At 42.7% G+C, this 121896-nt stretch overlaps 5 protein-coding genes and 2 non-coding genes across 21 annotated transcripts; 5 read left to right on the top strand and 2 right to left on the bottom strand.

The window, feature by feature from the left end:
- Positions 1-484: 484 nt before the first annotated feature.
- Positions 485-6924, top strand: LOC121847213. The gene is made up of 8 exons (XM_042327374.1): positions 485-1729; positions 1983-2179; positions 2304-2503; positions 2632-2731; positions 2823-3185; positions 5031-5187; positions 6096-6223; positions 6407-6924. Exons 1-8 carry the CDS (start codon positions 1177-1179, stop codon positions 6776-6778), a joined length of 2070 nt encoding a protein of 689 aa, XP_042183308.1. The 5' UTR covers positions 485-1176; the 3' UTR covers positions 6779-6924.
- Positions 6925-9859: 2935 nt separating this feature from the next.
- LOC112258608 (all-trans-retinol 13,14-reductase) lies at positions 9860-21421 on the top strand. The gene is made up of 11 exons (XM_024433095.2): positions 9860-10244; positions 11133-11315; positions 12000-12241; positions 15849-16050; positions 16256-16453; positions 16541-16660; positions 17396-17534; positions 19428-19537; positions 20202-20371; positions 20550-20709; positions 20891-21421. The coding sequence occupies exons 1-11, from the start codon at positions 10085-10087 to the stop codon at positions 21034-21036; spliced, it is 1830 nt and encodes a 609-aa protein (XP_024288863.1). The 5' UTR covers positions 9860-10084; the 3' UTR covers positions 21037-21421.
- Positions 21422-24546: 3125 nt separating this feature from the next.
- cdk21 (cyclin-dependent kinase 21) lies at positions 24547-28211 on the top strand. 2 transcript variants are annotated; one of them, XM_042327372.1, is made up of 7 exons: positions 24547-25468; positions 25982-26242; positions 26430-26562; positions 26759-26926; positions 27111-27271; positions 27375-27507; positions 27622-28211. In XM_042327372.1, the coding sequence occupies exons 1-7, from the start codon at positions 25452-25454 to the stop codon at positions 27697-27699; spliced, it is 951 nt and encodes a 316-aa protein (XP_042183306.1). In that variant the 5' UTR covers positions 24547-25451; the 3' UTR covers positions 27700-28211. The 2 variants fall into 2 exon arrangements, with proteins under 2 accessions (XP_042183306.1, XP_042183307.1); XM_042327373.1 differs by having other exon boundaries at positions 24548-25581.
- Positions 28212-30932: 2721 nt separating this feature from the next.
- On the top strand, positions 30933-67563 carry svilc (supervillin c). Of its 11 annotated transcripts, none has more exons than XM_042327360.1 (33): positions 30933-31064; positions 40705-41394; positions 42054-42218; positions 42436-42609; positions 43191-43225; positions 46615-46676; positions 47955-48103; positions 49757-49988; positions 50544-51091; positions 51339-51447; positions 54029-54079; positions 54274-54336; positions 54513-54587; positions 54674-54830; positions 54967-55062; positions 55156-55236; positions 55406-55607; positions 55775-55947; positions 56256-56375; positions 56498-56634; positions 56886-57033; positions 57644-57789; positions 58112-58287; positions 58386-58524; positions 58890-59342; positions 59551-59653; positions 59769-59976; positions 60087-60220; positions 62728-62883; positions 63143-63286; positions 65957-66069; positions 66306-66461; positions 66879-67563. In XM_042327360.1, the coding sequence occupies exons 2-33, from the start codon at positions 41060-41062 to the stop codon at positions 66963-66965; spliced, it is 5127 nt and encodes a 1708-aa protein (XP_042183294.1). In that variant the 5' UTR covers positions 30933-31064; positions 40705-41059; the 3' UTR covers positions 66966-67563. The 11 variants fall into 11 exon arrangements, with proteins under 11 accessions (XP_042183294.1, XP_042183296.1, XP_042183295.1 ...); XM_042327362.1 differs by having other exon boundaries at positions 30963-31064; positions 40702-41394; positions 54677-54830; XM_042327361.1 differs by having other exon boundaries at positions 30963-31064; positions 40702-41394; positions 56259-56375.
- On the bottom strand, positions 67362-73637 carry LOC112258626 (transmembrane protein 98). 4 transcript variants are annotated; one of them, XM_024433134.2, is made up of 10 exons: positions 73436-73637; positions 73160-73212; positions 73005-73052; positions 71070-71307; positions 70688-70759; positions 70322-70453; positions 70081-70114; positions 69875-69990; positions 69718-69777; positions 67362-69544 (listed from the first exon to the last, which is right to left on the bottom strand). In XM_024433134.2, the coding sequence occupies exons 4-10, from the start codon at positions 71198-71200 to the stop codon at positions 69343-69345; spliced, it is 747 nt and encodes a 248-aa protein (XP_024288902.1). In that variant the 5' UTR covers positions 71201-71307; positions 73005-73052; positions 73160-73212; positions 73436-73637; the 3' UTR covers positions 67362-69342. The 4 variants fall into 4 exon arrangements, with proteins under 4 accessions (XP_024288902.1, XP_024288901.1, XP_024288904.1 ...); XM_024433133.2 differs by lacking the exon at positions 73160-73212; XM_024433136.2 differs by lacking the exons at positions 70688-70759; positions 73160-73212.
- Positions 73638-83486: 9849 nt separating this feature from the next.
- trnac-gca lies at positions 83487-83558 on the top strand. Its single transcript has one exon. It is a non-coding gene; the product is annotated as a tRNA-Cys (tRNA).
- Positions 83559-87888: 4330 nt separating this feature from the next.
- On the bottom strand, positions 87889-87960 carry trnac-gca. Its single transcript has one exon. It is a non-coding gene; the product is annotated as a tRNA-Cys (tRNA).
- Between the last annotated feature and the right edge of the window lie 33936 nt (positions 87961-121896).

Raw genomic sequence — 121896 nt, 5'->3', positions numbered from 1 at the left:
ATAGGGAAATTAACATTCAAGCCTCTGCCTTTTATTGTCCCCCAGCACAAGGTGCACCTGTGTAATGATCATGATGTTTAATCCGCTTCTTGATATGCCACACCTGTCAAGTGGATGGATTATCTTGGCAAAGGAAAATACTAACAGAGCACAACATTTGAGAGAAATAAGCATTTTGTGCATATGGAAAATTATTTCAGGTCATGGGACTTTACATGTTGCGTTCATATTTTTGTTCAGTGTATTTTGTCAGCTCTTTCAACCCTGTCAGGGGGCTGGTCAGAGCTATTACATTTTTATATTTATCCATTAAAAGCAAAGGGGTCGAGTCTCTGGGGAAACAATTATCTTTATGACATTTCCTCTCTGCGGTGTGTAGGCAAATGTTATGTGTAATAGGCACCATTACTGCTGAATAATTACAGTCAAATCTCTGTACACTGACTGGCCTCACACCGTTCTCTTTTTTGACGCTTGCGGTCTCTTGCTGATGACGTTTTATTTAGGGGACGACAGTTAGCTAGAATCGATAGCTAGCTACAACGTTTCAAAATGTATATATTCATGTTTTACGCATTGTAGCTTTGGTTTAAAGTCCCAATCCCGCGTAGACTTCAAGTATTGTTTCGATCATTTGCAGTGAAATGTTGGTGACGTTAACTAATTTAATTAATCGAATCATTTACAGAGATAGCTTGTAGGAAATGATTAGCTAGCGAGCTTGTTTTGTTGCTAGCAAGAGTAATGGGAGCAACAATGGGAAAAGGGGATACCTAGCCAGTTGCACAACAATGTATTCAACCGACATGTGTCTTCAGCATAATTTGGTAGTAATGTAACTATTTAGTGATCCAGTATCTACTAGCTATGTTGACATTGTTTTTTGATTTGCCAAGATAGCTGTAGTTTTAGGGTAATTAGCTAATATGATTGTTCTTAGTAAAATTCATATCACTCAGTGTGTTTCTCTGGTTGACGCTCCAAGCGAGAGCAGCTTCGAGATGTTGTGGTCATATCAATTATCAGAGAGGAATAAATTAAACAATAACTTACACTAGAAAATCTTTGACCCAGTTTTGGTGTTTTTTAATAGACTAGCTACATACAATCCCATAGAGCTCTAACCTGTGGTTGGTGTCTAAAGTCACCGAGACAACCAGGTAGAGCTGTGCCAAAATGGATGTCCAGTTGTCCATCAGCTTCCTGAGGGACAGACTGGGCGGGGCCATTGATGAGGCAGTGCGTACAGCAGTGGAGTCTGTGCTGTGTGAGACTGTGCGTCTGTTAACCGGGCTCCAAGGGGACCAGCAGCATGGACTTTCCTCAGTGACCCAGAGGGACCAGGACACCCTGGGACTGAAGCAGAGGTTTGAGGCCCCCAGCGGGGGTGACTGGAGGGTGCAGGCTGGGTCTTCAGGGGCATTCTGTAACACAGGACCGAGGGTTAGTGGTGGGCGCTGCAACACTAAGAATCCAATGGGTCAGACCACTTGCTCAACCTCCCAAGCATCACAAAGGACCACTGTGGAGCCCCATCCCCAGGAGGTGGTGGAGGACTGTGCTGGACTGCCTGACCCGTTTGACCTCGTGTCGGCTGGGCCAGTGATGGTGGACTATGAGGAGGGTCAGGGCATGGGGATCCCAGAGGAGTGGGAACTGATGAACAGAGTGTACAAGACTGAGCACAATGAAGACATGGCCCTTATTGATGGGGGCGGTACCACTCAATGTAAGTCCTGACTCAATGTAGTGAAAGATGGTTGTGATGTAGTTTCACAGAGAAAAGGCAGCTTTAGTGAGAGCCTCTCTTGATGTCTTGACTTGCAGTATTTTCATGTAGCCTCGCAAGCTGCCTGATATCTCAAGCTTACATGAATGGTATATCCGTACAGCGAACCATTCATGTAAGCTCGCGAGGTCTGGCGGCTTGCTAGGCTACCTCTCATGCGCTTCCCCATTGTCTCCCCTCTGCAAATGTTCAGTTGCAGATGACCACAGGCTGCATGAAGGAGACCAGAGGACTGTGGCTGTGCCCCTGGAGGGAGAGATGGCTGCCAAGCCCCAGGACGCATTGCACCCCTGCTTCAGCCCAGCCAACATCAAAACAGAGCGACCTGAGATAGAGAGATGCTGCATGGCTGAGGAGGCCCTTGCTCTGCCTCTGGCTCATCCTGCCAATGTGAGTAAAGCACATCTACTCCGTCCTCAAACGCCGACCTCGCAATCTCATAAACAATATAAGGCACTAAATGTTCACTGACATAATGTGCGCCTCAGTCCTTATCTAAACCTGTCATTCTCAGAGTGGTGTGGAGGCCGGTGAGTTTGGGCAAGAGCAGGTGGAGGCTGGTCCACAGGACTTTGTAGGTCGCCTGCGCCTGTGGCTGGAGCAGCTGTGTCCTGAGGTGGTCCGGGAGTACGAGAGGGAGGGCTGTCTGTGTGAGCTGTCCCGCAGGAAGCTTATCAAGTTCTCTGTGTCCTTCATTGTGGAGGAGTTTGGATTGTGAGGAGCTGATTGTATGTGTATTTGGGCTGAGAAGGGATGTGTCTGAGAGAGCAGAGATGTTGCTCTTCTATTTAGACTCAATGTTTTGTGAGTGTTTCTGACGTTTAATCTCCTGTCCTCTGCAGCTACCCTACCTCTGCTCAGAAGACCATGCTGGCAGAGCACATAGTGGAGCTCTTCCCAGGACTCAGGCTCTGTGCACCCTCTGCTAGCATCAACGGCATAGTGAGCTAGTAAATTGATTAGTAGTGTATGATTCACATAATTCTCAGTTACTGAGTAGACAACTGTCCTATCATTTTTTCTCCCTGTGTAGGAACACTTGTACGACCCTTTGTCCCGTACGGGTTACATTGAGACGCGCCTGCGCAACTCTCGACGCACCCTTGAAGACCACAAGAAGAAGTATGTGCTGAAGAGGCGTCGGCCAGAGCCAAGCTTGGCGGACCCTCCTGTACCTAGATTGGGGTCTGGGCTCCTGGAGAGACAGTCCAGTGAGGAGACCCAGAGGTGGATGGAGCTGATGAAGAGAACCAGGCCCCTGACCAGGAACCTGCCTGCCATCCACAGTGCTATGGACCTCACATTCAACGCACGCAGGAGGTGGATCAGCAACACACGGCCTAGTATGAGGGCTGTGTTGGCCGAGTACCCACGTTTTCTTGACGTTCCCACCACGGTGAGTCCAGTCTTCATGGAGAAAGCTACGGATGCTCTCAAGACTAGAAAGGACACAGCTAAACTTGTATTAGGGTCATTCCATGTCATTTTAGCCAGATATGACGCCCACCATCTCAAATTGATATGAAATTGTTTCTGAAGTTAGAAACCGATAAGATCAGCATTCTTGCAACATTATTTTGATGAAATATAATTCAATTTATGATAAAGTAAGCTAAATGATTACACCCAAAATTTTCCTTTTTTTGATTTATAGGATTCATATAATATTCCAATATTCCATTCTAACAATGAGGTAAGATACTGTATGAGGAATCAAAGAAGTGGTCAAAAGCCACCCACTGACCCCCCCCCACACACGCACACACGCCCATCAGAGTATACGGTATCAGTTCTCTATGTCTGACGAGTAGTATGGAGCTGCGACCCAGAGAATTGTTTCTTCATCCTATGTAATCTGACCCCCCCCCCCACATCCTCATCCCGATTTTACCAGATTTGACCACTAGAGGGTGCTGTTAATTTTATTAGATGATAACCCCCCCTTCAATGTTAATGGGATAGTTCACCCAAATTACAAAATTACACATTGGTTTCATTACCCTGTAAGCAGTCTATAGACAAGGTATGACATCAGCCAATTGTTTGGTTTTGTTTACCTGGCAAATGTTTAAAATGCTAACTTTTCAGCATCGGTGGCACAAATCCAATGCAAGTCAGTGGTACCTAATTTTAGCATTTTTGCGTTTCCTATCCAAATCATCTACAAGTAACTGCCAAAATAAAGGAAATACCAACTTAAAGTGTCTTAATAGGGTGACCAGAACAGCTTCAATGCTTCTTGGCATAGATTCTGGAACTCTATTGGAGATATGCGACGCCATTCTTCCATGAGAAATTCCATAATTTTTAAAAACCTTTATTTAACTAGGCAAGTCCGTTAAGAACAAATTCTTATTTTCGATGACAGCCTAGGAACAGTGGGTTAACTGCCTTGTCCAGGACCCTAAACTTGATGGGATGTTTGTTGCTTTAACTCAAAAACCACACCTATGTGGAAGTACCTGCTTTCAATAGACTTTGTATCCCTCATTTACTCAAGTGCTTCCATTATTTTGACACTTACCGGTATAAGTAACATCATTGAGTTACACAATAAATGTTAAAATACTTTAGGCTGATTTTGAACATGAAATGCTAATATAGGTACCATTGACTTGAATTTGATTTTTGCCACAAATGCTTAAAAGTTAGCATTTGAAACAGTGGCCAACAACCAAAGCATGGGTTGCTGTCATACCTTGTCTGTTGACTGCTTACAGGGTAAGGATACCAATATAATTTTGTAATTGTGTTTGGGGGGTGGGTAGCTTCAAATTAGTTTTAAAAACCTAATAGCAGGAACAGCACCATCTATTGGTCAACCTGGTACTATCAGTACATAGGATGGGACATAAACATAACTTCAATGACAAATTTCTCTGAACAGGGGGATAGAAAACATCACTAAATTCTCTGAGAACACATTAGATAGGATGAAGAAACAATACTCTGTTCCGCAGCTCCATACTACTTGACAAACACAGAGAACTGATACTATATACTAGTTGTTGGGGTGGGATTGTCGTGGTGGGTCCGTGTGTGTGGCTTTTGACTATTCCTTTGGATTCTTCATGTCTATTCATTGAATGTTATATGAATCCTACAAATTCAAATGGACAATTTGGTTGCGATCAATTACCTTAATTTCTCAGAGATCAAATTATATTTAAACAAAATAATGTTGCAGGAATGATAATTGACTAAGTGTATTATTGGGATCTGAAGGTGTTTGTTTGTTCAGATTGACCTGGAGTTTGAGAGGATGTTCCCAGGTAAAGGCCACTCCTTCCTGGCCCAGTGGTCGTCGTTCGTGTTGCCCAGGCTGTACCAGATTGCAGAGTGTGAAAAACACCCGGACATCTCTGCACTTCTCCAACTGGCTGCCACACAGCAAGGAGGTCAGAGGTTAACTACACTGAACAAAAATATAAACCCAACATGTAAAGTGTTGGTCCCATGTTTCAGGAGCTGAAATATGAAATCCCAGAAATGTTCCATACGCAGTTTATTTCTCTCGACTTGATGCACAAATTTGTTTACATCCCTGTTAGTGAGCATTTCTCCTTTGCCAAGATAATCCATCCACCTGACACGTGTGGCATATCAAGAAGCAGATTAAACAGCATGATCATTACACAGGCACACCTTGTGCTGGGGACAAGAAAAGGCCACTTTAAAATGTGCAGTTTTGTCACACAACACAATGCCACAGATGTCTCAAGTTTTGTTGGAGCCAAGCTGACTCCAGGAATGTCCACCAGAGCTGTTGCCAGATAATTTAATGTTAATTTCTCTACCATAAGCTGCTTCCAACGTGGTTTTAGCAAATTTGGCAGTACGTCCTACTGGCCTTACAACCACAGACCATGTGTAACCACACCAGCCCAGGACCTCCACATCTTTTATTATTTTTTGTATTTTTTACCTGTGGGATCATTTGGTTGGGGTGCTGAGGAGTATTTCTGTTTTATGGGGGGAAACTAATTCTAATTGGCTGGGCCTGGCTCCCCAGTGGGTGGGCCTGGCTGCCATCCATGGCTGCACTCCTGCCCAGTCATCGGAAATACATAGATTAGGGCCTAATACGTTTTTCAATTGACTGATTTCTTTATATGAACTGTAACTCAGTAGAATATTTGAAATTGTTGCATGTTGCTTTTCTTTTTTTCCACCAGTATACACGGAATAGACACTTTACAGTCAACCTCCTAATCAGCCATTGACAGACTGACTGAAAATGATCTGTATGATTTACTCAGTGGTTAAGTTTTTTTAACGTATTTGTTCCTCTCTGATTCCTCTGCAGACTCCTACACCATGACTATGCTGAAAGTCCTGATCTATGTACTACCACCAACAAACACCAGTAGAGCCTCCTTACCCTCCAGGAGCAGTGTCAGGCAGGCCATTCGGTATCTGGTGAACATTGTACCGGTGAGCAACACAGTATTTTTCTTCCTGGTCAGACTGAGCAGTAAACCCAGACATTTCCTCATTGCCATATAGATTAAGTTTGTGAACTAGTGGAATTTTAGAAGGTAAGGTAACAATGATGTTTTGAAGGAATGTAATTGAAGAATCCCCTTGAAAGATCTTTCCTCCTTTGTTCCTCTACAGATAGACACCATGGTGTCCTCCTTATTCTGTGACCTTACCTCCTTGGAGGGCCCAGAGTCGGTGTCCCACGCTCAGCCCTACATATTGAGCGTGGGGCCCCTGGAGGCTCCTGGCCGGCAGCTTTGCATCGTGTTCCCTGTTGATAGGATTGCAATCCCCCTGCCTCAGGAGGGCCTGAGCAATGCACTGGACAAGCTTTTCAAGCTTCTGCGTGTGTTTGAACTGGGGTACCCAGATCAGCTCGCCTCCCTGTATGGCTTCCTTGAGCACCTGTATGGGCTGGAGATGACCCCACAAGATAACCATGACTCCCCCAGTGGCAAGGGGTCAAAAGTGCTTGAACTTTTATCACGGCTCCACATGCCCTCCTGACAGAAGGCATAGGTCTATACAAGAATTGAACTCGTCTCACAAACTTACCTTTTATTTTTTAAATATTTTATTATAGCCGTCCTTTACAGAACACCTCCTTTACTATGTTCTGGATTTGCCCCAAAATTAAAGTATGTCAGACTGAACTGAGCAATGCTGATGGATCACTGGTGTTATACCTTCATTATACAGTACCAGTCAAAGGTTTGGACACACCTACTCATTCAAGGGTTTTTCTTTATTTTTAATATTTTCTACATTGTAGAATAATAGTGAATACATCAAAACTATGAAATAACACATATGGCATCATGTAGTAACCAAAAAAGTGTAAAACAAATAAAAATATATTTTAGATTCTTCAAAGTAGCCACCCTTTGCCTTGACAGCTTTGCACACTCTTGGCATTCTCTCAACCAGCTTCATGAGGTAGCCACCTGGAATGCATTTCAATTAACATGTGTGCCTTGTTAATTTGTGGAATTTCTTTCCTTAATGCTTTTGAGACATTTCTTTCCTTAATGTATTTGAGCCAATCAGTTGGGTTGTAGGGGTGGTATACAGAAGATATACCTACTTGGAAAAATACCAAGTCCTTATTATGGCAAGAATAGCTCAAATAAGCAAAGATTTAGCAAAGAGACAGTCCATCATTACTTTATGAAATGAAGGTAGGTCAATCTGCAGTCACAAAAACCATTAAGCGCTATGATGAAACTGGCTCTCATGAGGACCGCCACAGGAAAGGAAGACCCAGAGTTACCTCTGCTGCAGAGGATAAGTTCATTAGAGTTACCAGCCTCAGAAATTGCAGCCCAAATAAATGCTTCAGAGTTCAAGTAACAGACACATCTCAACATCAACTGTTCAGGGGAGACTGTGTGAGGAAAGGAAGACCCAGAGTTACCTCTGCTGCAGAGGATAAGTTCATTAGAGTTACCAGCCTCAGAAATTGCAGCCCAAATAAATGCTTCAGAGTTCAAGTAACAGACACATCTCAACATCAACTGTTCAGGGGAGACTGTGTGAATCAGGCCTTCATGGTCAAATTGTTGCAAAGAAACCAGTAATAAAGGACACCAATAAGGAGAAGAGACTTGCTTGGGCTCCTGTCCTCCTTATTCTGTGACCTTACCTCCTTGAAACACGAGCAAAGGACATTAGCTTTGCATCGTGTTCCCTGTTGATGGAATTCTGAGTCCACTGGACAAGTTGAGATTTTGGCTTCCTTGTGTATGGGCTGGAGATGACCCCAAAGATAACCATGCTGTGGCAAGGGGTCAAAAGTTTGAACTTTTATGAGCCCTCCTGACAGAAGGCATAGGTCTATAGGTGAAAACTTGTGATGATCTCTGCATGTGTGGTTCCCACTGTGAAACATGGAGGTGGTGTGGGGGTGCTTTGCTGGTGACACTGTCAGTGATTTATTTAGAATTCAAGGCACACTTAACCAGCATGGCTACCACAGCATTCTGCAGCGATACGCCATCCCATCTGGTTTGCGCTTTGTGGGACTATCATTTGTTTTTCAACAGGCACAACACACCTCCAGTGTTATTTGACCAAGAAGGGGAGTGATGTAGTACTGCATCAGATGACCTGGCCTCCACAATCACCCAACCTCAATCCAATTGAGATGGTTTGGGATGAATTTGACCACAGAGTGAAGGAAAAGCAGCCAACATGTGCTCAGCATATGTGGGAACTCCTTCAAGACTGTTAGAAAAGCTTTCCTCATGAAGCTGGTTGAGAGAATGCCAAGAGTGTGCAAAGGGTGGCTACTTTGAAGAATGTCAAATTAACAAATGGAAAAATATTTTTTGGTTACTACATGATTCCATATGTGTTATTTCATAGTTTTGAAGTCTTCACCATTATTCTACAATGTAGAAAATAGTAAAAAGAAAGTCAAACCCTTGAGTGAGTAGGTGTTTCCAAACATTTGACTGGTACTGTATATTCACTGAGCTTCTCATTGACAATGCAAATACTTGCATAAAACTAACATCTTGTATGAATTTTCTGTGGGGGGAAATGATACTGTATGTTGTACTTTAGGATACCTTTTCAGTTTTTGCTCAATTGCTTTAGTATTTAACTTGCTCATGATACTGTTGTGGTTTGCTTTTTTTTAAATAAAAAAGAGATTTGAATATGTGAAAAACTGGTGAGGTATGTAATGGTATCATTTTCTGTTCTGTCAACACATTTAAGTAATGCATGACTAAGTGATATGTTCTTTGTATAGTCTATGTTCAATCGGTGGCAGCAGTCTAATATGGCCTCGGTTGAACCTGCCTATGGGCCATCACTTCACCAGGTGAAGCCAGTGAGGCAGGAGTGCCCAACAATCTGCGCCACTCCCTTATGTCGTCAATAAGGCAGCATGATCCATCGTTCAGAAACATCTCTTTTCCATATGTTATATGTTCACATTTTCAAACTAGTTTCATGTGGAAGGCAGATACGTTGTCAAAAGCAAACACTTTTGCAATTGAAAACAGAATCCTACTCATTACTCCACGTGCTGACCTACGTCACTTTTGTTTTGAGACTATTTATATTGAACAGAAATATAAACGCAACATGTAAAGTGTTGGTTTCATGAGCTGAATTTTTTCATATGCACAAAAAGCTAAACAAATTTGTTTTACATCCCTGTTCGTGAACATCTGGCTTCTTCACCTGTGGGGTCGTCTGAGACCAGCCACCTGGACAACTGATGAAACAGGAGTATTTGTGTCTGTAATAAAGCCCTTTTGTGGGGGCCAGTCATGTGAAATCCGTAGATTAGGGTCTAATTAATTTATTTAAATTGACTAATTTCCCTATATGAACTGTAACGCAGTAAAATCTTTGAAATTGTTGTGTTTATATTTTTGTTCAGTATATAACTATTTTCCTAACCTCAACCTTAATCATCATAACCTGCTACGTGAATTCTCCTAACCTGCTGCGAAAAGTCAAATCTGACGTTAATTCGACTAAAACTGAGTTTTACGTGCAGCTGGCTAATGCCTGGGAGGCAGCTCGCTTTTCACCCGGTGGAAACTACGCGCGTTGAGCCCGGGTCACTTTAATAGAATCCTCATTATACCGTCTGGGCGAATCAGCTGTGGGCGTCGTTTTTACACTATTTAGTAATTCTGATGTTCTTTGGCTGAAAACGACGGAGGTACGACCATAAACACATGTGCTGTCTGTCATGCGTGGAAGGGTTCCAAGTGGCTCTGAACCACTTGTTCGCACGCGGAAGTGTGTGTCCACTTCGAAAAGTGAGAAGGTGCCCCGATTAAAATTCGTAAAATGTGGATCATTGTAGCAATCATTTGTGCTGCTCTAGCTGCAATACTATACAAATATGTGTTCCGTACATCCGGACCAAATCCTTTCGATATCGACACTCGTGAGCCGCTTAAACCACTGGTCACCCAAAAGAAGGAGAAAAACAAAGTTCTGAAGCAGGGTGAGTCTCGTGGACACAAGGCTTGACCGATCACCAATGCATGCACGAAATATAGTTTCCTAGGAATATGTGCGCAAATAAATTTACATTCTGTAAATATTTTTTTGGCAGTCACCCTTGTCCTGTGTGTTTCGAAAGTTATATCTGGTTGCATAATTAAATGGCTTTGTAGTTCACATGTATCGCAAGAGTATTAGCATTTATTTGAAGTAGGAAAGCAGGTCAGGCAAATATTTAGTCTGTTAAATCACGTCTGTTAAACCATGTCAATGGTTCTACAATATCTTATGACTACACTGATTGTCACCGACGGTACTGGGTCACAAGCTGGCCAAAGCTGTTTATACTGCACTAGTGACTAAACTCATTCTTCAAACGAAATCCACTCCGCACTATATCATGTTTATAGCTGCTACACAAACACCTGTTTCAGTACCACTAGCTAGGTTTTCGTCCAATTTGGGACAGACTTTCATTCGAATATATTCAAAAATCTGCATAAAACCACCAGACATGTGTTTCCATCAGACTTTTTTTGCGGATAAAACGCGGTGTGTAATTACGTAGTGCACATAATTAATTTATAGCATAATTCATTTTACCGACAAAAGATCCCACCATATCGAACGAACAAATGAGATTTGCATTTATGCCTATATAATTGTACTGCATTTGAATGTTTCCATGAAAATGCGGTCGTAACTTTTTTTTCATGGGTCAGGTATAATTCATCAGCATGAAATGGTTAGATGGAAACGTGGTTCTAGGCTGTCTTTGCACAGTCCGTGGGATAATATTGCTGGAACACATCGTTATTTGTTTCATGTAAGAAGATTTAACTGACAATATCTGTGTTAATTGTATGTTTTTATTACTCTTTCTTACCAGGTTTCTTGGCCAGTAAAGTACCTGAGAAACTAGATGCCATTGTCATTGGCAGTGGAATTGGTGGTCTTGGGGTGGCGGTGCTGCTGGCTAAGGTTGGAAAGCGGGTCCTGGTTCTGGAGCAACATGATCGGGCTGGAGGCTGCTGCCACACCTTCACAGAGAAAGGCTTTGAGTTTGACGTGGGTGAGAAGGCTCTTATCAGTTTACCTTCCCTTACCTAGAAGGCTCTTATCAGTTTACCTTTCCTTACCTAGAAGGCAGCTATCAGTTTACCTTTCCTTACTAAATGTGGTAGATACCTTCCTTTACTCAGAAGTGGTAGTGGCGACGAACCAAGTCTATTTCTGTTGGTGACCTAAACCAGGGATGGGCAACGTTTTGTTGGTGGTGGGGTTCTGCATAGTGGCTTGTGGTTCTGCATTCCTACATCAGATACCCACTCATGCAGACAGAGCCAGCCCTAGCCTTTTGAGGGCCCTACACATTTTAGAGCCCTCCCCCTCTTGACAGCGGAAAGAGAAAAAAATGACATTTTCCTGCAGTTCGACACATTTTGCCATGGGGCGCAGAGAAAAATGGCACCTTTTGTATTCTACTATTCCAACTCTCAACAGTAAGTTGAGACCCTGAATAAGTTCCTAAATAAATTTGAACGCATGTCCTGACCACATGTCCTGGGCTGACCCTAGCCTGGTTTTGTCTCAACCAAAAAATTGTGAGTTTGTGTCCAAGTGTGAAACACTGTAAATGCAAACTATGTATCAATAATACTGTGTCTTATAAGCCCATGTGATGTGAGCCAGACATCCTAAATATATAAGACGATCTAATAATAAAATACATCTATCAATCATGCCTCCACCTCAGGTATCCACTACATCGGGGACCTGTTGGAGCATAAGCCCTTCCGCTGCATGCTTGACCAGCTGACCAATGGTCAGCTGCAGTGGGAGCCACTGGACAACCCCTTTGACCAGGTGGTGTTGGGCCCTCCTGGAAACAGGCGCACCTACCCCATCTACAGTGGCAGGAACCGTTTCCCTGACGAGCTGAAGAAGTTATTTCCTGGGGAGGAGGCGGCCATCGATGAGTACATGAGGCTGGTCAAGGTATGGTGCTGTTACATGATGTCAACCGATGTCTCCGGTATGAAGTTGTTGATGACAAGTGTTTGAATGGAACAGTAATGGTGATTGTTTATTTTGATGTTTAAGGTCAACTAAGTAATCCGCTTTGCAAGATGAATAGACTGCTATGCTTGTGCTAATGTTGCTGCTGTTATTGGAAATTGTGGTTTATGCTGGTTTATGCTAACTGCCTTGTGCTGTTATCTGAGCTCAGAACCTTTTCCCTACTTATACCAGGGATAGGTTGGACTCTATGCCAAATGCAAGGAATTGTGAGATTGCACTTTGGTGAAGAGGAGCTAACATCTGGGGACTGGTCTGTTTGTCATCTGTGTTGAGGGCAAGGGTTGTGGAGTCAAGTGTGTGCAAAGCTGTCATTATGGCAAAGGGTGGCTACTTTGAAGAATCTCAAACATAAAATATATTTGGCTGATGGCGCCGGGAGGTGAAGACTGCCGTCTTATCGGCTCTTAACCAACCATGCTATTTAAAAAAAAAAGTTTTGTTGTTCGTAACTTGTTTTGTACATAATGTTGCTGCTACTGTCTCTTATCCCCGAAAAGAGCTTCAGAACTGCGATTGCTCACCTCAAACTGGATGAAGAGTTCTTCAATGAGTCAGATGGGAGGTATATAATACAGACATCAGGCCCAGATCCCCGTTATTTGCTGAAGAAGGAAACAGACTTCGCATTAAGAGATCAGGGTGCCTTGTGAGCATCAGGGGGCGAGTGGCTAATCTGCCCTTGCCTTCCATCCTGCTAGCTAACATTCAATCGCTGGAAAATTAATGGGACGAACTGAAAGCACGGTTATCCTACCAACGGGCTGAACGACAACATTAAGAACATACAGCTGGCAGGTTATACACTATCGGCAGGACAGAACAGCAGCCTCTGGTAAGAGCCGGGGCCTACGCATTTATGTGAACAACAGCTGGTACACGATATCTAAGGAAGTTTCAAGGTTTTGCTCGCCTGAGGTAGAGTATCTCATGATTAGGTAGATAGTATAGTCTACAGCTTGAGTGTTCATCTGCATTTTTTTGTAGCTGTCTACATAACACCACAGACCGATGCTGGCACTAAAACCGCACTCAATGAGCTGTATACCACTAAGCAAAGAGGAAAACACTCATCCAGCGGCGGAGCTCCTAGGGGCCGAGGACTTTAATGCAGGGAAACTGAAATCAGTTTTACCTAATTTCTATAAGCATGTTAAATGTGCAACCAGAGGGAAACAAATTCTAGACCACCTTTACTCCACACACAGAGATGCGTACAAAGCTCTCCCTCGCCCTCCATTTGGCAAATCTGACCATAATTCTATCCTCCTGATTCCTGCTTTCAAGCAAAAATGAAAGCAGGAAGCACCAGTGACTCGTCTATTTAAAAAGTGGTCAGATGAAGCAGATGCTAAACTACAGGACTGTTTTGCTAGCACAGACTGGAATATATTCCGGAATTCTTCCGATGGTATTGAGTACACCACATCAGTCACTGGCTTCATCAATAAGTGCATTGAGGACGTCGTCCACACAGTGACTGTACGTACATACCCCAACCAAAAGCCTTGGATTACAGGCAACATCCGGACTGAACTAAAGGGTAGAGCTGCCGCTTTCAAGGAGCGGGACTATAACCCGGAAGCTTATAAGGAATCACGCTATGCCCTCCAACAAACTATCAAACGGGCAAAGCGTCAATACAGGACTAAGATTGACTCGTACAACACCGGTGGATGTGGCAGGGCCTGCAAACTATTACAGACTACATATACCCAGTGATATGAGCCTACCAGATGAACTAAATAACTTGTGTGCTCACTTCAAGGAAAGTAACACTGAAACATGCTTGAGAGCATCAGCTGTTCCGGACAACTATGTGATCACTCTGTAGCTGCGCCAGACGGATTACAAGGACGTCTACTCCGAGCATGCGCTGACCAACTGGCAAGTGTCTTCACTGACATTTTCAACCTCTCCCTCTCTGTCTGTAATACCTACATGTTTCAAGCAGACCACCATAGTCCTTGTATTCAAGAACACTAAGGTAACCTGCGTAAATGACTACTGACCCGTAGCACTCTAGTCTGTAGCCATGAAATACTTTGAAAGCCTGGTCAGAGCTCACATCAACACCATTATCCCAGAAACCCTAGACCCACTCCAATTTGCATACCGTACCAACAGATCCACAGATGCAATCTCTATTGCACTCTACACTGCCCTTTCTCACCTGGAAGGACCACCTACGTGAGAATGCTATTCATTGACAACAGATCAGCGTTCAACACCATAGTGCCCTCAAAGCGCATCACTAAGCTAAGGACACTGGGACGAAACACCCCCTTCTGCAACTGGATCCTGGGCTTCCTGACGGGCTGCCCCCAGGTGGTAAGGGTAGGTAACAACACATCCGCCATGCTGATCCTCAACACGGGGGCCCCTCAGCGGTGTGTGTTCAGTCCCCTCCTGTACTCCCTGTTCAGGCCAGGCACGACTCCATCACCATCATTAAGTTTGCTGATGATGCAACAGTGGTAGGCCTGATCACTGACATCGATGAGACAGCCTATAGGGGGGAGGTCCGAGACCTGACCATGTGGTGCAAGGACAACAACCTCTCCCTCAACGTGATCAAGACAAAGGAGATTGTGGATTACAGGAAAAGGAGGACCGAGCACGGCCCCATTCTCATCGACGGGGCTGTAGTTGAGCAGATTGAGAGCTTCAAGTTCCTTGGTGTCCACATCACCAACAAAATAACATGGTCCAAGCACACCAAGACAGTTGTGAAAAGTGCAGGACAAAACCTATTCCCCCCCTCAGGAGACTGAGAAGATTTGGCATGGGTCCTCAGATCCTCAAAGTTCTACAGTTGCACCATCGAGAGCATCCTGATTGGTTGCATCACTGCCTGGTATGGCAACTGCTCGGCATCTGACCGCAAGGCACTACTGGGGGGAGTGCGTACGGCCCAGTACATCACCGGGGCCAAGCTTTCTGCCATCCAGGACCTTTTATACAACGCAGTGTCAGAGGAAGGCCATAAAAATTGTCAAAGACCCCACCCACCCCAGTCAGACTGTTCTCTCTGCTACCGCATTGCAAGCGGTACTGGAGCGCCAGGTCTAGGTCCAAAAGGATCCTAAACAGCTTCTAACCCCAAGCTATAAGACTCCTGAACATCTAATCTTCTCAGAGTATTTGCATTGCCCCCCCCAAGAACGCTGCTGCTACTCTTTTTATTATCTATGCATAATCACTTTAACTCTACCTACATGTATATTACCTCGACACCGGTGCCCCGCACATTAACTCTGTACCGGTACCTCCTGTATGCATTGTTGGTTAAGGGCTTGTAAGTAAGCATTTCACTAAGGTGAAGGCTGTATTTGATGCATGTGACAAATATCATTTGATTTGTTTAATACTTTTTTTTTTCTTACTACATGATTCCATGTGTGTTTTCATAGTTTTGATGTCTTCATTATTCTACAATGTAGAAAATAGTCAAAATACAGAAAAACCCTTGAATGAGTAGGTGTGTCCAAACTTTTGACTGGTACTGTATGTATTCCATCTACAGAAAGCAGGACACAACATTTGGTTCCTGGGTCTGCTGAAGCTCATTCCTGTCCCCCTGGCCAAGTTCCTGGTGTACACAGGCCTGGCCAATCGTCTGTCATTCTTCTTCCGCATGGCGTCTCGCAGCGTGACAGAGGTGGTCAACGAGCTGACTAAGAACAATGACCTCAGGGTCATCTTCAGCTACATTTTTGGCACTTACGGTAGGGTAGGCTGCTGTAGTTCCTGATAGTGGAGAGCATAACCACAGCCATCTCAAATGATAGACTGTGTCCCTATTCCCTATGTGGTTCACTAATTTGTGCCGTTTTGGGGGACACACATTCTCTCCACGTGGAACAAATTAATTGCATCCATTTTGTAGAGTGTTTGGTTTTTATAGGACTCCATTTTGTTGTGTAACTGCAGGTAACATGCCCAAGGAAGCCAGCTTCTCCATGCACAGCCTGATGGTCTGCCACTACCTGACTGGTGCCTGGTACCCAATAGGAGGAGCCAGTGAGATCGCCTATCACATGATCCCTATCGTTGAGAAAGCCGGGGGGGCCGTACTCGTCCGCGCCCCAGTCAACCGCATCCTGTTCAACGACAACAAGGAGGCTATTGGTGAATAGGACTGGTTGAAAGATGAATTGATTGATCACACAGATGGTCAGATTTGACCACCTCTTTTTTTCCCCCCCATGATTTCAGGTGTGAGCGTCATGAAGGGTCAGGAGGAGATCCATGTGCATGCTCCAATGGTCATCTCCAACGCCGGCATCTTCAACACCTATCAGCGGCTGCTGCCTAAGGAACTCCAGGACATGCCAGGTGGGTGAGTGTATTAAGGTGTATGTTCAAGATGTCTGCGTTTAAGACTGAATTGTTAGTTGACACTTGTCTAGATAATGTTTCTTGTGATGCCTAATCATTAATGATGTAACTGTTCACCACTGGGCATCGGTCCCCGGTTCAAAAGATATCTAAGCATCGAGACCCCAGCCCGATCCAAATGTAGCATGCATCGGTCAGAGAATCGATTCAAATGTTACAAATTGCAGGTATAGGAATTTTTTGGGGCTCAAATTACTTTCTTTCTACCTTCTGAAAATACCTAACATTTTGTGACAATTGTTTCCTCTACTTCAGTGTCAAACAAAGTGTGGAATTATGTTGACAGTCATTAATCTTCAAGTCAATTTTCAAGTCATATTTAACAACCCCAGGCAATGTCAGTAGCCTAGTTAAACTGCATTCTGTCCATAGCTTTGACCAATAGCGCTGACCAATGAGTGGTAGGCCTATTCCATATCATAGACCTATATATCACTTACACACACAGCTCCATCAGCTGCAGATTTGAATTTAAAATGAATGTGTTTATGCAACAAATGTTAGTGCATCGAACCGCATTGATTTTGTTCCTCTAATCAAACCAAATCATTTCAAACTAAAACTTAGTGTGTCGGAGCCCATTTATCTTGATACATATAGAATCTTCTTGAAAGGGAAAGATGCACATCCCTACTAATCATGAATGTTGTATGATCTTGTGATGCCCTTCAGCCATCCAGAAGCAGCTTGGTATGATGAAAAACGGGGCGGGAGGTCTGAGCATCTTCCTGGGCCTGACTGGAACCAAGGAGGACCTGGGTCTCAAAGCAGATAACTACTGGATCTTCACAGAGCACAACATGGATGAACTGTAGGTCCTTCCTCTCTTTGTTTAACCCTAAATGTTCGGCGTGTCCCCATAGGCCCCACTGTCTAATGACTTGTCGATTTTTTTAAATTTTAATTTACACCTTATTTGTCCTTATTAACATATATCTGATGTGTTGCATAGGCAAATATTGTGTACGGTATTGTGGTGTGGACTTCGAGAGAGAAGTGACATTACATAACCTACGGTACATGAGACTGTGATAGTGAGTCTATGTAGTCACATATTCTGTATTTCACGACCTTTTACTGTGTGCATCAAAGATTGTGCTGTTACAGTAATCTGTTTGGTATAAACTAAAATGTGGTGTTGTCAAAATAGTATCAGTTCACACTCACCACTACACTAATTTCACATGTTGGAACCTCAATAGATATTCACACTGTTTAACAAGCACGGTCTACAGTGCATTCGGAAAGTATTCAGACCCCTTCACTTTTTCCACATTTTGTTACAGCCTTATTCTAAAAAGTAAATAAGAGTGAGGATTTTTTTCTCTATCTATACACTATACCCCATAATGATAAAGCGAAGAAAGGTTTTTAGAATTTTTTGCAAAAGTATAGAAAATACAATACCTTATTTTACATAAGTATTCAGTCCCTTTGCTGTGAGACTCGAAATTGAGCTCAGGTGCATCCTGTTTCCATTGATCATCCTTGTGATGTTTCTACAACTTGATTGGAGTCCACCTGTGGTAAATTCAATTGATTGGACATGATTCGGAAAGGCACACACCTGTCTTTATAAGGTCCCACAGTTGACAGTGCATGTCAGAGCAAAAACCAAGCCATGCGATCGAAGATATTGTCCGTAGAGCTCCCAAGACAGTATTATGGTGTCGAGGCACACTTCTGGGGAAGGGTACCAAAAAATGTCTGCAGTATTGAAGGTCCCCAAGAACAGGGAGGTGACCAAAAACCTGATGGTCACTCTGACAGAGCTCCAGAGTTCCTCTGTGGAGTTTGGAGAACCTTCCAGAAACACAATCATCTCTGCAGAACTCCATCAATCAGTTTTTTTTTTAGGGTAGAGTGGCCAGACGGAAACCACTCCTCAGTAAAAGGATCATGACAGCCCACTTGGAGTTTGCCAAAAGGTTCCTAAAGGACTCTGACCATGAGAAACAAGATTCTCTGGTCTGATTAAACCAAGATTGAACTCTTTGGCCTGAATGCCAAGCGTCACATCTGGAGGAAACCACCAGAAAATAGCTGTGAATCGACGCTCCCCATCCAACCTGACTGAGCTTGAGAGGATCTACAGAGAACAATACGCTGGGGCGGCAGCGTAGCCTAGTGGTTAGAGCGTTGGACTAATAACCGGAAGGTTGCGAGTTCAAACCCCCGAGCTGACAAGGTATGAATCTGTCGTTCTGCCCCTGAACAGGCAGTTAACCCACTGTTCCCAGGCCGTCATTGAAAATAAGAATATGTTCTTAACTGACTTGCCTGGTTAAATAAAGGTGTAAAAAAAAAAATAATAATAATAATAAATAAATAGGAGAAACTCTCCATATACAGGTGTGCCAAGCTTGTAGTGTCATACCCAAAGGTGCTTCCACAAAGTACTGATTTAATGGATCTGAATACTATGTAAAGGTAATATTTTATATGAATACATTTGCAAACATAACAAAAACAACATTTTTGCTTTGTCATTATGGGGTATTGTGTGTAGATTGATGAGGGGAAAAAACAATTGAATACATTTTAGAATACGGCTGTAACGTACCAAAATGTAGAAGAAGTGATCTGAATACTTTCCAAATGCAGTGTATATGTGCATCGGAGTCTGAGAAGGGTGAAGTGTTCTTTACTGTAGTTTTAAAGAGCCTACAGTATCTTACTATACCCATTTATCTGGATGTTACAGGGTTGAGACCTATCTGAAGGGTAACAGGGAGGAGTCAGCGAAAAGTGTTCCCATCCTCTTTGTTGCCTCTCCATCAGCCAAAGATCCCACCTGGGAGGACCGATCACCAGGTACAGAAACGAGACTAGTGTTTGCACTGATATTCACCATAATAAATTATTTTATCCTTGGAAATGAATCATCCACTGACTGACTACTTATTTAAACATTTGGCTCCTAATAAGGAGTATAATCCATTGACTACTGTCCTACATCTTATTTGGTTCGGAGGCAAGTTTTTCCAGGTTGTGCCAGTTGAGGCTGCTCTCGCCTGGACACCTCTCCTCCAGGTGTTTCTAGGTTGACCCTTTCCCCTGAGGGTTGCCGTGTTAGATGTTTGTTCTAGTTTTATTCCTGATGTGAGACTGTTTTTTTTTTTTTGTGAAATGTTTTATGAATGGAAACACAGACAAGACAACAGTTGGAACAAAATACTAAAGATAACATAACTACAGAATCCTTTTGTTTCTATTAGGTACCAGATGGTTGCTCTGTCCAGGCTATCAAATGCCTTTTCAGAGTCTTCAAAGTCTTAAGTTGATTAGTTCCATTCTATTGACTGTCCAATGTTAATGCATTAGTGTTACAATGTGTTCCTAAACCCAGCCTGCTGGTCTCTGTACCAAAACATTTTGTAATATTGATTCTTGGAAGTGCACACAACTAACTGATGCCATCAGAATGAAGGTTGGACAGACATGTTTCGACCCCTTTTTCGTTTCCCATTCTCCACAGGCAAGTCCACCCTGAGTCTGGTGAGCTTTGCTAACTATGAGTGGTTTGAGGAGTGGAAGGATGACAAGGTGACGAACAGAGGGACTGATTACAAGGAGCTGAAGCAGATATTCTGTGACTCGATTCTGGAGGTGGTGATGAGCGTCTTCCCCAAGATTACCAGGGACAAGGTAGAGCATTTAGCCCATTCGTACTAAACTCTGCTAGAATGCTTTTTCCAGGAAACCTAACATCTCAATGGAGGATGCACTAGTAAGTTGTAACATCGACACCCTTCCTTTCAATTTTGACAAATGGTGTAACTTAATACCTCGCTGGAAACATGCGTCTCTCTTGGTCTGTCTTTAGGTTGAGTTCATCGAGGCTGGAACACCCATAACAAACACACACTACATTGGAGCCCCAAAAGGGGAGATCTATGGAGCAGACCATGGCACAGCTCGTTTCAGCGCCGAGTGCAATGCCACCGTGAGGCCCCAGACACCCCTGAAGAACCTCTACCTCACAGGTCAGATACTTATATGGCTGATAGGGTCCAAGGATATATCATAGAGAAGCTAGCTATATGTCTGTTTTCGATAGGCTAACTAATGGCTTAGCATTTGGATAAGTCATACGTTTGACTTCAGTATTAAAGGTCTTTCGGCTCTGGTTTCTACTGCGCGTTGATGTTTGTATTCTGTGTACAGGTCAGGATGTGTTTGTGTGTGGCTTTGCTGGTGCACTGGCTGGGGCTCTCACCTGTGGTTCTGTCATCCTCAACCGTAACCTGCACCTGGATGCCATCGCTCTGGCCAAGAAGACCAAACGTGTCGACACTAAGAAGTTGAAGTAGCACGCTACTGACCACCTCCCTCAACCTGTTGTTGCGCCGGGTGAAGTTTCCCTTAAGTACAGATCTAGGATCAACTTCCTCTCCCCAAATCCACATTAGTGGGGGAAAATACCCAGGATCAGTGTCTAGGGGCAACTTCACCCTACTCTATCCAACTCACCAAAGCTACAATAACACAAGCGCAGGGACAGGCTTCAATCTCTGGTCCTACAGTCAACACAGTGAAAAGATGCCTCAAGATTGTTACTGTGTGTTTGAGTGTGTAACTATTCTTATCAATAAGTGTAGAGAACTCTGCTCTCTCTCACTGTTAAGGGAAAACAAATTTGAATGTCGAGGAATCTTTCAATCAAATGTATTTTATAAAGCCCTTCTTACATCAGCTGATGTCACAAAGTGCTGTACAGAAACTCAGCCTAAAACAGCAAGCAATGCAGTTGTAGAAGCACGGTGGCTAGGAAAAACTCCCTACAAAGGCCGGAACCTAGGAAGAAACCTAGTGAGGAACCATGCTATGAGGGGTGGCCAGTCCTCTTCTGGCTGTGCCTGGTGAAGAGTTATTAAAAAAGCATGAGCTGGCGCACACCCAGAAAAAAATGTGTTGGTGTGGAGGTTCTGACTAACAGCATATAAACTCCCAGCAATTTAATGGATATTTACCAACGTTTCGGCATCACTGTGCCTTCCTCAGGGTAGGAAGGCACAGAAACTGTTAAAAAAAAAAAAAAGTTTATGGCGTAGTACATATATTACGCTATTATCATATAGAAACATAATTGAATATTATACATATTAGAATCAACATTATTATTGAATTCAAATTCACATTGTTTTGTATTTCATATTTGTTACATGTAATCTTTTGGTTCAATCTTAATGTATAATGAGCGTCATCAACAGGGGGAACATATGGGGGGGAAGGGGAGCCCATGGCTACGCTGAATTTGAAAGAAAAAGTCTTAACTCAAAGACAAAGTAGTTATTGGATAATACCGGTTCAGTAAGTTGTAAGATGCAATCAGTGGATGGAGCAGGGGTAGAGTCTCTCTGCTGGAGGAAGTGTTGCAGCGCCTGCAAGCCTCCAGTGTGTGGGATCTTAGTGTACAAGCTCTCCACATCAAAAGTGGCCAGCAGGGTGCCCTCTAGTATCCTTCCTAAGCCCTCTATCAATGAGATCATGTGACTAGTGTCTTTGACGTAAGATGGGAGATTCTCACAGAAGAGATTATAACAGAACATTGCCAAGATGTTCATTGATGACCAGCAGGGTCAGATAATAATCACAGTGGTTTTAGAGGGTGCAACAGGTCAATACCTCAGGAGTAAATGTCAGTTGGATTTTCATAGCCGATCATTCAGAGTATCTCTACCGCACCTGCTGTCTCTAGAGAGTTGAAAACAGCAGGTCTGGGACAGGTAGCACGTCCAGTGAACAGGTCAAGGTTCCATAGCCGCAGGCTGAACAGTTGAAACTGTAGCAGCAGCACAACCAGGTGGACAGCAAGGAGTCATCAGGCCAGGTAGTGTTGAGAGTGAGCGAAAGAGAGGATATACACACAGGACACCGGATAAGACAGGATAAATACTCCAGATAGAAGACTGACCCTAGCCCCCTAACGCATAAACTATTGCAGCATAAATACTGGAGGCTGAGACCTGAGTGGTCTGGAGACACTGTAGCCCCGTCCGACGATACCCCCGGACAGGGCCAAACAGGCAGGATATAACCCCACCCACTTTGCCAAAGCACAGCCCCTGCACCACTAGAGTGATATCTTCAATCACCAACTTACCATCCTGAGACAAGGCTGAGTATAGCCCATGAACATCTCCCCCACTCTATGAACCTGAGGTGGGGTGCCAACCCAGACAGGAATATCACGTTAGTGACTAAACCCACTCACGTGACGCACCCCTCCTAGGGATGGCATGGAAGAGCACCAGTAAGCCAGTGACTCAGCCCCTGTAATAGGGTTTGAGGCATAGAATCCCAGTGGAGAGAGGGGAACCGGCCAGGCAGAGACAGCAAGGGCGGTTCGTTGCTCCAGTGCCTTTCCGTTTACCTTCACACTCCTGGGCCAGACTACACTCAATCATAGGACCTACTGAAGAGATGAGTCCTCAATAAAGACTTAAAGGTTGAGTCTGCGTCTCTCACATGGGTTAGGCAGACCATTCCATACAAATGAAGCTCTATAGGAGAAAGCCCTTCCTCCAGCTGTTTGCTTAGAAATTCTAGAGATGGTAAGGAGGCCTGCGTCTTGTGACCGTAGCGTACGTGTAGGTATGTAAGGCAGGACCAAATCAGAAAGATGGGTAGGAGCAAGCCAATGTAATGCTTTGTAGGTTTGCAGTAAAACCTTGAAATCAGCCCAAGCCTTAACAGGAAGCCAGTGTAGAGAGGCTGGCACTGGAGTGATATGATCATATTTTGTCAAGACAAGATTCTAGCAGGTGTGTTTAGTACTAACTGAAGTTTATTTTGTTCTTTATCTGGGTAGCCGGAAGGTAGAGCATTGCAGTAGTCAAACCTAGAAGTGACAAAAGCATGGCTGAATTTTTTTTGCATTATTTTTGGACAAAGTTTCTGATTTTTGCAATGTTACGTAGATGCAAAAAAACTGTCCTTGAAACAGTCTTGATATGTTTGTCAAAAGCGAGATCAGGGTCCAGAGTAACGCAAAGATCCTTCAGTTTTATTTCAGACGACTGTACAACCATCAAGATTAATTGTCAGATTCAAAAGAAGATCTCTTTGTTTCTTGGGACCTAGAACTGGCATCTCTGTTTTGTCTGAGTTTAAAAGTAGAACATTTGCTGCCATTCACTTCCTTTATGTCTGAAACACAGGCTTCCAGGAAGGTCAATTTTGGGGCTTCAGCATGTTTCATCGAAATGTACAGCTGTGTGTCGTCCGCATAGCAGTGAAAGTTAACATGTTTCCAAATGACACCACCAAGAGTTAAAATGTATAGTGGTCCTAAAACGGAGCCTTGAGGAACACTGAAATTTACAGAGACAAACTGATATCTTTCTGACAGATAAGATCTAAACCAGACCAGAACATGTCCGTGCAGGCCAATTTGTGTTTCCAATCTCTCCAAAAGAATGTAGTGATTGATATTATCAAAAGCAGCACTAAGGTCTAGGAGCAGATGCAGAGCCTAGGTCTGACGCCATTTAAAAGGTAATTTACCACCTTCACAAATGCAGTCTCCCTTTGCGGGATGCGCGGGGGATATGGTCACTAGTGTAACCAGGAGGAGAGGCCTCATTTAACACAGTAAATTCATCAGGCTCAAGCCATGTTTCAGTCAGGCCAGTCACATCAAGATTATGATCTGTGATTAGTTCATTGACTATAACTGCCTTGGAGGTGAGGGATCTAACATTTAAGTAGCCCTATTTTGAGATGTGAAATATCACAATCTCTTTCAATAATGACAGGAATGGAGGAGGTCTTTATTCCAGTGAGATTGTTAAGGCAAACACCGCCATGTTTAGTTTTGACCAACCTAGACCGAGGCACAGACATGGTCTCAATGGGGATACCTGAGCTGACTACACTGACTGTGCTAGTTAGTGGCAGACTCCACTAAGCTGCCATTCCCTTCGACATTTGGAAATTATTGCTTAGATAGCTATAAAAAAAATGTTTTCAGAAATCAAGTGTTCAGATAGATGTGATTAGCACATTTCATATTTTCACTCTTAATATATTCAGAACAAAAGTGTTGGATGGAGTAGATTTAAGTTACCAATACTTTTGATACCAGTACCAATACAACTGCTGCACACATGTTAATAATGTGTCATAACTCAATATACTGTGGATAACGGTGGCTTATGTCTTAAGTGTTCAGACAGTCTTCCAACCAGCTATGCTAAATGCTCCATTAATGTAGGGTGAAACTGTAACTCTCTCTATTGGTGCAAAAAAGCCATAATAAAACAAAATTGTGGACCAGGTTTAAAAGCGCTGTAACACTAACCATTGTGTTCAAACGGAGGCATTAGACATTTACAATGTACAGACTGGATTGTTTTGAATCAACATGCTTTGCTTCAAATGTACAAAGTTAATTGCTCATTACTAAACATTGAATACAAAAACATATTCACGCTGATCGTTGTAAAAATGAATTATTCCACTCTAAATGTATGGGGAGACTTTGTAACAATAGCACAAACTGTGATAATGAAGGACTCAGAGATTTAATAGATTTTTCCCCCCAACCTTTCTGTCATTATTATCCCTTAGAATTATATTGATACTGGCTGGCCTGGAATATTGATTGATTATTATGATGATAAAAGTAACAAAATATCCCATGAATAAACTGGTGTATATATTAATAAGAAAACGCTCATAATGTGCAAGACATGATGGCACGCGCACAGAGGTTTTCTGCAAGATGTCTATCGGATGGTGGTGAGAGATCTGATTAGTTGAGGAGAATTAGGGGCCGTACCAGAATGTGGTCCCATCATTTATAAGCATCTTGAAAATGTATATCATATCTCTGCAGTTTATGGTGTGAGAAGGTAAGTTAATCACAATTAATTAAATATTAGCTAGCTAAGTGTAGCTAACCACACATTGCACAAAGCATCTTTAAGATTCCCTTTTGATTAGCTAGCAAGTGGTTGCTAGGTGGAGCTGGATGAAGATTGCTGGCTACTTAGCTGCTGGCTAGCTAGCGAACGTTAACTATGTCGTGGCAATGCATAACATCGTTGTTTCGTGTAAAGCGTACTAAACTGTTCAATAATGAACTTCTCTCTTGCATAAGTAGTTCATTTAGCTAGATCAATAAGTATCGGGAACGTATTCACCTCCCAGGCCTCTGGCTAACGTTACCAGTAAAAGGCATAGGCTTGTGGAAGCAGTGTATTACTTAACCGCGTGTTTACAGGCATTTACGCATGGTCTATTCCATCCTAGTTGCAACCAACTACGAAATCGGCCGGTCATGGAGGTCAATGGGTGCGATGAACATCAGAATTATGAAATACTTGCAGAGATAGGCGAAGGCGCATATGGGAAGGTGTACAAGGCCAGAGAGGTCCGCGATCAACAGCGACTCGTAGCGGTGAAGAAGTTGAACATACCCGGACACACGGAGAGTGGGATTCCTGCTTTCATGATCCGAGAGGTGGCGCTCTTACGTAAGATCGGGTATTTCAACCATCCCAACATTGTAAAGTAAGTACATTTTTCTGGAATGTAATTATATCTGAAAATGTTTGCATAGCCTATGAATTATACATAATTATGTTTAGGTTTAAAATCAGTTTGATGGTGTTTTATAATTGTTTACCATGGTGTCATGCCATTTCATTAGCAGAAATGGTTCACGATGATTGACCTTAATTGCTGATCATACTGAAAGGTTGTTGGACGTATCTGCTGGTCTGAAGAACAGGAGTTTGGACCTGACGCTGGTGTTTGAGTACATCGACCAAGACCTGTCTACCTTCCTCACCACGGCCCCCAGCACTGGACTGAGTCTTGACAAAATTAAGGTGTGAATTCTCCCCCTTATATACCTGCAGCTGAATAAAATCTCAATGACTCAAAAGCACACCATTACGAATTAGTATAACATTTTACTGTACTCTCTTTTGAACTTTTCATAACAAATGTCATATCTTTTCAGAATAAGCCACAGTCAGAGAAAGTGTTTGAGCAATTCTGTCATGCTGCTTCCTGTCTGTACAGGATGTGATGGTGCAGCTGCTACAGGGGCTGGACTTCCTGCACACCAACATGCTGGTGCACCGCGACCTGAAGCCGGAGAATGTACTGGTTAGTAGCCGTGGAGAGGTGAAGATCGCTGACTTTGGGCTGGCACGCATCTACACCTATCACATCGCCCTTACACCCTGTGTAAGTCTACAGAGTAGAACATCCTCCTTTCAATGCACAATCTGTTCAATTGTCACAGTGCCATTGTCCCCCAGTCTAGCTAAGGTAAAGGAGCTATACTTTAAAGTAAAAAGTATCTTTCTCTCTATGTCCTATCCAACGTCTCACACCCTCTCCCTTCCTTTACCTCCCTCTCTCTCTTCAGGTGGTGACACTGTGGTACAGGGCCCCCGAGGTGCTGCTCCACTCTGGTTACATGTCCTCCGTGGACATGTGGAGCGCTGGCTGCATTTTTGCCGAACTGTTCCTTTTGAGACCGTTGTTCCGTGGATACACTGAGGCTCAGCAGCTCCAGAAAATCTTTGAGTGAGTTTTTTTCTTCTACCGTGCCCAACTTTTGATTTGAATAATGTATGTTGTGTGTTTTACCAGTGCCTTGTGTGCCTGTGCTCTTCCCCATGTCCCACAGGGTGATTGGCTTGCCCAGCGAGGAGGACTGGCCCAGGGAGAGCCCCATCTCATACTCCCGTAGCTGGTGCCCCAGAGACCCCTGCACCCAGCTCTTATCCAACCTGGGCCAGGAGGAAAACAACCTACTCCTTGTATGTACAATATACACATTTTGAGTCATGTTTCTGTTACAAGGAATTTTCCGAGTTAATGAATCATTGAATTCTATTGTACTTTTAAAGCACACACTTGCTCTCTGCCTGCAGCAATGTCTAGAGTTCAGCCCGACCAATCGCATCTCAGCTTCCAGAGCCCTCTCCCACCCTTTCCTGGTGTGCGCCTGAGGACTCATAACCTGGCAGGATGTGGAGAGGATGGAGGAGAGCTGGGACAGAGGTTCATTTCCCTTGGAATCCTTTTACCTAGCCTATAGAACACTGAGGGTTCTCGTGCCGTAAGATCCAATGTACCTATATCGAAATGTAGAATTTTTTTTGGAATGGAAATAAAAGTGATTTTTTTTTAGAAGGTAAATCTGCAGGTTAAGTAATAAAGTGGGCACCATGCCACTGTTTTGGTAAAAGGTTGAGAGATGGGGGGGGGGGGATTGAACTAATCTCAAATTCATAGACAGAGCTGAGGATGCAAAGACTGACCATCCATGATATCAAAATTATAGATGTAACTGTGTTTAAAGCTATACAGTGTTTGTTTATAATTACATTATGTACAAACAATGACGTTAAACAGGCTTATTTGTTGGACTCCGAAGGGGTGCGACAGTTGAACTAAGCTAATTAGGTATTTATAAGTTATATTCTTTAACAATCAATGGGTATAGATCATCAATTTAAAAGTCAAAACATTTATGTAGTGTCGGCCCTTTAAAGGTAATTTGTTCAACATGAATATCCAAATCTTGACTGGTTTTATCTGAAATGCATTTCTGAAGACTCGTTTCGTATTATGAAAAAACACGTTCATATCAAGCGATGTCGAAACTGCAGTTCTTATGGCATGAAAACCCAAGGTGGAAGGAAAAGGAAAGTTGACAGTAATTTAAATTACAATAAATATATTGCTTTACTACAACATATAGCTAGAATCCTTAATTGCTAAATCCATTTTTTTTTAAACTTATAAATGAATAATACATACCCATTCATTCTTGAAGAATATAACTTATAAATGCCTCATGAGCTTAGTTAAACTGTTGTACCAAAATATAAGCTTGTTTTATTCCAATGTTTGTGAACAATGTAAACAAACACTGTATAACCTCAAAACATGTTTAAACCGATAATTTTCATATTATATAGATGGTCAGTCCTTGCATCCATAGCTCTGTCTTTGAATTTGAGAGTGGTTACATTTCCCCAGGCCCCTCCCTCAGTGGTTACATTTCCCCAGGCCCCTCCCCAGGCCCATCTGAGAGTGGTTACATTTCCCCAGGCCCCTCAGCTCTGTCAATTCATCTGAGAGTGGTCTGTCAATTCATCTGAGAGTGGTTACATTTCCCCAGGCCCCTCCCTCAGGTCTGTCAATTCCCCAATTCATCTGCTTTTAACCAAATCAGAGGCGGGGTGGCCACTTTGTTATTGTTTAAACCGGCCCTTGCATCCATAGCTCAGCTCTGGCCCCTCCCTCAGCTCTGTCAATTCATCTGAGAGTGGTTACATTTCCCCAGGCCCCTCCCTCAGCTTTTAACCAAATCAGAGGCGGGGTGGCCACTTTGTTATTGTTAAAACAAAACAAAATACATTGTTGCTTGATTTGTTTTCCGCTCTGTATTTGACACCAGGAAGTAAGAATGCAGTAACAAGAGCTGCTAGAACATTTTGCAGGAGAACAAAATGTTAATAATTCAGAATGTGTATGCTTTACTTTATTACTGAGGCATATTGTTGTTACAAGTGATATTATTCATCTGAAGTTGCTGCAAGTGGATGACACTGTTGTATGAGCATATAAGTGAATGCATTATTTTTTATTATTGTTCCAACTGCACCTTTGGTTCATAATGGCCCTTTTTTTATTTCATATATATTCTCTGTTTAGAAACTTGGAAAGGTCATACCTGTGCATCTGTTTTATTGGCCATAACATACACTTTTTTCAGTTTTGAGGTGCAATTTTAATGTTAGGGGCATTTTTTTCAGGACAGAACATTCTGTGATCTTGTTTTATTTGATCAAATGTAAATTCATTTGATTATTCGTACTTTCGACAGTGTTACTGTCTTCATTTCATTCATTCAATTGAGCGGTACCTGTTATAGGACTTGGTTTGATTTCACCCACATCTTACAAGTATTTTAATGAAGTTATTTTCACAATATCATGTTACCAAATGTCTGTTTTACTATTTTGTACAAGAAACATGGCTATAAGGTTTTCACACCTCCACGACCTTATGTGGTTACAGCCACAGTGCTATTTACCCTTTCCTTTCATGACCGTTGACCTTAGTATGGCCACACTGGGTCAAGTGCAATGATGTTTATGAGGTCAGATAAATTCGTATTGTTCAAGGCCTGAAGTGGTCCAAGCTAGAGTATGAATCAGACTTCCTCTGGCATACTGCACTTAGGGAGAGGTTATTCTAAGTAGTTATCTGTGACTTGGTGTTATTTTAGAAGTTGTATCTTTGGCCTCTTCAAATGTGGGACTGCCAGTGCTGCATCCTGCCCTCTCCCTTGTTGCCTAATTTGTACACGGGCCTCTGTCCCAGCTCTCTGATCTGATCCCCCCCCCCTTTCAATATATTCTGGGCCTTGTACTCTGTTAATTTAAAGGCAGAGTCAACGATATGACGTGGATGCACAAAGTAAACAGCATAGTGGGTCAATTTCCGCAACAACGAAAAGCATTGGAGCACAATGCTAAACTTCACTGTTTTGGTCCCGTGGCTTCCACGTTGTAAGCGTGTGATGCGAACCTTCGCGCAAGGGCAGTTACAGTTTTTATTTAACTAGGTAATTCAGTGAATAACAAATTCTTATTTTCAACGACAGATTTGTACCTTGTCAGCTCGGGGATTTGCAACCTTTAGGTTACTAGTCCAACGCTCTAACCACTAGGCTACCCTGCCGCCCTAGTTAGACTGTTTGAGAGCGAAGTCTTGCATCTCACTCATTGCAATATTTTCGTTACTGCTTGTGCAACGACATTTCGCTACCTAAGTGAAATGGCAAAGTGCCTGTTTGGGCACTGGAGTCAGTATTTTATACTGAGAGGTGGTAGGTTACTTCTCAAATGAGTTTGCTTTACAGTATTTTGTGCTAGCTTTCAAACAGGTGATTTTTATTCCTGAGTCATATTTGGATAAATACAAGTGTCTTTAGGTTTCAAGTTATCTTTATTCAAGCGTATCTTGATCCATGAAATGGCCAGACTTGACATTGTAGATGTAGCCTATGCTGTTGCAAACAAAATGAACACATCCAATCATAGCTTAAACGATAGAGAAGACCATGCTCTATTGACAGTGTGCTGACATTGTACTGGTTCTGTCAGTTCCTGTCTATAGCTCTCCCAGCCTTGTCCCCTGCATGTGGCAGCGCCCGGGCAAGGGGAGGGGGTTATATTTTTAACCGGGACAGTCTGCGCTCGCCGTAAATGGGCTTTCACGCTCTGTTGCTGCGGCGCACAAATGCCCAGTCCCTGCTGTTGTTAGTGACCATAGCCGGTCCCCTACGATTCGAGTACATGTAAGTACCCAAGCAAAATTCCTTTATGTAGCCTTCTAAAACAAAACATGTTGAGAGCCAACTTACAATGGGAATTGTTTAGCTTTGCGGTCATTGTAAATGACCCGTGAGTTTTAGTGCGCTTTGGCACAACTAGATCGCAACAGTTGATTTGACTCAAATAAACTGACACATTTAAGGACATAGTTCATTTAAATGATTTGCATTTAAATACTAATTTGATCTATTAATCGTATAGCTACACAGTTAGAAAAACCTCTTCAGTGCGCACGAGTGGCAAGGAAAATAGACCCTCGAATTGTGTCCATTACGCGTCAGTTACTGACAAGTAATTGTGTCCCGATTGGAAGGTCTTCCCCCAGGTTTTTTTTCCCGTTGGCATTTGGTATCAAATAGGGATTATACTCTGTTAAAAGATCTGTAATATCAAACTGCGGAGAGACTTGGTCGGCCTAATGTCATTATCTTACCAAACATTTGACTTGAGACTTGTTTGCATAGGAAAATTGCTCTCATTCGTGCCATGACTCATGTCTTGTTTTGTGTGGGGGTTTGTTTTCCGTTTGCGTTCTTACATACTATACTGTGAGATCCTATTTTGGATAAATATTTGGTGGTAATGACGTTTGTTGCCATGGTGTTTTCTTAAAGTGGTGAGCTACTGACTGTGTTGTGGCTGATGTAGAGGGTGGAAGTTAGAGTGGACTGGCATGTCATCTAGGACTGAACTATATGTACAGAAAGGAACAGTGATGTCATCACTGATACTCACATGTAATTCATGTGATTTAGGCTAGATCTTTTGGATGCCATCTGGCATTGGTGGAGCAAAATTTTCCCAATTGTTCACACTTGGATGTCACACAGTAGACAACTGTTAATGTGTCATATCATTCCAGGGGCTGAGGGGTGGGTTACAGTGTGAAGGGTGGAGGAGGAGGAGAGCCACAGCTGCTCTAGAGGCATTATGTTCCGTAGTGTAGACAAGTCCTAGAAGCTGCAGTTGTTATCATTTCTAAACTCAATTAGTGTCTTTGTATAGGCTCTGCAGAAGTCTGCCCCAGTGATAGAAGCATTCTAAGCTATTTAAACCCAGAGTATTTTATTTTAAATACAAGGCTCTGGTTAAATCTATCCCCAATTTACCTGCATCACATGTCCATTGTGTCCAGTGATTATCCAGAACATGGGCACAGAGAGAGGTAACACCCCTTATGCCTTCCGCATGCTAGCCGAACCGAACGAGTGTGCTCGCTTACTCCCTTAGACATTCACTTGAAAAGCTAGAAAAAAGTGGCAATAGTACTGTTTGTCCATCTTGAGACGCCATAGCCAGTATACTTCCTCAAAATAGAAGTAATCTACGATAACTCAAGAAATCTGTCATTCATTTTGACATTTTCTGCCGAGGAGATCTTTTTACATCCAACTAAGATGTTTGGTGCAGTATTTCTCAAGTGAAAAAAAATGTTGCATGAAAACGATTAGTCTCTCATTGAATGACAACACTTCATTAAAGAATCCATACTGTTCACCAATCACCGTAGAAGGGACGTAGACTTCGCCTTTAGAATGGGAAGAGTGGATGGGAAGCCACCGCTCATTTACCCTTAAATTACTCTGCTGCCCAGTGGGGGGCTACAGATCTAATCCCGTGTAATTCCTCTCTTTAATCTGGCCTTCACAGTCTGTTCCTTTCCTGAACCTGATGACATCATCTGATGTAACTCCTTTAACTTCAATGGGGGAAGATGTGAGTTCAGAGACCCCATTTTTGGGAAAAATCCATTGCATTTGTACTGAAAGTTCTAAGGTTTTGTAAGGGTCCTCGTCCTCCTCTTCTGAGGAGGAGTAGCGAGAAGGATCGGAGGACCAATGCGCAGCGTGGTAAGTGTTCTTAATGTTTTTTAATAAAGACAATAGAACACTGGAACAAAACAACAAACGATGACGTGAATATACAAAACCGAAAACAGTACTGTGTGGACCAAACACCCACAACCCAAAAGTGAAACCCAGGCTACCTAAGTATGATTCTCAATGAGGGACAACAATTGACAGCTGCCTCTGATTGAGAACCATACTAGGCCGAACTCAAAAACCAACATAGAAAAACAAACACAGACTGCCCACCCAACTCACGCCCTGACCATACTAAAACAAAGATATAATAACAGAAATAAGGTCAGAACGTGACAGGTTTAGTATGGACATTATCTATGAATAATCCTTTAATAATTATAGATTACTGTGTGGGCATTTTGAGTTCTGTTAAACAAAAAAACATATATGCTAATAGGATAAGGGGCAGTGGTGATTTTAGCATGTAAATCTTGGTGGGGCAAAATCTTTAAAATGTGTGATGCATGCCAGCAAAGCCAATACACAACACTAAACAATACTATAATGGTGACAACCGGTACCCACAAACTGTTAGGGCCTACATAGAGCTGTCCCAACAGCAGTGCCAACACCTTAGCACTGATACACCTGGCTATCAGCTGAGCCTTGTCTGGCAGCGAGACAGTTCATTCAGCTTCATTTACTGCCTTTAAAAAATATATTAAAAAATAAACATAGCTGATATGGCTAAATTGCTTGAAAGAATATAGTTTCTACTGACAATTGAGATGTACAAACTATGGCATAAGGGGACAACAAACGAATAAGAGGCAATCCGTAATTTCGATTAAGACATTAATGAGCGAGCTAGAACGGACGTAGTCAATATAATTATATGTTCAGCACTTTTGAAATGTACAGCGACAGAATTCAGAACATGGGCCGTTCTTGCCGTGTTCTCCCTGTACAACAAGTCAGAACCGTGGGATAAATTAAGGGGGCATAAGCAGACAATGAAAACTCTTACAATATTCAATGATTATATTTCTCAAAACAGGTTATAGGCTACATGTGCACCACCAAGTCAGAACAGTAGGTGAAATTAAGAGGTGAAAATAAACCAAATGATTAGGTTGAAGCACATGGGCTTCCTACACAACATACACTTAGTATTACTTTCTTAGCTACAGTACACATATCTCCCTGGCATATTACATAATTTATGCAGCAACATACAATATATTTTTGGACTCACCTTGTTGTGCTGTGATCACTTGGACAGGAAGTTGGCATGGAGGTCCATCGGGGCAAATTTTGTCATCAAAGTCTGTTGTTCTCTGGATATATGGTGCTTTCAAGACAACTGGGAATTAAAATAATAATAATTTGAATCATGATGATGCCAGTGATCTTTAGGTCGTAGCTCTAGAAAGAGGTCTGAGTTCCGGATTTACAATTCCGAGTTGGATGAAAGTTCAAAATGTATTTTCCCAGTCGTAGCTCATTTTTCCAGAGTTCCCAGTTGTTTTGAACTCACTAAAGTCAGATTTTGCAGTTCCGGGTTAACAGATGTTTTGAGCGCGGTACAAATCATGCTTAATTGACAGCATGGCCAATGTTGAATGTTTAGAATTTTAAACTAGGAATAAATATATTTAATCTTAGATCTGGGACCACACAGCAGGGTAGCCGAGTGGTTAGAGCGTTGGGATAGTAACTGAAAGGTTGCAAGTTTGAATCCCTGAGCTGACAAAGTACAAATCTGTCGTTCTGCCCCTGAACAAGGCAGTTAACCCACTGTTCCTAGGCTGTCATTGAAAATAATAATTTGTTCTTAACTGACTTGCCTAGTGTTTTGGTATAAAGGTTAAATCAAATTTTAAAATATGACAAGGATTAAAAAGGATTTGCCAGTAGATTGTTGACTTGATTCATGATGATGACTGCTAGCTAAGATTTTTTTCTGTAGCCAATAACCTTGAGCTTTCTTCAATGGGCACTTCTAATCTAACTCTGTGGCAGCACCCAAGGGGCTTGAATTTTCGAGACTTGGCGGTGACGTAGTGTGCCCATGAGTGACAAAACACTGAGCCAATCCCAACACAATACTCCGTATTTTTCTGCTGGCTTGCCCCACCACCGCAGAAAGCACTGAGCTAGGCTGAGACACCTGCATTTTGGAGCTGCCATACTCAAGAAAACAAAAAAGACACCATGTTTTTATGCAGCTTTATTAACTTAATGATATATATATATATATTTTTTTAGATTGTTTTCAAACTGATATGTGACAAAATAACATGCAAAACAGGCAAGCCTCCCTTTTTATTTTTGGGGCTCTGCCCCACCTGCCCCGAATGACAGGTTGCCACTGGTAAGGGGATACCTAGCCAGTTGCACAACTGAATGCATTCAACCGAAATGTGTCTTCGCAATTTCACCCAACCCCTCTGAATCAGAGAGGTAATATGTCCTGCATCACAGAAGGTTGGTGGCAACTTAATTGGGGAGGATGGGCTTGTTGTAATGGCTGGAGCTGTACAGGTGGAATGGTATCAAACACATGGCTTCTACGTGTTTGATGCCATTCTATTTGCTCCTTTAAAGCCATTATTAGGTGCCGTCCTCCATTCAGGAGCTGCCACTGTCCTGCAATGCATGACCAAAAGTATGTGGAAACCTGCTCATCGACCATCTCATTCCAAAATCATGGGCATTAATATGGAGTTGGTCCCCCCCTTTGCTGCTATAATAGCCTTGACTCTTCTGGGATGCCTTTCCACTAAATGTTGAAAGATTGCTGCAGGAATTTGCTTCTATTCAGCCACGAGAGCATTAGGGAAGTCGGGCACTGATGTTGGGTGATTAGGCCTGGCTCGCAGTCGGTGTTCAATTCATCCCAAAGATGTTCGATGGGGTTGAGGTCAGGGCTCTGTGCAGGCCAGTCAAGTTCTTCCGCACTGATCTCGACAAACCATTTCTGTATGGACCCCGCTTTGTGCAAGGGGCATTGTCATGCTGAAACAGAAAAGGGCCTTCCCCAAACTGTTGCCACAAAGTTGGAAGCACAGAATCATCTAGAATGTCAGTGTATGCTGTAGCATTAAGATTTCCCTTCACTGGAACTAAAGGGCCTAGTCCGAACCATGAAAAACAGCCCCAGACCATTATTCCTTATCCACCAAACTTTCCAGTTGGTACTATGCATTCATGCACAGAACACAGAACAGTGCAAACTGGCTCTAACATGAATAGAAAGAGGAGTAGGAGGCCCCGGTGCACAACTGAGCAAGAGGACAAGTACATTAGAGTGTTTAGTTTGAGAAGCAGATGCCTCACAAGTTCTCAACTGGCAGCTTCATTAAATAGTACCCGCAAAACACCAGTCTCAATGTCAACAGTGAAGAGGCGACTCCGGAATGCTGGCCTTCTAGGCAGAGTTGCAAAGAAAAAGCCATATTTCAGACTGGCCAATAAAAAGAAAAGATTAAGATGGGCAAAATAACACAGACACTGGACAGAGGAACTCTGCCTAGAAGGCCAGCATGTTCTGTGAAGGGAGTAGTACACATCGTTGTACGAGATCTTCAGTTTCTTGGCAATTTCTTGCATGGAATAGCCTTCATTTCTCAGAACAAGAATAGACTGACGAGTTTCAGAAGAAAGGTCTTTGTTTCTGGCCATTTTGAGCCTGTAATCGAACCCACAAATCTGATGCTCCAGATACTCAACTAGTCTCAAGAAGGCCAGTTGTATTGCTTCTTTAATCAGAACAACATAATTGCAAAAGGGTTTTCTAGTGATTAATTAGCCTGTATGCCTATGTAGATATCCCACAAAAAAATCTGCAGTTTCCAGCTACGATAGTCATTTACAACATTAACAATATCTACACTGTATTTCTGATCAACTTGATGTTATTTTAATGGACAAACATTTTTGCTTTTCTTTCAAAAACAAGGACATTTCTAAGTGACCCAAAACTTTTGAACTGTAGTGTACTTTTGCATATATAGTGTACATTAAAGCTGTTCGTTCAATGCCCTGTGTGTCCTCAGGGTCAGCGTGGGACTGGGGTGAAAGAGGGACATAAAAGATGGTGTCCGTGACTACTTCACCTCAGCTCTGTTTACAATGACATGCGGGGAGATATGATACTCACCTTCCGTTTTACCTCATTAAAACCTATCTGTGAACTTACTTTTGCAAGTTGATTCAACTTTATCTTGGCAAATAGCGAAAACAGTATCATTGCTCTGTGTATTCCTAGCGAGTACTAACTAGTCTGTTCTTCCTGGTGCTTTAGAACAAGCTTGTTTATTAGTGTTACTGGATTAGGGACTGATGATCCATGCTGAGCTCCAATGGCAACCAATCGCTCTCACCCAATCCAGCCCTGCCTAGCCCGTGACATGACCTCTGCACCAGTCTGCCAAAAAAGATGGACACTGTCTCCGTCTTCATTGTCTTACTTTCACTCAATTACATGGTATTGGGACGTTTCTCATCTTGCCCTCTGTTACTCTTGGGAAGGTAGGGCTATACCAACCAAGCTGTCTCTATTCTTGTGGTAGTCAATTTTGTGGTTGTGCTGAACTTGACCTCACATACACAAACATACACACGTGAGCACACACACATACACAGACTTAGCACACAAACACAGCTGCCCTTCTGATCTTGATGTCCCGTAGGGATCACTGCGTCTGACAGCTCAGCTTTTGGTGCGTGGCCTTTTGCTGTCGTCTGGGACACGTCAGATTTGGAGATCCACCTGGCTCTATGTTAGTCGCTTGCTCACACTGTCTGAGAGCTGTAGTCAAAGTCAGGGGTGTATCCAAATCAATGTAAGTCAATCATGTCTTCCGTATATAAGCTTGCAATCTGGAAGACACTCTGTCTCACACAATTCCCAATACTCCCAGAGCAAGCGATGTATCTATAGTGTAACTGATGTCTGTGTTTATCTGTATATGGTGAAACCATGACTGTTACAGACCACCACAGAGTACATGGTGCCCTTTAGGCCTGCAGTAGCTCTACTGTACTAAGTCCTATGAGTCCCATAGCTCTCTCTGCTCATTGTTCCATAGGCCCCATTGTGTGTCAGCTGTGGTGGGAAAGGGACAGGAATGCTGACGCTAACATTTAGCCATTTCAGAACACCACTCACGCACCAATTTTTGGCGGCCTAGCAAATGGCTCAAGTCCCTACTGATTGAGAATACAAATGTGGTGATGTCATTATTTATATACAGTTGAAGTCGGAAGTTTACATACACCTTAGTCAAATACATTTAAACTCAGTTTTTTACCATTCCTGACATTTAATCCTATAAAAATTCCCTGTCTTAGGTCAGTTAGGATCACCACATTTATTTTAAGAATGTGAAATGTCCAAATAATAGTAGAGAGAATGATTTATTTCAGCTTTTTTCTTTCATCACATTCCAAGTGGGTCAGAAGTTTACATACACTCAATTAGTATTTGGTGTATTAGTATTAGCAATTAGTATTAGCAATGCCTTTAATTCAATTGTTTAACTTGGGTCAAATGTTTCGGGTAGCCTTCCACAAGCGTCCCACAATAAGTTGGGTGAATTTTGGCCCATTCCTCCTGACAGAGCTGGTGTAACTGAGTCAGGTTTGTAGGCCTCCTCGCTTGCATGCTCTTTTTCAGTTCTGCCCACAAATTGTCTATAGGATTGAGGTCAGGGCTTTGTGATGGCCACTCCAATTCCTTGACTTTGTTGTCCTTAAGCCATTTTGCCACCTTTGGAAGTATGCTTGGGTCATTGTCCATTTGGAAGACCCATTTGCGATCAAGCTTTAACTTCCTGACTGATGTCTTGAGATGTTGCTTCAATATTTCCACATAATTTTCCTACCTCATGATGCCATCTATTTTGTGAAGTGCACAAGTCACTCCTGCAGCAAAGCACCCCCACAACATGATGCTGCCACCCCATGCTTCACGGTTGGGATGGTGTTCTTCGGCTTGCAAGCCTCCCCCTTTTCCTCCAAACATAACAATGGTCATTATGGCCAAACAGTTCTATTTTCGTTTCATCAGACCAGAGGACATTTCTCCAAAACGTATGATCTTTGTCCTCATGTGCAGGTAAACCGTAGTCTGGATTTTTAATGGCGGTTTTGGTGCAGTGGCTTCTTACTTGCTGAGCGGCCTTTCAGGTTATGTCAATATCGGACTCGTTTTACTGTGGATATAGATACTTTTGTACCTGTTTCCTCCAGCATCTTCACAAGGTCCTTTGCTGTTTTTCTGGGATTGATTTGCACTTTTTGCTCCAAAGTACGTTCATCTCTAGGAGACAGAATGCGTCTCCTTCCTGAGCGGCATGACGGCTGTGTGGTCCCATGGTGTTTATACTTGTGTACTATTGTTTGTACAGATGAACGTGGTACCTTCAGGCGTTTGGAAATTGCTCCCAAGGATGAACCAGACTTGTGGAGGTCTACAATTTTTTTTCTGAGGTCTTAGCTGATTTCTTTTGATTTTCCCATGACGTCAAGCAAAGAGGCACTGAGTTTGAAGGTAGGCCTTGAAATACATCCACAGGTACACTTCCAATTGACTCAAATGATTTCAATTAGCCTATCAGAAGCTTCTAAAGCCATTACATCATTTTCTGGAATTTTCCAAGCTGTTTAAGGGCTCAGTCAACTTAGTGTATGTACACTTCTGACCCACTGGAATTGTGATACAGTGAATTATAAGTGAAATAATCTGTCTGTAAACAATTGTTGGGTAGATTACTCGTGTCATGCTCAAAGTAGATGTCCTATCCGACTTGCCATAACTATAGTTTGTTAACAAGTCATTTTATGGAGTTGTTGAAAAACAAGTTTTAATGACTCCAACCTAAGTGTATGTAAACTTCCGACTTCAACTGTATGTTTTGTGGTTCAGATCCTTGTTTCTGTTCAAACAGCCAGGCAACCTAGTAACCAGGATGGAGGTTTTGCATGTATTTGCTTGTTGAGAGAGACATTAGACTGTCAGATGAGTGATTATGGACATTCCTGCTCGGATATTTCGAGGGACATACATTCCCAATGACATGTTTAGTACCATGTTATTGGTAGAGGATCAGAATGAATGCTGTAGCCTACCTGAACCATGATTGGGTTTGAACAACCAGCAAACTATACCTCTTTGAAATATTATTTACTTTGTAAATGCAATATTTTGTTTTGTTGGTGAACGTAGTGCTTGCCGGACAGCGTCTCCAACTTTTCAGCTCGCTAACATAGGAAGGCACTAACTAACGTTGAAAGCAGGAGGGACTGATCTTGTCCAACCTGCAGACAGTCGGCCATGTACTGTAGGACTGAAGTGGAGCTGACTGGCTGGCTGGCTGGCAGTATAGGGTTTCAGTGCAAGGGGAGATTTCTGCTTTGCAGAGCAGCCTACAACAGGTCAACTTACAGGGCTTCAGCAGGAAAGAGGAGAGAAGGGACAGGGGCGACAGGGGCGTGGCAAGGAAAAGAGGGGGAAACTATAATGTAGCTGGTTGCCTACAGATGGCAACCATGAGACTGTAAATTCTTTAGCTTTTTTTTGTCATCATAGCGACATGTTATTTGATTTAATAGTGCACTAGTAGGCTGGTGCTCTGTTTATGTCGTGGTGGTTGACTTAACGAAGAACATGCGGATGTGAAACAAACGGTGAATGAGTTATTCAACTGGTAGGGAATGAATGTGTGGCTAACTGATTGAGAAAGTGGGATGGCGCAGTTAGCTGATGTTTCTATTGCTCCCTCTGTCTCAGCAGAGCGATGAGCTCAAAGGAAGGATTCATCTGTCTGACAGCCTGCTGACTGGAAGAAGACGTTCCCAATGCCAACGACGGAGTTGCTGATTGGTTCCACATGCCAACTTTGGACTTTTTGATTGGTGAAGCACATTAGGATATCTGACTGGTGCCTGCTGTTGTTTGGAGCACACACTAACTTACTGGAGGAGGAATTGATTTTTGAACATCCATTTATCCTTTGGTGTCTGATAGCTGAGAAGTGACGTAGGGAGGGAGTCTCTTGAGGTTTGAGTCATCAATGCCCAGGTCATTGTTAAAGGAGACCTACTGAGACCTTCTGACAAACGGACAGACAGGGAGTGGAACAGGCAGCATGGACACTATCGAGAACCCCGACTTGGAGCCCAGATCGGAGCGGATCGCCCGCTACAAGGCCGAGAGGAGGCGGGAGCTGCAAGAACGCTATGGCAACATGGAGGAGCTCCCATCCAAGTGGGTGAGGAGGGATGGGACTCTCATGAACTCAGACAGCACACCTCCCTCCACAGACAGGACCCTCTCTGGGGGGTTGAACGGCAGAGCGGGGGGGCCGGAGGGTGGCCGGAGGGACCTCCACTTGGAGAGCAACACCCCTCTGGAGTCAGAACATCGGAGATTCTCCAACGGCTTTGAGGCAGACACCGCTGCAGACCCAACATACCTCCAAAGGTGAGTCCCTTCCATGTGTAGCCATTAGCCAATCAGTAGTGACGATCCGTCTCAACCGCATCAGGAAGACAAGTAAACAAAGAGTGATGCAGCAGACAGGTTGCAGACACAGACAATTTTCTTTGTTTCTGTCTGTGATGTCACCCCACATGCTGACTCAGACCACTGAACCTAGTTATGCTGAATGTATGCAGGTAATGCCTGCTGGCCAGTGAATTGCTGTGTTATACAGTATCAGGCCATGTTTCTTTTCCCGGTTCCCTAACAACAGATTGATGAATAGAAACAACCATATTATGTGTAACCACCTCTTAAAACAATCCCTTTCCAGTCGCCAAGCTCCTTTTCCAGTGAGAACTCTATCCTGCGACCTTTCAGCCTCGTAAAACAGTTGTCAGAGTTCACCTATGCTCTATGGCCTTTGTTGCTAATTCATATGGAGCGAGCTAAACCCGACTCCCAGCGTCATGCAGTACTAGTACAGCAGAGATCCCGTTGATTCCTCCATGTGTGTTTTACACCCTCCTGACCTGGGCTCCCTTTCCTGTAAGTGGTACAATACTTTGTCAGGGGTGCTCTTTAGGAATGGGTGTAGTTGTGGTAGTTTGCCACTTTCCGTACGCCACCTCTCTCCCACCTCCCTCCTCCCCCGCCTCCAGGAAGTGTTCTTCTGACTCTGCCGGCGTGTTGAGTGGGGTGGAGCCCCTAGCTCCCCCAGGCACCCCTGGACCCGACGCGGCCCAGCTGCAAACGCGGGTGTCGGTGGGCCAGTTGAGGTGTGCCCTGCTGCAGCAGACTGGGACTGGAACACAGCCTGAGAAAGTGTAGGGTCTCCTGCATGAAACAGCCTATGTGTGTGTGTGTGTGTTGTTATTCTGAATATGTGTGGGCGTCAGTCTTCTATTTGTTTCTGTTTGCATGCGTCTGCGGTGTGTGTCAGTGGGAGTTGTCCCACTGCTTCCAGTTGGAGATTTTTTTCTCATCTCTCTCTCCCCTTCTCTCCCGATGCTCACCCTGTTCCTCTGTGGTTCGGGATAGTAGTCCTGACAGTGGCCGTGCAGCCTCTTCCCTTGACCTGGCTGTAAAGCCGGGCTCGGAGGGGGGACGGCGGCGCACCCGTCGCTATGTCCCTGGGGTGTCAGGCGGGGGCAGCAAAACCAACGAGCGCTTCAGGACACAGCCGATCACAGCCTGTGAGGTGCAGGAGAGTGGCGGGTAGGGACTGTGTGCTGAGGCCAGCCATATCAACCATGTCGTATCAGAGCATGCAGGTCAAGCCTGGGGCTCTGCCCTAGTTTGGTTACTCTTCAGGTGGAAAGGTTTGCAGTGTTTTGTGCCATTGCCGTGGTTCTTTTCTTTGCTGATTGTTTTGATAGTGTGTGATAATGGTTTGCGTGCATGTAAATGCTTCCCAGATATTTGCTGTCCTCTCATATCGGAGCATTGCTTTTGGTGGTCCTCGTGGTTATTTATTGAAATAGTTTGGCCTTGGTACACTGGCAAGAGGCATGATTTGCATGTATGTTTGCATCTGTTCATGGCGCTTAATAGCAACCATGACATGAACAGTGTTGCTTTGTTGAGCATGCAGATATGACCCTGTGTGTGAGATACAGTAACCCGCACAGACATCAGAGAGAGAGTGAAAAGAGAGAATTACACCAGGCAGGAATAAGCATGGTCAAACTCCTCTCATCTTTTGTCTTGTGTGCATGTTTCTGCCAATGACCTCGTGTTGATTCTCTCTCTCTCTCTCTCTCTCTCTCTCTCTCTCTCTCTCTCTCTCTGTCCCACAGGCTGCTGGAAGCAGAGGAAGAGGAGAACGCTAAAGGTACCGAACCCCGCCCACCTGGCTCTCACATGGCCTGTTTTATTTTGCCACACACAAACGGTTGATCCATTGCCTATTGTACAGCCTCTGTACTGCCTCTGTGTTAACTGAGTGGGGCGAGAGAGGGACAGAGGGAGAGAGAGAGAGAGGGACAGAGAGAGAGAGAGGAACACAGAGAGAGATACGGAGAGAGAGCGAAACAGAGAGGGACAGAGGGGGGGGGTCACAGGCATAGTGCTGTGTGGCTTGCCAGTGTTAATGTTTAACACAGTGACAAAGAAGAGCATGTGCTCTCTCTCGCTCTCCTTCTCTTTCCTTCTCTCTCTCTCTCCCCTCTCTCTCTCTCTCCCCTCTCTCTCTCTCTCTCTCTACTCTCTCTATATTACAGAAATGCCGACATAGGCGATAGGAGGTGGCAAAGCTCTCTGATCAGCACTTGTCTCTACAAGTAGCGTGTGATAAAATGGCTCAGCCAGCTATTGTAATAGGCGTTTGTCATCACACAGTAGCTGAAAGAGAGAGAGAGAGAGAGAGAGACAGACAGACAGACAGACAGACAGACAGACAGACAGACAGACAGACAGACAGACAGACAGACAGACAGACAGACAGACAGACAGACAGACAGACAGACAGACAGACAGACAGACAGACAGACAGACAGACAGACAGACAGACAGACAGACAGACAGACAGACAGACAGACAGACAGAAAGAAAAGGGGGGAGGACAACATCAGGTCAGAAGGAATAACTGTTTTTCTATTTTCACTCATAAACAACCGTTAATATTAACACCCAAACCTACAGTGGGGCAAAAAAGTATTTAGTCAGCCACCAATTGTACAAGTTCTCCCACTTAAAAAGATGAGAGAGGCCTGTAATTTTCATCATAGGTACACTTCAACTATGACAGACAAAATGAGAGAAAAAATCAAGAGAATCACGTTTGTGGGATTTTTTATGAATTTATTTGCAAATTATGGTGGAAAATAAGTATTTGGTCAAAAACAAAAGTTTATCTCAATACTTTGTTATATACCCTTTGTTGGCAATGACAGAGGTCAAACGTTTTCTGTAAGTCTTCACAAGGTTTTCACACACTGTTGCTGGTATTTTGGCCCATTCCTCCATGCAGATCTCTAGAGCAGTGATGTTTTGGGGCTGTTGCTGGGCAACACGGACTTTCAACTCCCTCCAAAGATTTTCTATGGGGTTGAGATCTGGAGACTGGCTAGGCCACTCCAGGACCTTGAAATGCTTCTTACGAAGCCACTCCTTCGTTGCCCGGGCGGTGTGTTTGGGATCATTGTCATGCTGAAAGACCCAGCCACGTTTCATCTTCAATGCCCTTGCTGATGGAAGGAGGTTTTCACTCAAAATCTCACGATACATGGCCCCATTCATTCTTTCCTTTACACGGATCAGTCGTCCTGGTCCCTTTGCAGATAAACAGCCCCAAAGCATGATGTTTCCACCCCCATGCTTCACAGTAGGTATGGTGTTCTTTGGATGCAACTCAGCATTCTTTGTCCTCCAAACACGACAAGTTGAGTTTTTACCAAAAAGTTATATTTTGGTTTCATCTGACCATATGACATTCTCCCAATCTTCTTCTGGATCATCCAAATGCTCTCTAGCAAACTTCAGACGGGCCTGGTCATGTACTGGCCTAAGCAGGGGGACACGTCTGGCACTGCAGGATTTGAGTCCCTGACGGCGTAGTGTGTTACTGATGGTAGGCTTTGTTACTTTGGTCCCAGCTCTCTGCAGGTCATTCACTAGGTCCCCCCGTATGGTTCTGGGATTTTTGCTCACCATTCATATGATCATTTTGACCCCACGGGGTGAGATCTTGTGTGGAGCCCCAGATTGAGGGAGATTATCAGTGGTCTTGTATGTCTTCCATTTCCTAATAATTGCTCCCACAGTTGATTTCTTCAAACCAAGCTGCTTACCTATTGCAGATTCAGTCTTCCCAGCCTGGTGCAGGTCTACAATTTTGTTTCTGGTGTCCGTTGACAGTTTCTGGTGTCTTTTGACAGCTCTTTGGTCTTGGCCATAGTGGAGTTTGGAGTGTGACTGTTTGAGGTTGTGGACAGGTGTCCTTTATACTGATAACAAGTTCAAACAGGTGCCATTAATACAGGTAACGAGTGGGGGACAGAGGAGCCTCTTAAAGAAGAAGTTACAGGTCTGTGAGAGCAAGAAATCTTGCTTGTTTGTAGGTGACCAAATACTTATTTTCCACCATAATTTGCAAATAAATTCATTAAAAATCCTACAATGTGATTTTCTGGATTTTTTTCTTTCTAATTTTGTCTCTCATAGTTGAAGTGTACCTATGATGACAGGCCTCTTTCATCTTTTTAAGTGGGAGAACTTGCACAATTGGTGGCTGACTAAATACTTTTTTGCCCCACTGTATATCAACTAATAGCTACTGTATAACAGTGCATTTAACAGTTATCCTGATGAATATAGTCTGACCTCTACTTACACTCAACCCCACTTTGTAGCTGCCTTTACAGAACATCTATAATAAACAGAACATCAAATAAATCAAGTGCTTTTATTTTTAAACACTCCAACCAGACCCAGATGGGCACAGGGTGACGGTAGAATGTTGAAGTTCCTCAGTGGCGATGGATTTATGAGCCATAAAAGCCTGAGCACCGCCACTATAAAAAAATAGTCCCTGCTTGTACGCAGTAGCTGTCCAATAAGTTCTCTCTCATGCGTTCATTTGACTGTCCACCTAAAATACATGATTAAATGGCCATTGAGAGCAGTGTTAGAAACAACAGAGACAGTTGACACTCACTCGATCGGTGTTGCAGTCCAACTACCCAACTGCCTGGTCAAAAGGATAAACTGTGTGGTCATTAAGTTCAGGCCAGGTGAGAGGAGAAGCAGGCAGCTAGCGGTGCCAGCTGAGAGATGGTGGTGGTGGTGCCATGTGACAGTCTAGTGAGTGCCAGGTGCAGAGCGATGGCCTCACATGAAGGGATCAGTCACAGAGATCTGTCTATCTCATTGTGTCGCAGTGGACTGGCGGCTTGACTAACAGGTAGCCTCTCTGGACTGCATCTCTCCCCAGGCTACTATGAGCAGGTTAACTGTGTTTTTCTGTATGACAGGGACTGCTATATGATCACAAGGTGTGTGGGGGTGCTGTTACATTTTTTTGTTTGCCTATTTTTATTTAGAGGGTTCGGCTTAATGTGTTTGACAGGCTCAGTGATGCCAAAAGGATATCCCTGCTGATGACACAGACAGGCTGACAGGGATTTAGTGTGTCTTTGAGTGTGTATGCACTTACCTCTAATGTATTTACCTCTGTTTGCCTGACTTGATGTATATATTTAATGTCATGTATCTCCCCCCCAGCTGATGTGAAGACAGACGACAGAGCCAAGATGAGTGTGGCGGCCAAGATGTCTCTGTTTAAAGTAAGTACGTCCATCTAGCTCAACCTTGGCTGTGAAACAGGACCCCCTCCCAGGACCCCCTTCCTGTTCCCTTGTACCATGCTGTCTGCCTCCATGCCTGATCACAAAAGGTCATCACCAAGGAGACCAGGGGGGCTACACCGGGCTTATGTCTCACAACAGCACATCAACAGACACGACAGAGCCCATGTTGAGAGGAGAGAGAGAGTTGTTTATTATCTACTTCACTTGCTTTGTCAAAGTTAACATATGTTTCCCATGCCAATAAAGCCCCTTGAATTGAATTGAATTGAATTGAATTGAAAGAGAGAGAGAGAGAGAGAGAGAGAGAGGCTGCTCACCTTACAGTCACGGAGCAACACATGATGAGCCAGCAGGCTGAGCTGAGCATGCAGAACTGAATACACTGAACGAATGTTGAGGAATATGAATGGCCAAACAGGTGCTGCTCTCTGATCCAGACAGGGCCTTGTATATTAGTACTGTACTAATATATTAGTACATGGTGCCTGAATAAGACCAGGTACTGTATGCAGACAGAGTGTAGTATAGGACATATAGGAAGCCAGACCACAGAGTGCATGCAGATGGACCCTTCTGTTCTTAGTTTACTCCCATTGGTTAATGTTTTATTGTTTAAGTAGCCTTTGGCAGTCTGTTTTGTTAACAAGACAGACTGCCCCCCCCTATATTTAACTTCCTGGTGGGTTTTAGTCACGTAGCATCTGTCAAAACCTAGGTGAAAAGTAGCCAGGGAATATCAAGCCATGAACAGCCATTAACAGGTGGTTATAATTAGCCCACAGCTAGCTCCTGTCAGGCTCGCTGGTGGAGGCAGGGCCAGGAAGGAGGGGGCTGAGGGGAGGGCCAGGGGGGGTAACGGTACACTACTAAGGGAGCTCTGGTTACACTGTGACCTGCAGGTCTGGCATTCTATCCCTCTCCTTTACCTTCTTACATAGGCCACCCACAGCACCTTACAGATCCCTGGGTTATCCACAAGCTATCGCACCCACTTCCTCTGCCTACTGCACCTCCATTCACATTCCAGGAAAGAGGGACACTTTCAATGAAAGAGATGAAAAAAAGGAGAGGACATTTTGTCATTTCTCAGTCACTATTTTTGCTCTGTTTGATCTAAATGTTGATTATACACCTGTGGCAAAGGCATTATTGTTCAAGATGTAGTATTACCTATCAAATATGAACATAAATGTTATGAATGACTATTTTTCTCGTTCTTTCTTTCTCTCGTCTCCGTCTTTCTCTCTGTTGCAGGAGCTAGAGAAGTCAGCAGCCCCTGAGGCCTCGTCCTTTCTGAAGCCTCGCTCTGGCAGCGTCGCGTATGAACGCAGAGTACGCCGTGGCAACGAGCACCGCTCACTCACTCAGCCAATCACCTGTGAGGAGATGGTGGTGGCCACCAGGTGAGCAGGGTCAAGGGTCACACCTCGATGGTCAATGTAAAACGATATATTGTATCTGTTGGCAATGAGGTGTTGGCATACCGTATGCAAAAAACAGCCTCTCACACATTAAAATTCCTTGCCCAGTGGGTTATGGAATCCACATGGAATGGTCATGAGATCATAACTGATTATAGTTGTGATACGGTTTATGATATTTGGTTTATGCATTCTAGATAATGCATTTTGGCATGGTACCGCTTAGGTGTAAACTCCCCTAAAGAGGGGACTAGCGTGCGTTTGGTACCGGTTCCGACCGACATTTTCACATATGAAACAGTGTGTGGACACCGTAGATCGAAATGGCTTCCATTCAGCAACAGCCCTAGTTCTCTTCCGCCAGTGTGACTCAGGCTGTGAAATCTTACACCACTTGAAGCTGGGATGTCCCACCTACCATTTCATTCGCTCTTCCGAATGTCCATCAACTCCTGGTTGACAAAGCACATGCCTGCAATACTTTAGATCCTAGCGCAGCATGAGAGCGTGGGTTCGTCGCTCTAGCACATTTAGATAACAATTTATCACCAACTTTATCAAAGTAACCTAAAATAATTCATAGATATTAAACAAAAAAAACGATTTATATTTGTCATAGATGGACAGGATTAATATGAGATGAAAGGCCATTTCATAATGAGTTCAGGAAGCCAAGCTAGAGCCCTGTGTGATGTTCAGAAGGGTGCAGAAGTTTTAAACGAGACAGACTTTAAGAAAATTTGCCACATTTTTTCGGACAATAAACATACAAATATTTATTTTACAGTTATAAGGAAGGTGAAATCGTATAGTTAAATCATTTTATAATTTGATTGTACTATATTTAGAAAGCATTGAAGTAATTTCAAGTCTTATTCATAGAGTTTTGTTGAGTAGGAAATACGTAATATAAAACATTTTGTATTTGTATCATATTTGTACTGAGTTCTTGAGCTTGTGTCCTCAAAAGTGACTACACCTCAGGAACAATTTTTACCAGAAAGGTGAGGATTTTAATATTTCTCACAGTATAAACATTTTTTATGGCCCTCTCATGATAAAAAATAATTTAGGGTATGTCTATTTAGGTAGAGATCTACATTTTGCCATTACATTACGTTTTTTTATTGGAAACCTAGAGCTGGCAGGGTTTGTTCACTCATAATGATGTCCTGTCTGGCTAACTACATGTAGTCTAGTGGTTAGAGCGTTGTGCCAGTAACCGAAAGATTGCTGGATCAAATCCCCGAGCTGACAAGGTAAAAATATATAATTCTGCCCCTGAACAAGGCAGTTCACACACTGTTCCCCAGAAGGCTGTCATTGTAAATAAGAATTTGTTCTTAACTGACTTGCCTAGTTAAATAAAGGTACAATCAAAAAATCAAAAATGATGAGACCTTTACTGAGTTGGACAGAGAGATTCCTACCCCTAATTAGAACAGGGGGCAGTCAGAGAGGAGGCCAAAACACTGATTTACTGCCATGCATTAAAAATATCTCACATTGTGTTCCACAGTTCCTGTCAATCCACATTTGAATTAACATGGCTGTTTCTCTGTTTTAACTATTAACTCTTCATCCATGACTTCCATTCACCACCTTCTCCTACCTATCTACCCCATGTCCCTGCAGCACCCCCCAGCCAGCAGAGTCAGGCGAGGCCCAGGCTGTGCAGGCCGAGGCGGAGGCAGTGGAGGACGATGAGAACAATAAGCTGACTATGAGCGAGAAGCTGGCTCTGTTCAACAAGCTGTCCCTGCCAGGGAACCTGGGGGATTCCGCTCCCCATGCCCCCCCAGAGAGACGCAGGCAGAAGGGGGCGCGCTACCGCACACAGCCCATCACCGTGGAGGAGGTCAGCCTGGTGAGTGGGACCAAGACATCCTCAGAGGAATGGAAGAGGGAATATTAGAGATGATTGGCAATTGCGTGTGTGTCACTCTTTAACTGAGAAATGTGGATTGTGACACAGGTGAGTGTGTGTATGAGTGTGAGTGTGAGTGTGAGTGTGAGTGTGAGTGTGAGTGTGAGTGTGTGTGTGTGTGTGTGTGTGTGTGTGTGTGTGTGTGTGTGTGTGTATACTGGATGTTGACGTGAGCATGAGGGAGTGAGTAAGTGTATGTGTACACCAAACTGAATGTCACACTCTGTGCTTCTAACTGTTGTGAGCACCTGATTGATCAATAGTTTTATTTGATCAGTATCAAGCCGATATCGACCATAACACTGTCCAGAGGGGAACACTACACTCGCGTCCAATTCAATCACACTAAAATTAGACAGGTCCAAATGGATGACTCAGAAATATGTAGGAACCTCTTCTTCTTATAGTTTTCATACTAATTTACACTATTGTGATGAGTAGAATCTATAATCTCCATGTCTCTGACAGTATTCTCCTCGCTTTGTCCTCCCTCAGCTCCAGAAAGGCCCCATCCGACTGCCCCCGCTGCGCCTGTCCCCCACCCTGTCTGACAGGCAGCAGGAGCAGTCCATCAATCTGAGGCCCAGTGAGGTGCGTCAGGCCCAGCCTCGACCCGGGGCCGATGTGGAGCCTGCCACAGGACCTGACCCGTCCCAGCAGGGCCAGCAGCAGCGCAGGGACTCTGAGCCAGGAGAGATCAGAGGCATCCTGAGGAACAGCGCCTCTGGAGCACCAGTACGGGACCGAGACAGAGACACTATGTGGGAGGACAGACAGCAGGACCAGGACGGAGGAGGGGAGAGGGAGAACGAGGTGGAGGAGAGGAGGGCAGAAAGACATGACAATGTACCAGTGCCTTGTAGAGAGAGACCAGCCTCCTCGGCCCCCTGGAGACAGAGGAACAGGAACAGGAGGGAGACGGTGGCCGTGTGTAGCCCAGCCAGGCCCTCCTCAGAGCAGGGTCACCCCCAGGAGGAGAGGCCTTCCCTGGCTGAACATAGAAAGCAGATGGACCCCCCTGGGAACATCTCTGGGAGAGACAGGTACACAATTAACACAGAGCCAACATACGGGCCTTTTAAATGATGTGTTTGTGTGTAAACGTTGAGGGAACGTTGTGACCCTGAGCGTGTATTGACATTTGTGTGCTGCAAGAGGGATCTCTATTGCTGAGTGTCATGGAAGGTTTGTCTTTGTGTTTTTAGGTGTGTGTGTGTGATTGCGAGCATGTGTGCGAGAGAGAGATTTGCATGGCAATTTGTTTTAGACCTCCCCTCTGCCTCTGTGCAGGCTGTCAGATGCTTCCAGGGAGGAGGGAGAGGAGGAGAAGTGGGGCAGGGTGAGAAGAGACACTCCTCCCAGACAACACGTCCAGGTGACCTTGGCGGACCAGGAGAAGGTAAGACCAGCGGCCGTCTTACTGGACCTCGCTTTAGTCTAAACACACAGACACACCTCAGTCAGAGCAGGCAGCTACTGGGAATGGTGGGCAGTGGATAGATGCTGACCACTGTTTTGCATTGGAAATCTCACACGGACTGAGCTCATGTGTTTTGGAGCCAGTTGGTTGGCTGTTTATAGTTGATTTGGGTCTCCACTTGTGTTTAGCATCTTGAATATGTTGGCTCAGAATTACAGTGGGGCAAATCCAGTCTTAGCCTGGAAAGCAGAGCAGCGGACAGCTGTGGACATATCATTCTCAGTCAGATATAGATATATAGATCCACAGGAGGCTCCCAGACAATCCCTAGTCCTCAGGGTCTGTGATGTAACACTGTAACACACCAGCCCAGAGAAAAGACCCTGGCTTCCACTTGTAATCTCTAATCCTCTGGGTGGAACCAGTGGGTTTAGTGTAACCTGTCAGCCAGGGAAAGAAGGGAGGATGAGGGTCACCAGGGAGACCGATCACAGGGGAGATAAGAGGGGATGCTGTCCGCACGCCGCCCAGAAATGATATCGAAATAGGATGTTTATTTAGAAAAAGGTGAAAAGGTAAAAAGGTGCCCTTCGTGCGTGGCCAGGTAGGAGGAATTAGTTAGCTGTCCTATCTGTTCTTGAAGGTTGAACAGATATGTTGTGTGGGCTGGTTCAGCAAGCAGTGCTTAATTTGAGAGTTTGTTAAAGTTTTGCCATTCTACTGAAACTAAAAGAGCATCATAATATCATAGCACCTCTACACCAGCCCTATATCTTACTATGGTATGTGTTTAATATCATAGCACCTCTACACCAGCCCTATATCTTACTATGGTATGTGTTTAATATCATAGCACCTCTACACCAGCCCCATATCTTACTATGGTATGTGTTTAATATCATAGCACCTCTACACCAGCCCTATATCTTACTATGGTATGTGTTTAATATCATAGCACCTCTACACCAGCCCTATATCTTACTATGGTATGTGTTTAATATCATAGCACCTCTACACCAGCCCTATATCTTACTATGGTATGTGTTTAATATCATAGCACCTCTACACCAGCCCCATATCTTACTATGGTATGTGTTTAATATCATAGCACCTCTACACCAGCCCTATATCTTACTATGGTATGTGTTTAATATCATAGCACCTCAACACCAGCCCTATATCTTACTATGGTATGTGTTTAATATCATAGCACCTCTACACCAGCCCCATATCTTACTATGGTATGTGTTTAATATCATAGCACCTCTACACCAGCCCTATATCTTACTATGGTATGTGTTTAATATCATAGCACCTCTACACCAGCCCTATATCTTACTATGGTATGTGTTTAATATCATAGCACCTCTACACCAGCCCCATATCTTACTATGGTATGTGTTTAATATCATAGCACCTCTACACCAGCCCTATATCTTACTATGGTATGTGTTTAATATCATAGCACCTCTACACCAGCCCCATATATTACTATGGTATGTGTTTAATATCATAGCACCTCTACACCAGCCCTATATCTTACAATGGTATGTGTTTAATATCATAGCACCTCTACACCAGCCCTATATCTTACTATGGTATGTGTTTAATATCATAGCACCTCTACACCAGCCCCATATATTACTATGGTATGTGTTTAATATCATAGCACCTCTACACCAACCCTATATCTTACTATGGTATGTGTTTAATATCATAGCACCTCTACACCAGCCCTATATCTTACTATGGTATGTGTTTAATATCATAGCACCTCTACACCAGCCCTATATCTTACTATGGTATGTGTTTAATATCATAGCACCTCTACACCAGCCCCATATATTACTATGGTATGTGTTTAATATCATAGCACCTCTACACCAACCCTATATCTTACTATGGTATGTGTTTAATATCATAGCACCTCAACACCAGCCCTATATCTTACAACGGTATGTGTTTAATATCATAGCACCTCTACACCAGCCCCATATATTACTATGGTATGTGTTTAATATCATAGCACCTCTACACCAACCCTATATCTTACTATGGTATGTGTTTAATATCATAGCACCTCTACACCAGCCCTATATCTTACTATGGTATGTGTTTAATATCATAGCACCTCTACACCAGCCCTATATCTTACTATGGTATGTGTTTAATATCATAGCACCTCTACACCAGCCCCATATCTTACTATGGTATGTGTTTAATATCATAGCTTTACTTAGATATGGGTGCAGTTTCTACTGGTGCTAATGCCCAGGAATGGGCTGAATGGCTCTGAATGACATGGAATGTTAACAGATAGACTGAGATGCTTCCATGAACACCCACTTGACCCAATTAGGCCCCCTTAGCTGGACAGTGTTGACAGTTCTCTGGGTTGTGTGTGTGTGTGTGTGTGTGTGTGTGAGAGACCTCCATACATTTTCTCATCGCTCTTCACCCTCTCTTTCTCCTGTTTGCCATCTCTTTTCACCTGCTCGCTCCTCTCACACTCTTTTTTTTTCTTGGCTTTGCTGACCACACCCCCTCTCTGCTCCTGTAGGAAGACAATGAGATCTCCCATGATGCACCAGTCGTCAACCCTCAGTGCTGGGTAAGCGGAGTGCAGGCTCTCTGGCACCCTATTCCCTACATAGTGCACCTCATTGCCTACAAACCTCTGTGTTTGGTTATTTCAACCGAACTTATTACCCTGGTTTGTTGACTATGCTGCTCGTCCACGTCATATCACATCTATTCTATTCTGTTCTACCCAATCCTGGGCTTATTCCTTTATCCTCCTCCCAGGTTCCTGTCTTTTCCTCTGTCTATTCTAACAGTACACCTCAATATGTCATGTGCTACAATCAGGTGAGTGTGTGTGCAAGCACCCGTTCAGGTGTGTGAGTGTGAAGTGTGTCCATTGCCCCTCAATAGTCCATTTAAATGTACTTGTTTGAGTGCTGTGATGTGAGTTGTGTTGATACTGCAGTGAAACATGTTGACGTAGTTCCCCTTCATATATCCTGTTTTATCTCCCTCCTCAGACCAGCTCTTCCTATGAGGCCCAGGAGGTCTCCTCTCCTACCCAGGTCTGCTCTCAGCCCCAATGGAGACAGAAGGTGACACATACACACAAAAAAAAACCACACACACATACTGGTAGGTGTTACTGTATGGCATCTGATCCCGTTCTCTGCCCATGCAGCAGACTAGACCAGTAGAAGCGGAGGAGCTGCCACAGGCGTCGGTGGCTGAGCGCATGAGAACGCTACAGGACAGCGAGGAGCAGTGGAAGACCAGAGGGAGAGGAGCCGCCAACGACTCAGCCCAGTACACTGTGGCCGGACGCATGGCGAAAAGAGGTGAGGTTTCCCTCTTTCTCCTTTTCTCTGTCTCTCTCTTTCTCTCGTTCTCTCTTTCTTTCTCTCGTTCTCTTTCTTTCTCTCGTTCTCTCTTTCTTTCCCTCACTCAGACCTGTGTGGGATTGTCCCATTGCAGGTTTGGTGACCCCTGTATCAGACATAGACGAGACCCCTCCATCTCACACTAAGAGACCCTCCACAGGAGCCACAGCAACAGCATGCCCATGTGAAGGTAAACATACCCCGTCCACAAAAGAGAAAAGATGTTTGTGTCTGGTTTGTGATTGTAGATCCTATCCCTGACCTCTGGTTCTCCTCTCAACAGAGATCTCCAGTCACCCTGGGATGGAGGTGGAAGAGGACACAAAGCTGGACAAACTGGATTCCATTGTGGACAGGTTGAATAGTACGTCTTATTATCTATTCTAGGATGATTTGTTCAAACCTCAGACTAAGAGAGGAAGTCTTATCCACTAGTGTCTATTGTATCACTTACTGTGTTTTTCTCAGTGATGCTTTGAGTATCATAATGAAGTAGACTACCTGTAACTTCTCTCATGTTGTCCCTCCCCCAGCTGCTCCCCAGGACACGCCCCTGGAGGTGACCTCAGTGGGGGAGAAGGAGGTCATGACCCCTGATGACCAGGAGACATGTGGTGGTTTCTACAGGGAGGTGTCTCCCCACTCACCCTCTGCCCTCCCTGCTGGGGCTGGAGCTGCCACTGGAACTGACCCAGAACAGGACCTGAGTGCCCTCTGCCAGACCAACACACCCATGTGAGTTTGTTTGTGTGTGTGTGGGGGGGGGCTGTGTGTATGTGTTTACATGTACACTTCTATCTAATTGTATGAGTGTGTTCATTTCCTGTGTTTGTGTCTTAATGCCCCTTTGTGTTGTGTGGGTGCGTGTGGGTGTGTCTGTGTGTGTGTGTGTGTGTGTGCAGGCTAACATCAGAAGTGGCGCAGCACAGGCGGTCGGTGCGTCCGTCCCGTAGGACCCAGGGCTCCCGGAACCCTCTGCGTGCTCTGGCGGCCCGCGATGACATCAGACAGGACTTCATGGGAGAGAGAATCACAATGGCTACCGTGAACACTAACAGGACACAAGTGGAGAAGTGTGAGTGATGTTAACATATACCAGAGAGATATCTCTCTCTCTTTCTCTATATATATTTCTCTCTCCTCTCTCCTCTCTCTCCTCTCGCTCCTCTCTCTCTCTTTCTCTCTTTCTCTATATATATTTTTTTCTCTCTCTCTCTCTCTTCTTTCTCTCTTTCTCTATATATTTTTTTTTCTCTCTCTCTCCTCTCTCTCTCCTCTCTCCTCTCTCTCTCTTTCTCTCTTTTCTTTCATCAGTCTTCTTAAATACTGTTTACGACTTTCTCATCTCTGATCTCTCTGTCCCATGTCTGTCCTGAACTCTAGCAGGTCTGGCCAGTACAGAGGACTTCAGTAGTGTCCACCTGCGTGATGTCACTTCCACAGAATCAGTGAGGAACAGCAACAACCTGCCCATCAGCAACCTCATGCTCATTCACGTCAAAGGTCAGCACAGATTGTGTGTGTGTGCGTGCATATGATTGCGTTTATGAGTGTGTACGTGTGCATGTGCGTGTGTGGATACAAACTCTCTATTCAACATGTGTGTGTGTCTCCTACGGTGCCAGGTTGGCATCATGTGCAAGTGCGTCTGGTGGAGCCCACAGCCAGGTCTCTGAACAGTGGAGACTGCTTCCTGCTGGTCACACCCACTCACTGCATCCTCTGGAGCGGAGAGTTCGCCAACGCCACAGAGAAAGCCAAGGTACGACTTCCACGCGACACACACATTGTATCACGTACTGACGGTCTACTCTCTAGATCCCTGTCTTGTATTGTTCATGAGGGATTCCCGTTGGGCGTCTTATTCGTCTGTAATTCAAACTATATATGAATTTTGAATAATACCATTGAAGTACATTTAACATTCTGCAGTTTAACACAATGTGAAGCCACTGATTCATGTCCGTTATAACTGGTGATGATGTTTGCCTGTCTTCTGCTGTCTCGATCCAGGCGTCAGAGCTGGCCTCGTTGATCCAGACACAGGGGGACCTGGGCTGCCTGGCCTGTGAGGTCATCCACCTAGAGGAGGGGGTCAATACTGACAACAGCCTGGCCTCTGACTTCTGGAACCTTCTGGGAGGAAAGACACAATACAGAGGTCGGACTAGAACTAGTCACCAACCACTCTGTCACACACTCAGTAGACAAACTATGTGAAAATCCTATTAAAACAACCAGAACTCCCTTTTAGGTACGTCAGTCAGTCAGTAAACTAAGTCAGTCAGTCAGTCAGTCAGTCAGTCAGTCAGTCAGTAAAGTCAGTCAGTCAGTCAGTAAACTAAGTCAGTCAGTCAGTAAACTAAGTCAGTCAGTCAGTAAACTAAGTCAGTCAGTCAGTAAGCTAAGTTAGTCAGTCAGTAAACTAAGTCAGTCAGTCAGTAAGCTAAGTTAGTCAGTCAGTCAGTAAACTATAAGTCAGTCAGTAAACTATAAGTCAGTCAGTCAGTAAACTATAAGTCAGTCAGTCAGCAAACTAAGTCAGTCAGTCAGTAAGCTAAGTTAGTCAGTCAGTCAGTAAACTATAAGTCAGTCCAGTCAGTCAGTCCAGTCAGTCAGTAAACAAAGTTAGTCAAACAGTCAGTAAACTAAGTAAGTCAGTCAGTAAGTAAGAAACCAAGAACGTAAGTATGCAAGCAACCAGTAAGTGGCCATTTGCATCTGTCTTTGTGTACTGTAGGTGTGATCGTATATGTGTGTGATCCCTGTAGGAGCGGGAGCCCCAGAAGAGGATGAGCTGTATGAGAGTGGGGTGGTGGAGTCTAACTGTTTGTACAGGCTGGTGGAGAACAGACTGGTACCCCATGAGCAGGCCTGGGCAGCCATCCCTACTGTCTCCCTACTGGGATCCACTGAGGTCAGTCCCTCCCTGGATCCCCCTGTGTGTTTCTGTGGCTTCTCAGCCATTGCTGCCTTGGTGCTACATATCAATCAATGGGTTTTAACTCAATACAAAGATTATAAAGTAGAATGCCATCTGTCAACTCGTGTGTGTGATTTTCAACACTACAGATAGAATCTGATCTCTGAATGGTTCTCTCTCTCTGCCTCTGTCTCTCTGTCTCTCTCTCTCTGTCTCTCTCTCTCTGCCTCTGTCTCTCTGCCTCTGTCTCTCTGCCTCTGTCTCTCTGTCTCGGTCTCCGTCTCTGTCTCTGTTTGTTCCCTTGTCTCTCTACCAGGCCCTGGTGTTTGACTTTGGCAGCGAGGTGTACCTGTGGCATGGGAAGGATGTTGCCCCTGGTGACAGGAGTGTGGCTGTACAGCTGGCCCAGCAGGTGTGGGGTGGTCCCTACGACTATAGCAACTGTAGGGTCAACCCACTGGACCCCACACACTGCAACCCCAGCATACAGCCGTAGGTACACACCACACAGGCGCTTACATAGTAAAATACCTCCTTTAAATACATATTGTTGTATTCATTGATACATTATGTGTGTGATTTGTGTACAGGCAAGGTGAAAGACGGCCCAACTGGGCCCTGTTTGGCTGTGTCTCTGAGCACAAGGAGACAGCCCTCTTCAGGGAGAAGTTTCTGGACTGGGCTGCAGATAAGGAGGAGACGGCTGCAATGGTGGTAGAGGAGGCACAGGTTAGTTAGAGAAAGATTCAATCAAATTGTATTTGTCACGTGCTAAATACAACAGCTGTAGACTTTACTGTGAAATGCTTACTTACAAGCCCTTAACCAACATAACGTTTGAAGAAAAATAGGAGTCAAGAAAATATTTACTAAATAAACTAAAGTAAAAGTTTTTTAAAAAAGCAACAATAAAATACTAATAACGAGGCTATATACAGGGGATACCGGTCCCGAGTCAATGTGCGAAACACATAACTCAAAGCCAAATAGGACCCATCCTGTACAGATTCAGAGTGACTGTGAGAAAGATGCCTGGTCTTCTTTGACTGTATTTCTCCTCTCCCTTCCTCTCTCTACTGTGTCTCTCTGTGCAGACTGCCATGCCAGTGTGGCCCCAGCAGAGTCCCCTGCCCCAGCAGCAGATAGAGTGTGTGTCTCTGTGTGCGTGCGATGCCAAGGCGCTGGTGGCAGGGCAGGGGGTGGCGCTGCCAGGGGACGGGGTGGTCTCTACAGTCCTGGAGGGGGTGAACGTTCAGAGGGGGCATGGGGTCGTACCCCTGGAGGACGGGCGGCAGGTGGAGCTGAGCACTGTTGCCGTGGATACCTGGCACATTCAGGAGTTTGAGGACAGCGAGGCTCAGCTGGAGAGCCCAGGGCAGCTGCATGAAGGAGACACGTACCTGATCCGCTGGACCTATACTCTCAGCCCAGTGGATGAAAGCGGGCAGCCTGGGAGGGAGTGCTCTGCTGTCTTCATCTGGCAGGGCCGGCACTCTAGTAACAATGGGCGAGGCGCGTCTGCACTCAGGAGTCATGAGGGAACACAGGTGGGTGGTTCTTCCAATTAAACTCTTAAACCACCCATAGCCTCAGTTAAAACCATAGAGTCACATATAGAACATGCAAGTTATAGGATGTCTATGGTTAGACCTGCCTAGCATTTCAGAGGCCTGAGTTTAACCCGTGTTATTGCTGTTGAGTACAGTTGGCTCTCTGACTGATGTTTCTACCTGTGTTGTTGTTGTCCTGTTGAAGGTGATGGTGCCTCAGGGGCAGGAGCCTCCGTGTTTCCTTCAGCTCTTCCAGGGAGGTCTGGTCATCCACAAAGGCTGCCGAGCGGACACCACCAACAACACAGGTGGGAGATTACCTTGGCTATACCTCCTCTGATTTAGGTGGTGTGTGTGTGTGGTTGTGTGTCTGTGTTCTGCATAGATGTGTGTTCCTAACTGCACTCTCTCTGTGTCTTGTAGGGGTCTGGCGTCTGTTCTGTGTGCGTGGGGAGCTGCCTGAGGAGGCCAGTCTGTTGGAGGTGGACTGTAGCTGTGGCGGCCTGCGCTCCCGAGGTTCTCTCATACTGCTCAACAGTCAACAGGGGGCGCTCTACCTGTGGTACGGCTGTAAGGTCCACGCCAGCTCCCGGGAGGCGGGCAAGAGGGCTGTGGAGCGACTCACTCAGATGTAAGTCTCCCTTCATGGATGTGTTATTGTGCTTCTGTATGTATTCATTCGTTGGAATGCAAACCGTATTAATACGTGGTTATGTGTGCTTTCTGCTGTCTCTGTGTTAGGTGCCCTCCTGAACTGGGCCTCAGCAGGGATAGCCTTTCGAGGGTGCAGGAAGTGGAGGAAGGGGCGGAGCCTGTGGAGTTCTGGAACGCTATTGGGCAGCAGGACAGGAAGACCTATGACTGCATGCTGCAAGGTACTGAACACACCTCTCAGCTCCTGTTCATACCTAAACAAAACACACCTCTCAGCTCCTGTTCATACCTAAACAAAACACACCTCTCAGCTCCTGTTCATACCTGAACAAAACACGCCTCTCAGCTCCTGTTCATACCTGAACAAAACACGCCTCTCAGCTCCTGTTCATACCTGAACAAAACACGCCTCTCAGCTCCTGTTCATACCTGAACAAAACACGCCTCTCAGCTCCTGTTCATACCTGAACAAAACACGCCTCTCAGCTCCTGTTCATACCTGAACAAAACACGCCTCACGCTCTCAGCTCCTGTTCATACCTGAACAAAACACGCCTCAGCTCCTGTTCATACCTGAACAAAACACGCCTCTCAGCTCCTGTTCATACCTGAACAAAACAAGCCTCTCAGCTCCTGTTCATACCTGAACAAAACACGCCTCTCAGCTCCTGTTCATACCTGAACAAAACACGCCTCTCAGCTCCTGTTCATACCTGAACAAAACACACCTCTCAGCTCCTGTTCATACGTAAACAAATCACACATCTCAGCTCCTGTTCATACCTGAACAAAACACACCTCTCAGCTCCTGTTCATACCTGAACAAAACACACCTTCAAATACAGAGCCGTGAAAAAGTATTTGCCCCCTTTCTAATTTTCTCTATTTTGCATATTTTTGATGCTGAATGTTATCAGATCTTCAAGCAAAACCTAATATTAGATGAAGGGAACCTGAGTGAACAAATAACACAACAATGACATACTTATTTCATTCATTTAATAAACCAGGTTATGCAACACACAATGCCCCTGTGTGAAAAAGTCATTGCCCCCTCACACTCAATTACTGGTTTGGCCACATTTAGCTACAATGACTCCAAGCAAATGCTTCCTGTAGTTTTTGATCAGTCACTCGCATCGCTCTGGAGGAACTTTGGCCCACTCTTCCATGCAGAACTGCTGAAACTCAGCAATATTTGTGGGTTTTCGAGCATGAACTGCTCATTTCAAGTCTTGCCACAACATCTCAATTGGGATTAGGTCTGGACTGGGCAATTGCGAAATGTAAAATGTGTTGCTTTTTAGCCATTTTCGTGTAGACTTGCTTATATGTGTTTTGGATCATTGTCGTGCAGCATGACTCATCTGCGCTTCAGCTTCAGCTCACAGACAGATGGCCTGAGATTCTCCTGTAGAATTCTCTGATACAGAGCGGAATTCCTCCAGGACCTGAGTCAGCGAAGCATCCCCAAACCATCACACTACTGCCACAATGCCTTTGGTATGAGGCTCTTACTGTGGAATGCAGTGTTTGGTTTTAGCCAGACATAATGGAACCCATGTCGTCCAAAAAGTTAGACTTTTGAATCATCTGTCCATAAAACATTCTTCCAAGAGTCTTGATGATCATCCAGGTGCTTCCAGGTGCTTCCTGCTCCCGAGGCAGCAGCTAGACTTCCTGGGATCCAAAGCACCCACATTACATATAAAACAGTGAACTATGTTTGTACTGAATGAGCTAAAGATAAAACAGGAAATCATATACCATCCCTACACCACCACATATCAATAACACAAAATGTTCACTACCACCATACAACAATATCACAATGTATGCGTGTGTCTGTACCGCACAGTCCCCGCTGTGTATTTCTACCTGTGCCTGCTTTTTAAATCTTATTCTACTGCTTGCATCAGTTACCTGATGTGGAATAGAGTTCCATGTAGTCATGGCTCTATGTAGACATGTATCAGAGACTTCTACAGGAGGTCAGACCATCCATCTGTGAGCTGAAGCTGAAGTGCAGCTGGGTCATGCAGGAAGACAATGATCCAAAACACACAATCGAGTCTACACGAAAATGGCTAAAAAGCATCAAATTTGAAGTTTTGAAATGGCCTAGTCAAAGTCCAGACCTAATCCCAATTGAGATGTTGTGGCAGGACTTTAAACGAGCAGTCCATGCTTGAAAACCCACAAATGTTGCTGAGTTAAAGAAGTTCTGCATGGAAGAGTGGGCCAAAATTCCTCCACAGCGATGTGAGAGACTGATCAACAACTACAGGAAGCATTTGGTTGCAGTCAATGTGGCACAACCAGTTATTGAGTGTAAGGGGGAAATAACTTTTTCACACAGGGGAATTGGATGTTGCACGACTTTGTTAATTAAATATATACAACAAGTATACATTTTTTTGTTATTTGTAAACTCAGGTTCCTTTTATATAATATTAGGTTTTGATTGAAGATCTGACAACATTCAATACTAAAAATATGCAAAAATAGAGAAAATTACAAAGGGGGCACATACTTTTTCACAGCACTGTATTTAACAGAATACCTGAAAGCTCAGAATAACCTGAACAGATATCCCAGCCCAAATGTCTTCTTTTTAAATGAACACACATATGACTAATGTAAGAAGTTGTACACCAGCTGAACCTGACTGAGTGCTGGAAGGTTGAGAGGTTGATGTGATGAGATGCTGTGTGTTGTTATCTCTCAGATCCAGGGAAGTATAACTTCACGCCACGCCTCTTCCATCTGAGTGGCCGTTCCGGAACCTTCCAGGGGGAGGAGCTGCAGAGCCCTGCACGGTTGCCAGGGGTTGTCATGGCGATGCCCTTTGTCCAGGAGAGCCTGTACTTTGTGCCACAGCCAGGTGAGTGTCCGCTCAAAGCCCAAACACACACATGTATGCATGCACGCACTCATAAACACAACTTCCATTGTTATCACGAGGACTCGAGGTACAAAACACTCACCTAATATCCCACCTTTTCTTTCCCTTTCTCACTGTTTTTTTTTCTCTCTCTCTCTTTCTCTCTCTCTCTCTCTCTCCCTCACTCCCTCACTCCCTCACTCTCTCACTCTCACTCTCACTCTCTGTCTCTCTCTCTCTCTCTCTTATCCCTCTCCAGCCCTGTTCCTGCTGGATAACTGTATGGAGCTGTATCTGTGGCAGGCAGGTGAGCCTGAGGACAGTCAGACCACTGGCTCAGCCTGTATCCACTGGGCTAATGAGAGGAGGTGTGCCATGCAGACAGTGCTCCAGTACTGCAAAGGTGAGAGCATGTAGACAAAGCAAGGCAGAAAATAGAATATTTATTTTTTATTTGACCTTTATTTATCCAGGTTTTTCTCATTAAGATAACATCTCTTTTCCAAGAGAGACCTGGTCCAATAGCAGCAGGGGGAACAACGTTTCAGACAAAACAACTTACATACACTAACACAACATTGAACAAAACTATAAACACACATACAGTACAACAAAAACATTTTACTTGACTAAAAACAGCTGTCCTAAAGACAATTACACTCTTCTATGATATATACATCGATCAAGTGTTTTAACACCAATGAAACAAGATCATCAAATTTTTAAATGTTCAGGAGAGAGTTCCTGGACCACGGAGCTAAGTAACTAAAACTATTTCTACCATGACCTGTTCTAATTTTTGGTACTGTTAGAAGCAAATGAGAATGGGACTGTAATTGATATTTATTTACAGACCTGACTAAAAAAGAACAGAGATAAAATGGCATTTTACCCAATATGGCCTTATAAATCAGTGTTTAAGCCTACGCAAGGTCAATGACGACCAGCCAACTGCGCTGTAGAGATCACAATGATGTGTTAGACGTTTTTGATTTGTAATGAACCTGAGGAATGCATGATACACTGAATCTAGTGCTCTCAGGGTAGTGTTTGAGGCCTGCATATATATATTTCAATGATGATATATATATATATATATATATATATATATATATATATATATATATATATATATATATATATATATATATATAACAACATCATTAAAATCTAAAACCGCCAGTAATGTACATCATACCAGCTCCTTCCTGGCCTCAAAAGAAAAACAAGCATTATACCGGTATTAAAAAACTATTCTCAGCTTGAGCTTCCTTATCAAGTTCATTACATGCACAGTGAAGCTCAGCTTATCATCAACCCACACACCCAAATATTTGTACACTTTAACTTGCTCTATAGTATGTTCTGCCAATGCAGCAATGACATGATTAGTAACATGCCTGACATTTGAAAATAGCATGCATTTTGTTTTACCTGAATTTAGAACCAGCTTTAAATCCTACAGATTCTGTTGTATGATGTTAAATGCTCTTTGGGCATTTTCAAAAGCCGAAGATAAACTACTACCACTTGAATAAAGATCAGTGTCATCTGCATAAAAATGAACATCCGCTGTTTCAATAAGATCCCCAATGTTGTTGATATACAAAATGAACAACAGTGGGCCCAAAATAGTACCTTGCGGAACACCTGAGCACACCTCTATAGATTTACAACCATCTGTCATTGCCCATTGTGTACGATTTGATAGGTGATTTATAAACCAGTCTAGAGCATGACCAGTAATTCCACAACATTTGAACCTTTGCACTAACACAGCATGGTCCACGGTGTCAAAAGCCTTCGACAAATCAATAAAGACAGACAAACAATGTAACTTCTTATCAAGAGCATAGTGGATGTCATTTAAAACCTTCAATATTGCTGAAACAGTGCTGTGGCCAGACCTAAAACCAGATTGCATTCCATTTAAAAGGTTGTTTTCTTGGAAGTGGGCCTTTAGCTGCCTACTAACTAAGGACTCCAGTACCTTAGACAGTACAGACAATTTTGATATTGGTCGATAGTTGTCAAGTAGCGAAGGATCTCCACCTTTCAGGAGAGGCAGTACAAAAGCAGATTTCCATAACTTGTGGATTTCCTTAACGTTAAGCGTGAGCTTAAAAATACATGTTAAGCGTTGAGCAATGATGTCTGCTGATAGGTGCAGGAAGCAGAGGTCTAGTTCATCAGGGCCAGGGGATTTTTTTCATCAATTTCTTTCAGGTTTTTACACACTTCTGAAACAGAGAAGGATGAAAAGGATAACCTGGTAAAGGAGTGCACAGGGGTGTCAGGTAAACTCATAGGGCTCAATTATACCTTTGACCTTTTCAAATAAACTGCCTGCATCTAAAAAAATGCCGATTCAAGGCTTTCAGAATGTAGGTTCTCTCAGTTACAATCTGTGTGTCTACCAACAATTGTTTGGGAAGCTGTGTATCTTTTTTGCACTCCAAACCTTTCACTCCTTTCCAGAATTTGGATGGATAATTGTGAAGTAGATTTCAGGTAGTGGTCTGCTTTTAATTTACGGATCATAGCCACACTCATATTTCGAAGACGTTTAAAAGCCATCCGATCATCTGCCAAACCAGTCCCTTTTTTCTTTAGCCCACATAGCATTTAGTTCCCTTATGATTTTTGTAAGTTCTTTAGTAAACCAAGGGTTATCTCTGCCCTTAATCTTGATTTTTTTTTAAAGGGGCCTATTGCATACATCCTGGAATGCGTTGTGGAAGTAAGAAAAGGCTAGTTGAACATCAGGGATGAATTCCATCTATTCCATTCAATACTAGATACATCATGTAAACAACATTGGTTGTTTAGATATGGGGTACCCTATGAGGTCCAGAGTACTGCTGGTAATTACACCCACCTGGTGTCCTAGGTCCAAATCAGTCCTTGATTAGAGGGGAAGAACAAGTTAAAAAAAACAGTGGAACTGACTTCGAGGTCCAGATTTTAATCAGAGTTGTTTAGATGGTTGGAGTGTGTCGGGGATATGCTGTAGTTAGGGGTTAAGTTGCTCTGTGGTTCTCTGACGGTTTGGGGTGTGTTGGTGGTGTTTCAGAGAGGAACCCGAGGCGCCCCCTTCAGGCCTACCTCATCCAGGACGGAGTAGAACCCCTCACCTTCACCAACGTTTTCCCTCGCTGGGAGAAGAGACCCACACCCACCACACAGGTACAGGAAAAGAGGACTAATTCGTCCTCCTCCTCATAATAATTTTCATGATCAATAATAGCATCTGTACACATCAGTAGCATCATCTGTGATAACTTCACAACAGCAGTAAGCACAGTTCAGTATTATCTGTTTGGGTAAAGACTGTTGTGTCATAGCAACACCACAGTCTTTGTCTTTCAAAGTCAGGTAGGTTTTAGATTTAGATATGCTGACTTGTGAATGCTGTTGTCCAGGGGGAGGCCGGGCGGGTCAAGCTGACCTTGGTGCAGGACGCCCTGGCCCAGCTCAGTAAGACCCAGTACCCCCTAGAGGAGCTGCTGCAGACCCCTCTGCCCGAGGGAGTGGACCCCCAGTGCCTGGAGATATACCTCTCCGACCACGACTTCCAGGTTGACACACAAACACGCTTGTCCTGTGTGGCTCAGTTGGTAGAGCATGACTCTTGCAACATCACGATAATGGGTTTGATTCCCACTGGGGCCACTCATATGAAAGTGTATGCACGGACTATGTATGCACACTTTGGATACATTCGTCTGCTGAATGTTTTGTACAGTATTATGACGTTATATAAAACAGAGTGCAGCTACACCTGACAGCCACTAGGGCGCACCACTAACATCTTAATGATGTGGCCAATTGAAACATCTTATGTTGGTAGTCTCAAGATGATAAAAACAACGTGACGTATGTAGGTTTCTATGTAAATATTTCACAAAACGTTCATCCCTACGACCAGTAGGTGCTTGCTTTTCTCCAGTATCCAACAGTATCTGAAGTAATGTCTGTTTGTTTATATGTTTCAGACTATTTTGAAGATGAAGAGAGATGAATATGACTCCCTCCCAAACTGGAAACAAGTCAGCCTGAAAAAAAGCAAAGGACTCTATTGAAAACCTAAACAAACACAAAAAGATCCCATTTTATTTATGTCAACAGATCCCGAGGGAGAAAATGTTTTTTTATTTTCTATTTTTAAGAGAATGATATTTTCCGGTCAGGTGATGACAAATCGTGTACAGTGTTTTCTTGGTAGCTGTATTTAAGTTGTATCTGTGTGTCTTCTTTAAGTATGGTGCTTTAGGGCCTTATTTGTTCTCAGCCAATCGCTCTCGCTTTCAGAGAGACAAGACTGCCTATACCGTCAAACAGCAGGACAACCATCCTTATCCCCAACCAATCAACTGGATCCATGTTCTTATTCCTAGAGTTTACATGAGTGTGTGGTTTTCTTACGGACTGTGGATTCCCTCAGAAATGTTAACTAAAAAGAAGAAGCAACAGCATTACACATTTTCCTATGAAACTTTAATTTACCTGTACAAATCAATGAAGGGGAAAAAAAGAGAAAGGTGAAAAAGGCAGGAGATAAGGAAACATCACTAACGAACGGTGGGTGGGGAGGAGAAAACACAGGAGAGCTTACATACAAAAGCAATCAATTGTAACAAAACGACGGAAACCAGGAAAATAAAGGGAGTGGACACTTTTTTTCATGTTTCATCTCAATCAATATCATTCCATCACAGAGCTCTGCTTATCTGATGTAGGCTGCAGTTATACTGGCAGTCTTCTCTTAGGCTGAATTTTCGAGCTTGAATTATTTGACTCCGGGTTCTAAGTAGCAGTGTATTGCTCTAAGTAGCAGTGTATTGCTCTAAGTAGCAGTGTATTGCTCTATGTAAGAGTGTATTGCTCTGAGTAGCAGTGTATTGCTCTGAGTAGCAGTGTATTGCTCTGAGTAGCAGTGTATTGCTCTAAGTAGCAGTGTATTGCTCTATGTAAGAGTGTATTGCTCTAAGTAGCAGTGTATTGCTCTAAGTAGCAGTGTATTGCTCTGAGTATCAGTGCATTGCTCTAAGTAAGAGTGTATTTCTCTAAATAAGAGTGTATTGCTCTGAGTAGTAGTGTATTGATCTGAGTAGCAGTGTATTGCTCTGAGTAACAGTGTATTGCTCTGAGTAGCAGTGTATTGCTCTGAGTAGCAGTGTATTTCTCTGAGTAGCAGTGTATTTCTCTGAGTAGCAGTGTACTGCTCTAAGTAAGAGTGTATTTCTCTAAGTAAGAGTGTATTGCTCTGAGTAGGAGTGTATTGCTCTGAGTAGCAGTGTATTGCTCTGAGTAGCAGTGTATTGCTCTGAGTAGCAGTGTATTTCTCTGAGTAGCAGTGCATTGCTCTCAGTAGGAGTGCATTGCTCTCAGTAGGAGTGTATTGATCTGAGTAAGAGTGTATTGCTCTGAGTAAGAGTGTATTGCTCTGAGTAAGAGTGTATTGATCTGAGTAAGAGTGTATTGATCTGAGTAAGAGTGTATTTCTCTAAGTAAGAGTGTATTGCTCTGAGTAGTAGTGTATTGCTCTGAGTAGTAGTGTATTGCTCTGAGTAGTAGTGTATTGCTCTGAGTAGCAGTGTATTGCTCTGAGTAGCAGTGTATTGCTCTGAGTAAGAGTGTATTGCTCTAAGTAAGAGTGTATTGCTCTGAGTAAGAGTGTATTGCTCTGAGTAAGAGTGTATTGCTCTGAGTAAGAGTGTATTGCTCTGAGTAAGAGTGTATTGCTCTGAGTAAGAGTGTATTGCTCTAAGTAAGAGTGTATTGCTCTAAGTAGGTGTGCATGTATTTCCCAGGCCTTTGGTCCTATTGGGTGTCCAGGGTTTTCCCCCACATGGATTAGTCTGACTAAATGTAAGCTTCCATGTGACTGTGCACTCCTAACGGGGTGGATTATAGCTCACCGCTGGGAGATGGACGACACCCAGGAAGGAATGTCAAGGGGGCAGTCGTCCATGGCAACAACTACACACAAGCCTGTCTGAGTGAGCTCTCCACTTACACTCTCAGACTCAGATTGTATTGTAACATAAAATCTATATAAATCCTAATCATAACATACATTATGGTTATACATAACTATATACAAAACCAGAAACATGGTAAAAATGAAAGGATCAAGAGCAAAATAGCACAAGGATCTGGCAACCCATCCTTTTCTAAAACCAGCTCTTTTCTATTATCTAGCAACCCATCTGTATGTAAATCAGCACAGAACAACTGTGAGAAAGATCATTGGGAATGTATGTTTTGGGAATGTGTGTTTTGGGAATGTGTTGAGTTTTTTAAATTGTGTGTTTATCAAGCATTGTGTATGCGTGGGAATGTGCCCGAGATGTGCATTAATGTGTCTATTTGTATGATATATAGAGAAGGAGTGTATGTGCCTGCTTGCCTATGTGAATGTGTGCGTGCATGTGTGTATGTACATGTCTGTGTGTTCTAGATAGCCTGCTCTCTCTGCACATCTATTCCAGGTAGACTCCGTTCTGGTTCAGACGCTAGCGCCGCCTCCCGCAGCACCACCATGTGATCTTCAGCGGCGTGCAGTGATTGGTCGATCCAGTCCATGCTGCCAGACATGTGACAGGCGTTGCGTGTCACCAGCACCAGGTGACTGACTGACAGGAGGAGGGCGGTGGCCCTGAGGGGACAATATAGACAAAGGACATTTAGAATTTCTCCATCAGAGACCTCTTAATCATATGAGTTCCATCAGCAGAACTATGGTCTATATTGTCTATTTGCCCAGCTATCTTTGTCCCCTCAAACCATTATAAATGATGTCATCTAACAAAAGCAAACTTCATTAGGTACCTGGCATCAAGAAGTATGGGGTCCAGGGGAGGATACATTGACCGCACAACGTCATCCACCCTACAGACACACACGGGATGATGGGAGGTGATGAAGGACGAAGCATGGTCAGATAATTTAAGGGTTATGTTATAGCACTGTATAACCTGACAGTTACCTCGGACTGATGCGTTTAGCCACAGTGATGATGTCACTGAGGCTGGCTGGGGCTTTCACCTTAGCGCCTGAGCCCATTGTCATGGCAACCAGCTTTTCAGTCAGGGTGTGGCAGATCTGCCAATGGAGAGAGTGTGTAAATATCATTGAGTTAGATCGTAATGAAAACGATGTATTTGTGCAGGGTGTACAGCACATAGACATTACCTTTAAGATGGAGATACAATGTGAAACCAATCCACTGTTAGAGAAAGAGAGAAAAGCTATAAATAAGGGTTCATTTTTTTGTATGATCATGTCAGAGATATATCACTTATTTGAACTTCATGATGTTATGCTCATGTTAAAGTTATCACTCTTATAACCACGGAAGGCTATATATACGAATAGCTACAACAGCTGGCCTGATTTACTCCTGGCACATGTCAGTGTCACATGGCAGACGTACGAGGCGTCCTCGATCCAGTCCTCGTTCTCCAGGATGGCCTCGATGTGAGGGTTGGTGATGACCACGTCGTCCAGCTCCAGCTCAGACGGCTCACTCTGGGTCTCCATGGCACCGATCAGGTCAACACTGGGTCTGTGGGGAAGGAGAGAAGTCATGATGAAGGGAAGAGAGAGTGAGTGTGTGAGAGAGAAAGGGAGGGGATGTGTACTGAGTAGGTGTGTGAGAGGGAGGGTATGTATTCTGAATAGAAGCGTGTGTGTGTATGAAAGAGAGGGAACGCGAGCGAGTGAGACAGAGAAATATTACTGGCTCTAGAACTTTGCCCCTGTATGTTGGCTTAGTATTAATCCCGTGTATCGTTTTGACCTTAGTGCTGTGAAGTCGCTCTGTTCAATCCATAGACTTATAGCTTCAAACCAGCAGGTCAGTCCATTGGGCCTGGGTAAGAGTGGGATACAGTTGAATCAGCTATATCCAGGACCCCTTACCACCACCTAATGCATTGTAGGGCCTAGGCCACAAACCCCATCACTAGGGCCAAGGGTTTTCCTTGTCTGGAAAAACTCAGGGCACTACCCATAACCACCCAAAATGCCACTGTCCTCTCCCCCTCCCAGATAAAGCTTGCTAGGCACACTAGGCACGGCTAGGAGTAAGGCCCTAACCCTGATGACCCAAGATGCCACTGTTCCCCCCCTCCCCCTCCCAGATGTATTGTATGTAGCTAGTAGTTATACTAGGCACTGACTTGGAGTTGAAGTGGTGCAGCAGGTGGTGGGGGTGGCAGTAGCGGTGTCGACACACCACCACCAGGGCAATGAAGGAGGCCAGGAAGATGGTGGCCAGCACCCCAATGGCCACGATCACCACTGTCTCCATGGCGACGACGGGTCCCAGGGCGTCGGCAGTCGGCAACAGGGGGAGAGAAAAGGGTTCTGACCAGGGTTCTGGTTGTCTGGGCTTGGTGATTATGGCTGGTCGCTCATCTGTGGAGGAGTTGGTCATTAGTGGTTGGTAGTTTGGTAGTTACAGACAGTTGATTTCTACACCTTAAAGACACTTTAGCTGAGAAGCCATCTGAAAACGACATACTTCAACTTCCATTTCGACCATGTGCAACTACGTAGTTAGATATAGCCTACTTCACAAACCACAGAGAACATGCCCTGTGACGTGGCTACTAAATATGAAACACCTCCAAAACAAACAAAACTCAGATCTTTATCTGAACTCATTGAAAGCTATCAGCGGACATGCCATTTGTGTTTGCTTCGTTTACTGTAGCAGAGTACATACTGTCCATTAATACAACACAGTTAGTTGATCATAACATCTGAATCTCAACCTAAAATAATATAATCAGACATTATAGGAAGAGATTAACATAATATTGCATGTTTTTTTTTCTTCCCGGTGCAACCACATCCTACAAGAAACCCACGATAAAAATGATGTGAATGCTTTAGAATCTATTTCAGATCCAAAACCAGAGTTTCTCGAAAGCTTTTAATCAGAGTCATGTGAGCTGTTTACGGTGTACTGTGAGTGTTGTGTTTTTGGTATCGGACATACTTTGACTCGCTGTTCAGGATCCAAATTTACACGCAGCAAAAACAAACCATATCCTTTCAAAAGAAACAATATATTTTCAAAAGAAACAATATCTGTTGTCTACCCTCTTACCCTTTTGGGGTTCTCGGGTCCTAGTTGTGCGAATCTGGAATGTACTTCTGATGGTCTTACCACAGTGTGTAGTTTTCACACAGGATGTGTCAAACAAAGACTACACAAAATACAGTACCTGTCCTCTGCCTGGTGTAGTCACTCATTAACCTAGCCTTGCCTGACCTGGGAGCCCAATGTGTGTGTGTGAGTCTCACTACTACCATAAGAGGCCATGAGCAGAAAGACAAAATTACTTCTGGTACAACATAATAGCTTTGTAGTGAGTTGGCACTCATACGGTGGAGAGACACCATTGAAACACAGCTTTTTGTGCAGTCACTATGGGCAACGGAATTAGCGAATTACAACATTCCCAACCAACATTTTGATCCAGATGATTATATGAGATTCTGCTTTGGAATGTTGTAATTCTTTAAGCAGATTCATTTGCAGCACACTGGCCGTATCATACAGTTCTTTCGCCGCTCTCTTTCAATCAATCATTTTTGGACTCCTTTTCTGTTCAAAGGCCTCTGGTTTCAGATGCACTCACTCAGGGTGGAGTTTTGACTGGCTTCTCCACACGTTTCCATTGCAAAAAGATGATTTGATAGACAGATGACTGTTTTATTCTGTAATGTTGGCCAGATCCATTGGACCACTATTTATTAACCCGACCAGCCCTACCAGCCTATAGTGTGTCATGCGTAACATTGTAGTACTTCAATTTAATACATCCTTCAACCATCTGACCAAAGAATATTCTGTGGTTACCATCTTTTTGATTCTTATGTAGTGAGACACAGTAGACTAGAGCCTGGAGACATTTTGTAGGCTTAATGTAAACATCTCTGTGCCCCCTCACGAAGGGCCACATTCTGCTCCAGATTGCAGTTCCCACACCCCCAAATTCACTACAGCAACAATGTTGATGATGGAATAGTGAGAAAGGGGTGTATCCAGTCATTTGAGGAATATCTGCAATGTGAGACCAAGCTCTTTAAAAACAAAGATTTACCTGAATCGAGTTGAATTTCCAACTACAGATCATTCATGGAACAATGTTCTGCAAAAAAAAAAGCAACAGCGCCTCATCTCATCATCTCCAATCTTTGAAATAATACATGTTTGAAATGAATACATAAATAATGATAAATATATATTTCTACTCACTAGTTAGTTACAGTTTCCCAGTTGTGTTGTGGTTAACTTCCTACATATCAGAACTGCATTTGCAATATTTGCAGAATTGTTAGGTCAGTGAACCCCAAATAACCCCCCAAATCATTATTGTTCCTCAAGGAACAGTTCAGATTTCATAGAGTAATACAATTAATTCAATTAATTCCCCCCAACCTAATATAATTCACACTTGCATCATTCTATTCTGAATACGGAAAGTAAACTAAACACACCTATCATAAATGTGTTGGAGAATAATAGACTTACCTATACATTTTGTCCGTTTTCATGAATTATTGCTTTGAGAAACAAAGCACCTTTTCCTCAAGGCGAGCGGAGATGGCACCGATCTCTCCAAAACGGGAACGCGCACAGGCCATACGTGAACGGCTCAGCACTGAGCAGGCAGCCGGTGAGTGAGTAGTGATGGAAGTTCGCCTAACTTTGCAAGAGTGAACTCAAATTAGCCGTGCCGTGCAGGAGCAAATGATTACGGTTACGCGCGCACAAGAATGTATGGTCCGCTTGCTGAAATACTTTGCTTGTAACCGGCTAAGAAATAGGCCTAGTTTATTTATACAGGGTTTATAGACATGCACAAGATTTAACCTGTAAAAAATACATTTTGTAATAATAAAAAAAACTTTCTAATCAGAGATATGTGGTTTATATCTGAGACTTTATTATGTGACATCAGCCAGGCTAACCACTTGGAGTCTGATTAAACTATAGAAATGAACTTCGTTGTAACCAGACTCTCATCGAACCCACGGGCCCTTCAGAGGTGATAAATAATTAGGGTTATAGTTTATTGTTAGCCTACCTTTTTGACGTTATTGACCAATATGTCTTCAGTACTAGGCCTCACTTGTAAGACCGATTAATACGCTATATACAACCTATTAGCATCAGATAGGTATAGTATTATTATCATAACATTCATGTGTTTGGTCAAATGTTTGATAACTCTAGAATGCATCCGTTTTTTGTTTTACCATTAATATAGGCCATTAATAAAAAATGCAACATTTAACAGATCTTCAAAAACCCGCTAGATGGCGTGCCCGTCCATCAGATCTCGGAAGCCTACATCTTTTGGAGGACTGAAAGGTAAGCTTTTAATTAAAAAAAGAACAATCATTAGCTAAATGGAGGGGAGCATGTCAGTAAATATAGTCGCAACATTATGGCTAGGGTTACACACTCCCGGAATCAATTATGAAATCAAATACATGCAAGCCATAGGTTCAATGGTTGAAGACTCCGTCAAACCCTTGCCTTCAGTTATCAAGTAGGGGTGCTGAGGGTGCTGCAGCACCTCCTGATAATTCTTAATAAAATATATATATTAATAGTTTTATTTAGTAGTTAACTGGGCCTTTAACAGTCCTCTATTAGTGGACGTTATATCGTCTGCAGCACCAGCGAGGGCAAAAAGATGAGTCCCCACCCTGTTGGAGGAAAAATGTACAGCACTCCCAGGCCCAAATTACTTCCTGCGGCTACACCTAAAGTCCATTGAGACAAGAAAGATAGTGTAATGAACAGTCAGATAGCCCTCTGTAGCTCAGTTGGTAGAGCAGAGATCATCAACCGATTTTTACTTGAGGGGATGGTCAGGTGACCGGAACATAATTACAAATCATTTGTAGACTGCAAATTGACCGCAAGAAGCCCAAACAGATATAATATTGGGCTAAAACAGAATTTCAAACCTTGCTTACATTTGTATATGATCACATATATCTCTCTATAATGTGTGGGAATACTTTGAAACAGATTTCCTCAATTAAAACCACTTGGATCTGATTTGCTCCTGTTTTTACAGTCTTTTATGTCCCCCAAAAAATAAATACAAATAAAACATTTATTATTTTTTTGTTTTTCAGAGGGGGGTGGCAAATAAAACACTGGCCTGCGGGCTGCCAGTTGGGGAACCCTGTGGTAGAGCATGGTTCTTGCAATGCCAGGATAGTAGGTTCGATTCCCGGGACCACCCTTACGTGAAATGTACAGTATGCACGCATGACTGTTACTTGCATTGGGTAAAACCATCTTGCATATATTTATAAATTATAACCCTGCTACGACCCCACTGAAAGGGTCTGGTCCCTTGATCTCACAGAATAGGCACTGAGGATTAGAGACACATAGCTCTTTGTGATCAATCTCTACGGGTTGCTTTTGTTTGTCGTCGCTCTGCTAATGCTGCTGTGCTACTCCTAGCTCGAGTGTGTAATGACAGTATCCTGTGCACCAGATAGCAGTGATGGAGATAATAATAGGCTAGCTACCCTTATGTCTGTTTCCTGCAATAAAGTAAGGTGCTCTTTGCAGAGACTATGGCTGGTTAGAGTGTTCACTCCGCTGTTCCTATCAGAATAATGTGTTATGGTGGAGTGGCAGCTAGTGCAGGAGTGTGCAGGCAAGCAAACCCTACAATTCCAGCATATCATATGTAGTTTGAGTTTGAATAACCCTGGCACAAAAGGAAAAAGAATCAATGAAAACACGTTCTGGTACACTAGTTCAAGAAAAGCACCTTGTGTTTTCAGCGGGAATGTAACATAGTTGTGTGTAACAGAAGCAGGGTGATTCCATGCCAGCAGGAGCGGAATATATTTTGGATATCAGATTGTTCTGGCAATTCTCACAAAAAAACTTCATTGGGGGAAATTATGTTTGAAATGCTTTTTACATTCGTATCACAATTTGTTTTGAAAATGATGATGAAAGTGGCCATTTTAGGCACCTTTTAGACCTACAGTATGCATGCCTCCAGTAAGACCCTATGCTCTGTGAACCGTACATGATACAGACAACATCTTGGTGTTATTATACTCCTTATAATATCCTCTATGTCAAAATAAAAAAAAACATTAAAAAAAAATATTTATATTAATATTTTTCATGTTGAATAAATTCATGTGAACATTTTTATTTCAGAATATAGACATACTCCATATTTTACTGCACACTATAAGGAGTATAATGACACCGAGATGTTGTCTGTGTTCTGTACGGTTCACAGATTATAGGGTCTTCCAGGAGGCATGTTTACTGTAGGTCTAAAAGGGGCCTAAAATGGCCACTTTCATCATGATTTTCTAAACATGGTTTGTGATAAAAAATGAAGTTCCTATGTGAGAATTACCAAAACAATCTCAGATACCCAGAATATTTTCCGCTGGTGTGGAATCGCCCAGCAGATTGATGGCCGGGTGTAATTGTCACCTGATGGTAATAGGGAATATAAATGGTTCACTCCACAATACACACATCCATCTCAGGCCACAGCCCATTACCTCACATTACCTCACATTAAGGGCATTCTACACTGTACACTCAAACAGTAACATATAGGTTCCTCTCGGCACCCAGAACTCATGTGCTGTTGGCCATTTACTCGATTTCAAAATGAGAGTCATGAGAGACTACATACAGGTGTACCCTCCCTGTACAGTTCCGCTAACCGTAAAGTAAGTTTCCCCTTTATTACCCCATGTTCAGTATTACTCTGAGCAGGCTTTGAGATGGGCCACCTCTCACCTCAGAGTGCGTAGTGTTAATAGAATCCTCAGCCAGAGAGCTGTGTAGCAGTAGTCAGTCAGCAGCTGCTGTGTGAACATAACAGCAGATCCAATCTCCTGTTTACAGTCAGAGGGGGAGAGAAGAAAAAAGAGAGCGAGAATTGAAAGATCGTTGCAACATTGTATATGAACATAATGTCTTTATTCTTTTGGAACTTTTCTGAGTGTAATGATTACTGTTCATGTTTTATCTATTTCACTTGCTTTAGCAATGTTTCCCACTCCAATAAAGCCTCTTGAATTGAAAGAGAGCCTGGCTCTGACTGTTGTGTAATTGCTAATGTCAGGCTGAAGGAGAGTGTGACCATAGAGGAAGTTGAGAGTAGTGCAACTTATCTCTCTGTTGTAGCTAACCCTGTTGGAGACTAGAGAATGCAGTAGAAATGGGCTTTTGATCGATCTCTCTCTCTCTCTCATTGCTTTTTACTGTTGACTGGTTGTACTGTACTATTTAAACAATTAAAAACAAAAACTTTCTCCCCAATTGGTAGTTACAGTCTTGTCCCCAATGGACTCGGGAGAGGCAAATATCGAGAGCCATGCGTCCTTCGAAACACAACCCTGCCAAGCCACACGGCATCTTGACACACCGCTCGCTTAACCCAGAAGAACCAATGTGTCAGAGGAAACACTGTCCAGCTGGCAACCGAAGTCAATTTACTAGCTTTGAGCTTACTAGAGTTCAATTGGATATGGAAATCCAGGCCAGCAACTCCTCCCCTAACAACACTGGCCCAATTGTGCACCTTCTCATGGGTCTCCCGGTCACAGCTAGCTGTGACACAGCCTGGGATTGAACCTGGGTCTGTAGTGATGCCTCAAGCACTACAATGTTTCAGACAACTGTGCCACTCAGGAGGCTCTAGTGCACTAGTTTTGACCAGGGTCCTTAAGCCCTGTGATCTCTCTTTTCTCTCTGCATCACACAATTCAGACCCACATCAGGGCACAGGACTGGGCTCAGTGTGAAATGGATGCTGGGCGCTGTTTGTTAGATCGCCTCAGTGTGGTTTGCCTCCATCACACACTATTTAGACATTTTGATATTGATTAGTTACAGTTATTTTGAGTTAGACTTCCTTTAGTTCTTAGAAAAGCAGCCATTGCTGCTAAATCCTGACAGATAAGCTTTTTTGGGTCCGATACCGATTATTTTGGGGGGGCAAAACTTACCGATACCGATATATCTGCTAGTATACTGTTTTACAGCAGGGAAATTAAAGTGTCATATTTCCACACTGAATTTTCATAAATTGTCCTCCAAAAGAAAAATGATCCAATAATTATGCTTCAAATGTTGTTTTCGTACATTGTGACAATAATGATACATCATGAGAATGACCTCAAGTGTTCAGATTAACATGAGATTCCCTTTTTCCATCCTATTTATTGAGTAATGGTTATCGGTGCAGATAATATTGGTGAACTGATATATCGGTTGGGCTCTATTTGCTGCTGAGAATATCTCCATTGTCCTTTTCCCGGCATCTGTAGTCCTCGGCGTCTGCCTGCATTGGGACACAAAACCTGTGTATGGGTGGGGGAATTGAAGAGGGGGGTAGCTGTGGTACCACAAAAGCACTCTAATAATTAATCAATTGCAGTTTTCAAAGATAATCACAAATGGTGGGCAGCATTCATCACTGACAATTTATCACAGTAGTGTCAACGTGCATGTCTTGGTTTTTTAGTGACCATTATCGTAGAGATACACCTTCTGGTCTGTCAACTGGTATGATGGTGTGGTGGGGAGCTGTGAGACTAATGATATCATCCCATCTGTTGGTTTATTGAACAGCGGTTGGAACCGGTTCAGGGAACAGAACCGAAAACCGGAAAATAACACAATTCTTCAAGAAACAGAAACGGAACCTGGAACGAAAGTGATCCATACTGTTCGAAAACAGAACCGTTATTTTAAAAGCATGGGAACTGGTTAATAATATTCCAGGTATTGTTTTTCTAGTCCTACAACAAAACACCTATGCAAAGCACTCACTCTGTCACTCAGAAACGTATTTCAGTGTCTGCCTGCAAGCTGGGTATCTTAACCTTTCCTGTACATGTTTAGGCTACCTGCCCCTCCCCCCTCCAAAGCATAGGCTGCTGTACTGATGTTACAAGCTTGATTCAGAAGATAGGGAGAGAGATTTTTTAATTAGCTACAGTTGAAGTCGGAAGTTTACATACACTTAAGTTGGAGTCATTAAAACTTGTTTTTCAACCAACAAATTTCTTGTTAACAAACTATAGTTTTGGCAAGTCGGTTATGACAAGAACATCCCAACCGTGAAGCGCGGGAGTGGCAGCATCATGTTGTGGGGGTGCTTTACTGCAGGAGGGACTGGTGCACTTCACAAAATAGATGACATTATGAGGTAGGAAAATTATGTGGATATATTGACGCAACATCTCAAGACATCAGTCAGGAAGTTAAAGCTTGGTCACAAATGGGTCTTACAAATGGACAATGACCCAAGCATACTTCCAAAGTTGTGGCAAAATGGCGTAAGGACAACAAAGTCAAGGTATTGGAGTGGCCATCACAAAGCCCTGACCTCAATTCTATAGACAATTTGTGGGCAGAACTGAAAAAGCGCATGCAAGCGAGGAGGCCTACAAACCTGACTCAGTTACACCAGCTCTGTCAGGAGGAATGGGCCAAAATCCACCCAAGTTATTGTGGGAAGCTTGTGGAAGGCTACCCGAAACATTTGACCAAGTTAAACAATTTAAAGGCAATTCTGCCAAATACTAATTGAGTGTATATAAACTTCTGACCCACTGGGAATGTGATGAAAGAAATAAAATCTGAAATAAATCATTCTCTCTACTATTATTTCACATTCTTAAAATAAAGCGGTGATCCTAACTGACCTAAGACAGGGAATGTTTGCTAGGATTAAATGTCAGGAATTGTGAAAAACTGAGTTTAAATGTATTTGGCTATGGTGTATGTAAACTTGAGACTTCAACTGTATATAAGAATGGATTCACTTTTTCAATGATAGTTAAGGATACTATAGGCCTATAAATCACATTGGATTTATTAACTACAAAAAGGTAAGAAGGATTTTTAATTCTGGTGCCACTGCACACACAGGCATGTTAGCTAGCTAGCTCAAACGACATTCAAAGTTCCTTCATAGAAGCCGCTCCTTCTCGGTATAATTCTGTGGAACTAATTCATATAATGCATGTCATAAGATGCCCAGCACTTCAAGCCTCCTCCTCAACCCTCTCTCGCTCTCTCCCCACCCGCAGAATTTCAGTCGCATCTTGCGCCATAGGCTACACTTGTCTGTCCATGACGCATGTTAACAACTAACTTGCCTGCTCTAGCCGCACTGATTGGTGGACTAAATGAATGAGCTAAATGTAAAAAAACGGTTGATTTCAAAGGTTAAAAAAGTATCAGAAACTAATGATATGAACCAGTACTTTTTTGGGGTTCGATCCGATTCAGAAATTTATTTTGCTGGTCGGAACAGTGGAACGAAACATATATATTTAAAAAAAATGATGTTCAGAACAAAACGACTGGGAAATAATTTAGGTTCCAACCCCTGTTATGTGATTGATGAGGATGCTGAGTTACTATACTGTAGATCCTCCTTATCTAGGGTTGTGATTGAAGTGTTCCTAAATGTGTATGTGCAGAAGAGCGTATCTCATCTGTACATTTTGAAAGATCAAATCAAATCAAATTTATTTATATAGCCCTTCGTACATCAGCTGATATCTCAAAGTGCTGTACAGAAACCCAGCCTAAAACCCCAAACAGCAAGCAATGCAGGTGTAGAAGCACGGTGGCTAGGAAAAACTCCCTAGAAAGGCCAAAACCTAGGAAGAAACCTAGAGAGGAACCAGGCTATGTGGGGTGGCCAGTCCTCTTCTGGCTGTGCCGGGTGGAGATTATAACAGAACATGGCCAAGATGTTCAAATGTTCATAAATGACCAGCATAGTCGTATAATAATAAGGCAGAACAGTTGAAACTGGAGCAGCAGCACGGCCAGGTGGACTGGGGACAGCAAGGAGTCATCATGTCAGGTAGTCCTGGGGCATGGTCCGAGGGCTCAGGTCCTCCGAGAGAGAGAGAGAGAGAGAGAGAGAGAGAGAGAGAGAGAGAGAGAGAGAGAGAGAGAGAGAGAGAGAGAGAGAGAGAGAGAGAGAGAGAGAGAGAGAGAGAGAGAGAGAGAGAATTAGAGAACGCACACTTAGATTCACACAGGACACCGAATAGGACAGGAGAGGTACTCCAGATATAACAAACTGACCCTAGCCCCCGACACATTAACTACTGCAGCATAAATACTGGAGGCTGAGACAGGAGGGGTCAGGAGACACTGTGGCCCCATCCGAGGACACCCCCAGACAGGGCCAAACAGGAAGGATATAACCCCACCCACTTTGCCAAAGCACAGCCCCCACACCACTAGAGGGATATCTTCAACCACCAACTTACCATCCTGAGACAAGGCTGAGTATAGCCCACAAAGAACTCCGCCATGGCACAACCCAAGGGGGGGGTTCTAATTTTTTGGTTCTAGTCAGAATTCGAGCAGCCGTATTTAGTACTAACTGAAGTTTATTTAGTGCTTTATCCGGGTAGCCGGAAAGTAGAGCATTGCAGTAGTCTAACCTAGAAGTGACAAAAGCAAAAGTTCTATGGTGTCATCCTTTAACTTCAGAGATGATCTGTTATGTGTTTTAATAATCCAAGCAGTTAAACGAGAGACTGTTGAAGGATTGATCCATCAATACAATATTGGGATCAATACTGATCAATATAATTGCCTCACCATGGTGGATCAGTGTTATTGGTATCTGTGAAATATGCTGATCTTGTGTGTGTTCTGCATATTGCCATCAAATTAGGTATTTTTTACAATTATAAAATATATCCATCCATACCTGTGCCTTGAGAGGGTTCCCGTACTAGAGTAGTTTGTCTTCCCTGCCTTTTCTATTGGTACTTTCTTGTCTGAGAAAACGGAGAAACCATGACAACGCCATCTGAGCCCCCTGCCCATAACAAGCACCTAATGGTCCATGAGAATGCTGCCCATTGGAATCTGTTGTTCCGTTGACATGGCAATGGACCGGAGAGGGAGTCTTGTCTTGATGTAAGGTACTATGACTATGTGGGACTGTGGGTGAAAGGACTTGTGAAGAGCAGGAATGATGAAAGGAAGGAAATCCATATGATGGTGATGATGATTACTGAGCTGATGTGAAGAATAAGGCCTTACTCTCCTCTCGTTGTTACTCTGCTACTCCCAGGGGTCAAGAGCTGGGGTCACAGTTAATGAGGTTCTGGATCTTGCTTTATGGAGACGCATCATAATTCAAATATGTGTTTGAGAGACAGAAGAAAAAGAGCGACAGCGCATCATTTTTCCTTTGATGATGGTTTGGTCTGTTTATCTCCCTCAAGTTGTGTTTGCATCATTATGTGTCTCTCTGGCCTGTCAAATCTATAGAAAACCCATTTTCTGTGAAACACGACCCTCAAAGTCACTGGACTTTGGTTCTCAGAACTGTGTTCTCCGTTCTGCTAGAATTAAAAGAGAAAAAGAGAGAATTTAGTGTGAACTTTCCTAGCTGTTTCCCTCTGGCTTTTTCAATTCCCACAGCTCCTCCTGGCTTACATGGCTCTAGGTTCCATAAGCGGCTGAGTGAGAATTGCAGGGCAAGCTTTCCCCGACACTGAGACAGAGCCGATGGGGATGAGTAGAGGACACTGTAGCGTCCTTAATTCAGCATGCTTTTAGTCAGAGAGCTTTTCTTTGTTGTTCTTTGTCTCTCTACTCTGTAAATACAGGACTGTTGAGAATCAGCTTCTTGGCAGAGAGTATTTACAAAATCAAGTACAAATACATTGTATACTGCTCAGTTGAGACTTTATTAAAAAAACCATAGTGTTTAGAGTTTAGAAAAGTTTTATGGCACTCCACAATATAACAACAATTGACAATATATCTCTTAGATGAAAAAACAACAACATTGGAGACTACCCGGGAAGAGTCTTGAGGAACTATAAACATCCATGAGACAGTATCATAAGCTTTTTTTGTCAGCTGTATTCAAACCTGCACAGGAATGGCTAGTCCATTGGATGTCTAGTCCATTGGATGTCTAGTCCATTGGATGTCTAGTCCATTGGATGTCTAGTCCATTGGATGTCTAGTCCATTGGATGTCTAGTCCATTGGATGTCTAGTCCATTGGATGTCTAGTCCATTGGATGTCTAGTCCATTGGCTTAACCACTCAGCCAGGACAACCTGATAGTCTTGACACAGAAACAGTGCCCTGATGCTTATTGACTTTTCAGAAGCAGCATGAAGGGGTCACAATGCAGGGTCTCGGTGTGTGTGTCTGTTATTGTTAGGATTCAGCAGTTCCTATTCAGAATGACTGATGGAAAGGTGTGTTTTGTGTGACTGTATCAGAGTGCCAGTTTGTATGTGACCACCACGCAGCTTCCTTTGTTTGCTATTGTTTGCTCAGCAGAGCAGTGCGTGGCCCATGCTACAGTATGAAGCTGAGTGGCTCTCTGTCCTCTGGTGCTGTTGACACACACATGCACACACAATAACCGATACTCAATGAGAGAAAGGAGGTGGTTCCCCAGTCTGATCACATGGCCCTGGCAGTAATCACATGGCCCTGGCCTAAAACCAACAATACAATGATAACACCTCTGTTTGCACTTTATTGCAACAGGGGGTATAGCTCAGTGGTAGAGCAATTGACTGCAGATCAATAGGTCCCTGGTTCAAATCCGGGTGCCCCCTCATTTTCTCTTGGATTTCTGTAGTAGTCAAATGTCACAATACAATTGCTTTACTCATGCAATTTGATTATGTTTTCTCTGTCTCTAGTCACTTATTAGATCAGATAACCCCGCGATATCAGTCAGTCAGCAAACAGCACCGGTGAGAACGGAGATGTTTGACAAATGATTGCTCTCCCCCTCCATCTTGGTCCTCATCTGTCAGGTATCGCTCCATCCTCCTCCTGTCCATCTGCAGGAGCGATTGCTTCTGCCTTCCAATACACCTTTCAAAACTATACGTTTCTCTGCCAACTTTAGCATCCCGGCAACTTTTTGCCAACTTTTCGTTATATGTGAATGGTATTGCCGGAGACAAAGCCTCTACTTTTATTTCCGCCAACCGACTTGGTAAAGTACATTTTTAATTTAAGTTAATACGATTACTCCCCTTTTTGAATTCTTTATCACTCCACCTTTTAGATCTTTCTCTCCAATCTCAGAGAAATGGTTCCCGCTTGTATCCAATCTTTGAGCAATTTCTCCTCTCGCTGAGCCTAAGTGTGGGTATGAGAGCTTGCGTCCCAAATCGCACTCTACTCCTTTTATATAGTGCCATTCGGGATACACACAGAGACAGCAGTGATAGTTAAGGGAGGACTTTTATCACTCGCCCAGTAATTGGACGTGTTCAATGGTGTCGTGAAGCCATGCAGTAAGAGGAGTCGAAGGAGAGAGCCAGCCTTCATCATCCAGATGGGAGAATTAAAGTGAATTAACAGACCCAACATTCAGAGAACCCCTGTGGAGTAGAACTCCCTCTGTGTGGCATTTAACAAAGCAGACCTGCATCAGCTCATCCAGTACTGCTGGGGAGAGCGGCAGAATTAACTTGAATTTGAGTCTCCGATTGAATCGAACCATAAGAGAGAGAAATAAGAATATGACTACATTGGTATGTTACACGGGCAGGCATGTTATTTTCCTGATGGAGGTGGTGAGTGGGCGTATGACAAGGCGCCCGGCTGGAAGCGATGTGTGTAACAGCCGTGCTCTGCTCGACACTGCAACACTGATGAAATCCACTCTGTGGTCTATTGATCTGGCCTGCAGTTTGATTTACGTTGTCTTTAAAAATTCATTAGGTTGAGGCATGGGGGAGCTGCAGGGCAGCGGGTGCTCCTGTAGGGCACATTTGTCTATGTTTACAAAGCCACCAGCATTCACTCAGCAGCAGGAAAAGACACTAGGCCAAATTAGTCTGTGTGTTGTTGTTACTCTGTACCACACACACACACACACACACACACACACACACATATACAGACATATACACACACACACACGTGATTTGAAATCCCTGTAGTTTTGAAGTGCATCTGTTGCTCTATGCCCTCATCTCGGTGTGACTACGTTTGCTCTTGATTCCTGCATGTACCTAGAGCTCTGCACTGCTGCTACCTGCACCCATAAATCACATGACGACTACAGGACGACGACCCCGGGGATTCACTCCCATCAACCCCTACATCCATTTAAACGTGTGGAGATACTACAGCGTCGGGTCAAAAGTAGTAGTGCACTATGTAGGTTGCCATTTGGAATGCTGACCACATGTTAGAGTGAGGCCACAGAGGAGCAGCCAGCACACAAAGAGTTAATGACCATCAGAATAGAGCAAGTCCCCTTTCATAGGGAAAACAGCAGGTTGATGAGGGGTGCCGTTTACTATCAAGACACGCTGTTAATTAAGACTGCATGCTTCAATTAGCTGGATAGTGCTTAAAGGACGGATTGAGAAGGGGCCTGGGGTTAATGTTCTACTCGGGGTTAGAGGGAGAGAATGGACTGTACGGCAGGGGAGGGAGAGGGGGAGAGTACTTGCCTCTAGTAAGAATGCTGCAGAGGGAAGCCTTGACTTGCACATGAAACTCTGCCTGCCTGGATGTTGGCTGTTTGAAGCAGGGAAATTAGAATGTGGGTACGGCTGTGCTCCTGCCTCAGCCCTGAATCTCGCCCACTCTGCTGTGCCAGAGTGGGAAGAGTTCACATAGACACACACTGCTCCACTCCAGCACAGAACTTGCTTTCTTCTGTGTGTGTACGCTCTTAGAAAAAAAGGGTTCTGGAATGGTTCTGCGGCTGTCCCCATAAGAGAACCCTTTTTGGTTTCAGGTAGAACTCTTTTGGGTTCCATGTGGAGCTCTTTGTGGAAAGGGTTCTATGTGGAACCCAGAAGGGTTCTACTTGAAATCAAAAGGGGTTCTTCAAAGGGGTTCTCCTATGTGGAAAGCCGAAGAACCCTTTTTGGGAACCATAACAATAACCTTTTTTTCTGAGTGTTTGTGTGTGTGTCCTCTTACAACAGCTAAGAAGTTACTAGAGTTTAGTATGAGAGACTCCTTCATTGAAGATGGATAATTGTCCAGCAGTGTTCTCCGGGAAGGCATTTGTAGCTCTGTTGAAGGGGGTGCTTGTGTGCGTGCATGACTCCAGTTGGATTGTGTGTGGGGGAGTGCATTTACACGTGTGTGTAAGAAGCGAGTGGTTTATGCGTAGAGTAGATTGCACGTGTATAAAAATGGGCCCCTGGCTTCCTAATCACCATATTGTTTTCATTACTGGGTTCAATTGAAAAATGGCATCTCTGGTTGCATGTAGCAGGTTACATAACACAGTCATGAAAACCTGACAAAATAATTAGTTCTTCCTTCCTTGGAATTTGCGTCACATCCCAGATATTCCCAAAGGAAACTTTTCAAAATGCTGTTTTTTTCACCTGCAGAGATGAACAAACAGATAAGCATGGCGTGTGTTTGTGGAGAGGTCTGTCAGCCAGTGAGTCAGCAAGCCATCCAGCCAGTCAGTGAGAGCCTTATGGAATAATGAGTCCCCATTGTTCTGAAGCTTCAATTTTTTTTTTATCGCTTTGGAACTATTTTCACAAGTATGTGGCACATTTTCACAACTCTTAGTACAAAATCAATAAAATGCAACTTAATGATATCTTTTAATTTAGTAGTTTTAACTACCAGTTAATCCAATAGCAAACTATGCAAAATACGTGTTTCAAATCGCCCTTCGAAGTGCTGAAAGTAATATGCTACAGTACTGTAAATTATAGTAGATTACACAGTTCACATTAGGTTATGCTAGGTAACATTACCTATCAAAATTGACAGAAAATCTATAGTTTCCATAATATCTATCTGATGTGTGATCAATGAAGACATTCTCTACAATCGTTTATGCAAAAAAAAAAAAAAAATCCATCAGATATAATCATCATTTTGCCTGCCTGGATGACAGATAAAAATACTTTTTGATGATCTGTTGTGAGTTATGGGATGGACCATAAGTGTTAGACTTTTCTTCAGGCTGGTCATAGTGTGCAAGTGTATCACCAAATGTTTATCCGTCCCCGAGACTGTAATGGAAAACAGTAAAAAACCTCTGAAACATTTTACTGCAGCATACTGTAAATGATGATGAATTCTGAAAAAATGTCTGTATTTCAAAAGGTACTGTAATTCCACTCCACCGAATACAGTACCGTACTGTATCTTTGGAGGGCAAAAAACTTTTGACCACTAGTGGTTGCATGGTATTGTTGTTTTGGGCTCATTAACATATTTTGAGGTGTGCCTTGTAGGAGGCACCCATATTCATTTGCACCTGTGAGTGAGAATGCTGTACCAATGAACTCCTATGGTGGTTATAATGCCCCATCAATTTAAAATGTATAGTGGACATATTGGAGTGGCATGGCTGAGCAGTAAATGGTAATTTTTTTGTTAATTGTTTGTTTTTTCTTTTGATTTGATTAACTTAAGTTGAATTGATTATTTATTGTTTATAATTTAAGTTTAACTGAATTTGATGTTACATTTTTACAACCAAATAACTGTACCTGAGCACTCTGCCAGTTTGGAAGCCTTTGTTAAGGCCTCTAGAAGTGCAAGCGATATAAAACATCACATATTTATTAATACACTGTACTGTGTAAACACTTTACCGAGCAGCCAACCTGCTTGAACCAATCCCTTGTAATTAAAGTCAAATATGTGACTACAAACCCTTCCCCTCAATGAATTGAATTAGTTCTGATTACGGTAGCATTGACCTTTTTACCGTATAATACAGTGCATTTTACGCTATTGGACTGTGTGTCATTAGACAGTGCTTGCTTTGATACCATATTTATATTACAGTAACTGTATTGAGATATTAAATACAGAACTTTACTTGCCACAGGCTGCCCGTAAATCACGATCAAATTTACGGTAACCCTTTTACAGTGTACTGTTGTCTTGTATTTTTGATAGGTAATTATGAAAATCTAAGAGAAAATGAGGGGGCACCCGGATTTGAACCAGGGACCTATTGATCTGCAGTCAATTGCTCTACCACTGAGCTATACCCCCTGTTGAAATCTTGCTGCAAACAGAAGTGTTATCATTACGTTGTTGGTTTTAGGCCAGGGCCATGTGATCACAACTACCAGGCCAGTGCACCACCCTCTTTTCATTCTTTCAGGCTCAGGTCACTTCCGTGTGCTTCTCAGGACACAGAGTTCTCACAGAAAAAACAATCAGGTTGTTGTGGCTGAGTGGTTTAGGTGATGGACTAGAAAGCCAAAATTTACAAAATAAACTAAAGTAAAAAACAAAACACAAAGTAACACAAAATAACAATGTGTGGGGATACAGATTAGGTCATTTGTACATGTAGGTAGGGGTAAAGTGACTATGCATAGATAATAAACAGCAAGAAGCAGCAATATAAAAACACATGAAGTGGCAAAAGACAGAAATAACTGCACAACTCTCATCTCCTTACCCCTCACTCCCTACCTTTAACATCAGTGGTGTTCCCCTCAAAGTGGTACCCCATTTCACCACCCTAGGTGCTTCTCTCTCCCCGAAGTCCACACTCTGTCAATAGAGTCTCTGCTTCCTTCGGACGCCATCGTGCCAGGGTCTTTATAAAATCTAAACCCCAAGACCCAAACCAAGGTGGCAGTATACAATGCTGTTTGTTTCTCCACCCTGCTTTATGTCTCAAAGAACTGGACCCCATATAGGCGCCACATCAACATCTTGGAAGCCTTCGACATCAGGTGCCTCCAATGCATCTTTGGGATAACCTGGGAGGACAGACTATCCCATAATGAGATTTCGACCTGTATCGAAGCAAGCACGGCTAAACGACACCTCTGTTGGCTTGGCCACGTAATCCGAATGCCTGAACACTGCCTCCCACGCCGAGTTCTCTACGGCCAACTGAGTGCAGCCAAACACTCTGCGGGAGGTCAAACAAAATCACTTTAAAAGGCCACAGCATGGACCCGCTGAAGCGCTGCAACATTGATCCCTCAAGCCTGGAAACCCTTGTACTCGACAGGTCCACCTGGCAGTCCACCTGTGCCAGGGAGGTTCAGCACCTGGAAGGTGCCATCCTATAGAAGAGAAGTCAGAAACGCACCCAGAGTCTCCAACGCGGAGCTGGAATCACGACTATCGGAATTCCAACATACGTGTCCCACCAGCAGCAGATTATGCGGCTCCTGCAACGGCCTCCACAGCCACATGAAGTGGCATCAGGGCCAGAAGCGTTGATCCCAACCACCCCTACCCCAATCACAAGAGGAGCATTTGTTATCATTGTCAACGATGGACAGTTTGTGTGTGTGTGCGTGTGTGTGCGTGTGTGTGTTCTCATTGAATGTTTACCCATCTCTAGCGGACTAAACTCCACTCCATGGTGAAGGATGTTTATGATGTACTTCACCAACAGAGTGGAGCAGAGACCAGGCGTGGTGGAATCTAGCTCTGACAACATTGGTTAATTCTTTAAAAATATATATTTAATGAAACACCGATGTATAAGGAAACTTAAGGAAACTTCGTAGGAAGAAGGAACACTCAAGAACACAGTTCTGTAAAAAACACTTTACGTTTGTCAAAGACCTCTTCGCAAAGGAAAAGTGCGGAATCCTAAAAACTCCAAAGCCAGAACTGGAAGAACATCTGGAAAAGGTCCACCAGGACACGAAAAGGCATGAGCAGATAATCATCCCACATGACATCCCACCTATTCAACCACCAGAATTCAATCTGGACACTGACCCTCCAAAATGGAAGGAAGTAGAGAACGTTGTCCGAAGAGCAAGAGCGGCCTCGGCTCCTGGGCCTAATGGAGTACCATACAAGCTCTACAAGAACGCCCCGGATGTTCTACACTTTCTTTGGAGGCTCATGAGGATAGTGTGGCAGAAGGAAATAATACCAAAAGCATGGCGAAGGGCTGGTGGTGTGCTAAACCCGAAAGAGAAGGATGCAACAGACATCAGTCAATTCCGACCAATCTCCCTTCTCAACATCGACGGGAAGATCTTTTTCAGTATAATAGCACAGAGGCTGTCCACTTATCTGGAAAGGAACAAGTACATTGATACATCTGTACAGAAAGCAGGCATTCCTGGTTTCTCTGGTTGCCTGGAACATACTAGTATGATTTGGCACCAGATCTAAACAGCTAAGAAGGGCAAGAGAGACTTCTATGTCATCTCCCTCGACCTGGCCAATGCCTTTGGCTCAGTTCCCCATGAACTCCTCTGGGAATCCTTCAACATTTACCACGTACCAGAACCCATCACTACACTGGTAAAGGCCTATTTTCAAGACCTGCAATTGTGTTTCACAACACCTGACTTCACAACAACATGGCAGCGCTTGGAAGGAGGCATAATGGCAGGCTGTACAAGTTCACCTCTGGCCTTCACTATGGCCATGGAAGTCATCATCAGGGCATCGAGATGGGTGGTCGGCGGTGAGAGAACTAAGGAAGGGCTCCGTCTCCCACCTATCCGAGCATACATGGATGACATGACTACACTGACCACCACTGCAGCATGCACCAGGCGGCTACTTGCAAAACTGCAGGATAACATCAAGTGGGCCCGGATGAAAATCAAGCCAAGCAAATCTCGAAGCATCTCCATAGTCAAGGGACAGCTTAAAGATGTGAGGTTCTGCATTGGAGATGACCTGATACCAACGGTGTCTGAGCAACCCGTCAAGAGCCTGGGTAAATGGTACAACGAAAGCCTCCGGGATAAAGATCAAGTGCAGCAAGTAAGGCAGGACATCGCTGACGGTCTTGAGAACATCAACAAGACCCTACTAACTGGGAAGCTCAAGTTTTGGTGCCTACAGTTTGGACTTCTCCCCTGGGTAATGTGGCCACTCACCGTCTATGAGGTCCCAATAACAACAGTGGAGAAGATGGAGCGAACCATTACCTCATACGTGAAGAAATGGCTGGGTGTCCCACGATGCCTGAGTAACATCGGCCTCTATGGCAAAGGGGTCCTTGAACTACCTCTTACAAGTCTAACGGAGAAGTACAAGTGCTCTAAAGTAAGACTTCAGATGACATTGAAGGACTCCAAAGACCAGACCATTAGCAAGGCTGCACCTCCCCTACAAACTGGACGGAAATGGACATCATCCAAGGCTGTGCAGCAAGCAACATCAGCCCTGAGACACCAAGACATTGTGGGGAATATCCAGCATGAAAGAGGAGGCTTTGGCCTGGCAGCAAGCAAACCAACGTTCCATAAGGAAACAACATCTGAACGCAGGAAGCTGGTGGTCGAGGAGGTGCGCATACAGGAGGAGACTGCAAGAAGTGCAAAGGCTGTCTCTCTTGCTAACCAAGGGCAATGGACGCGGTGAGAAGGCCTGGAGAGGAGAAATATCAACTGGAGTGAGCTTTGGCAAATGGAGACAAGCAACATCAGCTTCATCATGTTTATGATGTGCTTCCATCACCAAAAAACCTACATCAATGGTATGGTGAGGACCCGACCTGCCCCCTCTGCCCAGCTACAGCGACTCTCAGGCATATAATGACAGGTTGCAAGACCAGCCTCTCACAAGGTCGCTACACCTGGAGGTACAATCAGGTCCCCAAGAGCCTGGCTGCAGCACTTGAGACCAAGAGGAGTGCAACCAATTTATTACCTCCAAAAACAAGCAATCCCGTCAAAACAACAACATTCATCCGGGAGGGACAGAAAAGACCCAAGTATCCTCCTACGAAGCCAGAAACTGGACCCCTAGCCATGGCCCGGGACTGGAAGATGCTTGTCGATATTGGCCAGCAACTAATTTTTCCACCTGAGATTGCTTCTACCAACCTTAGGCCAGACATGGTACTCTGGTCCCCTTCACGAAAGGCTGTGTACATCATAGAGCTCACAGTCCCGTGGGAAAACTCTGTTGAAGAGGCCTACGAGCGTAAGAAACTGCGTTACACAGAGTTGGCAGCAGACGCAACTCAGCGTGGCTGGAATGCAAAAGTCTGGCCAGTTGAAGTGGGATGCAGAGAATTTGTGGCTTCTTCCACCATCAGGTTGCTGAAAGAACTTGGAATCCATGGACAGGCTCTGCGGCAGACCGTCAGAGCAGTTTCTCAAGCAGCTGAAAGAGGCAGCCAGTGAATCTGGATCAAATGGAAGGACCCTTGCTGGGCTATAACTTCATGACCCCCCACCCCCACCTGAGAACCCAATTCAGATCCCTCCAACTTGAGGAGGGCATATGAGATATGTGGTCAGCTGTAGGGCTGGCTCAGGGAAGAGGACGCCCCTGCCTTGCATAGTCCCGTGGGACATCTTAATTGGGCATGGGATACAAGCTAAGCCTTGATCACCCTTTAGCTGGCCACCTTTGATGAGGGTGTTTAGTGATTAAAGGCCGAAACACCCACTGATTCGAAGGCACACTACTGAGGATGTGTCCCAAAATTGACATCTTAACCCAGTCTAAGAAATAAACCTGTCAATCTGTCAACATCACGGCAAATCTCATGTGAGTGCATTCCATCTATTGGCACAATGGACAGTTTTTAACATCTCGTCCTTGCAAATAAATAAATTCATTAAAAATCCTACAATGTGATTTTCTGGATTTTCTTTTCTCATTTTGTCTGTCATAGTTGAAGTGTACCTATGATGAAAATTACAGGCCTCTCATCTTTTTTAAGTGGGAGAACTTGCACAATTGGTGGCTGACTAAATACTTTTTTGCCCCACTCTACATATGAGATGAGTAATGTAGGGAATATAAACATTATATAAAGGGGCATTGTTTAAAGTGGCTAGTGATACATTTATTACATACATTTTTCATTATTAAAGTGGCTAGAGATGAGTCAGTATGTTGGCAGCAGCCACTCAAAGTTAGTGATGGCTGTTTAACAGTCTGATGGCCTTGAGATAGAAGCTGTTTTTCAGTCTCTCGGTCCTCGCTTTGATGCACCTGTACTGACATCGCCTTCTGGATGATAGTGGGGTGAACAGGCAGTGGCTCGGGCTGTTGTTGTCCTTGATTATCTTTTTGGCCTTCCTGTGACATCGGGTGGTGCAGCTGTCTCTCTCCCATCCGTCCATGGTTTGCAGCACAGGACTATGTTACAGAGTCTCGGTACAGCCATGGATCGCATGCTGCAAACCATGGACTGATGGGAGAGAGGGGTTTTTCCGGTTAACCCACTCCTGAACCCGCTCCTCCGTTGGGAGAGGATGGCTGGCTCCATAACTGGTGCGCTATTCTGTGAGGTTGTTGGTGAACGGAAAAATGTGGGGTCAGGCGCAGGACACAGATATGAGTAATAATCCGAATTGACTCAAAATAGAAGTAGTGTTCCAACAAGGGAAAACACAATATTCCAGAGCACAAAAGAACGAACCCACGTGACAATCAATAACGCACAAAACAGAGAGGGAAGCCAGAGGGTTAAATAAGGAACATTAATTAATAGAATGGACACCAGCTGTGTATGAATAAGACAAAACAAAACGAAAACAAAACATGGATCGGTGGTGACTAGAAAGCCGGTGACGTCGACCGCCGAACGCCGCCCGAACAAGGAGAGGGACCAACTTCGGCAGAAGTCGTGACAACTCCACTAACAACACATTGGAGAAACAGCAAAAACCTGAAGCTAATCAGAACGAGCCCTCAATCATACAGTGCTACGCCCCAAGCAAAGATAAGGACAGGGAGACAAAGGATATTTTCTACTGTTAGGTTCTAATTCTCAGAGTAAAAAACTCAGCGGACATTATGAAAGCTTAACCAAGTTTATTCTTCCCAGAGGACCAATACAGCTGCATTCAGACAAAGACATTCACACAAGCACTGAGATTTAACCCTTCCTCATCGGCTGATTCTCCTCCTACACATCTGTACAAACATTGTTCTTTACTGCTAGGCAGGACACTAGTGATACGGGCCATACACTTTTATTTCTCCCTTAAGGTGACCTGACCTGACCTCAAACCCTCCTCCATCACTAATCCATGGCTCTCTCCCCTTATCAATGCCTGCCACATGTATTCGCTTCCCTGCACTCAACACATTCCAAGCTTAATTGCACACACTATATTCCTTCCTCCTATAACCATTAACGTCTGGTGTAGACCCTCTAAACCTCAGCACTCCCTCAGTGACATGAATAAGTATATTTCATATTCTCAGAACTCAACACTACCATGGACTACAAAACACGTTGGACAAGCAGAAGGAGAGACATAACAATACTCATGGTAGATTTCAATGCTAAGATAGGAGCAGACAACAGTGGCTTTGAGGAAAACATGGGAAATCATGGACTCGGCGAGATGAATGAGAATTGGGAGATGTTTGCAAACAGATGCGCATCAAGCAAGCTTGTCAACGGAGAGAGTGTTTCCCCATAAGAGAATACACAAAGCAACATGGATCTCCCCAGACCAGAGGACAGAGAATCAAATAGATCACATTTGTATAGTGCAGACATTTAGGATATCAATGCAAGACATTTAGATGAAGATTTTATTTGGGATCCCCTTGCGCGATGCCAATGGTGAAAGCTAGTCTTCCTGGTGTCTGACACAACGAAATAGACACTACAGACAAATAGATAACGTTTACATACATTTCAAAACATTAACATAGACATTACAGACTTACACACATACATTACTACATATACATATTCCTTAAATAGGTTATAGGTCAGCTAGGGGAGAGGCATTGTGTTGTTTTATTCGTTTTTTAAAGCTAATATTGCTGTTTGCTTGAGGAATTTGAGATGAAAGGGAGTTCCTTGTGATCATGGCTCCATATAACAATGTACATTACATTGAATTCATTCTGGATTTGGGGACTGTGAAGAGGCCCCTGGTGGCATGTCTCGTGGGGTAAGTATGTCGGTCAGAGCTATATGGAAGTTGATTGTACAGACAACTTGGAATTCAACACAATAATATTTCACAAAAAAACTAGAATTGATGCAGTCAGTCTCTCCTCTACTTTGAGCCAAGAGAGACTGACATGAATACTGTTGACATTAGCCCTCTGTGTACATTGAAGGGCAAGACATGCTGCTCTGTTCTGGGCCAGCATGCAGGTCCAAAGGAGAGTGGATGCAGCCTACTACCACTACCTGGTTTTGGCTAAGCTAAGGCTGAAACTTAAGAAGATCTGGGCACCAAAGAACAGAAGAACGCATTACAACGTGGACCTCCTAAAGGAAAAGGTGTTTTGCATCACCCTCTTTAACAGATACCAGGTCCTGCAAGAGGCAGAGGAAGAAAATCGAAAGATGGCGTTGAGGCTAGAACCCAAAAACCAAGATCAGCCTTCGTCTCTCTGAGGAGGAACATCTGAAGCTCCAAGAAGATAACAACCCACACAAAAATTGGGCGTTCATAAACAAGTGCCTCGTTCCAAAATCCTGTGCGTTAATATGGAGTTTGTCCCACTTTTGCTGCTATAACAGCCTCCTCTCTTCTGGGAAGACAGTGGAGGGAGGAATAGCCATAAGGATAGCTGTAAGAGGAGGAAGAGTAGGGAGGTGGGTAGAGTGTAAGAGAAGGAAGAGTAGGGAGGTGGGTAGAGTGTAAGAGAAGGAAGAGTAGGGAGGTGGGTAGAGTGTAAGAGAAGGAAGAGTAGGGAGGTGGGTAGAGTGTAAGAGAAGGAAGAGTAGGGAGGTGGGTAGAGTGTAAGAGAAGGAAGAGTAGGGAGGTGGGTAGAGTGTAAGAGAAGGAAGAGTAGGGAGGTGGATAGTGTGTAAGAGAATGAAGAGTAGGGAGGTGGATAGTGTGTAAGAGAAGGAAGAGTAGGGAGGTGGGTAGAGTGTAAGAGAAGGAAGAGTAGGGAGGTGGGTAGAGTGTAAGAGAAGGAAGAGTAGGGAGGTGGGTAGAGTGTAAGAGAAGGAAGAGTAGGGAGGTGGGTAGAGTGTAAGAGAAGGAAGAGTAGGGAGGTGGGTAGAGTGTAAGAGAAGGAAGAGTAGGGAGGTGGGTAGAGTGTAAGAGAAGGAAGAGTAGGGAGGTGGATAGTGTGTAAGAGAAGGAAGAGTAGGGAGGTGGGTAGAGTGTAAGAGAAGGAAGAGTAGGGAGGTGGATAGTGTGTACGAGAAGGAAGAGTAGGGAGGTGGGTAGTGTGTAAGAGAAGGAAGAGTAGGGAGGTGGGCAGAGTGTAAGAGAATGAAGAGTAGGGAGGTGGATAGTGTAAGAGAATGAAGAGTAGGGAGGTGGTTAGAGTGTAAGAGAATGAAGAGTAGGGAGGTGGGTAGTGTAAGAGAATGAAGAGTAGGGAGGTGGATAGTGTAAGAGAATGAAGAGTAGGGAGGTGGGCAGAGTGTAAGAGAATGAAGAGTAGGGAGGTGGATAGTGTAAGAGAATGAAGAGTAGGGAGGTGGTTAGAGTGTAAGAGAATGAAGAGTAGGGAGGTGGGTAGTGTAAGAGAATGAAGAGTAGGGAGGAGGGTAGAGTGTTAGATCTGCTTCGATAAATCAAATCTGTTCTGGAGATACAGACCTGACATGGAAACTGAACTGAAACCAAGTGGTGAGCGAAGAGAAGCTGATCAAAAGGGAGGAGGAGAGAGGCGGAAAATTGAAACTCATACTCCTCCAACTCCTCCTCCCCCACCCCCTCTTTTCCTGTCTTCTGTTCAGCTCACTTTTCTGACAGAGGAATCTAGCTTTGCATTGCAATGAAGAAGTTGAACTTCGCACTTAACACTGTGTCAACACTAGTGTCCTTAACACACTACTAATGGGAGATTACGCAGAGCTCCGAGTTAAAATAACCATGGTTGCAACATAAAGAACACTGGAATAAATTAAACTGATCTGATATACCGTGTCATACCGGCTTGATACTAGACAGCAGAAATTATAATTGTCTTTGTTCACTACTCCTGCCCCAATGAAGTAATATATCCTATCAGCAGCAACAAAATCCAAAACGGAAAAAGATAAATATGGAAGAATGACATATTACAATTGAAATATGATTCGACTGAAAATGTAGCCTATGTCAAAACGCGTTGAATTGCAGACAATTACCCAAAATGAGGTCTACACTGAAGCTAATCTTCTGCGAAAATGAAGACCAACTTTTATTAATTACCACATTGTAAATACAAGTGAAATGGATTGCAGCAACATGTGATAGACATATTGAATATCAATATAAAACAAATCAATTTGCATCTGTTTCTTTGATTAAGATAACGACTTCCAAACACAATACAAGATTACTGTATAAAAAATGGCCTACAACACAATCAATATGTTATTTAAAATGTCAAATGTGTACCCTACAGTTCAGGAATATTTTATTTCCCCCTTTTGATAATATATTGACATTTTTGTAAAATCATTAAGGGATTACATAATTTTAAAAATATATATATATTTTCATTCATAAAACGTGTAGGGTAGGCTACATTGCCATAGTAAAGTTGCCATAGGAAAACAAATAAATTACATATTGTATTTCAATTGTATGGAATGATTTTAAAATAGACCAATCACCCTTAGGTGACGAAAAGACCAGGATTAAATTGTTCCATCTAAATATTATTGAAAAAACTGTTGGCAGCAATCAGGACTGAATGGCTCTCCATTCAATCTGTATCGCTGAATTGTTACACATTGCGCAATAGACATTGAAAGGAAATATATGATTGAGCTGACAAGCAGTGTTTACCTTGAATGCAGTTTCCGCTAATGCGGACATTTTGCCTTTACATTTCAATCATCCTGTAATGCTGAACTTCCGCGATACGGATTGAATAGAGCCCTAAGAGTACAATTGAGCAGTGTTGTGTTCGAGACCACCTGAAGCGAGACAGATTGAAGCCCAAGACCAGAGCGAATAGAGTCAGAGTCAAGAGAACGTATCAAGACCGAGACCTTGAGGGGGACGTCACCATAATAATGAGAGATCTCTGTGCAAAGGTGCATTTTTCATTGATAGGCTGGTCAGAACTGTTGTGAGCCTTTCGTCATGTTCTGCTCTGTCCGAGCGAGTCGTCCGCGTGGACTATAACGCCACTCAGCCGATCCAACAGCCGGGACATGCGTCTTTGGAAATGGTGATAGGGGTACCTGCCAGAAGCCTGAGACTTGTGAGCCATCCAACTGAGCCAGCGACTGCTCCCCTGATGGTAAGATGTGTCTCTCTATGCAGAGTGCCACATTCAAGTTAGTCATGTCCACACAGATCCTTATGTCCCCATTGGCTTTTGGGACCACCACCATCCCTGCACACCAGTCAGTGGGACTGTTTAAGACATAGCCCCAATTTCCTCCATCCTCCCCAACTCTTTCTTTACTTTGGCCAATAAAGGGATAGGCACATGGCGGTGGGTGGTAAGGGATGTGTCCTCTATGCCCTTACCACTCCCCGCTGTGTTATCTAAGAAGACTGCGTCCTCTTTCAAGCAGATTTTGTAGTCACCTTCTAGCCTTCGTAGGCCAGCAAACACTTTTGGGAATGTATTTTTGAAAACCTCCCCTGGGACTTCCAGTTCGCTCACTTTCTCAAGTTGCAATACTTCAATTGCTGGCAGGCCCAGCAACGGTCTGGCAAGAGAGTCAATGACAAAGACAGGCTGGATGGCACTTTTGTCTTCACTCTCCAGTTTAATCACAAACGGCCCTAAAACTGGTAATATCTTATTACTGGGCCTGTACAGTTTTTTGTTTGTGGGGAGCAAAGGGGTCATCTCTACTGTAGCTATACAGCCAAGTGGGGATTGCTGTCGCTGCGTCTAGTTTAAATGGCACGGCCTTCAAATTGAGTTTAATGTCTGAGTGCCAGCCAGCATTGTTTTATCTTATTTCTCCCAGCTGTAGCTGCTGCTCCTGTAATTCAATAGAGAATCTATTCATGCTGTGTGAAAAAGTAGTGTGTGATTAGGTATAAATAAAGCACGTAACACATGAAAGCAGTTCATGTAGTCTTTCTTGGTATTCAAGAGAAGGGCCTAGTGGCAAAACACAGCTATGGCTACCCGAAAGGAGTACTTTTTAGCTATGGATTCAATTAACGCTTCTGTTTTAAGTAATCTTTCAATTGTCAAAAAAGGATAATTCTGACAATCAGGTGATTTTATGTCACATAAGTCACTTAAAACTACCCCAACAAGTAGCACTTACTGTATTATATGGACAAGTCAATGCTAGTGTTCAGGTACCAATTGTGACAGGTTTGGTAGGGAAAAGGCCACAGTTGGAGTTCTCTGGTAAAGACTACTTACTGGTTTGGTCGAGAAAAGGCCACAGTTGTTGAGCTCTGGTAAATACGACTTATTGCTTTCTCCACGATGCCCATCTTTCCTGGAGCCCATTCATTTAGTTGGTAGTCCTCCAAGGAGAAAAGCAACAAAAAAATAGTTGTCGTCGGGTGGACATTAACAGCTACCCCAAGAAAAAGCACTTACTGCAAACAATACTGGTCAATACTTTTGTTAGGGTTGATATTGTGACATGCAGGTACACATAAAAAAGCAGTTACTTACTGTAATTCAATAGAGAAATTATTCATGCTGAATGAAAATGCAGTGTGTGATTAGGGCGAAATAAAGCACGTAACACTTGAAAACAGTTTATGTAGTCTTTCTTGGATTCAAGAGCAGAGCCTAGTGGCAAAACACAGTTATGGCTACCCCAAAGAGAAGCACTTATTTATCCAGCAAAAAAATGTATGCTTCCGTTTAAGGTAACTTTAATGTGAAGCTAGGAGATTATAACCATGTTCAGAAATGCACCACAGAATGCTTGTTGTCGAATGGCCATTAACAGATACCCAAACAAAAAGCACTTACTGAAGACAAAACCAGTCAATGATTTTTGTTAGGGTTGCTGTTGTGGCGTGTAGGTACATATTGAGTCTCATTAAAAAGTGGTTGCTGGAGTTCAATGCAGAATTAGACAATAACATAACATCACTTGCTGTGCCTGATAAAATAAAGGTGCTCAAGTTGAAGTTGAATTCAGCATGTTCAGGAGCAGAGCCTAGTGGCAAAACAACGTTATGGCTACCCTAAAGAGAAGCACTTATTTATCCAGCAAAAATGTATGCTTCCGTTTAAGGTAACTTTAATGTGAAGCTAGGAGATTATAACCATGTTCAGAAATGCACCACAGAATGCTTGTTGTCGAATGGCCATTAACAGATACCCAAACAAAAAGCACTTACTGAAGACAAAACTAGTCAATGCTTTTGTTAGGGTTGCTGTTGTGGCGTGTAGGTACATGTAGAGTCTCATTAAAAAGTGGTTGCTGTAGTTCAATGCAGAATCATACTCCAACTTAATAGCACTTTCTGTTGTGTGATAAAAGAAAGGTGCTCAAGTTGAAGTGGAATTCAGCATGTTCAAGAGCAGATCCTTGTGGCAAAACAGTTATTGCTACCCTAAAGAGAAGCACTTATTCTTCCAGCAAAAAATATATGCTTCCATTTAAGGTAACTTTAATGTGAAGCTAGGTGAAAAACCATGTTCCGACAAGCACCGCAGAATGCTTGTTGTCGAATGGCCATTATCAGCTACCCCAACAAAAAGCACTTACTGCAAGACAAAACCAGTCAATGATTTTTGTTAGGGTTGCTTTTGAGGCGTGTAGGTACATATTGAGTCTCATTAAAAAGTGGTTGCTGTAGTTCAATGCAGAATCATACTCCAACTTAATAGCACTTTCTGTTGTGTGATAAAAGAAAGGTGCTCAAGTTGAAGTGGAATTCAGCATGTTCAAGAGCAGATCCTAGTGGCAAAACACAGTTATGGCTACCCCAAAGAGAAGCACTTATTCATCCAGCAAAAATGTATACTTCCATGTAAGGTAACTTTTATGTGAAGCTAGGAGATTATAACCATGTTCAGAAATGCTCCACAGAATGCTTGTTGTCGAATGGCCATTAACAGATAACCCAACAAAAAGCACTTACTGCAGATAAAACCAGTCAATGCTTTTGTTTGGGTTGCTGTTGTGGCATGTAGGTACATGTAGAGTCTCATTAAAAAGTGGTATCTGTAATTCAATGCAGAAACATACTCCAAATTAACATCACTTCCTGTGCCTGATAAAATAAAGGTTGAAGTAGAATTCAGCATGTTCAAGATCAGAGCCTAGTGGCAAAACAACGTTATGGCTACCCTAAAGAGAAGTACTTATTCTTTCAGCAAAAAATATATGCTTCCATTTAAGGTAACTCTAATGTGAGGCTCAAGTTGAAGTAGATTTCAGCATGTTCAAGAGCAGAGCCTAGTGGCAAAACACAGTTATGGCTACCCAAACAGAAGCACTTGTTAGCTATGGATTCAAATAAAGCTTCTGTTTGAAGTAATCTTTCAAATGTAAAAATAGAAAAAGGATAATTCTGACAATCAGGTGATTTTATGTCGCATAAGTCACTTAAAACTACCCCAACAAGTAGCACTTACTGTATTATATGGACAAGTCAATGCTAGTGTTCGGGTACCAATTGTGACAGGTTTGGTAGGGAAAAGGCCACAGTTGGAGTTCTCTGGTAACGACTACTTACTGGTTTGGTCGAGAAAAGGCCACAGTTGTTGAGCTCTGGTAAATATGACTTATTGCTTTCTCCACGATGCCCATCTTTCCTGGAGCCCATTCATTTAGTTGGTAGTCCTCCAAGGAGAAAAGCAACAAAAAAATAGTTGTCGTCGGGTGGACATTAACAGCTACCCCAAGAAAAAGCACTTACTGCAAACAATACTGGTCAATACTTTTGTTAGGGTTGATATTGTGACATGCAGGTACACATAAAAAAGCAGTTACTTACTGTAATTCAATAGAGAAATTATTCATGCTGAATGAAAATGCAGTGTGTGATTAGGGCGAAATAAAGCACGTAACACTTGAAAACAGTTTATGTAGTCTTTCTTGGATTCAAGAGCAGAGCCTAGTGGCAAAACACAGTTATGGCTACCCCAAAGAGAAGCACTTATTTATCCAGCAAAAATGTATGCTTCCGTTTAAGGTAACTTTAATGTGAAGCTAGGAGATTATAACCATGTTCAGAAATGCACCACAAAATGCTTGCTGTCGAATGGCCATTAACAGATACCCAAACAAAAAGCACTTACTGAAGACAAAACCAGTCAATGCTTTTGTTAGGGTTGCTGTTGTGGCGTGTAGGGACATGTAGATTCTCATCAAAATTTAGCTCCTGTCATTCAATGCAGTATTAAACCCTAACTTAATAGCACTTCCTGTGCCTGATAAAATCAAGGTGCTCAAGTTGAAGTAGAATTCAGTATGTTCAAGAGCAGAGCCTAGTGGCAAAACACAGTTATGGCTACCCAAACAGAAGCACTTGTTAGCTATGGATTCAAATAAAGCTTCTGTTTGAAGTAATCTTTCAAATGTAAAAATAGAAAAAGGATAATTCTGACAATCAGGTGATTTTATGTCGCATAAGTCACTTAAAACTACCCCAACAAGTAGCACTTACTGTATTATATGGACAAGTCAATGCTAGTGTTCGGGTACCAATTGTGACAGGTTTGGTAGGGAAAAGGCCACAGTTGGAGTTCTCTGGTAAAGACTACTTACTGGTTTGGTCGAGAAAAGGCCACAGTTGTTGAGCTCTGGTAAATACGACTTATTGCTTTCTCCACGATGCCCATCTTTCCTGGAGCCCATTCATTTAGTTGGTAGTCCTCCAAGGAGAAAAGCAACAAAAAAATAGTTGTCGTCGGGTGGACATTAACAGCTACCCCAAGAAAAGCACTTACTGCAAACAATACTGGTCAATACTTTTGTTTGGGTTGATATTGTGACATGCAGGTACACATAAAAAAGCAGTTACTTACTGTAATTCAATAGAGAAATTATTCATGCTGAATGAAAATGCAGTGTGTGATTAGGGCGAAATAAAGCACGTAACACTTGAAAACAGTTTATGTAGTCTTTCTTGGATTCAAGAGCAGAGCCTAGTGGCAAAACACAGTTATGGCTACCCCAAAGAGAAGCACTTATTTATCCAGCAAAAAATGTATGCTTCCGTTTAAGGTAACTTTAATGTGAAGCTAGGAGATTATAACCATGTTCAGAAATGCACCACAGAATGCTTGTTGTCGAATGGCCATTAACAGATACCCAAACAAAAAGCACTTACTGAAGACAAAACCAGTCAATGATTTTTGTTAGGGTTGCTGTTGTGGCATGTCGGTACATATTGAGTCTCTTTAAAAAGTGGTTGCTGTAGTTCAATGCAGAATCATACTCCAACTTAATAGCACTTTCTGTTGTGTGATAAAAGAAAGGTGCTCAAGTTGAAGTGGAATTCAGCATGTTCAAGAGCAGATCCTAGTGGCAAAACACAGTTATGGCTACCCCAAAGAGAAGCACTTATTCATCCAGCAAAAAATGTATGCTTCCATTTAAGGTAACTTTAATGTGAAGCTAGGAGATTATAACCATGTTCAGAACTGCACCACAGAATGCTTGTTGTCGAATGGCCATTAACAGATAACCCAACAAAAAGCACTTACTGCAGATGAAACCAGTCAATGCTTTTGTTTGGGTTGCTGTTGTGGCATGTAGGTACATGTAGAGTCTCATTAAAAAGTGGTATCTGTAATTCAATGCAGAAACATACTCCAACTTAACATCACTTCCTGTGCCTGATAAAATAAAGGTTGAAGTAGAATTCAGCATGTTCAAGAGCAGAGCCTAGTGGCAAAACACAGTTATGGCTACCCTAAGGAGAAGCACTTATTCTTATAGCAAAAAATGTATGCTTCCGTTTCAGGTAACTTTAATGTGAAGCTAGGAGATTATAACCATGTTCAGAAAACCACCACAGAATGCTTGTTGTTGAATAGTCATTAACAGATAACCCCAAAAAAAGCACTTACTGCAGATAAAACCAGTCAATGCTTTTGTTAGGGTTGCTGTTGTGACGTGTGGGTACATGTAGACTCATTAAAAAGTAGCTGCTGTAATTCAATGCTCAAACAGACCCTAATTTAAAAGCACTTCCTGTGCCTTTTGCAGTAAAGGTGCTCAAATTGAAGTAGAAATAAGCATGTTCAAGAGCAGATCCTAGTGGCAAAACACAGTTATGGCTACCCCAAAGAGAAGCACTTATTCATCCAGCAAAAAATGTATACTTCCATGTAAGGTAACTTTTATGTGAAGCTAGGAGATTAACCATGTTCAGAAATGCACCACAGAATGCTTGTTGTCGAATGGCCATTAACAGATAACCCAACAAAAAGCACTTACTGCAGATAAAACCAGTCAATGCTTTTGTTTGGGTTGCTGTTGTGGCATGTAGGTACATATTGAGTCTCATTAAAAAGTGGTTGCTGGAGTTCAATGCAGAATTAGACACTAACATAACATCACTTGCTGTGCCTGATAAAATAAAGGTGCTCAAGTTGAAGTTGAATTCAGCATGTTCTGGAGCAGAGCCTAGTGGCAAAACAACGTTATGGCTACCCTAGGAGAAGGACTTATTCTTCCAGCAAAAAATGTATGCTTCCGTTTAAGGTAACTCTAATGTGAGGCTCAAGTTGAAGTAGAATTCAGCATGTTCAAGAGCAGAGCCTAGTGGCAAAACACAGTTATGGCTACCCTAAGGAGAAGCACTTATTCTTATAGCAAAAAATGTATGCTTCCGTTTAAGGTAACTTTAATGTGAAGCTAGGAGATTATAACCATGTTCAGAAAACCACCACAGAATGCTTGTTGTTGAATAGTAATTAACAGATAACTCCAAAAAAAGCACTTACTGCAGATAAAACCAGTCAATGCTTTTGTTAGGGTTGCTGTTGTGACGTGTGGGTACATGTAGACTCATTAAAAAGTAGCTGCTGTAATTCAATGCTCAAACAGACCCTAACTTAAAAGCACTTCCTGTGCCTTATACAGTAAAGGTGCTCAAATTGAAGTAGAAATCAGCATGTTCAAGAGCAGATCCTTGTGGCAAAACAGTTATTGCTACCCTAAAGAGAAGCACTTATTCTTCCAGCAAAAAATATATGCTTCCATTTAAGGTAACTTTAATGTGAAGCTAGGTGAAAAACCATGTTCCGACAAGCACCACAGAATGCTTGTTGTCGAATGGCCATTATCAGCTACCCCAACAAAAGCACTTACTGCAAGACAAAACCAGTCAATGATTTTGTTAGGGTTGCTTTTGAGGCGTGTAGGTACATATTGAGTCTCATTAAAAAGTGGTTGCTGTAGTTCAATGCAGAATCATACTCCAACTTAATAGCACTTTCTGTTGTGTGATAAAAGAAAGGTGCTCAAGTTGAAGTGGAATTCAGCATGTTCAAGAGCAGATCCTAGTGGCAAAACACAGTTATGGCTACCCCAAAGAGAAGCACTTATTCATCCAGCAAAAAATGTATACTTCCATGTAAGGTAACTTTTATGTGAAGCTAGGAGATTATAACCATGTTCAGAAATGCTCCACAGAATGCTTGTTGTCGAATGGCCATTAACAGATAACCCAACAAAAAGCACTTACTGCAGATAAAACCAGTCAATGCTTTTGTTTGGGTTGCTGTTGTGGCATGTAGGTACATGTAGAGTCTCATTAAAAAGTGGTATCTGTAATTCAATGCAGAAACATACTCCAAATTAACATCACTTCCTGTGCCTGATAAAATAAAGGTTGAAGTAGAATTCAGCATGTTCAAGATCAGAGCCTAGTGGCAAAACAACGTTATGGCTACCCTAAAGAGAAGTACTTATTCTTTCAGCAAAAATATATGCTTCCATAAGGTAACTCTAATGTGAGGCTCAAGCTGAAGTAGATTTCAGCATGTTCAAGAGCAGAGCCTAGTGGCAAAACACAGTTATGGCTACCCCAAAGAGAAGCACTTATTTATCCAGCAAAAAATGTATGCTTCCGTTTAAGGTAACTTTAATGTGAAGCTAGGAGATTATAACCATGTTCAGAAATGCACCACAGAATGCTTGTTGTCGAATGGCCATTAACAGATACCCAAACAAAAAGCACTTACTGAAGACAAAACCAGTCAATGATTTTTGTTAGGGTTGCTGTTGTGGCATGTCGGTACATATTGAGTCTCTTTAAAAAGTGGTTGCTGTAGTTCAATGCAGAATCATACTCCAACTTAATAGCACTTTCTGTTGTGTGATAAAAGAAAGGTGCTCAAGTTGAAGTGGAATTCAGCATGTTCAAGAGCAGATCCTAGTGGCAAAACACAGTTATGGCTACCCCAAAGAGAAGCACTTATTCATCCAGCAAAAAATGTATACTTCCATTTAAGGTAACTTTAATGTGAAGCTAGGAGATTATAACCATGTTCAGAACTGCACCACAGAATGCTTGTTGTCGAATGGCCATTAACAGATAACCCAACAAAAAGCACTTACTGCAGATGAAACCAGTCAATGCTTTTGTTTGGGTTGCTGTTGTGGCATGTAGGTACATGTAGAGTCTCATTAAAAAGTGGTATCTGTAATTCAATGCAGAAACATACTCCAACTTAACATCACTTCCTGTGCCTGATAAAATAAAGGTTGAAGTAGAATTCAGCATGTTCAAGAGCAGAGCCTAGTGGCAAAACACAGTTATGGCTACCCTAAGGAGAAGCACTTATTCTTATAGCAAAAAATGTATGCTTCCGTTTCAGGTAACTTTAATGTGAAGCTAGGAGATTATAACCATGTTCAGAAAACCACCACAGAATGCTTGTTGTTGAATAGTCATTAACAGATAACCCCAAAAAAAGCACTTACTGCAGATAAAACCAGTCAATGCTTTTGTTAGGGTTGCTGTTGTGACGTGTGGGTACATGTAGACTCATTAAAAAGTAGCTGCTGTAATTCAATGCTCAAACAGACCCTAACTTAAAAGCACTTCCTGTGCCTTTTGCAGTAAAGGTGCTCAAATTGAAGTAGAAATAAGCATGTTCAAGAGCAGATCCTAGTGGCAAAACACAGTTATGGCTACCCCAAAGAGAAGCACTTATTCATCCAGCAAAAAATGTATACTTCCATGTAAGGTAACTTTTAATGTGAAGCTAGGAGATTAAACCATGTTCAGAAATGCACCACAGAATGCTTGTTGTCGAATGGCCATTAACAGATAACCCAACAAAAAGCACTTACTGCAGATAAAACCAGTCAATGCTTTTGTTAGGGTTGCTGTTGTGGCATGTAGGTACATTTTGAGTCTCTTTAAAAAGTGGTTGCTGGAGTTCAATGCAGAATTAGACACTAACATAACATCACTTGCTGTGCCTGATAAAATAAAGGTGCTCAAGTTGAAGTTGAATTCAGCATGTTCTGGAGCAGAGCCTAGTGGCAAAACAACGTTATGGCTACCCTAGGAGAAGGACTTATTCTTCCAGCAAAAAATGTATGCTTCCGTTTAAGGTAACTTTAATGTGAAGCTAGGAGATTATAACCATGTTCAGAAAACCACCACAGAATGCTTGTTGTTGAATAGTAATTAACAGATAACTCCAAAAAAAGCACTTACTGCAGATAAAACCAGTCAATGCTTTTGTTAAGGTTGCTGTTGTGACGTGTGGGTACATGTAGACTCATTAAAAAGTAGCTGCTGTAATTCAATGCTCAAACAGACCCTAACTTAAAAGCACTTCCTGTGCCTTATACAGTAAAGGTGCTCAAATTGAAGTAGAAATCAGCATGTTCAAGAGCAGATCCTTGTGGCAAAACAGTTATTGCTACCCTAAAGAGAAGCACTTATTCTTCCAGCAAAAAATATATGCTTCCATTTAAGGTAACTTTAATGTGAAGCTAGGTGAAAAACCATGTTCCGACAAGCACCACAGAATGCTTGTTGTCGAATGGCCATTATCAGCTACCCCAACAAAAAGCACTTACTGCAAGACAAAACCAGTCAATGATTTTTGTTAGGGTTGCTTTTGAGGCGTGTAGGTACATATTGAGTCTCATTAAAAAGTGGTTGCTGTAGTTCAATGCAGAATCATACTCCAACTTAATAGCACTTTCTGTTGTGTGATAAAAGAAAGGTGCTCAAGTTGAAGTGGAATTCAGCATGTTCAAGAGCAGATCCTAGTGGCAAAACACAGTTATGGCTACCCCAAAGAGAAGCACTTATTCATCCAGCAAAAAATGTATACTTCCATGTAAGGTAACTTTTATGTGAAGCTAGGAGATTAACCATGTTCAGAACTGCACCACAGAATGCTTGTTGTCGAATGGCCATTATCAGCTACCCCAACAAAAAGCACTTACTGCAGATAAAACCAGTCAATGCTTTTCTTAGGGTTGCTGTTGTGGCATGTAGGTACATATTGAGTCTCTTTAAAAAGTGGTTGCTGGAGTTCAATGCAGAATTAGACACTAACATAACATTACTTGCTGTGCCTGATAAAATAAAGGTGCTCAAGTTGAAGTTGAATTCAGCATGTTCAGGAGCAGAGCCTAGTGTCAAAACAACGTTATGGCTACCCTAAAGAGAAGTACTTATTCTTCCAGCAAAAAGTATATGCTTCCATTTAAGGTAACTCTAATGTGAGTCTCAAGTTGAAGTAGATTTCAGCATGTTCAAGAGCAGAGCCTAGTGGCAAAACACAGTTATGGCTACCCCAAAGAGAAGCACTTATTTATCCAGCAAAAATGTATGCTTCCGTTTAAGGTAACTTTAATGTGAAGCTAGGAGATTATAACCATGTTCAGAAATGCACCACAGAATGCTTGTTGTCGAATGGCCATTATCAGCTACCCCAACAAAAAGCACTTACTGCAAGACAAAACCAGTTAATGATTTTTGTTAGGGTTGCTTTTGAGGCGTGTAGGTACATATTGAGTCTCATTAAAAAGTGGTTGCTGTAGTTCAATGCAGAATCATACTCCAACTTAATAGCACTTTCTGTTGTGTGATAAAAGAAAGGTGCTCAAGTTGAAGTGGAATTCAGCATGTTCAAGAGCAGATCCTAGTGGCAAAACACAGTTATGGCTACCCCAAAGAGAAGCACTTATTCATCCAGCAAAAAATGTATACTTCCATGTAAGGTAACTTTTATGTGAAGCTAGGAGATTATAACCATGTTCAGAAATGCACCACAGAATGCTTGTTGTCGAATGGCCATTAACAGATAACCCAACAAAAAGCACTTACTGCAGATAAAACCAGTCAATGCTTTTGTTTGGGTTGCTGTTGTGGCATGTAGGTACATGTAGAGTCTCATTAAAAAGTGGTATCTGTAATTCAATGCAGAAACATACTCCAAATTAACATCACTCCTGTGCCTGATAAAATAAAGGTTGAAGTAGAATTCAGCATGTTCAAGATCAGAGCCTAGTGGCAAAACACAGTTATGGCTACCCTAAAGAGAAGCACTTATTTATCCAGCAAAAATGTATGCTTCCGTTTAAGGTAACTTTAATGTGAAGCTAGGAGATTATAACCATGTTCAGAAATGCACCACAGAATGCTTGTTGTCGAATGGCCATTAACAGATACCCAAACAAAAAGCACTTACTGAAGACAAAACTAGTCAATGCTTTTGTTAGGGTTGCTGTTGTGGCGTGTAGGTACATGTAGAGTCTCATCAAAATTTAGCTCCTGTCATTCAATGCAGTATTAAACCCTAACTTAATAGCACTTCCTGTGCCTGATAAAATCAAGGTGCTCAAGTTGAAGTAGAATTCAGTATGTTCAAGAGCAGAGCCTAGTGGCAAAACACAATTATGGCTACCCAAACAGAAGCACTTATTAGCTATGGATTCAAATAAAGCTTCTGTTTGAAGTAATCTTTCAAATGTAAAAATAGAAAAAGGATAATTCTGACAATCAGGTGATTTTATGTCGCATAAGTCACTTAAAACTACCCCAACAAGTAGCACTTACTGTATTATATGGACAAGTCAATGCTAGTGTTCGGGTACCAATTGTGACAGGTTTGGTAGGGAAAAGGCCACAGTTGGAGTTCTCTGGTAAAGACTACTTACTGGTTTGGTCGAGAAAAGGCCACAGTTGTTGAGCTCTGGTAAATACGACTTATTGCTTTCTCCACGATGCCCATCTTTCCTGGAGCCCATTCATTTAGTTGGTAGTCCTCCAAGGAGAAAAGCAACAAAAAAATAGTTGTCGTCGGGTGGACATTAACAGCTACCCCAAGAAAAAGCACTTACTGCAAACAATACTGGTCAATACTTTTGTTAGGGTTGATATTGTGACATGCAGGTACACATAAAAAAGCATTTACTTACTGTAATTCAATAGAGAAATTATTCATGCTGAATGAAAATGCAGTGTGTGATTAGGGCGAAATAAAGCACGTAACACTTGAAAACAGTTTATGTAGTCTTTCTTGGATTCAAGAGCAGAGCCTAGTGGCAAAACACAGTTATGGCTACCCCAAAGAGAAGCACTTATTTATCCAGCAAAAAATGTATGCTTCCGTTTAAGGTAACTTTAATGTGAAGCTAGGAGATTATAACCATGTTCAGAAATGCACCACAGAATGCTTGTTGTCGAATGGCCATTAACAGATACCCAAACAAAAAGCACTTACTGAAGACAAAACCAGTCAATGATTTTTGTTAGGGTTGCTTTTGAGGCGTGTAGGTACATATTGAGTCTCATTAAAAAGTGGTTGCTGGAGTTCAATGCAGAATCATACTCATTAACTTAATAGCACTTTCTGTTGTGTGATAAAAGAAAGGTGCTCAAGTTGAAGTGGAATTCAGCATGTTCAAGAGCAGATCCTAGTGGCAAAACACAGTTATGGCTACCCCAAAGAGAAGCACTTATTCATCCAGCAAAAAATGTATGCTTCCATTTAAGGTAAAATGTGAAGCTAGGTGATTATAACCATGTTCAGAACTGCACCACAGAATGCTTGTTGTCAATGGCCATTAACAGATAACCCAACAAAAAGCACTTACTGCAGATGAAACCAGTCAATGCTTTTGTTTGGGTTGCTGTTGTGGCATGTAGGTAGTAGGTCTCATTAAAAAGTCTGTAATTCAATGCAAAACATACTCCAACTTAACATCACTTCCTGTGCCTGATAAAATAAAGGTTAATGTAGAAGCATGTTCAAGAGCAGAGCCTAGTGGCAAAACACAGTTATGTACCCTCAGAAAACTTATTCTTATAGCAAAAAATGTATGCTTCCGTTTAAGTAACTTTAATGTGAAGCTAGGAGATTATAACCATGTTCAGAAAACCACCACAGAATGCTTGTTGTTGAATAGTAATTAACAGATAACTCCAAAAAAAGCACTTACTGCAGATAAAACCAGTCAATGCTTTTGTTAGGGTTGCTGTTGTGACGTGTGGGTACATGTAGACTCATTAAAAAGTAGCTGCTGTAATTCAATGCTCAAACAGACCCTAACTTAAAAGCACTTCCTGTGCCTTATACAGTAAAGGTGCTCAAATTGAAGTAGAATTCAGCATGTTCAAGAGCAGAGCCTAGTGGCAAAACACAGTTATGGCTACCCCAAAGAGAAGCACTTATTCATCCAGCAAAAAATGTATACTTCCATGAAAGGTAACTTTTATGTGAAGCTAGGAGAAAAACCATGTTCAGAAAACCACCACAGAATGCTTGTTGTTGTATGGCCATTAACAGATAACCCAACAAAAAGCACTTAAGATAAAACCAGTCAATGCTTTTGTTAGGGTTGCTGTTGTGACGTGTGGGTACTCATTAAAAAGTAGCTGCTGTAATTCAATGCTCAAACAGACCCTAACTAAAAGCACTTCCTGTGCCTTATACTGTAAAAGTGCTCAAATTGAAGTAGAAATCAGCATGTTCAAGAGCAGATCCTTGTGGCAAAACAGTTATTGCTACCCTAAAGAGAAGCACTTATTCTTCCAGCAAAAAATATATGCTTCCATTTAAGGTAACTTTAATGTGAAGCTAGGTGAAAAACCATGTTCCGACAAGCACCACAGAATGCTTGTTGTCGAATGGCCATTATCAGCTACCCCAACAAAAAGCACTTACTGCAAGACAAAACCAGTCAATGATTTTTGTTAGGGTTGCTTTTGAGGCGTGTAGGTACATATTGAGTCTCATTAAAAAGTGGTTGCTGTAGTTCAATGCAGAATCATACTCCAACTTAATAGCACTTTCTGTTGTGTGATAAAAGAAAGGTGCTCAAGTTGAAGTGGAATTCAGCATGTTCAAGAGCAGATCCTAGTGGCAAAACACAGTTATGGCTACCCCAAAGAGAAGCACTTATTCATCCAGCAAAAAATGTATACTTCCATGTAAGGTAACTTTTATGTGAAGCTAGGAGATTAAACCATGTTCAGAACTGCACCACAGAATGCTTGTTGTCGAATGGCCATTATCAGACCCCCAACAAAAAGCACTTACTGCAGATAAAACCAGTCAATGCTTTTCTTAGGGTTGCTGTTGTGGCATGTAGGTACATATTGAGTCTCTTTAAAAAGTGGTTGCTGGAGTTCAATGCAGAATTAGACACTAACATAACATTACTTGCTGTGCCTGATAAAATAAAGGTGCTCAAGTTGAAGTTGAATTCAGCATGTTCAGGAGCAGAGCCTAGTGTCAAAACAACGTTATGGCTACCCTAGGAGAAGGACTTATTCTTCCAGCAAAAAGTATATGCTTCCATTTAAGGTAACTCTAATGTGAGTCTCAAGTTGAAGTAGATTTCAGCATGTTCAAGAGCAGAGCCTAGTGGCAAAACACAGTTATGGCTACCCCAAAGAGAAGCACTTATTTATCCAGCAAAAAATGTATGCTTCCGTTTAAGGTAACTTTAATGTGAAGCTAGGAGATTATAACCATGTTCAGAAATGCACCACAGAATGCTTGTTGTCGAATGGCCATTATCAGCTACCCCAACAAAAAGCACTTACTGCAAGACAAAACCAGTTAATGATTTTTGTTAGGGTTGCTTTTGAGGCGTGTAGGTACATATTGAGTCTCATTAAAAAGTGGTTGCTGTAGTTCAATGCAGAATCATACTCCAACTTAATAGCACTTTCTGTTGTGTGATAAAAGAAAGGTGCTCAAGTTGAAGTGGAATTCAGCATGTTCAAGAGCAGATCCTAGTGGCAAAACACAGTTATGGCTACCCCAAAGAGAAGCACTTATTCATCCAGCAAAAATGTATACTTCCATGTAAGGTAACTTTTATGTGAAGCTAGGAGATTATAACCATGTTCAGAAATGCACCACAGAATGCTTGTTGTCGAATGGCCATTAACAGAAACCCAACAAAAAGCACTTACTGCAGATAAAACCAGTCAATGCTTTTGTTTGGGTTGCTGTTGTGGCATGTAGGTACATGTAGAGTCTCATTAAAAAGTGGTATCTGTAATTCAATGCAGAAACATACTCCAAATTAACATCACTTCCTGTGCCTGATAAAATAAAGGTTGAAGTAGAATTCAGCATGTTCAAGATCAGAGCCTAGTGGCAAAACACAGTTATGGCTACCCTAAAGAGAAGCACTTATTTATCCAGCAAAAATGTATGCTTCCGTTTAAGGTAACTTTAATGTGAAGCTAGGAGATTATAACCATGTTCAGAAATGCACCACAGAATGCTTGTTGTCGAATGGCCATTAACAGATACCCAAACAAAAAGCACTTACTGAAGACAAAACTAGTCAATGCTTTTGTTAGGGTTGCTGTTGTGGCGTGTAGGTACATGTAGAGTCTCATCAAAATTTAGCTCCTGTCATTCAATGCAGTATTAAACCCTAACTTAATAGCACTTCCTGTGCCTGATAAAATCAAGGTGCTCAAGTTGAAGTAGAATTCAGTATGTTCAAGAGCAGAGCCTAGTGGCAAAACACAATTATGGCTACCCAAACAGAAGCACTTATTAGCTATGGATTCAAATAAAGCTTCTGTTTGAAGTAATCTTTCAAATGTAAAAATAGAAAAAGGATAATTCTGACAATCAGGTGATTTTATGTCGCATAAGTCACTTAAAACTACCCCAACAAGTAGCACTTACTGTATTATATGGACAAGTCAATGCTAGTGTTCGGGTACCAATTGTGACAGGTTTGGTAGGGAAAAGGCCACAGTTGGAGTTCTCTGGTAACGACTACTTACTGGTTTGGTCGAGAAAAGGCCACAGTTGTTGAGCTCTGGTAAATACGACTTATTGCTTTCTCCACGATGCCCATCTTTCCTGGAGCCCATTCATTTAGTTGGTAGTCCTCCAAGGAGAAAAGCAACAAAAAAATTGTTGTCGTCGGGTGGACATTAACAGCTACCCAAGGAAAAGCACTTACTGCAAACAATACTGGTCAATACTTTTGTTAGGGTTGATATTGTGACATGCAGGTACACATAAAAAAGCAGTTACTTACTGTAATTCAATAGAGAAATTATTCATGCTGAATGAAAATGCAGTGTGTGATTAGGGCGAAATAAAGCACGTAACACTTGAAAACAGTTTATGTAGTCTTTCTTGGATTCAAGAGCAGAGCCTAGTGGCAAAACACAGTTATGGCTACCCCAAAGAGAAGCACTTATTTATCCAGCAAAAAATGTATGCTTCCGTTTAAGGTAACTTTAATGTGAAGCTAGGAGATTATAACCATGTTCAGAAATGCACCACAGAATGCTTGTTGTCGAATGGCCATTAACAGATACCCAAACAAAAAGCACTTACTGAAGACAAAACCAGTCAATGATTTTTGTTAGGGTTGCTGTTGTGGCATGTCGGTACATATTGAGTCTCTTTAAAAGTGGTTGCTGTAGTTCAATGCAGAATCATACTCCAACTTAATAGCACTTTCTGTTGTGTGATAAAAGAAAGGTGCTCAAGTTGAAGTGGAATTCAGCATGTTCAAGAGCAGATCCTAGTGGCAAAACACAGTTATGGCTACCCCAAAGAGAAGCACTTATTCATCCAGCAAAAAATGTATGCTTCCATTTAAGGTAACTTTAATGTGAAGCTAGAGATTAAACCATGTTCAGAACTGCACCACAGAATGCTTGTTGTCGAATGGCCATTAACAGATAACCCAACAAAAAGCACTTACTGCAGATGAAACCAGTCAATGCTTTTGTTTGGGTTGCTGTTGTGGCATGTAGGTACATGTAGAGTCTCATTAAAAAGTGGCTGTAATTCAATGCAGAAACATACTCCAACTTAACATCACTTCCTGTGCCTGATAAAATAAAGGTTGAAGTAGAATTCAGCATGTTCAAGAGCAGAGCCTAGTGGCAAAACACAGTTATGGCTACCCTAAGGAGAAGCACTTATTCTTCCAGCAAAAATGTATGCTTCCGTTTAAGGTAACTTTAATGTGAAGCTAGGAGATTATAACCATGTTCAGAAAACCACCACAGAATGCTTGTTGTTGAATAGTAATTAACAGATAACTCCAAAAAAGCACTTACTGCAGATAAAACCAGTCAATGCTTTTGTTAGGGTTGCTGTTGTGACGTGTGGGTACATGTAGACTCATTAAAAAGTAGCTGCTGTAATTCAATGCTCAAACAGACCCTAACTTAAAAGCACTTCCTGTGCCTTATACAGTAAAGGTGCTCAAATTGAAGTAGAATTCAGCATGTTCAAGAGCAGAGCCTAGTGGCAAAACACAGTTATGGCTACCCCAAAGAGAAGCACTTATTCATCCAGCAAAAAATGTATACTTCCATGAAAGGTAACTTTTATGTGAAGCTAGGAGAAAAACCATGTTCAGAAAACCACCACAGAATGCTTGTTGTTGTATGGCCATTAACAGATAACCCAACAAAAAGCACTTACTGCAGATAAAACCAGTCAATGCTTTTGTTAGGGTTGCTGTTGTGACGTGTGGGTACTCATTAAAAAGTAGCTGCTGTAATTCAATGCTCAAACAGACCCTAACTTAAAAGCACTTCCTGTGCCTTATACTGTAAAAGTGCTCAAATTGAAGTAGAAATCAGCATGTTCAAGAGCAGATCCTTGTGGCAAAACAGTTATTTCTACCCGAAAGAGAAGCACTTATTCTTCCAGCAAAAAATATATGCTTCCATTTAAGGTAACTTTAATGTGAAGCTAGGTGAAAAACCATGTTCCGACAAGCACCACAGAATGCTTGTTGTCGAATGGCCATTATCAGCTACCCCAACAAAAAGCACTTACTGCAAGACAAAACCAGTCAATGATTTTTGTTAGGGTTGCTTTTGAGGCGTGTAGGTACATATTGAGTCTCATTAAAAAGTGGTTGCTGTAGTTCAATGCAGAATCATACTCCAACTTAATAGCACTTTCTGTTGTGTGATAAAAGAAAGGTGCTCAAGTTGAAGTGGAATTCAGCATGTTCAAGAGCAGATCCTAGTGGCAAAACACAGTTATGGCTACCCCAAAGAGAAGCACTTATTCATCCAGCAAAAAATGTATACTTCCATGTAAGGTAACTTTTATGTGAAGCTAGGAGATTATAACCATGTTCAGAAATGCACCACAGAATGCTTGTTGTCGAATGGCCATTAACAGATACCCCAACAAAAAGCACTTACTGCAGATAAAACCAGTCAATGCTTTTGTTTGGGTTGCTGTTGTGGCATGTAGGTACATGAGTCTCATTAAAAAGTGGTTCTGTAGTTCAATGCAGAAACATACTAACATAACATCACTTCCTGTGCCTGATAAAATAAAGGTTGTTGAAGTTGAATTCAGCATGTTCAAGATCAGAGCCTAGTGTCAAAACAACGTTATGGCTACCCTAAAGAAGTACTTATTCTTCCAGCAAAAAAATATATGCTTCCATTTAAGGTAACTCTAATGTGAGGCTCAAGTTGAAGTAGATTTCAGCATGTTCAAGAGCAGAGCCTAGTGGCAAAACACAGTTATGGCTACCCCAAAGAGAAGCACTTATTTATCCAGCAAAAAATGTATGCTTCCGTTTAAGGTAACTTTAATGTGAAGCTAGGAGATTATAACCATGTTCAGAAATGCACCACAAAATGCTTGCTGTCGAATGGCCATTAACAGATACCCAAACAAAAAGCACTTACTGAAGACAAAACCAGTCAATGCTTTTGTTAGGGTTGCTGTTGTGGCGTGTAGGTACATATTGAGTCTCATTAAAAAGTGGTTGCTGTAGTTCAATGCAGAATTATACTCCAACTTAATAGCACTTTCTGTGCCTGATAAAATCAAGGTGCTCAAGTTGAAGTGGAATTCAGCATGTTCAAGAGCAGAGCCTAGTGGCAAAACACAGTTATGGCTACCCCAAAGAGAAGCACTTATTCATCCAGCAAAAATGTATGCTTCCATGTAAGGTAACTTTTATGTGAAGCTAGGAGATTATAACCATGTTCAGAAATGCACCACAGAATGCTTGTTGTCGAATGGCCATTAACAGATAACCCAAACAAAAAGCACTTACTGCAGATAAAACCAGTCAATGCTTTTGTTTGGGTTGCTGTTGTGGCATGTAGGTACATGTAGAGTCTCATTAAAAAGTGTAGCTGTATTCAATGCAGAAAAACCCAAATTAACATCACTTCCTGTGCCTGATAAAATAAAGGTGCTCAAGTTGAAGTAGAATTCAGTATGTTCAAGAGCAGAGCCTAGTGGCAAAACACAATTATGGCTACCCAAACAGAAGCACTTATTAGCTATGGATTCAAATAAAGCTTCTGTTTGAAGTAATCTTTCAAATGTAAAAATAGAAAAAGGATAATTCTGACAATCAGGTGATTTTATGTCGCATAAGTCACTTAAAACTACCCCAACAAGTAGCACTTACTGTATTATATGGACAAGTCAATGCTAGTGTTCGGGTACCAATTGTGACAGGTTTGGTAGGGAAAAGGCCACAGTTGGAGTTCTCTGGTAAAGACTACTTACTGGTTTGGTCGAGAAAAGGCCACAGTTGTTGAGCTCTGGTAAATACGACTTATTGCTTTCTCCACGATGCCCATCTTTCCTGGAGCCCATTCATTTAGTTGGTAGTCCTCCAAGGAGAAAAGCAACAAAAAAATAGTTGTCGTCGGGTGGACATTAACAGCTACCCCAAGAAAAAGCACTTACTGCAAACAATACTGGTCAATACTTTTGTTAGGGTTGATATTGTGACATGCAGGTACACATAAAAAAGCAGTTACTTACTGTAATTCAATAGAGAAATTATTCATGCTGAATGAAAATGCAGTGTGTGATTAGGGCGAAATAAAGCACGTAACACTTGAAAACAGTTTATGTAGTCTTTCTTGGATTCAAGAGCAGAGCCTAGTGGCAAAACACAGTTATGGCTACCCCAAAGAGAAGCACTTATTTATCCAGCAAAAATGTATGCTTCCGTTTAAGGTAACTTTAATGTGAAGCTAGGAGATTATAACCATGTTCAGAAATGCACCACAGAATGCTTGTTGTCGAATGGCCATTAACAGATACCCAAACAAAAAGCACTTACTGAAAGACAAAACCAGTCAATGATTTTTGTTAGGGTTGCTTTTGTGGCATGTAGGTACATATTGAGTCTCATTAAAAAGTGGTGAGTTCAATGCAGAATCATTAAAATAGTGTTGTGTGCTGCTCAAGTTGAAGTGGTTCAGCATGTTCAAGAGCAGATCCTAGTGGCAAAACACAGTTATGGCTACCCCAAAGAGAAGCACTTATTCATCCAGCAAAAAATGTATGCTTCCATTTAAGGTAACTTTAATGTGAAGCTATTCAGAACTGCACCACAGAATGCTTGTTGTCGAATGGCCATTAACAGATAACCCAACAAAAAGCACTTACTGCAGATGAAACCAGTCAATGCTTTTGTTTGGGTTGCTGTTGTGGCATGTAGGTACATGTAGAGTCTCATTAAAAAGTGGTATCTGTAATTCAATGCAGAAACATACTCCAACTTAACATCACTTCCTGTGCCTGATAAAATTGAAGTAGAATTCAGCATGTTCAAGAGCAGAGCCTAGTGGCAAAACAACGTTATGGCTACCCTAAGGAGAAGCACTTATTCTTCCAGCAAAAAATGTATGCTTCCGTTTAAGGTAACTTTAATGTGAAGCTAGGAGATTATAACCATGTTCAGAAAACCACCACAGAATGCTTGTTGTTGAATAGTAATTAACAGATAACTCCAAAAAAAAGCACTTACTGCAGATAAAACCAGTCAATGCTTTTGTTAGGGTTGCTGTTGTGACGTGTGGGTACATGTAGACTCATTAAAAAGTAGCTGCTGTAATTCAATGCTCAAACAGACCCTAACTTAAAAGCACTTCCTGTGCCTTATACTGTAAAAGTGCTCAAATTGAAGTAGAAATCAGCATGTTCAAGAGCAGATCCTTGTGGCAAAACAGTTATTTCTACCCGAAAGAGAAGCACTTATTCTTCCAGCAAAAAATATATGCTTCCATTTAAGGTAACTTTAATGTGAAGCTAGGTGAAAAACCATGTTCCGACAAGCACCACAGAATGCTTGTTGTCGAATGGCCATTATCAGCTACCCCAACAAAAAGCACTTACTGCAAGACAAAACCAGTCAATGATTTTTGTTAGGGTTGCTTTTGAGGCGTGTAGGTACATATTGAGTCTCATTAAAAAGTGGTTGCTGTAGTTCAATGCAGAATCATACTCCAACTTAATAGCACTTTCTGTTGTGTGATAAAAGAAAGGTGCTCAAGTTGAAGTGGAATTCAGCATGTTCAAGAGCAGATCCTAGTGGCAAAACACAGTTATGGCTACCCCAAAGAGAAGCACTTATTCATCCAGCAAAAAATGTATACTTCCATGTAAGGTAACTTTTATGTGAAGCTAGGAGATTATAACCATGTTCAGAAATGCACCACAGAATGCTTGTTGTCGAATGGCCATTAACAGATAACCCAACAAAAAGCACTTACTGCAGATAAAACCAGTCAATGCTTTTGTTTGGGTTGCTGTTGTGGCATGTAGGTACATGTAGAGTCTCATTAAAAAGTGGTATCTGTAATTCAATGCAGAAACATACTCCAAATTAACATCACTTCCTGTGCCTGATAAAATAAAGGTTGAAGTAGAATTCAGCATGTTCAAGATCAGAGCCTAGTGGCAAAACAACGTTATGGCTACCCTAAAGAGAAGTACTTATTCTTTCAGCAAAAAATATATGCTTCCATTTAAGGTAACTCTAATGTGAGGCTCAAGCTGAAGTAGATTTCAGCATGTTCAAGAGCAGAGCCTAGTGGCAAAACACAGTTATGGCTACCCCAAAGAGAAGCACTTATTTATCCAGCAAAAAATGTATGCTTCCGTTTAAGGTAACTTTAATGTGAAGCTAGGAGATTATAACCATGTTCAGAAATGCACCACAGAATGCTTGTTGTCGAATGGCCATTAAGATACCCCAACAAAAAGCACTTACTGCAAGACAAAACCAGTCAATGATTTTGTTAGGGTTGCTTACTGAACATGTTGACTCATTAAAAAGTGGTTCTGTAGTTCAATGCAGAATTACTTTAATAGCACTTCCTGTTGTGTGATAAAATCAAAGGTGCTCAAGTTGAAGTGGAATTCAGCATGTTCAAGAGCAGAGCCTAGTGGCAAAACACAGTTATGGCTACCCCAAAGAGAAGCACTTATTTATCCAGCAAAAATGTATGCTTCCAAAGGTAACTTTAATGTGAAGCTAGGAGATTATAACCATGTTCAGAAATGCACCACAGAATGCTTGTTGTCGAATGGCCATTAACAGATACCCAACAAAAAGCACTTACTGAAGACAAAACTAGTCAATGCTTTTGTTAGGGTTGCTGTTGTGGCATGTAGGTACATGTTCTCATTAAAAAGTGGTATCTGTAATTCAATGCAGAAACATACTCCAAATTAACATCACTTCCTGTGCCTGATAAAATAAAGGTTGTAGAATTCAGCAGAGTCTCATTAAAAATGGTAGCTCCTGTCATTCAATGCAGTATTAAACCCTAACTTTAATAGCACTTCCTGTGCCTGATAAAATCAAGGTGCTCAAGTAGAAGTAGAATTCAGTATGTTCAAGAGCAGAGCCTAGTGGCAAAACACAATTATGGCTACCCAAACAGAAGCACTTATTAGCTATGGATTCAAATAAAGCTTCTGTTTGAAGTAATCTTTCAAATGTAAAAATAGAAAAAGGATAATTCTGACAATCAGGTGATTTTATGTCGCATAAGTCACTTAAAACTACCCCAACAAGTAGCACTTACTGTATTATATGGACAAGTCAATGCTAGTGTTCGGGTACCAATTGTGACAGGTTTGGTAGGGAAAAGGCCACAGTTGGAGTTCTCTGGTAAAGACTACTTACTGGTTTGGTCGAGAAAAGGCCACAGTTGTTGAGCTCTGGTAAATACGACTTATTGCTTTCTCCACGATGCCCATCTTTCCTGGAGCCCATTCATTTAGTTGGTAGTCCTCCAAGGAGAAAAGCAACAAAAAAATAGTTGTCGTCGGGTGGACATTAACAGCTACCCCAAGAAAAAGCACTTACTGCAAACAATACTGGTCAATACTTTTGTTAGGGTTGATATTGTGACATGCAGGTACACATAAAAAAGCAGTTACTTACTGTAATTCAATAGAGAAATTATTCATGCTGAATGAAAATGCAGTGTGTGATTAGGGCGAAATAAAGCACGTAACACTTGAAAACAGTTTATGTAGTCTTTCTTGGATTCAAGAGCAGAGCCTAGTGGCAAAACACAGTTATGGCTACCCTAAGGAGAAGCACTTATTCTTATAGCAAAAAATGTATGCTTCCGTTTCAGGTAACTTTAATGTGAAGCTAGGAGATTATAACCATGTTCAGAAAACCACCACAGAATGCTTGTTGTTGAATAGTCATTAACAGATAACCCCAAAAAAAGCACTTACTGCAGATAAAACCAGTCAATGCTTTTGTTAAGGTTGCTGTTGTGACGTGTGGGTACATGTAGACTCATTAAAAAGTAGCTGCTGTAATTCAATGCTCAAACAGACCCTAACTTAAAAGCACTTCCTGTGCCTTATACAGTAAAGGTGCTCAAATTGAAGTAGAAATTCAGCATGTTCAAGAGCAGAGCCTAGTGGCAAAACACAGTTATGGCTACCCCAAAGAGAAGC

The sequence above is a fragment of the Oncorhynchus tshawytscha genome, linkage group LG09 (assembly GCF_018296145.1).
Source record: "Oncorhynchus tshawytscha isolate Ot180627B linkage group LG09, Otsh_v2.0, whole genome shotgun sequence".
In the NCBI taxonomy this organism is placed as follows: domain Eukaryota; kingdom Metazoa; phylum Chordata; class Actinopteri; order Salmoniformes; family Salmonidae; genus Oncorhynchus; species Oncorhynchus tshawytscha.
The sequence above is the reverse complement of the archived record's forward strand: the minus strand, read 5'-3'. Positions and strand labels throughout refer to the sequence as shown.

What these genes read in the sequence shown, in the direction of transcription:
- LOC121847213 (XM_042327374.1), top strand. Translation starts at nt 1,177, where the DNA reads ATGGATGTCCAGTTGTCCATCAGCTTCCTGAGGGACAGACTGGGCGGG. An exon ending in ATTGTGGAGGAGTTTGGATT is followed by an intron (nt 2,504 to 2,631) that starts GTGAGGAGCTGA and finishes TGTCCTCTGCAG; the next exon opens with CTACCCTACCTCTGCTCAGA. An exon ending in TTCTTGACGTTCCCACCACG is followed by an intron (nt 3,186 to 5,030) that starts GTGAGTCCAGTC and finishes TTGTTTGTTCAG; the next exon opens with ATTGACCTGGAGTTTGAGAG.
- LOC112258608 (XM_024433095.2), top strand. Translation starts at nt 10,085, where the DNA reads ATGTGGATCATTGTAGCAATCATTTGTGCTGCTCTAGCTGCAATACTA. An exon ending in GGAACTCCAGGACATGCCAG is followed by an intron (nt 16,661 to 17,395) that starts GTGGGTGAGTGT and finishes GATGCCCTTCAG; the next exon opens with CCATCCAGAAGCAGCTTGGT. An exon ending in GAGCACAACATGGATGAACT is followed by an intron (nt 17,535 to 19,427) that starts GTAGGTCCTTCC and finishes TGGATGTTACAG; the next exon opens with GGTTGAGACCTATCTGAAGG.
- cdk21 (XM_042327372.1), top strand. An exon ending in TGAGTCTTGACAAAATTAAG is followed by an intron (nt 26,563 to 26,758) that starts GTGTGAATTCTC and finishes CTGTCTGTACAG; the next exon opens with GATGTGATGGTGCAGCTGCT. An exon ending in CAGCTCCAGAAAATCTTTGA is followed by an intron (nt 27,272 to 27,374) that starts GTGAGTTTTTTT and finishes CATGTCCCACAG; the next exon opens with GGTGATTGGCTTGCCCAGCG.
- svilc (XM_042327360.1), top strand. Translation starts at nt 41,060, where the DNA reads ATGGACACTATCGAGAACCCCGACTTGGAGCCCAGATCGGAGCGGATC. An exon ending in CTATGACTGCATGCTGCAAG is followed by an intron (nt 60,221 to 62,727) that starts GTACTGAACACA and finishes GTTATCTCTCAG; the next exon opens with ATCCAGGGAAGTATAACTTC. An exon ending in AGTGCTCCAGTACTGCAAAG is followed by an intron (nt 63,287 to 65,956) that starts GTGAGAGCATGT and finishes GTGGTGTTTCAG; the next exon opens with AGAGGAACCCGAGGCGCCCC.
- LOC112258626 (XM_024433134.2), bottom strand. Translation starts at nt 71,200, where the DNA reads ATGGAGACAGTGGTGATCGTGGCCATTGGGGTGCTGGCCACCATCTTC. An exon ending in ATTGTATCTCCATCTTAAAG is followed by an intron (nt 69,991 to 70,080) that starts GTAATGTCTATG and finishes CTCCATTGGCAG; the next exon opens with ATCTGCCACACCCTGACTGA. An exon ending in GCTAAACGCATCAGTCCGAG is followed by an intron (nt 69,778 to 69,874) that starts GTAACTGTCAGG and finishes GTGTGTCTGTAG; the next exon opens with GGTGGATGACGTTGTGCGGT.